Here is a 144,179-nt window from a genome sequence, read left to right on the forward strand (position 1 = left end):
CGGCAGTGCTGAGGGTCAGTTGTCATTAGAGCCATGCACACGCTACAGAGGCAGCCTGTGCCCTTCTCTCTTGCTGATGTAAGGGCAGGACCTTGAAGCACTGTAGGCTCATGGCAGGGGCTGCATTTGGAGTCCTCCCCTCGCACACGCATGCACACACACACACACACAGGGACACATGCCATCTTGGCTATCTTGCCCCGATGTACCCTCTCGGGAAACTGTGATTGCCTGTAACAACAACAAAAGTGTCAGCCACCAAAGGCAGGGGAAGAAGGGATGCAGGCGAAATCAGAAGCGATGCCAGTGAGCACTACAGCACTGATAGCACGTGGGCTGTTCTGTGTACCCTGCTGAAACTGCGAAGGCTTGATCAGCAGCTTCCCCCAAAGGACTGGCAGCTTCTCTAACCCCGTACCTGCTGCATACAGTGAATATGCACTGAAATGGTTTGTGAGTCATGTGAAATATAAGATCTTGCCCATTCTGAGCAAAATGCCTCTCCATCTCAGCCATATATGATGTTAAAGCTCTTTTTTCTCGAGTCTTTATGATTGGTATTCACGGAGTGAAAGAGAGGGGAGTGGTCTTGGCTGTCAGCGCGAAGGAGAAGCAGAAGCAGCAGGACCCTGGCTGCAGTGAGAGGTCTTTAAAAATCTGAATGCTAACATCTCCTACAGCACTTCCCTGAAACAATACACTGGGTAAAATAATGGAAGCCTTACTAGTATTTTACAGACCAGCCTGTTAAATGAGTGACCACCCTATCAATCTAATACATTATTCTATCTGAGTGCCACTTTTTGATATATTTCTATTCACATGTTCTAGAATGCCTTTTATATCAGACTGACGTGGACTAATAGCTTAGTAGATTATCAGAGGAAGCAGACAAACATTGAGAAAATTATTGGTGCCTGTTAATACAAGAATGCTAACTATTATGCTAATTGTGTATTCACAAAAGAGCCAGAGGGCAAATATATGGTACCTTCACATAATAAAGTGTTTCAGCTGATGTTATTACTGATTGCATTTGAATTCACACTTTCCAGAAACACATGTACTTTTTTACTTATGTACTTGACAGAAAATTTTTAAAAAATATATTTGGTGATGCATCCTGGTACCAACCGTGCAGGGTCTGCGGTAATTTGTTATCCTAGAGAGTCATTGTCAAGTTGGACAACCCAGCTCAGCGTGGCAGGACTTTTAGGAACGGTAATGTCATTTCATTAACATGTGCCATAGTGCTTTATTTTTTAAGTACACTGCTGACTGCACACAAATACACACACAGAGTTATGAATACTGCATTGCCCCTGTTAGAAATGTGTCTGTCATATTTCTGCTAACTGTGACATTTTGTGTCATTCATAGGTGCTGGTACATGGCTCTATATAACTGAGACACCAAATTCCTCGTTTTTCTTGCTGGTTTCCCCTGCCACATATAATCACCAGAAGTGTAGGAGCAGATTTTTTTCCTCTCCTGTTACCAGAATATTGCTGTTTCTGACAACTGAACGTCTAGATGTTGTAAGGGAAGACTAGACAAAGCAGTCTTGTCCTAAGCTGCCATGGTGGGATACCAGTATAGCGTCCTTTTCTCTAGAGCTGGGAACTGGAAGAAGACCTTCAAAAAACCCTCATTTTCCAGCAATGAGGTGAGTCCAGCAATAACGACTGTCTCCAGCAGGTATTTGTGTAGTACATTTCTGAAATTCTCCAGCAAAGATCTCCCAGCCTCTGTGGGAACAGCCTCAGAAAACATAAGATTTTTGCTTTGCATTGAGATGTCAAAGAAACCTGTTCTGGATGCTTAAAGGTAAAGACCAAGCAAATAGAGCAGTCCTGAGAGAACATAATACACCTGCAGAAAAGTCTCTCCACCCTACATGCATTTTTTTCTGAAGCTGCAATAAGTTGAAAAGAGATGACCTCTCTTTTAACAAGCAATCAAGGACGTTCAAGGGCTACTGGAAGATGTTCCTACTTGCTCATCAGGCTGTTGAATTTTTTACCTGACATGATTTGGCATGGTTGAAAAAAGAAGTAAAGAAAAGAAGTCTGACATTAAATTGCTATTAAAATGTGAAAGGGGGGGGGGGGCAAAGCATTCTTCTTTTTCCCTGGGATCACAGCAATTCGTTCACAAGGGTTTTTTAAATCCTATAGCAGCTCAGTCAGAATAAGAGTGAGCGTTTTTAGCCATTTCTGCTGAGATGTGCTTTAGAAAGAGAAATGATGTTTCATGGGATACTTTGGCAGTTCTAAAAAATATACTCACCTCATTGCAAGACTGATGAAGTTTGAGTACCATTAGCAATAACCATCTCTGAATATTCTTTAAGGATGCTACTCAGCAATCCTGCTGTAGCAGCATAAAAATTAAACTGATGAGCTGCAACTTAAGTATTTAACAATAAGATATCAAGCAAACTATTCAAATATGTTGCGGCTTAGCAACTCATAGCTGTAACTAACGGAGAATGCAACAACAAGTATTAGAGAGATTAGTGAGAAGCATGCAGTGCGAATGCTGGGGAGGGCATAATGGACAGCAGAAGAAATGAAGCAGCAAAGACAGATAATTACTGAAGGGACAAGAGATTTTAGTAGCTCTGAAGCTGACAGATAGTAAAGCATTAAATGTCTGATCCAAACCCATTGAAGTTGGTGATACTGTATCAGTAGCAGCCAATTCTTCTCTTATATTCTAATGGTTAAGGTGCTTGGCCAGGAAGATGACTGTTTTCAGACCAGTGCAGCTTTTTTCTTCCTTTGTGTGGTCAGGAATGAAGGAGTTACAGGAACAAAAAGGAAGGAAGAGGGAGAGGCTCCAGAAATAAGGGCTTAGATGCTCATCTTTTGCATAACAGGTTAGTGACTGGTACCTTCCATGGGGCAATAACAACCTACATTCATTTCCCTCCTTGGAGTCATTCAGACACCTGTCCCTGCCTACCTCATGTCCTAGGGCTAGCACTTTCCTGGGAAGCAAGGGAACATGGCCCCCACCTCTGCTCCCTGGGGCATTTCTGCATGTTACATTACCTACTCACTGAGAAGTAATCCTGAGCAGCCAGGTGAAAACCTGTGCCGTCGGACCCTGCAGGTGACCAAGCAGTGGTTGAGCAGCTTGCTGCCTAGCCATCTGCTAGCAGGAGGAAGCTCTGCTTGAGCGCTATTGGCAACAGAAATCTTCATGTGGATGGAATAAGAAAATTATTTGGGATGGAGTGTATGAGATACTTTGTCAGCTGCACTCCAAAATGGGGAGCTGCAATCCTGGCAGTGCAGAAACTCTAGGAAGGACTGAGCTCTGCTGAGCTCCTGGTGTTCTCCTGAGGACCTGAAGGCTCAATTCAAAGATTCAGGTGTTTGTTTCTGGCTTGAGCTCAAGCCAGCACTTCTTCATTCTAAATTGGCATTTCCCAGAGCCAGAAAACTACACAAAAACAAGAAGAGGATTTGACTGATCAGACATTTGATCTGACACTTGTTTGTTGTTGTTGTTATTTTTTTTCATTGCCTCCAGGCTATTTTTCCTTTTTTTACTCAGGCAAAAAAACATGAGTGAAATCAGTATCAAGCTGTTCAAATTCAGCCAAAAGGGTGGGGTTTTGTGATTATATTTAGTTATTTGTCCATCTTGTGGAACAACAAAACTGATGTATGCATATGATTATTTATCATATTGCTGTTATTGCTTTGATTGACAGGAGGGAACAAATAGAGCTTCATACAAAATCAAACAAAAAGGGTCCAGACATCTGTATTAGATGGCTTTGAAGCTCCTGAAGCTCCTTTTTCTAAGCCAATAAAAACTAAAATACGAAAGTGAAATGCAGAGGAGTTTGTAACAGTGTATTTGTCAGAAAACAGTAAATTACAGCAATGCTTTCAGAAAAATACTGTAGCAAGAATGGCATGTAAATATCACTTTTAAAATGCAAATATTGATTATGAATCTTTCTTATAAGAATGTAAAACTTTTTTTTTTTATTACTCAGTAAAGGCCTTAAAATGTAAGGCTATATCAAAATTATTTCTATATAGGTAATAAATAGTATTAGGTGGTGAACAACATTAGGTTCCAAGGCAGAAGCAGGGGATGGCTAATTCTCTAGCCTGAAGAACCTCCCTGTATAATAATGAGCATAATTCTTATATTTTTCTTCAACGCCAATGTGTTCAATACAGACATAAACTGAGCTTTAAAGAGGAATTTGCAGGCAATTTATACGGGTGTTTGTAGCTGGTTTTGCAGGAGGAGAATTTGCACAGCGATAAAGAGTCTATTAACATATGTAAGTACAATTGCCCAAGAGAGAAAAAGGATAGAGGAAAGGAGAGTGCCATTCAAAATTATGACAATCACTGTAAAAATTGTTCATTCTCTATGTTCCATAACAACCATCAGTCAGTGTGGAAGTGAATCTGTTCTTTATTACACTTCTTTTCCCCCAATTTGTGACCAAGTTGGCTTGCTGAGATAAACTGGTGGGCTTATGGCACTCACATTTCCCCTTTGGAAGCTAAAGAGAAAAAAAAAAAAAAGATTAATTTAAAGAAGAATTTTAAAATTACATTAACAGAGCAAAAATGAGAACAGAGGAAGCTACATTTCAGCCCTACCAGTTTCGACAGCGTCTCCCTAATTTGAAATTGCAGTGGTTCTGTGAACTTGAGTCACGTTTGATTTTTTGCTTGACCTTTTGTATGAAGAGGCAGGTGTGAGGGAATATTCAGTCTCCTATGAACACATTATACTATGAACACAGTCTTGGGAAGGGAAGGCAAGGGTGGGGGGATGCTATAAACCCTAAGAAGTTGTTTTCCATTCCCTTGCCTCCCATCCGGAGGGTTTTCAGTGCTTTTCAGAGAGTGTTTAGCTGATACAATCTATCCTATTGTGATTTTCAATTTACAGTGCAAGTGGTTGACTGATGTTGCTAGTTAATGTGGTGAATTCGTTTCTGTATATGTTTAATCTGTGTAGTTTAGGCTGTGTTGAAATCACATCAATTTGCAGTGTTAACTGTTATGCAGCATAAGTAGGACCTGCGCAGAAATTTGAATTGGAAACTAAATGAAAGGAGGCAGAGATAATTCCAGCTGTCACTATCAATATTTCCAAATGCCTTTTTTTTTTTTTTTAATGCATATTTCTCCATTTTGAGTACTAGTTTGAGACTACATATGGGTAAAACAGGAAACTGGTTTTGGCTCAGATTTTGCTCCTGCAGGTACCACACAGGTGGACGGACTGAAGTACATGCAGAGCACAACCACTATTGCCCTCATTCTGACTTGCACAGAAGGCACCTGCTGCCTGCCCTGCAAGAAAGACCTGTAATGTGCCTAAAGGGTTATGTGCTTCTGATACTACAGATAAAGACATTACCAATATACAAATAGCTGCTTCTTCAGCACTTTGCGACTTTCCATCTCTTAGTTTAAGGACCCTTAGTGCAGCTCCCTGTGGGGACAGCCGGCTGAGAGGGCACAAAGCCGGGATGGAAACCTTTTGCCAGATGCCAATAAACAGCCAAGATTTGGTAGAAGAATCATTTTTTTAAAAATGTTATATTTAATTTCTATTGACAGAAAAAGATTGTGGCATTAACACCATCAAATGTATGCAGACACATTTCCAGACACTATAAACAGACCGGAAGGCTCAGCTAAACATTCCTTCCTCCCTGGATGAGGTGGGGATGTGGAGGCAAATCAAGTGTCTGGAACACACTGTTAGGCTGAAGGTCTGCAGGAAAGAGCATTTCCTCTGTTCTTATCATCCCTATTTATCTGTTTTAATCTTGGAGATGGAACAAAACAGTGTATATTTCACAGGCATCCCTAGACTATCCAGCATAGCTGCACTTGCTGCATGTTTCTGTTTAGCACACTGAATGATCGTACACATCCACATCCTAAAATATGTGGGGAATAGCTCCCTCCCTTGCAAAATAGAAGGTATTGCTGCAAGCCATAGAGGACCAATCTTGTACTTATTCCTTAAGTGTTAAAGGGAAAATCTGTTTAGTTGGATTGCAGTGGTAAATTGCACTTGCTGATCCATTTGTACGGTATTTCCTATATTTAGAGCATGTAATTTGTGAATTATAGTCAGACATCTACGTGGTAAATTCATTTACAAATATAAAAATCTTTAAGAAACAACAGAGAGAGCTCATTACGGAAATTCTTCCCTGAGAACGAACAAACTTTGCATCTCTTAGACTTCTTTTCTCTTATTGGAGGACTTACACATTCTTCCAATGAAAGGAAGATAAAAGAAGCATCTGTTTCATAGTCAGCGTGTAGTCAGCATAATAGTGTAAAAATACAAATGCTACAAGAAGTGCAGGGGCTGTGTCAGTCAATCTATCATAATGTCGTCTCGAAAAGTATTTGGTGTCCAATGCTTCAAGAACAGTATAAAACTAGCATATACAGAGCTCAATCTTTTCCTTAAAAAAAAAAAAAAACCAAACACCAAAAACCCCCATTTTTCTGCAAGATCAGGGCTTGGTGCTTTAGGTTTCTTTAATGAATTCTAACATGTCATGTATTTGCAAGAAAATATACCAAGTAGTTTAACAGATTATGCATCCTCTGTAAAAAGTATGGCCTAAGAGCTAAATTAATGGGTTTACCAAACATCAGAAGTGTTTTAGATAATATTTTTTGCTTGCATTGCTTAACTGGTGTTTGAAAAAATCCATACTAATTGGGACCCCTGGGTGCAACAGCAATACAAATAATAAATACAATGTGAGCATTGATCAAAGCCCCCTCTTCCCCTAGTGCTAAGATTATAAGTACAAAATTACAGGAAACACCAGAATGGATTTCAAAATAATCAAAATAGTATCTACAATAATAAAATTCTACGTTGTTATCCAGCAAATTTGTAAAGGTATCTTAATGCTCAGCAAAAGGTGCTGAGGCAGATTCAGACCAGCACGTGAGAGCAGGCTATTTCCAGAAGTTTGCTGGTCAGAATACAGTAATTCTTTTTTTATCTGTCTCTTAGATCACAACATATTTCTGCATCTGTTTTTTAAAGGTATATCTGATCTTGGACTGCTGCTGATGTTAATAAACATAGCATTAAGAGTCCATTTCTCCTCTCACATGCATTGACTACACTGTGAGCAGCCTGCAGCTAAATTCAGGTCCCCAGCATACGGTCTGGGGTGACCAAGAAAGAGTTTATAATGTATTAGCTAACCGCTTACCTGAAACTATTCTAGTTCAGTTGTATTCTTGATCCAGGCTTAGACCCTTGTGTCAGAGACCTTCCTAGAATTACAAAATTAAATGAGAAGACTATAATCTTAAGCATACTCCACTGATACCTAAGGAAGTTTTGCCATTAGCTTTTAACACCAAGATTACGATCCTAAAGAGCCAGAGCTCTGGTGTAAATGGGCAGGTCCAGCTGTGTGGTGTGGAAGCCTGCTCACCCCAGAATCAAAATGGTCCCCTTCTGGTCTGGAGTGGGCAGAAGTGAGACACTTGGATTTTAAAACTGAACAAAGAAGTTTATAAGTTGACCATAGCTATAAATTAATAAGATGTTATAAGTTTGCCGGATCCTATGTATTTTGCAGGCCCACAGTTGTAGAACAGACTATTAACCTTGCCATATAGCACCTACTGCAAAAGCCATTATTTTTACTCCCACTAACATGTTTCTTTTGATTCTGAAAGTACGATTACAAAGAAGCATTTATTTATCTTTAGAAACTTAAACATTGGCTCTCAAAACATCCTCCTCAGAGTTACAAAAGTGGGAATTGAGGCTGCTTTATTGAAAACAGTTAATAAATGCCAATTTCAGACCCTTTTGCTTGCTTTTCTAGAAAGAATCTTCACAGTGTTTATACACAATATTCTCAGCATATGCTGAATAACAAAAAATGGCAACCCACTAGTACTAAAAAAGTAGATCCAGACATATGCTATTTTAATAAGAACCCATTAAAACTGTCTGTCAAATATGAATGTCAATCATTTTCCAGCATCTGATCTGCAAAATGCCAAGGCATGTTTAGAGCAAAAGGAAACTGCTAAGCTTCTTGTTTTTCAGCATAATGTGTAGCACAAATTTCTTTGTGAAATCCTCACTTTTGCAATTGGTAAAACATACACATTTATGGCGAAGCTGGCAGAAGGAAACTGACTGTTTTAAGCACAATAAAAAGATGGTGATCGGCTAACAGGTTTCATCTCTACTCTCATTTCCATGAAAACTGGCTACTAGGCAGGGTGCAGGATACAAAGCATTTTAGGTCTCCACTTGTCACCGCTATCATGTAACATTCTCTGACTTTTCCTTGCTTCCTGATGGATCTTCCTAGATGACAAAGATGCAATAGGCATTAAGATTGGATCACAGAACACCAAATTATTACTAGAATAAGAGAAGTAAACCTGGCAGAATTAGTAACATGGAGTTCTTGATGCACTTTTCTTTGTTTCTTTTCTTTTTTCATCCAGCAAATATTTTAAAACCCACAATTACTTTTTGGTGTTGTTGGTACTTTGGTGTTGGGTTGCACCTCATATTTCTGGAGCCTAATTTGTGGGCCACAGTAAAGGGCATAACCTTACCGAGATTGATTATGCTGCCCCAGTTTCTTTCAAATGACACACTGGCTCATAGCTGAGGACAGTGTGTAAATGTAAAAATATATATATAGCTTGCAGTGCTTCATATCTGATCTTTCAAAACTACCCTTTTAGCAAAGATGAAATTATGAGAATAGTTATTGATACAAGAAGACGAACCCATTTTGTAATACAAAGGCAGACTTTTTTTAAGAAGATTGAATAGATAGATATCCATTTAGTTTATTAACGTTTGAATAAATACACTATGGTCCTATTAAAAAAAAAGACAGTAATATCTCATTAAGAACATTATCTTCTTTTGCATTATAAGACCCAATGGTAAACTATAATTGAATATGCTTAGACTTATGAGGAGTGGTTGAGGTCACTGGGTTTGTTCAGCGTGGAGAAGAGAAGGCTGAGGGGTGCCCTCGTTGCTGTCTGCAACTTCCTCAAGGCAGGCAGGGGAGGCAGAGGTGCTGATCTCCTCTCTCTGGTGGCCAGTGATAGGACACAAGGAAATGGAATGAATCTGCATCAGAGGAAGTTCAAATTGGACACTAGGAAAAAGTTCTTCACTGAGAGAGTGGTCAGTCACTGGAATAGTCTCCCCAGGAGAGTCATCACATCACCAAGCCTGTCAGAGTTCAAGAAGTGTCTGGATGATGGTCTTAGTCATATGGTTTATTTTAAGGTATTCCTGCAAGGATCAGGGAGTTGGACTCAATGATCCTTTCAGGTCCCTTCCAACTCGAGCTATTCTATGTTTCTATGACTGTAAGCAATGTGAGCTAAAGGAACAGTTGGTACACTCGCCACAATGTTACAAAGGGAATTGTAAACTCTCAAACTTTCTCAGTTTTCCTCCAGATGTAATTGCAAGACAATTTCAAGTCAATTAACTGTAAAAAATCTGACAAGATACAGCCCCGTCTCTCATCTGACAAAAGCTGAGGAAGACTACCAGAAACAGCGCTGATGAATAATGTCCTTTGATGTGCCGTAGTGGTTTAGGAATGTACTGTGCCAGAGAGTTCATATTTCTAATTAGTCAAGAATAGCCTGGAAGTAGGAACTGCTAAGCAATTAACTGTGGGCAGAAATCCCATCAGGAGTTAAGCACAGCAAGGTTTTGGTGAAATCCAGCTCTTCTTGAAATTGAAAGCAAAACACACCTATTGATTTCAGCGGCATCAGCAACATATTGACTGCATCATTGAACAGCTCGTCAGCCATTTTTTCCTCGATCTGTTTGCTTTTCTCATCCTTAATGCATCCAGTGTGAAATTCACCTCCTATTTCATGCTAGAAGGGTGGTGTGACCAGCGGCTTTTTCAATTCACAAGAGCAAAATGTTGAGAGTTTCAGCTGATGGCCTAAAACCATGGCTAAGTTAATCTAGTGTCTCCTCAAGTGAGGTGGTGTGGTTGCAGTGGGGTAACATCAACCTTGGCTGTGAAGAAATTTTCATTGCTTGTAGCCTTTGGAACTGAAAAAAGTTAAAACTGAAAAGAACAGGGTGAACTTAAGAACGATGTCACGTCCAGTGCGTTGCCTGAGAAAGCATTCCCTGTGACACTGTATAGACTAAGGACGCTGTGCTGGGAATAAAAGAACTGGTGGAGGTGTGCTTGTGTCATGACTGTATTCAACTAAAAGTTGTCTTCTAGTTGTTTTGTTGATGGCAACATCCAGAAAGTCCCTAAATGTTTAAAGGAAAAGTGAAATGTGTTATAGATTTTTCACAGTCTTTACGCTAGGAAGAGTTATGTGCAACATTAAGCTTAAATTGATTTTCGGTGTTTGAGCACTAGCCTGGACAGTAGGTCTAATTAGTATCTGCAGTTATTTAAAAAACAGTATTGAGTGCCCAGGTTGCAACAGTTCCCATCTTGGTTTAGAATTATGTTTTGTTATGGAAACTCTTCTTGTGCTTCTGGGAGATGAACTTACTGGGGAACCTTAAACATCAAACAAAATTTGCTTTTGTTTTTTAAGTAGTGACATCTTTGCCCGAGTACTCGGCTTAGAAACAGGCAAGGAAAACAGAAGCTGTGCCACAGAAAAACCCGGCTGCTGAGAAACACATCTCATGGGAACCATAAATCTATATTTATAAAAGGCTCAAATTTGCCGTGATCCTTTTGTTAATGAACTCGGTCTATGGATGTCTTTTCCACCAGCAGGCAGAAAACTGGCCTGAGTGGTACCTGTGGATCAGCGGAAAATGCAGATCCACTATAGTCTAAATCACAACTCCTTTCTCCATCCCCTGTAAAAAAGGTATTTTGGGGCAGAAAAACTGCTCAGATGGGTCCTGGGAGGGCTGTAGGTCTCTATGTTCACCCAAAACAGTCCCACCAGAGCTGGCACATGTTAAACAAACCAGACACTCAGAGAAGACAGACACCTGTCTCACCCTGTGTTTCACTCCTTAGCCACTACTTACATTTAGAAAAAAAAAAAAATTGTACACGGCTATTACATGCTCATTCCCTTCCAGAGTGAGAAAACAAGACAGATTTATGACTAAATACATCTGACAGACTTCTCACCTAATCCTTCAGCTTCTAAGAACCCTCAATTTCCATTGAGGGCATGTGAAGTACAGGAGTGATAGCACCTTGCAAACGCACATAAGAAAGAGTATTCAGGGGTTGCAAGTTCAACAGAAGCAGTGACAGGGCTTTGGTACAGGGGTAACACCAGGGCTGTCACATATTTTCCTTATGTTGTGGTTGCGTTTACTTTCTGAACAAGTCATATTTAGATTTATTTTTTTTCTCTCCACAAATCATTATGGAATTATAACAGTAGAAACGTGTAATTTCAGCCTCTATGCTTTGAGTGATGTTCCTCTAATTTGCAATCACTTAATTAAGGTCTGACATGGCTCAGCTATTCTTTACACTTACAGTGGTTGGCCATCTGGGCTTCACCAATAAATAAGCACTTTAATGGTTGAACTGCTTAAACTTTCAGTGAGAGAAGAGGGAAATTAAGTCAATTCTTTCATTATGAAAATATGCTGTGCCATCCAATTGTACAAAAGCAGATGTCGCTCAAATTCAGTTAAGCTGTTTAATGACCTGCGTGCTTATTACTAACTTGAGGGAAGGTTTGACACAGTTAAAGTAAATACAAATGGCTGATAAGATTTTAGCTTCTCACGTTTCTGTTTTTTGCTGCTTCCACAAAATATCCACTTCAATCTGTCTGTCTTTCTTATGATACATGACAAATTTGCACTGTCTGATCTGAAATCGGGGTTTATGCAAATTGTTAACGAACATATTTTTCTTATTTTCACTTCCAAATATGTAGTTTTGGTCTCACAAAGAATGTGTCAAATGATTGAAATGTGAGGCAATCGTGAATGTTGTTGGTTAGACAGACGGCAAAGGTCCTCAAGCAAGATCTTTTTTTAGTGATTTAGCTGGGTTTTGTAACTGACAGACTGGGAGAGACATTAAGGCTGCTTTTTCTCTGTAAACAATTTCTTACAATATGCCAAGATTTAGAACATGTTAATGAAATCTATATATAGGTTCCTTTTGGATTATTAAGAAAAAGACATGCAATATTCACTGATTATTAAAATGTTATTCAGCACCTCAGTTTTTATAATGTGCTTCCTTGCTCTTCCTTGTTTCTGTCATCCTCCTGACTTTTTTAATTACCTAATAATTGCTTAGTGCTTATTATATACACAAAATTCAGAATGGATCATCTCCATTACAAACTTAAATCCATGCTGCAGATTTCATGGCCACATATGCGTTGTGAGGTGGCTCACTCAGTCTCTCCTGACAGAAATATGAAGTTGTGCTGATTAGATGTAGGTCATCTTGGCTATGCAGTGATATAGACTTAAAGAAATTCTACATGTGCTGTGCCTCCCAGTTGCCATGCTGCATAACTTAACCCTCACAGTATTCTCTGTCCAAGTCTTGACCCTGCCATGGGCAGTGAGGTCAGTTACAGCTGGTCAAAGCAAACATTGGTAGGAAAGGTCTAGGCATAGTTAGTCCTGCCTGGGGGTGGGAGAAGGACTAGATAGCCTTTTAAAATTTGATTTTCCCCTGGATCCTGTGGAAATATCTATTTATTATAAGCAAATTAAGTTTTTCAGGTGTGCTGATAATTCCAAAATGGTGGCTTAAAAGCAAAAATCAAAAGCTGAAGTAAACCCTAATGCTGATGCTGTGGATGGATGGCTTCCTGCTAAGGCAGGAGAAGCCTATCCTTCAGACATTCATCTCTGGTCAAGGCTCCCTTGAATTCTAGACTCCATGATGGGAAGCAGATAACCTGGGAGCCCTGGAGCCATCCACATGGTGATGCAGCCCTAGAGAAATAAAGCCTGAAAAACAAGGCTTTTCAGCATCTGGTGCTGCCAGGCAGCTGGCAAGCCTCCAGCTGCGTATTGTCTATTCCAACAGAAGGGTTTGAATGGGATGCATATCTGCGAAATATTTGTGTTTAGACTTAGTTGTCATTTTCCATTTTACAAAGCAGTTTTTAGCCTGCTTTTGCCACATCACAGCCCACATTTTTGCTGGGTCAACAACTGAGAGCAGCACTTCTGTCCATTTCTCTATGCCTCTCTATCCTTGCAGGAATATGAGGCTACCTGGAAAATTTCACCTTCTAATTCTGAAATGTGTCCATGTGTTTTAGAAAATAGCCAAAGGCACTCTTTCAGTAAGCACTTTGCCACATGGATTTTGAGGCCATGGCAATTGTTTTTTTTTTTAACTGGCTCTAAACAGTTTGGACTGGAACTCACCTCATTTGTGCTTTCCCATGCTCAGACGTCATCCACCTGTGTTAGGAAGTAGGCACATTTATTGCCCTATCAACATAATAAAAGCAAACTTGTAATTGTGAGGACTTTACAGTTCAGACATGGCTAAAATTTGTGACATGAAAAATGTTTTAAGTTGCTCTCAAGGAAAATACAGGTATCCTCATTTGGAAAGATGAAAGAGCATAGCCAAACCCAACTCACTTGACAACCAAGTATCAAAGATTTGCTAGAAAACAGCTAGAAAACACAACAAAATCAAGAGCAACAAATCCAGTGACTCCATCACTGTATAGCATTTTCCTTCACTTTGTCACCTCTGTGGCTATGGTCATTGACTGTGGTTCACAAGCTTTTTCAGAAGGTAAATCACTGGCATGGAAAATATAGTGTTCTCTTTCCCTTCATCTCCTCTGTTTTCTCTATTTAGCACAGTTTATACTTGTCTGAGGTTTAGACAATACAATCCTACCGGATCATTCTAGGACACAGATGCTCCTTAAGAAAGTCACTTTTCTTTCCTTGGTTACTTTCTACTTCTATGTACTGATCTGGGTGAAATCTTGCTTATGTGGGCTCGTCTGGGTGAAATCTCACTTTGCCTGCTTCAGAGTTCAATGCAAGAAGGGTCTTTTCCTAGGGCAAGGCTACCTGCATCTTAAAAATAGACCCTCTTTGCACTAAGTGCTGTAATTATTCAGCAGAGAAATCAATCTTTCACTTGGGGTATTTCATAGGAAAAGGTAAACATGTCCTGCCAGTTGTCTGAGCTGAATGAAATCCGTGTTAACATGGTTAGTACAGTTCTCAACTTGGTCTGATCTTTCATTGACCTAACATATTCCTGTGGCTTTTGGCCAGCTCAGAATAAGGGTGGTGTATTGCCCGTGAAGCACCTGTAAAACATTGTGTTTCTTCAGTCTGAAGAGAAGGGCTGATATTATCCAAGAATATTCATTTGAAAACTGCTCTGAAATTAACAGAGACAATTTTGAAACTCGGACAAATCTCCAAATGTCCTTCAATACAATAGATTTTAAGAAGTAACCAGGAGTTATAAAAGAAAATTAGTACAAACACTTTGTGGTACACTATCCAAGGCTTGCTCCGTCTACTTGGTCTTTCTAGCTATGGTTACATTTCACTATACGCTTATGAGCAAATCCAGCTTAAGAAGTTACCTCCAACATTTCTGTTACTTATTCCCACTCCTTAGTTCTGGTAACCCAACTTTTTTGTGTGGCTGTTTCCACAGCTGTCCTTGTGGAATAGCATAGACTAAAGTGATCACTTTTTAACATTTCTTTTTGAGGATTTTTTTTTTTTTTTTTTTTTTTTTTTTAAGCCAAGCCATTTAAAAATTGTTTGGAGAGTTGCCATGCTCAGTTCCAGAGGAGATGATAAACTTTTGGAGAGGGGATGTAGGGGAACACAGCTGGGTACACATATAAATCTGGAAGTGGATTTGCTGCCAGTAAAATAGCAGCTTGTGTGGAGAGAAAGCTGCTTCTCCCTAGCTAGTAATTCACTGTAATTTAAAAATTGAAAATTCTCAGTTAAGCTCTCTTTTATCAGGTTTTGATGGGGAAACCCCTCAAAATTCAGAAAGAATTTGCAGAACAGGACAGTAAGGAAGAGCTGCCAGGCTCTTAATGGGCTCTGGAAGAGAGAAATAATCCATCAAGTTCTGCTGATGAATGAATCCAAGACTTATTAAGGATGAAACCTCTTTCTCTGCATATTGTCAGGACAACCCTACTAAATAAGAGTACCTCAGGAAAAAAAGTCACATTTTCTATTCAACAATGGAGGAAAGTGCACAGATCTTCTAAGTGCTATTTTGCCCTTAACTGTGCAACAAAGGAGAGAAGAGGAAGAGGTAGAAAGAAAGAAGTTTCGACATGAAGAATCTAGAAGTTAGAGATTAAGGACTAGGCTCAATGAAGAACCTCAGTCCCTCAAGATTAGCCCTGTATAAACACTCGCATTCCCACAACTCAAAATGACCTGTGTGGGGTGCAGAGCTTATAGCCAGCCAGTGAGAACCAGGTTAGATGTGACCTCCTGCTCTTCTAGTGAAGGACCAAGAGGATTCTAATCTCTGCTCTTTGGAGTATTTCTGGTTTTTATATAAGAGTTGTTCAATATATATGCATGTATAGTACTAAACTCCTTATTGAACTTAGCTGTAAAATATTTGTGTTCCTGTCTGCAGGTCAACATCTGAGTAGAGATGTTTTCTCTGGGATTCAGTGTTAGGATGCTGAGAGACTCTAGTGCAGCTTTGCTTTTGACCTATGAGAGGACTCTCTTTTTGTATTGACCAAATTTTCTTGTTATATTTGTGATGATTTTGATAAGACGTTTCTTAAGGTATATTGTCTATATCTTATGACATTGTAGTAATTAATTCAGCAATTTCAGCACTGAATCTTTTGTGGACATCTGTCATCATCAGGAGAAATGCCTAGGGGAGACCTTATCGCTCTCTGCAACTACCTGAAAGGAGGTTGTAGTGAGGTGGGTGTCAGTTTCTTCTCCCAAGTAACAAGTGATAGGACAAGAGGAAACGGCCTCAATTGTGCCAGGGAAGGTTTAGATCAGACATTAGGAAAAATTGCTTTACTGAAAGGGTTATCAAGCGTTGGAACAAGCTGCCCAGGGAAGTGGTGGAGTCACTGTCCCTGGAGGTATTAAAAAAATGTGTGGATGTGGCACTTCGGGACATGGTTTAGTGGGCATCGTGGTATCAGGTCAACGGTTGGACTTGATGATCTCAGAGGTCTGTTCCAACCTTATGATTTTATAATTCTAGCATGTAATGAATAAACAGCTGGGAGAGTAGTAAAAGATTTGCTGTAGGTCAACACATTCTTTTGATTTTCAAAAGCTACTGTAAAACTGGAATCTTGAAGCTGTGTGTGCACTGGGAGAGGAGTTTAAGAGCACAGTTGGGTTTGTAAGTAGCTGTTAAAGCCATTGCAGGACATGGAGTTACTGTGAAATAGGAAGGACATTGCAAGCAGACTGTTTTCCTGCCTGTTATCCTCCAAAATTTACATTCTTCTCCCTACCCTCAAAATTAAATAGATAGATAAAGAAAAGACAATACCTAAACTCTGTAGCTGGGAAGTGAAAGCAAGGTGAATACGAGCACAGGAATTGCTCCCTCAATCTGCAGGGAGGCAATCTGAAATAACAGTCCTGAGACATGTACACTGCACTCATCTTGGCTATTACAAGTTAGTGAGAGCCATTTATGGTCATACTCTTAATGACTTTACTGTTGACCAAATCACACTAAAAGGAGAAATCACGTTGCAAATATTTTCACAGTCCACTGTGAATGACAAATCTTTCCAGCAGCAAGACAAGGTGAATCTGAGCTTTTTCCAGGAGCTCTGGAGAGTCAACTATTAGTACTATTTCTCCTATAATGGCCCCTGGCCGGACACAGTTTCATAGGCTTCTTAATTGCTTAAGTCCTAAGACAGTAATGCTGCCAAAATGGATGTTTGCTTCCTTCATCTACATAGATAGTTTTTACATCTTTTTCCTCCTTTCTCTCTCCCTGCAAAGGTTAGTTTTGAGCTACATCATGGACCCGATGAGCCAGATCACACAACCCTACTACTACCAGCATGAAGAAGGACTTGGGAACTTATGACCAGAGACAAATGCAGGACTCATCTTTTTGGTGGCATCATGGACTTGCTGGGTCTTAAGTGATTTATTAAGTTGCATCTTCAGAAAGAATTGTGTCTGTGCAAAGCCTGCTGATGCACAGGGCCTTCCATGGAGATGTTAGAGAGGGGAGCAATTGTTTTCAGGATCCAGTGGTGATATTTCAGAGTATCCGTGGCAGTGTCTGAGAGCAAAGCAGCAAGCCTGATTCACAAAGTCCAGACAAAATTTGGAGGACCTGCCATCTAACATTAAATATCAGTTAAGCACTATCAGTGAGGGATCCTTGAAAACAAGTGCTGTTCTTCCCAGAGTGAGAGGTGGCTCCTACGCATCTACAAAATCATGCTGCAGCATTTCAGAATGCAGTCAGGTTATGCAGACACAGGGGCAGGTCCGTGGAGCTTGGTATCGAGTCAGGGCTGTCAGCTCCTCTTGCATTCAGGTGCAGCGATTCCATCCATGTTCTTTGTTACAGATGAAGGAATTTTAAATGACTTTCTGCAGAAGCATTAAACCTGGTAAATATATACACACAAGCTCCTTTTTCTCAAAAAGGTAGAATGTAATGGATAGTTTATCTGTTAAAGGGACAAATCTGTTAGAGGAATTATTTTCCTTGTACCAAATCAACACATAATAAGAGGGTTTGTGATATAATAATCACTTTCTATATTAGAAAGAATTGAGCTCTAGCCTTTTGCCAATGAAGTAAGTTTCAAAATTCTTTTGCCTGCACTGGTATAATAATAAAATTTCGATTCCCATGATGGCTTTGGTAACTGTGCCACTTTAACAAGATTAACAATCATAATCACAAAAGCTTTTCTGTGTGTTCACATAAGTTTTGTTTTTAAGGCCAAATGATGATAAGCAATCAGCTGGAGCAGTTTGAAGCCAACAGTAAATCTTTGCTATAAAGTGCAATACATTTAGGACTTCATTACATTACCTAGAAAGAGCCATACTTTGGGCAATCTGATCCATGTGAGTGGTCCAACCTATCTGTAGTGTAACTGCTTTGAAATTGCCATAATTTCAATCTAAGGGATGAATGAGGCTCATTGAGTTTAAGGAAGCAACAAGAGGGCTCATCTCCATATTTCCAAACATAAAATGTTAAAGATGATGATCACTCATCAGCTTTCAAAGAAGGTCTATGTCAATCTCAACTCAAATTCTAAGACTGCTGGCATAAAAAAGTTGTTTAAATTGCTTGGAAACAAGAACCAGCACTGCATATATTGGGCAAACATTCAAAAATTGATTCCTGCCTCACTTGGATGTGCACAAAAAATGATCATGAAGTTATGAAGATCCAGTTCTTAGCTACTTTTCACACCCACACAGCATTATGCACAATATCAAGACTTTGATGTATAATCCCAGAAGTTAGGAGATTTTTTCTATTTCTTTTACAAGTATTAAGTGATGAACTTTAATCAGATTTGTTTTTCTCCATATAAAATATTTTTCCTGCTATATGTTTAACACAGAAGAAAGGTGTATTTCATACTTTGTGCATGAGACCCTGTTGCTTTAAATCTGTTTCCTTAGGAAAGGGAATCATTCACTAGTGTTTCAGAGCTCTGAATTAAAGCTTCTGACAAAGTCACTGGGCAAAACCCTTGCCAGCTTTTCAAAAGACAAGATAAACAGCTCTCAGAAAAAGTGCTTTTGAAAAGCTAGTTACTTTCTCAAGTGGGAGATGAGCAGTATTTGAGACCTTGACCTGTAGCAAAGCTAACAAAGGAAACTAAATCTCTTGTACTCAGTGGACTTGAAGTGGAATGACTCCCCTTCTGGGAAAATGAGCATGATGAGCTGGCCTGTAGCCGCCATGCAAGTTTGTTAATTATACTGTTATTCTGACATCCTTTCTTTCACGTCCCCCCCCCCATCTGTTTCATTTATGTGTTGCATCTGATCATAAACACGCAGAATCTACAACAAGGACTGTCACCATATGCTTGTCTGTGAGGGGCATAACACACATGATTCCCAACTCTGGCTGTGGTCCCTGGCTTGACTAGCTTAAAAATAATGTGTATTAGATATTTTCTGTCCATGGAGATCAAATAACAAATACTTCAGGTGCACTTCTAACAAGATTACATGATTGCTCAAGCTGAGGGCTTACTCTTTTAAGTAAATGATATTGAAATATGGTTTCTATTGTGATTATCTAAAGGCAATTTTTCTGACTACTCCTTGTTCCCCTTCAGCTTGTTGTGTGAGAATTTATTTTTTCATTCCTGTTCAGTGTTTGAATCTCACTTGATGTTCTCAGCTGAGTTTGAAGTATGGCCACAGTGAATTAAAATGCTCCTCTATTACTATGCTGATGCTAGCAAAAAAAGAAGACAAGTACAATTCTTACTTCCCAAGTAGTAGTATACCTAACACATTTTTCAGTCAGAGCTGTCATTGTTTGCTTCAGATATTAGCAACTTCTTCAGACACTGAGGAATAGTTTCAGATGACTGCTTGTTTCATTCACCTGTCCTGAATGAATATCTGAATTTACTGGTATACCTTGGAGCTTCTTGTTCAGGTTCACAAAGCTCTTTGTATCTCAAGTGGCTGGAAAAGATAATAGCTGAAAACTGGACTGCCCAGATGATAGCCACTGCCTTAAGAAACACTGTAGAGGTTTTGTCTCTGGATTTTACCTAAGTGAACACATGGCTAGCCAACTGAATGAGCCTATGGCAAAACTTAAAAAAAAAAAAAAGTCATAATCTCGAAAGTCTTACTGAAATTGTATGTATGCTTGTCTCTTCTGTTCTCTATAGCCAACTTTCAGTCATCATCCTCAATTTGTGTATCTTTAAAGTGGGTTTCCCTTTGAAAGCATCTTGATGCAACCAGAACAGTAAGGGTAAAAAAGAAGAGCTTGGACATCCTCCAGATATACGCCAAAGAGATTCTCATTAGAGAATAAAAGGAAGAGTAAAAGGCTCACACTGGAGGGTTTGTCATGAAGAACTTACTTACATGAAAACCACTTATTATACACTATCTTCAAATAATAATAAAATCCAGATTAAGATAAATCTGTGGAGAATTTCCCAATTCCTTCTTTTACACATTTATAAATTAAACATTATCTTTCAGTGAGTACACACACCTTTGGGGCTGCGGTAGCTCCAGTACCATTAAAAGAAGAGATGTGATAATCATTTGCTCAATTATTTGAAGCCCTTTCCTTTCACTTGCATGTTGCTTAGTACTAGAAAAGCTAATGGATAATACTGCCACTGCCTGAAGTACAGCTGGGTAGAAGTGGCAACAGATTGTCTAATTTCTAAGGGGTTGATTTAGCCTTAGAAATATCACTGTGGTTCTGCACTGTACAAGACAGATGGTTTATTTGTACAATTAGGCCTTAAGTGTTAAGTTCTTATCTTGATTAAAATGCCCAAGTCCTCTGTTGCCATTCACCATTTCAGTTGTGTGCCTCTAGTACAGGGAAGAACATACCCTTAAGTGTGTAATAATGTGATAAGGGTAGAACACTGCACATTTCTGTCCCACACTATTTCTGCTCTTAATTTGGGAAATTGAGCTATTTATGGATCATAACCAAACATATTTGTGTTTACCGAAACCTCGCATCTCATCAAGAGCCTGGCTTTGCTCCATCCGTGAACAGACCAGCATTTTTGGATTAATGACTTTCCACATTATTTATTATGCTGTCAATTTTCACGCTGTTCTCTTTAACTGAAATCTCAGCCACCAATGGCAAGAAGTCACTGTCTGAGAGTGCGTGAGCCTGCCCCTGTGCCTACAAAGTCAGACGCTGCACTGGGTGTCAGTGCCTGGGCGCTGGCAGCAGGGGCTGTGGGGCAGCCCCTGTGAGAAGCAGCCAGGGCTTCCCTGTGCCAGGCACAGACAGTCCCAGCTGGCTCCAACCCACCCACCGCAGGGCATGGCTGAGCCCCTCAGCCAAGGTGGTGGTGCCTCTGGGAAAGGGTAAAACATTGCAACAACAATGAGGAGTGAGGAAAAAAAGTGTGAGAAACAGCTCTGTGAGCACCAAGGTGAGAGAAGCTGGAGGGGAGGAGGTGCTCCAGGTGCCAGAGCAGAGATCCCCTTGCAGTCCGAGGAGGAGACCATGGTGGAGCAGTTATCCACAGGGCAGCCTGCTGCAGCGGGTGGATATTTCCTGGGCACTGTGTCCTGTGGAGAGCCCCTGCTGGAGCAGGCTCCTGACAGGAACTGCAGCCCGTGGCAAGGGCCCACACCAGAGCAGGTTTATCCCAAAGGACTGCAGCCACACTGGAGCAGGGGGAAAGCCTGAGGAGGAAGGAGCAGCAGAGGGGAGCTGTTATGGACCGGCCACAGGCCTCTATTCTCCTTCCGCCCTGTGCTGCTCAGGAGGGGAGAAAGTTGAGGAGCCAGGAATGGAGGAGGGAAGTTAAGCCTGGGAAGAAGAGGGCAGGGTGAAGGTGTTTTAGTTTTTGTCTTTGTTTCTCACCATACAATCTACCAACATACAAATCAAAGTAAGTACCTGTCCAGCTACCTGTCTGTATGCATAAATTGGGTAGGTTACAAGCACAACTGGTCAATTAATCCCACAGGTGTAAGATAAGCACACAGAGGTTATGCATTACACCTCTGAACAAACCCTTGTACATGCATCAGCTTCTGCCTGAGCAAGGACATTTTTAGTTGTCAATAAAGTAAATTAATATTCCCCAAGTCAAGTCCGTTTTGCCCGTGATAAGTGATCTCCCTGGTTTTATCTTGACTCATGAGCTTTTCCATCTTTTATTCTTTCCTGTCCAGCTGAGCAGGGGGAGTGAGAAAGCAGCTGGGTGGGCGTCTTGCAGCCAGCCAAAGCCAACCACTGTAGCCAGGCAGGGAAATGGGATTTCCCCTCCAGTTTCACTGTGACAGCAGCACAGGCACAAAGGTGTGAAGATACATACAGATGTAGATTTGGGTACTCTGTATGCAGAGGTGAATAAACCTCTTCTGTCCTAATTTGGTTAAAACAAAGCCTCATGTCTTCATAGTAAGGAGGCTGGGCCATCAGGAAATTCACTCTGATAAAATCTCACTGTCTAAATGAAATAATTCTATCTGCTGTCCTGTCTCCATTGAGCAATAGCACCTGTCAGACTGCTGTACTGTTTTCAGGTGCCTTCGCATTTGCTGCCAGTACTATGCCTTACACCCATCCACATCCACCCTTGATAGTGTTTTTTGTTCATTTGTTTGGTTTTGTTTGTTTGGGTTTTCTATTTGTTTGGTTGGTTTGGTTTTTGATTTTATTTTATTTTATTTTATTTTAACTAAAAAAGGTGACTACAGTGCAGTGTGAGACAGTGGGGAAGCACTTGTTCTTTCGGGCAGGAGATTACTGTGGGAGACAGGAAGCCCTGGGCCGTTCCTGGCTTGAAATAAATTTGTTAAAAAACTGTGACTAAGTCATAACATTGTTGGGCCTAAGTTTCACTTGTCTGCAGTGAGAACGCTGCACATAGCCCATCCCCCCCACTCCAGACCGTAGTGAAATATGGTGGGATACTGGGTGGGCTTATTGAAAATTTATCTATTACCACTGATCTGATCCCATCTGTAACAGCACCTAGTTCTCTAGTCTTCTAAAATAATAAGCTTTAAGTTTAGCAAGATTCAAACAGTGCCAACTGGCAATTGTTTTCTTCTACTCCCTATGCAAAGATTAGAAATGTAATTTTCTAATGAAGGAAATTGGTAAAAAAAGTAATTTTTTAATAACAAAGAAATTTCTTTTACAACCAAATAAACCCTTGAAGTAAGCACAAATTGAAAAGGAGGAATTAAGGGGCTGTATTACCACAGTACCACTTGGCATTATGCATGCTTATCCATACATGTTTTGGAACTGTGCAGACACAGCTATTGTAAACTGCGATTTAATCCGTTGCTGCTATTTTGCCAGTGTTCTCCTTTTGATCAAGACCAACTGTTGCATTTTTTAATATTTAACATTCATGAACGAATGTGAGGAAAAACAGGGGAGTAAAGGTACGTTCCATGAAAAGCGGTGGTGTTTTCCACTGAAGGAGGTGCCAGTTCTTTTGGGATCTCAGTATGAAAGGCACGGATGCTCAGAGCTGGTTAGATGATTTATTAAGAACTGAAATTATAGAAAAGGTGACAGCAATCTTATGTCCCTCTTGAAGCTGGGAAGCGCAGCTGTTGCAGAATCAGATGAGCCCCTCCTTATGGGTCACGACATGCTGCACGGCGTTCTGGTTGGTGGTGCGGTTCACCAGCTGTGTTTACTGGTGCTCTCAGGTACAGACTCATCAGTCACTGACAGGTGTCAAGTTTGGAATCTGGACTCAGCTTTGACGAGTCCCGTGGACAGTGGGCTGCAATACTCTTGTCTCAGTGTCCCAAAGAGGTGTGGATATTATGTGAAGTGCATGAGTTAAGGCACCATACATTTAATTATGATTGAATACATATTGAATACATGCAAATTGGTGACTTATGCATTTATTATGTATACCTTGATCAATTATGCTATTGTGTAAAGCGGTTGCATGCTATCCGTGGTACAGAGGCGTACGCCTGCGTAATCATGGAATATTCTGTTGGCAAGCTCTCACAGGCTGTTCAGAGTGCACTTGTATACGTGAGAAGGCAGCAAACACACAGGCCTCTAGCTCCTCATACAACAGTCTTCCAGCCACCTCTCTACTGATAGGAAAGGCTGTATGGAGGAGTTGTTAATGAATATTAGTGACATTTCTAATCACCCAATGTGTTCCAGATAGCCTCCTAGATCCTAAAGCAATGACTGTGTCCAAGTTGATGGTGTTTCTATGCTGACATAGATGGTTAGACTTCAGTAAAGATGGAAAATCCAAGGGTTGGTTGGATCGGACTGGGAACCTAAGTATACTGACTATGAGAAATGCCTAAAGAATGAAATACTCAAGGAAGACAAGTTGATCTTCAATAAGGAAAAAAGCGCTTCTCAATACAGTACCTCTTTTGAGGTCTTTGCTCTATTTGAGCACATAGTTTCATTATGCTTTTCATCAGAATTAATTTTTATTTACTATTTCATTTAAGCTTCAGACCAAAATTCTTTACCAAAGCTGAATTAGCAAAAGCAGAATATACCACTGTCATAGAATCACAGAATGGTTTGGGTTGGAAGAGACCTTAAAGATCATCTAGTCCAACCCCCCTGCCACGGGCAGGGACACCTTCCCCTAGACCAGGTTGCTCAAAGCCCCACGAACACTTCCAGGGAGGGGCAGCCACAGCCTCTCTGGGCAACCTGTTCCAGTGTCTCACCACCCTCACGGTGAAGAACTTCTAAACTAACCTAAATCTACCCTCTTTCAGTTTGAAACTGTTACCTCTTCTCCTATCACTAAGCTCCCTGATAAAGTCCCTCCCCACCTTTCCTGTAGGCCCCCTTCAGGTACTGGAAGGCTGCTGTAAGGTCTCCCCAGAGCCACAACCCCAAATCTCTCAGCCTGTCACATTTTCCCTTACATCAAGTTCAATTGGAATTGATTTCTGTTTCTGATTTGCTTTGCTGCACGTGCATTTGACAGGAGTATTTGGTGCAGCTCTATGCTTTCCTGACACATATTTGTCGATGACCTCAATATTTAAAATGAGGCTTGCGTACCTTTGCCATAGACACTAAGAAATGAGTTGAGAATTCCCTGCCCCATCACATCAGATCAGCCACCTCTTCAACCAGACTGAAAAGTAGGCCAAAGACATTCACATTTTTCCAGGCCTTACAGAAGAGCTAAATGAGCTTTTGCTATTTTTACAATGCCTTGGTAAGCTTGCTGTGAAAAGGTATGCTTACAAGGTAACACTGTGTAATATAGTCCTTACCAGAAAAAATGGTCTGATATGAGCAAGCCCTGGCACTTGGTGAAGTGCAAGAATGCATCTAGCTGATGAAGAATATTTTAATTTTGCCAAGGATTTTTTTCCACACATTAGTTTTTAAAGGAAAACCAAACTGACCTCTCTCAGATCAAATAGTAGAATTTCCAGTAACTGGAAATATATGAATTATATTTGTTTAGAAATGTAATTGTTAATTAGTAGTCTAGTTAATCACATATGTACAGACTGCAATAATATTCAAAAGGCTATTCATTATCAAAACATATAGATGATGGCACTCAACAGATTTCCATCAAGATTTTCAAGCTACAATATCTGATTTTTAGAAGTGCAGTTAGATGTTCAAGGAGCACTCCTCATTCAGACTATCCTTTCATGTGTGACTTCTGACCTTTCCCATCCCTTCAAACGAAGCTTTCCAAGCTCTCTTGGCTGCTTCTTTTTTCTGCAAGAAGGACCCAAGCTGCAGCACATCGCTAACAAATTCATTAACTGACCTGTAGGGGAAAAGCAACTCTTCACCTTTCTCCTTAGTTTTAACACTAGTTGGCTTACCCTCGACAAAACACAGCGAATTGCGTAGGAAGTGTGAAGCAGTCGTCTCCCTTTAAGACAGCTGTAGCTTTATGAGCAGATCAGACCACAGCCTGTCACTGTACGTACCAGGGTACCTATGCACGATGAGAAACCAAAGGGCAGCACGTCAAGATGATCTTTGACATCTCTTTATACTGTGGGTTTATGTCATACTCAATCACTGCAACTGCTTCATTTTTAAATGGGATTTTGAACCTTTAGCATAGTAAATGGTGATAGGAAAAGAGTATCCTTCAAGACGGAGGATCGTAAGAACATACGCCAGAATAATCACATTAAATACTGCTGTCTGGTGCAAGCCCCTTACCCATCCCCCTGTTAAAAACAATAAAAAGCCCTTCTGGTAACACACATCCCGCCTGTGACTGATCATATTTGTCATCTGAAACATTGCTTCGGAGGGGCTTTGAGTTGCTTAAGGGGTCATTTGTAGACAGAAGAAGAAAAAAATAAAGTCTGTACTTAAATCTCTCTGATCAGCAGATTTCCGTGTTCAGTTTTGCCACTCTTTCAGTCACAAAATTCAAGCAGCATTTCTAAACTGCCATCATTCAGAGATTCCTTTCAGTGAAGTAACACCTCCACAACTCAAAGCTACCTGATACCCAGTCTTCGAAATTACAGTTAAACACGGACTCAGTTATAAAGATGCAGCTTGTATTTCACAAATCTGTATTTCTTTAACAGTGGCAGTCCACAAGATGTACACACACAGGAGAAGGTACAGAATAAATTTATGCTCAAAATTTTGCACATAATAGAACAGTTATGAGACAAAAAAAAAATAGTTTCTTCCTCTCTGGCACGTATTTCCACATTAAGCATATTTCCTCTTAGTTTACTTGCAAAAACTGAAATTAAAACAAGTATCTGCTAAACGCAGATTTATTCCTAGACTTTTGATTCGCTCATTTTATATAGGCACATGATTACATTGCAGCAGTTTTGTGACGGTACCTCTGTATGCATGTAGCAGAGTTGTAGCAGAAATAAGAAGGAAAAATACATTGTGGTGCTGTTCTGGCGTGAAGTCCACCCATAGTTTTACCACAAATATGAACTCAATTATAATTCTGCTATACATTTTTCAAGCACTTCGGATCTGGTAATCCTTCATCAGATGGATGTTTCCACAAACCACAGTTCTCAGTGGGAATTTCATGTATAGGAAATGCTGTGAACAGGAGCTGCTGCAAACTGTCTCATAAAGACTCTACTATCCCTTCTTGCCTTTGTACTGTCCTCTGAACTTGTTCTTTTCTCCTCTCTCCTTCTTCTGTTAAATTTCATGGTTTCCAATTCTTAGTATTCACTGTATACACTTGGAATAATGCTTATTTGAAGTAAGTTACTTGAAATTTTTTCTCTCCTCCACTGACAAAAATTTTCTGCAGTGCTCCCATTCCATCTGAAGAACTTGAACATACTTATTTGCTTGATTTTTTTTTACAACTCACTTGCCTCTTATTGCAGTGCCCCAGTTTCTGCCAGTTTCATGTATTGATGTGATGGCTTTGGCCCAAAAGTGACATAATGCGAATAAATTCTTGCGATGTAAAACACCGCGGTAGTGAGGAGCTAAGCACTCACCCCCGTTATCACAACAGTCTCCCTTCCTCCTGGTGCAAACCTCGGCTTGTCAGCCTGCGGGCTCTACTGACTTTTTTGCAATCCTGCTTCCTGCTGCTCGGCAGACAGAGGAGAGGTATTAAGCAAAGCGTTTCAAAGTCTTGTCTGTAAATCTCTGGATCCCATAACAGCAAAAGCTGATGAGAAAGTTCAATCACCACTGAACAGCAAGTCACCTCAGGAACACCTCCTTCCTTCTGCAAGATATGTTATTTACATTCTGCCTTTCCAATTGGAGTTTCAAGAGAGTGTGAGGTATCCCAAAGCTTAAATGGAACCGACTTTGGAGAGACTTCTGATCTAAAGTTTTTAAACGCCCTTAAAACAAGGACTTGAAGATGCCAAATTATACAAGCACCCCTAAAAACACTATTCCACATTGATTTTGTTTTCTGAAAACTGTCTTTTTTTAATTACAATTTTAACACTTTTACACACTCACCTGTGTAATTGGAGGGGGCATGGGTTCATGTTCCTTTCTTGTTCTTTTATGGGTTTATTATTTTCCCTCACCGCTCCTCCTTTAGAGTCAGATGTTCTTTGCCCTTGCCTGTGGTGTTGTTGCTGTGTGCTACATTTCACATTCCATGCCCATTTGCTGTTTAGCCCACAGTTCTAGCAAGAAGCTGACGTCTTGATGCAGTTACCCTGTATGCTGGGATGTATGTGGATGGAGGCAGATGAGACACCAGGAAGACATCCCTGGAGTTTTCACTGGGTCCGAGTGCACCAATGTTAACCTGATCTACTATTGGTTCAACTTTTGAGTGTCTTTAAATACATTATGGTTTATTTCAGTAATTTTAAAAAACTATTAAAATAGACATTTGACCTTTTATTAATGTTTTAGAAACCTGAATCACACACCTGGTCAAGAAACTGACCAAGGGAAGTGACTTTCGTTTCTGTTAAGGAGGTTTCCAGTAACCCCTCAGTCTCAGTGACTTCCATTGCTCCATCAATGAGACACAGTCACTTTCAACTGTCTGTGCACTAATTCCTTTCTACCCAGTGATCTTTAGTATTGCCAAATACATAACGTTTAATGAATAATTAAAATTGTTTCTACGAATTATATTTAGAAAGATTATTAAACATGTACATTTCCATCCAACAAACTACATGAGCATTCATTTGAAGCATTTTGTTGGATGAAGGCTACTGGTGACAATGTTTTCAGAGTCTTAAGAACTAGGAACTAAAAGGAAAGTACAAGAAAACTTCAATATTTGGAAGAATCTTTATTAAACATTTTAATACAATACTCAACAGTAAAAAAAAAAAAATCAAGTGATGCACATGGAGAGTTTTCTGGCAGGGATCTCAGGCAAGGGATGTAGTGAAATTTACACTGAATTTCAAAACATCCTTATTTATTACTTTTCAAAGACTTATTTAGAAAAAATGTACAATATCAATATCTATCAGAGTTGTTAACAAAAATCTAAAAATAAAAACATTTCCTTCTAATGTTTTCATACACTATATACAAGAAAAGCAAAAAGAAAAGCCTCCAATTTAACCCCTAACTTCTGAAATTGTTTGGATACGGCCAGTGTTTAAAGTTTTATAATATTCATTTAATAAGTTGTTATAACTATTTTTTGCTTATGCATTTATTCAGATTCAGGCAAGCTTTCATAGCCAGTACTGCTCTTTGGTAAACTGCTTGTTCAATTCCAAAGTTGATTTTTTCATACTTTTTAAAGGAAATATCCACTAACCACTTTTAATATTGGTTCTCCCTATACACCAATCAATAAAGAACAATCTCCTGGTTTACAACATACAAATCCAGTATAATTTTTTTAGAGTACCATAAAATTACCAGAAGACATTTAGATGAAAATTTAAATAACAAATTGCATAATTTACTAAACATCCCTGAAAAATGAAAAAATAAAATGTTCTCTACTATCAAAATAATAATCTACTTACAAGTATTCCATCTTGCTTCTGCACTTCCTTAGAAAACAGCTGTTGTAAATACTAAGTAATTTTGCTCTGATGGAAAGCATTTCATTTGACAGGGATTTCTATATCAATTATCCTTGGAGAAACATACCGAATGAAAACTAAAACCACAGAGTAATTTTTCTAGTCCAGCAGTAATTTCAAGTCATGGTATCACTAGATCAGTTCTGTATCTCTAAATTTAGTCATACAATCTGATTATGTAAGACAGAAAAGGCAGATCTGGGCAGTGTAATCTGACAGTAAATTTAGCCAGATATGTGAGAGCCTTTGGAAACTCAGACCCAGCTAATAAGTATGCTCACAGCTTTGGTGGCCAATAGGACCATCTTAAAACTCATTATGATCTAGCAAATGTCAGTATTAATTTTACTTTACCCTACTTTCACGGCTTGACTTTAATTTTAGTGATAATTGTTACATGGTCACATTCATAACTCCATCAAAATCTATAGTAACTGGTACACATAGCAGTTACCTTAGCATGATTAACAGGAGGAGTTCTGTCTAAATGTACATATTGGTGCAAAATCAAAGAACCCTCTAAAACCAGACAACTTCCCTGTCTAACTGGCTGAGAACAGCACCATATGCTTGCACAAAGTAGTCTGAAAGCTCCTTTCCCATGCTGACATCACTTACTTTAATACAGAAATGAACAAAGCAGCATCATTTTGCCTATATTTTCTGAGTAAAACTTGCCAGTTTAGAGTAACTTCATCACTGCCTTTTTGAAGGACAGATGGCTACTAGATTGCTTCCATCAACCTGAGCCAAGCAGCCTCCAGTGAAAAGCTTAACAGCTCCACTTGCACTCAGATCATAAGGCTGTATGCCAGGAAAGTAGTAAATACATCAAAGCGCAATTCCCATTCACATTAATATACAAACTACAACTTCATACATATGAGTTGAGTTCCTATGGAAGGAACAAAGATTTTTTTATACAGTCTCTGATCCCCAAAACCCCCAAAACTGGATTCTTATTGGATCACTTCCTACTGGCAACACATCACTATACAACATCTTCAGCAACCGTAGTGTCGAAAATTTGGTAATAAACTTGATGTTTCATTGCGTCTCTGACATTGTAGGACTTGATGAAGCATTCCAGCCATGGCAAGTCATCTACAAACAAATCCAAATTACTGTTTAATATCATTTCTAACTTTTACAGGAGAGTAGTTTAACTTGAGCAGGATCTCAGCTAAGATATCTAAATGTATACACATCAGTTAATAGGAAGAAAAATGAATTACTAATTTTGAAATTCCAATGTGTATCTTAAAACTTCTGGCACCATCTGAAACAGTGTTCAGTGACCATCTTTCAAGCCTCGCCCTCCATGCCCCAGTGCCCCCCCGAAACACTTGATACCAGTAGTTGTACCACATATATAGTATAGCACATATATAAATATTTTCTAAAAATAAAAATGCATCTCCACGTGTCTCAATGAGACATTTCATCAGTCTCAAAGGGAACATCCTTCACACCCTTTACTAGAGGACCACTTCTGAAAAGTACGGTAAAGACTCCAGCGTGGTTGTATGGTCACTGACAGCCATGTACTTAAGAGGAAGTGCGCTCTGGAGGCCGGGGCTGCAGCAGAGACACACAGCTACCTTGGACGTGTGTAGTTTAAGCAGAGCTACTTTCTGCCACAACAGAAATACTGCACAAAACCTGTGACTGGATTGGGATTAAGTTTTTGCGCAATTTCCATGGATGTTTCCTGTAGCGAGGGACGCTCTAAATCAGCACGTGGATTCTGAAGGAGAGTCTCATCCAAAGCACGTGCCATACGCTGAATTCCCTCCCAGTTCTCCCTAACGTGCTGAGGCATTCAGTACGAGGGTGTTCCGGCTAACTTCCATACGAATACAAATGACATGTTAGTGTCTGCATAGACATGACTGCATTCACACATCACTGCATGCTACACGAGAACTTACTGAACCATTACCTCTCTCTCAAAATGCAGTTCTACTATTACAGAAATGTATCAAAACAAATTAATTGGAAGTCTCCTTACTGACTCCTGCATTTCTCTGTTCTGAGTTTTGCCCATGCATAAGTTGAATCCTCAGACTTTGCATATGCAATAGCAGATTGAAAGCCCCTTTCCCTTCCCATGTCCCTTTTAAAATAATGCCAAGCTGACCTAATTTTCTTCCTGGAGGACAGAGTGTATCCATGGTCATCTGCATCTTCTGCTGAAGAAAATTGTTAGTTAAGATTTCAGAGGCAGGAATTTGGAAAAACTTTTCCTGAAAAAGAAAAGGAAAGCATGAGGTGTTGGAAAAGGAGTAAAAAAATCATTAGCCAGAACCCTGACTGCATGTTCTTTTGTCGTTTAAGGAACTTAAAATTATCCACATAGGTACCACAACAGAACAACAACATTGTTTCTAAAACTGTTCAGCTACAGAATAAACCCAAACTGCCTGAAAAAAATAACAGTCTCTATTTCAGTACATACGTAGGTCTGTCTACACAACTGGCAGATATTCCTCATAAACCTCCACAACCAGATAGTGTTATGGCCCGAGAGGATGGTCAGTCCTCCTCAGCAGCTGCTCACTGCAGGGAGCAGAACATTTTGCGAGGGACAAAGACACTTGAAAACAAGGGGGCGCTGCTACCTGGCTTCTCACAAGTGGAACTCCCTTAGTTTGAGTTTCATTTTTTGCATAGTTTTGGAAACTATGGATAAAGGCTTATACTGTGGGATACACTTCTGAAAGGAGAAGTAAAATAAAGAATGGAACACTGAAACATCAAATAAACCTTTTCTGCATATTTTTAAACCATATACAGTAAGCGTGACTGACAAAACTCCCGTTTTATTCTTTCCAAGTTTGTTAAGTGATTTTGTATCTCTAAAGGCTTACAGCTTACATCTTACAGCTTCTCAAAGTGAGCCAAGGTTTTTGATGGCAATTCCTCCTTTTTGTTAAAAGATACACACACAGAATAATCTGCCTTTGTATAATTTTTGTGTGACACATTTAATGGAAGTGATCAGAAGTTAGCAGATAATCCAGCAGCAAAAGTGATACAGATAACTACTTTTTCCTCTCTTCCAATTCTTCTTCTGACTATAAAACTTTTTGATTTTTTCCTTCAGTGACTTTTCCTATGAACAGGAGAGGAAAGAAAAGAACTGAGAGCATTCTTACAGAAGTATGAATGCAAACTAGTGTAAAGCTGCACTTCAAAGTAGCCCAGTTCCTTCTCAGGAGGTGCTGAAGAGTTCAGGCTTGGAAAGTATTGGCTTGTCTTTGAAGTACCACCAGCAGGAATGCTAGCAGCTGGCACTTCAGAAGAAGAATTTTTTTTTTCCTGCTAAGCTGTAGTACTGAGCAGTATCTGCTAAGAATCTGAGCTACCCTGAAGTAGAGCTTTTTGGAATTCCGCATGAAGAGACGGTTTAAAAGTCTTTTCCCCCACCTTCCTTTTTCAGTTTAGTTTGTTGATATAAAAAGGACGGTAGAAGGAAAAAATGACTAGCAGAAATAGGGACTGAAGTCTTTGACTTCCTTTGCTGCCAATACACTCTTTTATCAAAACATACTTACATTTTTTTCCAATATTATTTTTACTAACAGTCTTAAAATCAAGTAAGGAAGAGTATTCCCTTCAAAGTTCCATTCAAAGTAATTTAGCACAAGGGTGCACAATATGTGGATATTTACATATTAAATAGCATTGCTGGGGGAAAAAAAACCCAAAACACTGAATTGTTTCCCTGTCCCATTTTGGACAAAGTTATAACATACAAGTGCCACTACACTGACTCTTTTCCACTTGAGTAGATAGATTACTACAGATGTGTATCGTGAGATCCTGACTTTCCCAGCTATGAACTGCTGGAATAAGAAAAGACACAAATGCACTTATAGAAGGAAAAAAGGCACAACGTAATACTAATCTATTCTCTTTTCTCTTTCAGTCCTGCCTAGGTTCAGGGGAAGGAAGGCCTCTTCTACCTCATGGTCATACGAAACAAAAATAAAGAATTACTGAATGGATAGTTTCTACTGAGAATTAAAAAAACAGGTAATGACATTTTAAACTAATCCAGAAGTTACTGGCATAAATCCTGAAACACTCCCATCATTCACACGGCATTCAGGCTGCATAATTTAACATTGTCAATGAAAGAGAAATTCAGCCATGGAAATGTATAAAAGTCTAGGGAAATATCAAATCATCCATCTACAAGCTTCAGTTTTGTCTTTATGCTTTGATATTCTATACTCTGATATTTGATTGGAAAACTAGTTCTGTGCATCTTCATTGACGGACAGTATTAATGACATTACAGGACACAGTAACTGTCCCTGCAAAACACTGCAGGCAACACAGAATGAATATTTCTGTACATACATTTGCTATTTTAAAAACAAATAAAATCCAAACCCACACAATCTGTGGAGTCTACCTTTACCTAGATTTACTTACATAATCAAAAAGGTATGCATTTAGTGCTCCTGTTCCATCAACCAGTGTAAACTTCATAATAAAAACATACTGGAGCAGCTCAATACCTAAAACTGAAGAAAAAAATTTGACTTGTTTTTTTAGAGTGAATATGCAAGCCAATTCGTAACAACTCAAGCTGACAATATCCCTCCTTTAATAGTAACTGGCTTTGAATACTGTCATTAAAAGTATAAATTGACAGGCCAAAAACCAGGCATTCTGAATAGCAAAATGTGGTTCGTATTTTGAGAGCACATTGCGATTTGCCTGGAAGCACTTTAAGAGATGAGTCTATAAAAACGCAGAAGGATTTTTAGGTACTTATTCTCATCCTAGTAAAAGGAATGCTAATATTTGCTTAGATCTTAGATCCTACCTTGGTAGGATCCTCCCTACTCCTGTTCTTTCATCCGTGGAAGATTAAAGGAGACTTGCTTTTAATTCAGTGATTACAACATAACATTCCATCTCAAAATATACCTCTGAGGAAGACAATTTGTTTCATATGACGTAGTAAAAGTTATCAAGCAAAGTCTTACTCAGAAAAACTTTGCTGGCAGAAAATATTCCAGCACAAGTAAATGACTATAGTCATTCTCTCCCCGGCAGCAGTAATTGTTATGCTGCAAATATAAAATATCTTAAAGCACAAAGTTACTGCAGCTCTGCATCAGTCTTTTCTGGGTATGTCTACTTAAATTGGCTAGTCGTTTTATGTTCAACTGATCTGAGATACTTGCAGGTTACCATTTAGCCTGAAAATACAGATGATAAAAGAATAATATACATGAAATAGTTTCAATGCCAGCATTTAATAAATATTGTTTTCATTTTGAGAATTAAATGTCAATGGTAGGTGCTGTAACACTGCCAGTTATGTATTACTTTACATTTATTTAGTAGAATATAATTATGATAGTTTACTTAAGAGAACCATTGTATTGCTTTAATAGTTTTTTTCTTTTATGAAGTATTTACCAAGCTTAGATACCGCTAGATATTCCAACTTAGATGTTAGAAAGTGAATTGATAAACATGAAAGTATTTTTTTTCCTTAATGTATTGTGAAGTTTTAAGCTCCATTTTACCTCCAGCATTTGAAATTGTTGACTACATAAAGTAACACATGGAACACACGAAGCATGGAACACATATATGTTATGGTATGATTCCTTTCATTTGAATATTATTTCTTGCAGAATCTCTGGAATATGTTTAGCATTGAGAAGGCTTACAGAAGACAGAAGTCTAACTTGTACTAGTCATTAAATAAGACTCTGTTTAGTTCAGGTCAGAAAAACTGTATCTTCGAAAGTAAGACTAACTTCTAGGACTGCAAGCATGTACACAGTTTAAAAATTACATCCACAACCAAAAATTCATCACATCTGTACTACAATAGGTGTTACCAGTGACACCTATGGTAGAAGAAACAATTCAACATACAAAATCCTTTAATTCATGCTGTAATGGCTTCAAAACTAAATATTCTATTTCAATTCGTAAAAGGTGAATAAATTTTACAGCTTTATACTCAAGCACAACCATAAATTACATGCTTTCTGTACATAACTGCAACCCTGAAAACAAATTTTCATATAAGCACTTCAGAATCAAGGCACAAAAGTATTTCAGAACAATATCATGTTAACTGACCTTGTGCTATTTCAGTTGGTTCCCATGATGGTCCTTGTTCTGCTGCAAAGGAACTTAGACTCTTGATAGGCTTTGGAGTTGAACACTGCTTGCACCTAGCATTTAAAACAAGAAACTGAGACTAATCAAACACTGACTTATTTATACTAGAAGCTGTCTGCACAGAAAAAAATAAAAATAAAAATTCTTATTTCCTTACTCAGTGGGAGTGCAAAAGTAATACTCTATTGCTACTGCTGTTTAAAATAACTATTTTACCAGCCACACAAGCTTTAGACCACATCAAAACCCTTAATGCTGCTTTTCGATTATCCCCGAGAAGAGAAAAATTGGTTTGGTCTGCTAAAGACCACCTCAGTGAATAGAAAGGAGGAAAACTGTACATCAAGGCTGAGTTGGGGTTGTTCCGCCTGGAGAAGAGAAGGCTCCGGGGAGACCTTGTTGCGGCCTTTCAATATATAAAGGGGGCTTCTAAGAAAGACAGGGAGACTTTTTACCAAGGCCCGTAGTGACAGGACCGGGGCCAAGAGTTTTAAACTGAAAGAAGGTTGACTTAGATTGGACATAAGGAAGAAATTCTTTACTGTGAGGGTGGTGAGACCCTGGAACAGGTTGCCCAGAGCAGCTGCGGCTGCCCCCTCCCTGGCAGTGTTCAAGGCCAGGCTGGATGGGGCTTTAAGCAACCTGGTCTGGTGGAAGGTGTTCCTGCCCATGGCAGGGGGGTTGGAACTAGGTGATCTTTAAGGTCCCTTCCAGCCCAACCCATTCCATGACTCCAAGATCACTACACTGCTAAGCATATGTTGCATATGTCACTGTAAACACATATTCATTTGTCACTGCTTTCAACATCTGACTTTGTAAAAGCAGAAACGAATCTGAACTTTTAGCACACTCTAAAAAACACAACAGGTAAGAGGAGAAATTTGGCTTTACTTATGTTAAAAATATTAACCATGGGTTATTAAAAAAATCCTCCTTTAATACAGGTGTATTTACACCAGTAATTATAAATTTTATATGTGACATAGTAAGCAAATGCTGCAAGTGGATGAAAATACTGAAGAACTGTTCAAAGTTTGCCTCGAGAAATAAAATTACAGAACAACTATTTTGTCCAAATTAACCTTCTGTGCTAGTATATTACAGTTAGAACTTAAAATAGATGTTCACTATCTTTTAGAATTATATGCAAAATGTGTCATAAAAATCAATAGCACTATTTCTGCTCAAGTGATATAAAGCCAAGCTCAATGAAGGTACTTTTTTCCTTTAAAAACCCATCCAAACCGCAATAAAGTAACTCCGCTGTGAATTTTGGCTTTTTTTACATGCAAGTGTGGTTTTTAAATTTTTTTATATATATATGCATGTATGAATATACATGCACATACACACACATATAAATATTTATACAGGTATTCAAGCTCGTTCCTACAGCAAAAATAACTTTGCTTTTCATTCTATACAAAATATTTTTTAGACTTTGCTAAGTATATGCTACTGATAAAAAAGCACATGGAGCAAACCTCTGAATTGTCAACATCCTTGTGAGGCTCCTTCCTAAATATCCTATAAACAGTCAATCATGAATATCTTATAGAGTGTTGGCTTTTACAATACAGCCATTTAAACAGAGAATGATGTCTGAAGGTGAGTTGCGCATAGCTGGGGAAATACATGGATTATGAAAGTGCAAGGGGAAATACTTTGTACTGGTGAAGATCCAGTTCTGGTAGGAATACCCATATATTGCCTTTATTTAAAAAAGCTGTGGACAGTCATATCTGGAAAGGTCAAAACAATATATGACAAAGAGAAATAATTATCTGTATTCATTTGCTCAGGCCCTCATGGGAAACTTTAGGGTTCATGTGGAACATGTGATATTTCTGCACAGAAATTTTTTTACTGCCTACAGGACTGAAGTAGTGCAACACAGTGCTCTGCTTGAACTTCTTAGGACTGCTAACAGGGAGGACTCTATAGCTTGCATGAAGTAGACTAGTATTTTTGAGCTTGGTAACCGCATGCTGCTGCAGAGTAGGGGGAGAGCACACTGCTGCTAGCTCTCTGAACAGGAACACGGTATTGCATGGCATAGCACTGATACCAGACCTAGACGTCTGTACTGTATTCCACAGCTTTGGAAGTGTGGAATACAGAAACCTGTTGAAGTTGTCTCTATAGTGACTGACATCCACAAACGGGTAAGGCACTTCGCAGTGTTATGGATCTCAATAAATGGCAAATGGTGAGAAAAGGCTGTCCAAAATCCCTTATTTCTTCCAAAACCCAAGCTTTCCCAATACCAGGAATGACAGAGAAACTGAGACATGGATTGACAGCCTGAAATTATTTTCTGGGTCTCCATTTAAGTATTATCTGTGTACAAAAACCCAGCATACAATTTTAAAGCAACATGTATTTTGACTTCAGTCTAACAAGAACAGAAAATGGTATTTTTCTGGCCAGAAAATGGAGTATCTGGACTAAAAGAGGAAGATTTAGGCATTTTGCAGCCTAAAGAGACTCATGTGCATTACCGTCTCTGTAATATACTGCCCTACCCACACACCACAGACAAGACTGAACCTGGGGTGCTGTGTAATTAAGGGCGTAAGACTGATAGAGCGAGATAAACTCTAACTGCAGTTGAGTCCTCTGATATGAGGTAGTAGTACGGCATTTCATCCCTGATCTCAGTACTGCTGATCATGTTACGTGTTTTGCATCAAAGAATCTTTGGGTATGTTATCCCTGGAGCACTGTGCTTCGAATTACTGAAGAAAATGTATCTATCTGTAACAGCAACTACTAAAATATCAACAAGTACTTTTAACCTACCCATAATATTTTATGTTTCCTTGTAAAAGAAAAGGGGCTGAAAGATCTAATAATTCAAGATCATCTTCTGTGGATCTCACAGGAATAACACATTTAAATCTTTTTGTAAGCTTCCAGACTTCTTTTAGTGTTCCACCTATTAAAACAGAAAAAACGTGGTTTTTTAAATTGTAATCAAGAATAAATTGAACAACTTGCATTTCTTGGCTGATTAGGTGTTGATTTCAGGACCTTCAATAAAAATTGAAACCCACTATTCAAAACTGAAAAAATGGTCTATAACCTGCACACTCTTACTCAACAACAGACCAAATAAAGAATCAAAGACAGACATTTATCAGAGTAGATGTCTTAACATCTTCCTCATAGCTATCACTGTAACCATGAAGTCGTATTTACTTACTGCCACTTTCATATAATTTCTCCTATGATTTTACTAGCAATTTTCTTGGGAAAAAAAAGAATAAAAAGACTTTTTGCAATTGCACCTAAGTAACTTTTTTTTTCAGCTTTTAAGTTGCAAAAATCTATTCATTTTTAACCAGCAGTTTATGAAAAAGTAGTTATTCAACCACATCATAATTGACATGAGGTGAGAAATGCAGAAGCACCAAACTTCCTGCTAATTTGAGTGCTACTAAATTGGGGCCATGCTAGGAACACAGAAGAAATTTAATGTATTACAGCTGGAGCCCTGAGGCTTTCCAATTCCAGTGACAGGAAAAAGTTATTTCAAATTTATTATGAATCACGGGATAACCTGCCTTCAGCCTCTATAGTATGGACTGCAGAACTGATTACAGAGTATTTCTGACATTTCACCAATTCAGTGGAAATGTAATGAATTTATTAATTTAACACACAAAGAAAAGTTATTTGGGAACAGTTCAATAAAAATACAACAACTGAACAACAACTTAAAAAGTGAGCAAACTGTTTTAAAATAAATATATTCTACAACTGCATTTACCAGTAACTATAACTAAGACGTTTCAAAGACTTTATAACAAGTAATTACGACACTGGGTTGTAAATTATTTATCGCATATATTTGTTACTTGTATTGCCAAGGTAACTAGAGAAGAAAATAAAATCAATAAAATTCCATTATTACTGGTGATGAAAAAATGCACAACATGAAACCTCCTCAATTAATTTAAGTTCTAGTAAAAAAAAAAAAAAAAAGAGGCCCAGATATTTGAAATGGCTTCTCAAAAAGCTAGAAAACAAAGGTCCTCCAAGTACAGTGACACAGATAAAGCTTCTCCTGTACATCTGAACTCTCATTCACGGTATTAACATATAAAATTCAAGGTAGTTTTAACTGATGCTGCTGAAAAGCCTCCAGAATATCAACCTTGCTGTAATAAGAAGTTACATTAAGCAAACATATTCAGGCTTCTAAGGGCCTGGTATAAAACACAGAGAATTACCAGGTGTTGATGATGATATGAATCACCGTGATTTCATGTACAAATGAGGATAGGCACTAATCTACTTGTTAACCATAACATTTCACTCTTCAGTTCAACTACTCTGTAGCAATGGTTATGGATTCCCCTCACTCCCTGTGAAGGGTCACGTAAAATTCTGTGTGTTATCCAACTATTTCCTCAATTCCAGCCCAATAGATGCCAAACACTCAAAAAAGAAGTCCTTGCTTCAGCATAATGATTATGGGGAAGAATAGAGCATTGTGTTGTAGGAGAGCAAATTCCTTGTGTTTAACAAACGAGTAGAATCTAGACCACGTCTGACTAATAAATGTCATAATGTACTTGGCCTTTGAGGGTTGTCTGTATCTGGGAAAATGCTGGGAGACTTCAAAATCTCCACCTCCAAAAACTTACAGTTAAAAATTAAAGTAGCGTGTAGCTTTGGCCAGGTTCTTGATCAGTGTTCTGGGAAAGAAGTGCTAAAACACTGATTATGCCTTTTACTTTTGTTCCAACATGAAGCACATATATCCACACACATACACACTTAGCTGGTAGAACTTTAATATCTGAAAAAAAGATTTACCACGTTATATTGTTAGTTATATGTATACATGTTATATATATGTGTATATAAGTTACTTTAGGAAAATAAAGTAGAAATAGATTCTTTTCTTTTGTTTTCACAAAGTTAATGTTAGATTAAAAAAAAAAAATCCAGTTTCGAACATGTCAGAAATAAAGTAGCTATCAGAACTGACTGAATATAAAACAAAGCAGAAAACAGAAGGGGTTTTGTCACTGACCCTTACACAAAGGACCACCTGACTTATATTTGCTTATTCATACCACCACTTGAGCACAATTGAAGAGTGTTTTAAACTTGGAATGGTCCTATATGCAATTATTAATTACTTTCATTCTATTCAAAACATTCCTTATTAGTATTCTCGTTAAATTGCTTTGTTTAAAGTTCAGTGGCTATTTCTCTTCCCTGAGGAAATCTGATAGAAACTGAATAAAAAAACCCCTCACGCTGCAAGAAGCTCTATTACTCTGAAACAACACTGACATCCAGAGGCTGACAAAGTTAACTGTAGGCTTGTATTATGAGAAGCCTTTTCCACCTCAACACTAAAACCAGGTTTTTTTAGAAGACTCAGTGAGTCAAATCAGAACTTAAAAACCAGTAAGCACAGCTAGAAAAAAACCCACATATTCAGATGTTGATTGTAGCAGATTCAACAATAAACTTATTGGTATGGTTTTCAAACAGACAGAAGCACTTTACACCACCTTTGCAGATGACTTTTTCTTGTTTGCTGAACAGTAACCTGAAGTTCAGCTAAGCTGTTCTTCTCTTTGAAGATGCCTTTATGATCATCACTACTTACGCTGAGTATCACTTCAACATATCTTAACTTTGTAGACAGAGTGGACACTGTGCCATAAGATGTGGTATATTTGCAGTTTATCTTACCTTCTATCATAAGCAAAGTATCTTCAGGCTGTTGAAGCATTTCATCATGCTTTACAAAATGGATAGCTATTTTCCTTTGTTTCTGGTCTTGTGCAGTCCACGTTACAGAATCATACCAGGATGCATTGCACAATTCTGGGTTTGGGGCAGTAACGGCAGAGCCTTGTAAAATAAGGTCAAAGTCATCTCCATCTGGAACTTCTTGCCTAAAGCCATTTCCAAAACGAATAAGTAAATTCTAACAACTTCTCAAGCCATCTAGCAAAAAGGATGACGGCACGCCAAATAAATATTAAAATATTTTCATTAAATAATATACAGGAAAAATAACTGTGTTGTTATATCAGTTAAACATTTAGGCTTGTATAGAAAATTGTGACAAGAGATTTCATTTCCATGTTAATAAATACGCTAAGTAATCTTATCTTACCCTAGGAGCAGAGGCAGCCTAGGGCTTCATCCACACATATGTAAATCCATGGAAAAACAAATATATCAGCTTCATGTGATTTCAGTTAGGCCTTACTGCATACCACTTCAGAGTGAGAAGAATTTGAATTTTTACGTTCTAGCCTATTTTACTTTGCATATTTTGAGGGGGGAAAAAAAGAAAACAGGGCAGGAGACAGAATAGCTTCACATATGTACCGTAAAAGGAAAATCTGTAACTTTGCACCACTCAGTTTCTTTCTTGTCCTGCTAGAGTGCACCATCCATGCATTTCCAGTTGTCACCCACAGAGAAGTAATGCAGGCCATTCAAATGTTACCAATATTACCAACAACTGGCAAAAAGCACACAAACTAAAAATGCATTAGAATGTTTCTCCTAAGCAAGAGACACCTGCTGGCTTCAGGTGGAATATGAACCGTGATAAGAAGGACAATCAAAAAAAAAAAAAAAAAGGCAAAACCTTGGGCTATTTCATAGAACACTGAAAGAAAGTAGGTGCCAAGCTTCAGGGTGGAGCTAAAGAAAAAATACCATCAATGGATTATTCTGACAATTTCACCTTCAAACCCAAGAGCAGCTGCTTCCACCAGTGAATACAATACCTGCCTATGAAACCAAACTTTGATATTCTTCTGCTATGACTGTAGAACTGGCACACAAGAGGTCTTCCTGAACCTGAATTTTCATTTCGTGAACACAATGCTGTTCACATGAACTCTTTCCGTTTGTGTTCCTGGATTACTATTTTAAATGCAAAAGCAACGGACCTAACATAACAGGTATATCTTTCCAGATATATCCATTAAACTCTTCCAGCCTCTACAGCTTGCCTGTAGATTTCCCACAGAGACAGGAATGGAATGAATTGTTTTTGAACTAAGCTACACACGAGGGTTGAAACTTCTGTATGTGGATACATGAATAAACTACATTCACATATATCGATATTTTGCTTTTTACAGAGAAGCTTCCAGTCAAAGTCTAAAAACCAAACCCACATCTCTCACAAGGATTTTATACCCCAAGTGTTATATGCATCTGACTGCATAAAGTGCTAAAGGATCAAACTTGCATTGAACTTTGTCCAGTCAGGCTCTTTGGCATATGCTAAAACATGAAACAACTTCTGCCATAGCAGCACATGTAGGAGAGAAGGTGCCCCTAAATCATGTTTCCTTCCTGAGCCTCTTAACTCACCCCATCCGAGCTGAAGTATGGCTCCAGTATATCTCACTGATTCCTTCCACCTGATGCACACAGTTGAGAAAAGAGAAGCTAAATTTCTGGGAAAGCACTGCAAGAGTCCCATCATTGCAGCAGGATGGTGGTGGTAGTAGTAGGAGGAAATATGCTAACTAAAGCCTCACAAATCCATCTGGTTAAAAGTCTGCCCCAATTCTGTGGCAAAGAGAAGGCAGCGATATGTGAAACAGGAGACCCAAATGAACAAAGACATGAACAAGTCAAGAATACATAAAAAGGCTACAGTAGTAATGGAAAATTGTGGGATAAGGATAAAGTTCATAAAGAACAAACAAAATTCTGTCAATTGTATCTGCTTATTACTATTCCGAGTTGGCAAATATATCAAAAAAGTGACAGAAGTGGCAGAAATAGTTGGTAATTATCTCCTTTTTATACTTGGTAATAAAGACCATGTTCTTGTATTGTGAAGATGATGAAGCACTCCCTCTTAACACTAGCAGCCAACAGAATGTTATACCAACATCTGATAAGGACCAATAATGCTAAAGCTGCAAGCGCGCTACTTTGCATCCAAAAGCTGTACAAGAAGGATAGTAGGGGCATTTTCCTGTCTAAGTAATGTTTGTATCTAATAAATCTTGATATGCAAAAAATTTTAAAAGCCTTGGAGAATTCTAATGTGCCACCATTTAAAGAAAGTAATAGTTTACACCAGTAACAATAGAGCTGTTTGCTTGGGGCTGATGCTAGGCTAAGTCAGGCAAAAAAAAGTGATACAGGACTCAGATGATCATAGATAGCACTGTAATGCATGTCACTCAAGAGTTTAATCAAAAATACGCCATTTCAAACAATCTTTCTTTCATTTTTAGAGGAATATACACGAGAAATGGCATGTGATTATTTGACTGAGTACTACTTGATACAATGACAAATAGCATTAAAGGGGAAATAACAGGGACAAAATGGTCAGTGAACTGACTCAGGTCAGAAAAAGACAAAAAATACCAAGGTGAATGGTGTTTCCCTGATATTTTTGGATCCAGAAAAGATGCCTTCTCTGGAAGATTCACTTAGTCAAAGATATTTTATTCATTCTCTTGAAGACTATCATAAATTTTTGTACATCCTGTTTTAAAACTGCAGTACAGAAACAGGTACTTAAATACAACTTTGGTATGGGAAAAACAGCACTGCTAAATTTGAAAATAAAGAAAAATTACTGTTTTGAAAGTACTCAAAGGATTCCATAAATGGAACTCACCTGATGATTTAAAGTGTTCCTACCTGTTACCAGTGAGTTTCAAATCTTTGCTCAAAATGAAATACATTTACATTCAGCTCATTTTACACAAAAAATAGGATGAAAATACACAGAAAACCTAGGCATCCCAAAACAGATAGAACAATTCCTAATTACTTTTATTGTGTGAAATACTTACAAAGAATTGCATTTGGAACAATGAAGTTTAATAGACTGATAGAGCTTCTGGGGTTTGTAACTCCTGAGCTTTGCTCTAATGCGATACTGTTGAGGAGCCATGCTGTTCAGAACGGTTTTCAGTTCTGTGTTATTCAAATCCTGATGGTCTGTTAATACTGCAAAATAACACCACAAAAAAAAAAAAAAGGCTATGCATACTTACTAAACACTATAATATTTGGAATATGGGAAATTGCCATTGCAGGTATGCATTTTCCCTTAATTCCCAGCTTCTATTCCCTTTCCAGTTGCAGCCTCAGTTTTACCATTACGACATGTTACTACAGGCTTTAAGGTAAATCACAACAGGCTGCGGGAGCACAGCATACAGAAATCCAAGATACAGGAAAAAAACAAATGAAAGTAGAATATATAAATATGCTCTATTCCTTTAAAAATGGAATAAAACCAATGTAACGTTCATAAACTTATACTCTTAGAATAGCTTTTCCTATAGTAAGTAAAAGATTATTTCAACCTTTGAACTGATGTCTCAAAAATATTTTTGTTCTTTAGTAAAAATAAAATTCACCTTGAGGTCAAAATGTTTCCTACCTGTAACAGGTAACTGCTGACATCTCTGTAAATGTGATTCAATATCTAAAAATCAAGAAGAATTTCCTAATTATTTTCCTTCCCTCTTTTCTTCTTTATCATGTGCACACACAAAAACAGATACATAGGCAGATAGATACACACACAAAACCAAAAGCTGAACAAAGAAAAATGGAAATCCTAATAATGTATGAAAACAATATAGCAAAAGGAAAAAGCAAAGTAAGCAGGAGACAAACATTAGATATCAGGAGTTAATATATTTGAGGAGAAATTAGTGTATGCAATAAATAGCAACACTCATCAAAATGAAAACTTTTCAAATGTATACTGTGAACAATACTGCTAACATAAACTGTATTCATCCCTCTGTAATCTTTCTGGACAAGAGCATAAAGACATTATTCTAAAAACAAAAAGGACTGCTTGGTCCCTCCTCTGAACAACCTCTACTACACGTACACAGCACAGTAAATATGTGCAAAATTCTTTCTAAATTTGCAGTGCTAAGGTGTAGACAGGAAGTATTTATTTATTCTTGACTTGTGCAACCTTTTAGAAATATCCTGTCACAGTATGTTCACAATGGCTAAGTAACATAGGATTTTAAAAGCTCGTAGCAAAGATGCAGACTATGTCCAACCAGCTTTAGGTTTAATTGACTTTTAATTATTCTTATTCTGGGCTAAAAATACCATTCAAAGAATAACATGGAATCTGTAGAACTGTCTGTAAGATTCTACTTTTCCATGGCACTGCACCCTGCAACTCTGCCCCTAACACAATTTCCCATCCAAGGGCTTTAGAAGTGCTCCTCAGCAAGCAGCTGTTTAATATTGTTTTCAGTGCCTGTCTCTGAGGAATCCCCCTTTAGAGGAAGGGAGCTATGTCACTCTGCTTTATGATCTAATATAGCATGATTAAGAACACCATCTATGTTTAATAATTTGTTCACTAACTCCTATGAAAGTATTTTACCATGTATATATAAAGCTTCTGCTGAAATCAGGATAGGGTAATGTCACTTTCCAGTCTAATAACCCAAAATAATTCTCTAAGGCTTTGTATGTGAAAATAACATTATACACTTGAAGAAGCAGTAACTGTGACCTTATTTTGACCACACATATGTCAGAAGCAAGAGCAAACCAGCTTTCAATTGCCCATACCTGCAATGCTGTTAAAAGTGCCGTCTAATTCCACTGAAGACATGCTATCCATACTCTGACTGTCTGCCAGCTCCACAGATTCTAAGAATCTAAAAATAAATGACTAAATGTTTTAGAACCTACAGAAGGTTATGTACATACACACACACGTATATTTATATGGGACTATACATACACTTACTTGAAACCTACTGTTTATAGGTTTGGGTATAATGGGTATAATGTTCAGACATAAATTTTGCAGCAGACAAAAACTCAATTGAGCCAGAAGTTGCAGGAGTGTACTTCAATGATGCAGAAGAGACATTCCTTTCCAAATCACTTCTGGAACTTTAAACACAATATAGTGCCAAAAGAAGTTTGTATGCCTGGAAACAGAATTCCTGATAAAGGAACATGAACTTTGGTTACTTAGTCTTTCCTATTGGGGAAAAAAGAGAGTTTATGACCTTTGGAAGAAGGGGCAGGCAGCTCCGGGGGACTACAAAGATGTTGGGAGGTTATGCATGGAGAAAATTCAAGGGTCAAAGCCCAACTAAAACTTAATCTGGTTATTGCTGTAAAAGACAATAAAAATGTTTCTGTAAATACACTGGCAACAAAAGGAAGACTAAAGAGAACCTCCATATTTGGATGTGGGGGGAAACATGGTGACAAAGAATGAGGAAAAGGCTGAGGTACTTAATGCCTCCTTTGCCTCAGTCTTTAATAGTAACATCAGTCATTCTTCAGGTACCCAGTCCCCTGAGCTGGAAAACAGGGAGCAAAATGAGGCCACCATAATCCAAGGGGAAATGGTTAGCGTCCTGCTGCACTGCCTAGACAGACACAAGTCTATGGGGCTGGATGGGATCCACCCAAGGGTACTGAGGGAGCTGGCGGAAGTGCTCACCAAGCCACTTTCCATCATTTATCAGCAGCCCTGGCTAACCAGGGAGGTCCCAGTGGACTGGAAGTTAAGCAAACGTGATACTTATCTACAAGAAGTGTTGAAAGAAGGATCCAGGAAAATAGACGCCTGTCAGTCTGACCTCGGTGCCAGAGAAGGTTATGGAGCAGATCATCTTGATGCCACCACATGGCACGTACAGGACAACCAGGTGATCAGGTACAGTCAGCATGGGTTTATGAAAGGCAGGTCCTGCTTGACTAACCTGATTTCCTTCTATGACAAGGTGACCTGCTTGGTGGATGAGGCAAAGGCTGTGGATATTGTCTACCTAGACTTTAGTAAAGGCTTTGACACTGTTTCCCACAGCATTCTCCTGGAGAAACTGGCTGCTCATGGCTTGGACAGGTGTACTCTTTGCTGGGTAAAAAAACTGGCTGGATGGCGTGGTCCAAAGAGTGGTGGTGAATGAGTTCAATCCCGTTCGCAGCCGGTCATAAGAGGTGTTCCCCCAGTTCTATTTAGTATCTTTATCAACAAACTCAATGAGGGGGTCGAGCATACCCTCAGGAATTTTGCAGATGAAAGCAAGTTGGGTGGGAGTGTTGATCTGCTTGAAGGTAGGAAGGCTCTGCAGAGGGACCTGCACAGGCTGGATCAATGGGCTGAGGCCAATGCTATGAGGTTTAACAAGGCCAAGAGCCGGGTCCTGCACTTGGGTCACCCCATTCAGCACTACAGGCTTGGGGATGAGTGGCGGGAAAGCTGCCCAGAGGGAAAGGACCTGGGGGTGCTGGTTGACAGCCAGTTGAACATGAGCCAGCAGTGTGCCCAGGTGGCCAAGAAGGCCAACAGCATCATGGCCTGTATCAGAAATAGTGTGGCCAGCGTGAGTAGGGAGGTGATTGTTACCATTCGGCACTGGTGAGGCTGCACCTTGAACAGAGTGTTCAGTTTTGGGCCCCTCACTACAGGAAAGACGTTGAGGTGCTGGAGCATGTCCAGAGAAGGGCAATGACACTGGTGAAGGGTCTGGAGGACAAATCTCATGAGGAGCTGCTGGGGGAACTGGGCTTGTTTAGCCTGGAGAAAAGGAGGCTGAGGGGAGACCTTATCGCTCTCTACAACTACCTGAAAGGAGGTTGTAGTGAGGTGGGTGTCGGTCTATTCTCCCAAGTAACAAGTGATAGGACAAGAGGAAATGGCTTCACGTTGCACCAGGGGAGGTTTAGATGGGATATGAGGAAGAAGTTTTTCACCTAAAAGGTTGTCAAGCATTGGAACCAGCTGCCCAGGGAAGCGGCTGAGTCACTGTCCCCGGGGGCACTTAAAAGACCGTAGAGGTGACGCTTAGGGACATGGTTTAGCACTGGGCTTGGTAGTGTTAGGTTAACAGCTGACTCAATGATCTTAAGTGTCTTTTCCAACCTAAATGATTCTATTATTCTTTATATATATAATGCACTTCAGTATAGCATTTATATTATATGCTTCAGGTTGAACATCTTTAAGTCTCACCATTTCGAAGTAACACATAGGCACATGCTTAAAATGTGCTCAATTTATTTGCTTAACCATAGCTTTTATCTTTAAAGGATTATATGCCACTATAAAACAGAACAAGTATGTTAATATGCCCAGGCCTTATTATTACAGCACTACAAAATGGAAATCTTAATCCCTACTGTATCTTAAATTTGAAAAATTAGCGTTTATTTACCTATCCCCACAAATACTTACTCTTCATCACAGTGATGCTAAAGATACATTCTATTCCAGAGTTTCTGGTTCTTACATACGTTTACAATTCTAAACTATACAGTTGTTACATTAGAGTTTTCTAGAATCATCTAGACAAAAAACTACATATAGAACTTACGCTTTTAGTTCCTTAACATCCGGGTTACTTTCTGGCAAGACTCCTATTCCTCGACCATAACAGGTGCCACCATGAAGATGAAATTCTATGTGAGAGACATCATTGTCAGCACTTGCTTGTTTCGTATGAATACTGTAAATTCTCAGAAAACTTCCAATCTTAAAGAAAAAAAAAAAAAAAGATAATACAAAGTCAGTTATTTACTTGGAAAATTCCAGGCCTCAAAAAGCTTATTCGCTGTTTTCACTGAATCACAGAACAGCCGAAGTTGTCAGGGACCTCTGTAGACTGCCTAGTCCAACCCCCATGCCCAAAGCAGAGTGAACTAGAGCAGGTTTCTTAGGGCTGTCTCCAGCTTGTTTTTTGAAGGCAGAGCCTCTAAAACCTCTCTGGGTGACCTGTTTGTTTTGCTTTATCAGACAACATTTCTGGCAGTAAAGTTTGATTCAGAACCAGCACAAGCCTTCTTATAAATTTGATTCTCAAGCAGACTTCAGAAGACAGATCAAACGAGCCTTTCCTGAGGGCACAATTTGTCTTCTATATCCACAACACAGCCCTCCAGAGACCGACGTGCTATGATTTGTCCATGTTTGATTGCACTCAGCAATTGACCTCATGTTCATAACCATGAATGGCCTATTATCTGTTTATGTATACACGGAAACACACCTGCGTACCCAGATTTCCTTATCATCCTCTTACTTGTACTTTACAAGTAACATTTTTTCAGCACCAGGACAAAAGGCAATACGCGTTAGAAATTCAAAGATTTTGGCACTGTTCCTAACTGTTAGATTCTCCTCTCAGATACATGGAGACTATGCTTCTTGTTTTACTTAAGAATTATTTCGTATTCTCTGAAACAGTTTGGTGAACTTACAAAAATGGACTTAGGCTAATTTATACTAGTACCTATTAAGAAAGAAGTTATGGAATGTTGAACATAGAACACATCTTTGTAACTTTGCTTTTACTTCAAAATACCACTCCCATTATCCCTCCTCCCCACCACTGCAAAAAACTCAAACCAAAACCAAGTGTCTCACTGTAGATAATCTGGAGACTTAATTAAATAGTTCATTCCTTGATGTGTTTTAAAGGCCTTTGAATCAAATTAACTAGCACCCAAATATTCTTTTAAAGTGTAACCTATAGCTGGCAATCTACACACATTCAATAACCTGGATTTATGTTCACTCTAAGTATCCTTTAAATAGCCCTATATAAATGATAAATTATTTTCAATTTACTTCAATTAACTTTAATATTACAGCAACCAGTCTGTTAAGTCTTATTTCAGCTTCAGCTCCCACTTTAACCAGCAGAAACCTAAAAAGTATTTCTGTCAGATTGGATTGTCCAGGTCTTAGTACACCACTTATAAATGTGCGTGTATATATATATATATATATATACACACACACACATATATGCGCATAAAAGCAGATAGAGCAGCATCCTGATTCTGGAATCCTTCTCTGTATCAACGAACATGCTATGACTATATAATGCTGGTATCAAACTGCTCTTTTAAACAATAATCACACATGAAAAAGGCAGCATATTTTCAAACTCAGGCATCAGGGACATAAAAAGTGCACTTCAGCCCACATCTATTTTGCTGCTGGCATGGAGCTCTTACCAGAGTTTTAATTGATCTGCACCATTAGGGGGCTGCTCGGTTTGTTAATTCAAAGCATATCAAGAGGACAGCTTGTGCATTTAGACGGTAGTTAAGAGGCTTCTCTGAAGGCTTTTTTTTTTTTTTCTTTTCAGATGTTAAATTTCACTTAATTATGTTGAATATCTAAAAATGCAAGGGACAGTCATATTAGAAAACTAATCTAATGACTATGACATGCTTTTGGAGAAAGTTTTTTTTTTAAAAAAAGTTCTTAGCTAAGTTCTGCTTATCAAATAACCTTGTCAATAAAATAGTGCCAAACAACTACTTTTTTCCAAGAGTAATTTGTATATAAGCAGGAAAAAGTCGATTATAATTGAGGAATTTCTTTCTTTCAAAAACAATGTATGAAAAAAAAAGTATTTACTACATGTATAAACACAAAACATTAAACATGGGAAAGGAAAGCCCAGAAGCTAAGAATACAAAATGCTGATTTTGCCTTCTAAACTTGTGTGCTGAAATTCATGCAAAAGTCAACTGCATTACATGTTTCAGTGCAACATTCAACTTCCCCAAATTTATGACCACTATAAAAATATATCTTCCTATTTTTGCATTTTATTAGATCCCTTTTCTGAAAATGTCATTATTTTATATATTTTAATATCACTTAGAACTATACTAAGGAGATTTGTTATAATCAGCATTGCCAAATAGTGAAAAAGCCCGGAACGTTACGAATGCCACCACAGAGCAGCAGATCCGACTGTGCAAGACGAGCGCAATTTTCGTGGATTCCTTCGGGAGGCAGCATTGCTTACTGTTAACAGCGGCAAGGAAACCGGGGTGTTAGGGCTAAAAACGTTACTGTATTTCTGTCGTTTACAGAATACCTGCAGACGGAGCACACTTTATATACTTGACTGAGAAGAAATAATAATCTACATCAAAGTAAACACCGTGATTTACAGAGCCATCACTAAAATCTAGTACAAAACGACTCCTTACCTGGCTTTACAGCAGTTCTGTTTATGAACTACCTACCTCATTTAGAGCAAGTTCATTTAAAATTAAAGCAGTAAGAACACATTTCTCACAGTAATATAAAATATATTAATACCTCATTTTCAGTCTAATTCAAATATGATTATTTTAAAAATATATATTAAGGTTAAAAAGAATTAAAATGAAGAAGTCATACATGCAGTTCCCTGTAACTAAGTAAAAGAACTTCTTAGTGTAGCAAATTCTCATAATTATTACAAAACATATAGGGTTGTGTTCACGTTTAAGACACTGATGAATTAGGAACAGTCATTTATCATGGCAGTCAAATGTTCAGGTTTGGCCAGAAATACACTCATGACAAGAGGCTGCCTTTCTCCACAGGAACCACCTCACAAAATAATCTGTACTAATTTCTATGCCTATTTTATGGCCGATGATATTCAACAAGATTTCTTTGTCATCATTTTATCATATCAAGGGTTTAATTTTACTGAGTAAATTGTGCACAACGTTTTGCAAATGAGAGGAAGCACACACACAGCATCTGGGTGTGGGCCTTTCCAATTCAAAAAATACCAATTTAAATCCATTAATGGTTTGGAGGACTTCGGGGTGGGATGGTGGGGGTGTTGTGGTTTGTTGCTGGGGTTTTTTGCTTGTTTGTTTTCTTTTAATGAGTACAAAGACAGAAGGGGGGAAAATACCACTGACAGTCAAAGGAATGCCACCCAGGCCTGAAAAGTCAGGAGCTAGATATTATAGTCATGTAACTCATTTAGGTTGGAGATATGACTTGGACACTTGAAAAGCAAGCAAGCCTTCTTAGTCCAAACTGCCACCAAAAAAGACAGACAGTGTATACAGCAGGAGGAACAGCTGAAAATATTTAAATTCTGCATCTGAAGATACATTCACAAATACTGTGAAACTACAGATGAGGACTTGTATGCATGCTCAAGGTTCATTGTTTTAATTGTACTACCCAGAAAACACATGGCAACACAAAACTGATGGTACCAAGCCATAAGAGGAACGCACAGTACTGTCTCGGAAAATGGGATAATATGCTCATATCTTCAAGTGTCCTTTGGACAGACAATCCAAACAGGGAACTTTTAACAAACTCTTGCAGGAATATCCCTGACACTGTGCTCCAGGATTTGCTAAAAATTCACTGTAATAAATTAACCACTTTCTCTAGAGTCTAGTGCTTACTCAGAGCCTCCGTGTCTGAACATGTGCCTATAGACACAATTTATAAATAAGAACAACTATTTCAGTTGTGGGTTTTTTTTTTCCAATATGCCCTTCTTAGTATCAAGGTTGCATAAAACAGATTGTTCATACATAAAACATCATTTCAGATCTGCAACTGTGATTGCAAATGGTACACAGCAACATGCAAGAATGTAACCTAACAATTCCATAACAATTTACATTAAAAAAGGCAATTCTAACCTACTGTGAAATGCAGAAGAGATGGCTGAAAAATAGTGCATTTTTATTGTTTTTGAAACCATAAACTGGCAAAACATCTAGTACAGTTTCTGTTCGCACTGTCGTCATGTTCACACTGGAGAACGTGCACATGTATACACTAAATGCTCTCCAGTTTTATACTTCTACATAAAAGATTAAATTTTTTTTTTTTTTGCATAACCAAACCCTGAACTAAATAAAATATTATACAGATTAATATAGAGTATTTCAATTATATTTCCTTATGATATGACATGATTTCCACTAGTATTTAAAAATAAAACTTTTAATAAATTTTCCATGTTAGTAACAGTCCCCAAAAATTTTATTATCTTTAGATTATTTTGCGAAATAAAACTCCATGTATTGCAACCCGAACTTAACTAACCTTCCTGAAGTTTAACTGTTAGGATATCAGCACTTTTTCTTCAAGACCTCCACTAAAAAGTGGTGTTCAAAAATGATCTAACTTAAAACTTCTACAGCTTGCGTAAGAGAAACTACTCCAACTTTGGACACAGACAGGAGAAAAACAGCCTGTGTGGCTCAGTACATCAAACCAGGTTTCTGAACAGTTTCCTTTGACACTAGAGCTTCTGCTACACAGTGCAGTACCCAGCAACGGCACAGATGCTTTAAAGAAAGAAAGGGCTTACGGGAAAGAAATAAATTGAGAAAGCTGACAAAGACATCCCACTTACCACATATTCAACAGGAATTACTGAATATAAATAGGAAAGAGTAATAAAGGGAATATCATCAGCTACTCAAGAAAATACGCTTCATTAATATTAAAATATTTTCCCCCTTAATTTCCAAAACACGTTGCTTTACTGGAACATCAACAGTTATTTCTATCAACAGATTACACCAGTTAGGAAGAGAAAAATTCTGGAAGACAACCTGTAAGTAACGAAATACTTCTGTGATTAAGTTTTATTATGAATTCTTACAAGAAGGCAAGTTATTTTGCTATCTGTCATTTACTTATGAACAGGTATTCACATATCAAATTGATTTCATGTCTGCTGATAGCTCCAGCCTAAGAAACTACTATCACTTTATTTTCTGGTAAACGTTTTCTTAAAAACAATGCTTGGGTATAGAGGGCAAGGCATAAAATGCAAGATGTATTCTTTGCTAATTTACTGTATTCAGAAGCAAGATGGCAGTATTGCTGAAGATCAAATGTTTAATTATGTTGTTGTTTTCTCTACCTAAGCATAATCAACATTACTGACCCGCTAAATGAAGATTGCACTGCAAATTGCAGAAGTTTATAGAACAGAAAATCTTTTATTGACTTCAGAATTACAGGCCTTTAATGGGACTACAAGTTTAACCCCACTGTATAATTTAAAAAATATTCTATAGCATAGAATACATTTTCTGAATACGTTATTTTCACAGGATTATATATGATATTACAGTGTCTGGAAAGAATTGTTTAATTGGAAATAATTTTTTTTCATGGCAATTTTAGGGTAATGAGGCTGTTTTAGACATGTTGAAGGAGTTTTGCATTCAAATGAAAGGTATGGGAAACAGTGAAAGATAAAGAGGAACATTTGAAACTAATTAACAGCAGAACTGAATTGATACATTCTCTGAAGTAAGTTCTAAGCAGAAAATAGGCCACAAAACAAGAGTTAGAAATACCAAACTGTGCATTACCTTAAGTGATTTTGCCAGTTGTACATGGTTATCATAGACTAGAATGTCCACCGTTAGATTTCGCAGCTGATGAAGAACAACTTTTTCTCCTTCCAGGTCTCCTGCTTCCACAGGCACCTTCCATGTTGGGTAGGGACATTTTGTGCCATCCCACACCTGCAATGCAAATGAACTGCTTCAGTATGCTCAGAATACTTTAGATTGAGATTTTAAATAATTTTTTTTTTTTAAAAAAACAAATTTAGTGTTTGATTAAAAATTGATAACAATAAGAAATCTTAATTGGAGTCTCAGTCTTAAAGTCCTTAAATTACTTAAATTAGATTTTATGGGATTTTTTTTTATTATGATTATTCCTTACAGAGTATAAAATAACCTCTATAGAGAATATGAATGACTTGTGAATTGTTAATGTTAAAAAAAAAATAAAATCAGCACTAGCAAAACCTCAATTGTTTATTGAGCACTTAGAATTCATCTTATGCAGAACTGTCTATATTTAGTATTTTAATCACAGAATCATAAAAATAGTTTGGGTTGGATGGGACCTCTAAAGGTCATCTACTCCAGCCCCCCCCCTGCAATGAGCAGGGACATCTTTAGCTGGATCAGGCTGCTCAGAGCCCTGTGCAACCTGGCCTTGAATGTTTCCAGGTATGGGGCTTCTACCACCTCTCTGGGCAACTAGTGTTTCACCATCCTAAATCCAACCTAATCCTCCTATAGGGTTTTTTTTAACTACTCCAGGTACAGTATGTGAAGACTGAGTCCATCGCACATACTCCCTTAATTACTGATGACTTCCAATGTAAGGATACGTTGCTAGTTATCCAGAACACATTATAAAAACATTGATATTTAACATATACTTAATAACAGGGATTCTAAAAATTGTTTGCCTAAAGCTGTGTTCTTGATACACTTAAGTATTGAAGTATCAGTAGTTATTTTTGAGCTATCAAAGTTATTGTGAAAAAGTAAGATTACCGATAGTCTTTGCACTTTGGAACCAAAAATCTTACTATTTAAACCAAACATTAAAATTTCAGTCACTGTTGCTTACGATATGTTCTATAAACTATGGTTTCCCAAGTTCCTGAAGACATACTTTGCTCAAAGACAACAGAAATAATGGCCTGAAATAAAGGCATAGAAAAAGAAAACTCTAGACCCATTTCGACTCCAAGACTGAAATGCTGCATTTCATAGAATTTCATGCATATAGGTTCAACATAAGCTAATTTTCAGACAGTCTGTGATACCGAGGCATTTTGTCCCATGAGTTAGGCACTGCAGAAGGGGAGAAAAAAAAAAAGACACCAAAGCTTAATTTTTAAGGGGTTTCTACCCCTTATGTTTAACTGCTGTGGATCAAAGCCATGTGTAAATACACTGAGAATAACTCATGGTTGAAATACTCATCCCAAATCATGAGATAAAAGGCAACACTCTTCACAGTGAAAGTGACCCATAACATCAAATTAATGTTCCCAAATAAGAGTGTATTCTGAAGGACCCAGATAATGAGGTGTACATGCTGCTGCAGATTAAAGAAAAGCCTATTATCGCCTGATCCTGTACCATGAAATACTTAAAGCCACCTTTGAAAGAGGTGTTTCCCATTGCTTGCATTATCAAACCTTTGCCAGAACTAAGCTTGAGAAACAGATTTAGTGCATGTATATTATGAATTTAGTCACTTTGACAAAATAAAGGACCTTGAGTTTGTCAAGTTTCCCATTATTTTTCAACTGGCTTTAGTTGGGATACTTTGGTAGTTCTACACTTAAAGAGATGGACCTGACAAATGGATTGAAACAACCTGAGTGCTCCCTAACAGAAAGATAACTACTTAGCTTTAAAATGTTCCTTTGCCAGAGGAACTAACAGGGCTAGCATCAGGGCACCTTTGGAGGAATTTGTAAGCCAGCAAGTTTTCTTTACAAGGAAAAAAAAAAAAAAAAAAATCCTTAGAAAAGTGGTTGGTTTTGGTGTTTTGCTTGCACAAATATGAAAACAGATGAAGCCTGCTATTTCAGGAGCTTGACAACTTCACTCAGATTATGGATGAAAACACAGAAGCCCTGGTTTCAAAACCCAACACTGGTCTAAAAACCAACACTGATTAAATTTTGTCGATAAGAAACAGCAAATGGTTCCACTACTACTCATGAACTGACTGGAGCTAAGGAACAGTTAGTGACAACCTTTGATCACCAGGTTGGCAAAACACTGAAACGGCAGAGACAGAATGAAACATGTTTCTCCCTTCAGCAAAGTATGCTAATTGTACAACATAGCTTAACGCAGACAAATCAACTGGCAGACAGAAGGAAAGAAAAGAATAATAGTAAATTGAAAGAGGTGTTAATAGTAAAACTCCTATGAAAGGCATAAATGACAGAATAATTTCTAGCATGCGTTTTTGAGTCTCCATTAGCTTGAGTAACAAAATTCTCAGAAAAAGGTAAGCACTAACTATTTAGAGACACCACCTTTATGCCATATCAGCTTCAGGTGCTGTGCATATCCCAATTAATTTATCAAGTGTAATATTAAAAGTTATGCTATAGGTGATGCACAAAATCACTGAAATTCATTTTAGTTGTCTTTGCAGCAATCCCCACTAGTTATATGAGCTCAATGCTTAAGATAATCACTATATTTTATAGTAGAATTGACCACTAATATAGTGGATAAACTTGGAATTACATGATAAATTTAAATCATTATTATAAAATGTATTACCAAAATAATATAATAATATTTAATGATGGTATTAGATTTGGGGGTTTGTTTGTTTAATGAATCAAGAAAATAATCAGAGAAGTCTACAATTTTTTAAAAAGGCTTCTCTTCTATCACAACCAACAGTTGATATGAGAAATGGATTTTGCCATTCTTGAAAAAAATGGAGGAATTTAACAACAGCTTACTAGTGTTAATCTACCATTTCTAGCTTGTCTGATGTATTTTAATATGGATTTAATGATTTAATATTTTATACTACTGAACTTAATATTTTATATTACTACTACTGTCAAAGGAATTATGTTACTTGATTTCAAACTTTACCTTCCTAAGTCTACCCTAAGCTTTTCCCCCCAAGTCATTATCTTTACTATACAAAACTGACAAAATTGACTTCAATCTTACAACACAGAAAAGAGCATAAAGAAATATTAATAATTTAAGAAAGCACCTGTTTCTGTCCTTGCAAAGGGTCCTTCAATGCTGAACATATGCTTATTAATGAACAACTTAATTACAGTCCACCACGTTCTGAAATTTTACTGTGTCTCATAGACATCTATTTCATAAGGGATAATTAAATGGAAATATTTGTAACAACTGAAAAGCATATTATAGGATGACACTTAAGGTTTGTTTCTACGTAGTGCATGCATTGTTCTGCATGAAAAAAAAATCTTTGCTGGTTTAATGAAGGACTAACGCAGTGTGCTGTTTCTGAAAATGTTGTAACACTACAGCTTAATAAAGCAGAACCAATAAATAATTTTATGAAGTCATAAAATGGAAAATAACAGGCTGTTCATCAACATATAAAAGAAAGAAAAAGAAATATAGAGGAGTTTCCGAATAACACCAGACTGACACATCTGGAGATAAAACCAGGAAAATTATGCAGACGACCTTTTTATCTAGCTGATGTTACGAATCACCCTTGGAAAGTACCCTCTTGTGTGGCACTTTGCATTTTATACTTTCAGTGAGCACTGATCCCCAAAGTGCTTATGTATAACTAAAAGCAGCTACCTAAAATCCATCAAGATAGATAACATAATGCATTCATTCATTAATTTTCTAGATCGTGCTACTTACTGCATTAATTATATCCAGCAGATCTAGAAAAATGAGCAATAATTGCTAACTAACAAACAAGGTTAAAATTTAAAAGTAACAATATTTTTCAACTTCAAGAAATCTTGCAATATTTATCTACAAGTGTTTGTGAAATGATGATCCAGACCAATGCAATCTTACAAAAGCACTGTAAAGTAATCAATCAGATGAACAACTTCAAAGAGAACTGGGATTTCTGTTTTGATTTCATAAAAGTAAAATGGTCAAGGATCAAAAATTTGCTTAACCTCAAAATATTTATCTACATAACATATTTTAAACAATGACTATGTCTGTTTTATCAAAAACTGAATCAAAGTATCTTAATAAATAAATCTAACAAATTATTTTTAAAAAATAAATCTACCTTTAGAAGAAAAGAAGATCCATCCACTTTTGCTTTTCCTACCAGCTGGCAAGTGAGATCAAAGAACAGCATTGGCTGAACACCAGACAATTTTGCTGCTGGTCCAGAGATGGAAAGATTACTGGCTGCCCAAACACGTAATTCTTCTATTGTTTTCTGTTCTTCATCCATGAAAGTGTACACTTTGCTAGAGGTTCGAGGAACTACTGGTGCTCCTACAGTTCCATCAAATGTCAAAGATGCAAATCCCACACTGGTAATTCCCTGCATCTGCCCATTGTATTCCCTGATCTGTAACAAAATAAAAAAAAAATAATAATAAATGGTTGCACTGCACTGAAATATACACGTTTCTGTTTCACCAAGTGCATGAAGAATGGACCACTGATCATTTTTTTTCCTGGTGCTACTAGAACGGAGTCAAAGTAAAAACATATCAAAAAAAGGAAACCAACATTATCAAGACAACAAAAGTGAATAAGCAGAAAATACAATCTAATAGCCAAAAAATTTTAAAGAGGCAAACTAACACCTACCTGTAAATATTCAGCATCACTGCAGAGTATCTTATTTGCTAATCTCAAAATGTTTGTGTGGGGAACACACCAGGATTACTTTTACAGATAGAGAAACTGAAGTACAAGAGAAATTAATTTTTAGGGGTCACACAGAAGAGCGATGGTGAAGCAAAGTTATTACGGATTCCTGTATTCTGTCTCACAATAGCCCTCTTTCCTGATATTAGGGAAGTGAAAAAGAAAATACCAGTTCTATGAGCTTTTTTATTTTCTTTCCATAAAGCAAACAGTGACCAGCTTTCATCCCTTGAATTATGAATACAGCTTTCACAATGACTCTTACGCCTACTGCCCTGCACATGGCAGGTCCCCTGTATCCTGCTGATTTAGCTGAGTATCTGCTACCATATAAAACACAGTGTTCCAAGTCTGAAGCATTCCTTCAAGGATCTAGTCTAGTTTTAGTGTTCCCTGCACTTTATTTATATCTATATACATATATATATATATATATATATCTATCTCAAAGTACTGCATGACTCGTTATCCAGAAATCTCAAACTGGCTGTTTTGATCCATCTCTTTTTAATTAAAATCTACTTACCAAAAAAGAAACAAGACTTCTGAACACAGCATTTGTGAGACAATCTAGTTTAGAATTCCCAGTGCTCAATTTTCAAATGTTTGAAAATCTTACTGATTTAAAAGTGCAGAATCTGAAAGATGAGTCAGAAGTGCTAAACAGCAACATTTTTGACCAAAACATTGCCAACAATTTAGGCCTATATTTTATAAACACACTGAAATTTAAAAAGCACACAAACCAAGTATTCCTTGGAAATTCATAAACAAAGCAGTTCAATCTTGGTGACAGGAACTCCTTTAATCCCCGTTACTTTGACCTAACGCATAAATGCATTAAGAATCATCTCTAGGATAAACTTTCATTTACTTAGGCATTCTCCACACCTGACCAATGGTGCACATTAATTAATGATGCAGCTTTTCTTCACCGTAACACTGAAAAGCTTTAGCTTTTTAAGCTTTACTTTTAAATATTGAAAATACAAGAAAAGCTAATGGACAAATCAGCAAAATACATAGTTTCATAATCAATTCATGCCCATTACTGATGATCTGGAAAAAAATGTTCTGCTGTAACACTAAGATGTTATCTAACACAAACACACAGATTTACTTTAGTTACTGCCACTGGCATTATGTTCCATAGCTTCTTAAAATAGGTAACATCCAGAGAGGAGGAAAACTCACTTTCATCATTTTACTTATTCATCCGCTATCAAAAGATAATTCAAGCATATCTTTAAGTATCTTGTCTGACATGTCAAATGTTTCTTAAAGTGTTTTAATTTCCAATTTACCTACTTGCCTTTTTCTTCACTAATTCTTTTAAATCATCATCAAAATATCTTGACTTCTTTCTTACTAAAAATTCTATCCTAGTCCTCTAGACTATTTATGAGGGCTCTATGCTTTTCAGGAAATCAGTTCAAGAAACTACTTTGTCTCCCTGGGCTTCCACTAATATTTCACCATAGACTATTTTCCCCATTTCCAAAATCCTTTGTCATGTTTTGAGCATTCATGAGCTGTGCTTGAACATACTGTACATCTCACATCTCCTAGCACCTTCATTTAGTGGATTTGGCATCAGCCTTAATGTAGGGAAGGACAGTTATAAAATAAGAAAAGAAACAAAATATGTAAGAAGGTAAACCTGAAGTGTCACAATGAGAAAATTACCAATGATCTTGAAGCAGAATCAAATATCCTCAGGCATAGGTATACGGAGAAGCCACTGAGTGGTCTCAAAGGTAAACAGCATTCAACAACATTATTTAGTGAACAACTGAACAAACAGGAAAAGTAAACCTAGAATGGATTACAGAACAAAATATTTCATAGCTGGAAAATTACTTATGTCAGACCCACAGAACAGATGACGGTCAATAGAAATTCTTCGGGCTTGTGCTTTAAAAACAAATCATTGCTGAAGTCATGGAGTGTAAAATGAATAATATTGATGGGCAACTGTTGTTTCATAATGGCACTCTAAGTAGATCTCAGATAAAGTTAAGCAGTGATACTGTAAACTTGTTATATTTTCCACACACAAACGATTTTGAAATTAAATCAAACTTAGGGAAAAGAGCTAAGCTGAGACTTTTGGATATGATGACAATTCTCCCTCAGTAGATTTTGTGTCATTTCTAAAGGCATTGGGGATTTTTTAAAAAATCATGGGGGAAGAGAACAAGGAAGGGGGGCAGACAGCTATCACTTAAAAAATTCCTTGAGCATTTTAAAGAAAGTCAATAAATAAAAATTGTTAAACAAAAACAGAGCAGATACAATGTATTTGGCTTGTTCTAAGCAGGCAAGTAAATTCCAATACATATTGCAGGAGTCTTTGGCGTAGTTTTTATAAACTAAAGAACAAAAGGTGAAATGTCACCTTAAAAAACTGCGTGGACAATAAACTTTAATGATTTCTATGATGTACAAGTGTATCCTGAATGTGCTAATTGAAAAGAAGCTAATCTTGACATATTTATAAATAGATTTACAGCAACCTAAACCACTTCAATTAATGCGCTTGGGTTTTTTTAAACTGAATAGTGTTATTCACCTCACTCAATGGAAAAGTGTGATAGTAAGTAGAGTATTAAGCTGGAATAATAGCATCTCCAAGGCAGTTTTACATCAAAACTGATTATTAAATTGGAGAAACAAAGGACTATTACAAAACCACTGCAGTCACGGATCATCTTAGAATATCAAAAAAAAGTCTTGTAAAACAACATATACTAAGCTAATGTACACATTCTTATACTAAAAAAGAAGAATTCCTAAAAGAAATTTAACCATTGATTTGTGGAAGGAATCAGGAATTCAAGACAGTATTTTGAAACATGAGCATATTAAGCTTAAAACTTTATTATTATTTATACATATAAAATTATTTCAAGACATCAAGTTGTGTTGAGGTTCTTTTTTTGGTTTTCTTTTTTTTTTTTTTTTTCTTAAATTATTGCACCCTCTGAAATGCACTGTCCAAACTTCTATTCCAATCTGAGTATATATTCTGCTGAAGACCTCATTGTTAGGTATTTTTTACCTAAGCTGAAGTCAAAAACTTATGATCCTTGTGACTCACAGCTGACACAAAATAATAGAAGATCCACATTCGTATGCTGCTACCCAGTCTCCCCTCAACTGCAGAAATGTGAGATACTAGTGAAAAGGAAAGACAATTGCAAAATTGTCTACAGGCAATGTATCTGCAAAGATTATAGCTACTGTGATGAGCAACGTATTCCCCACAGTTAAATACATGCCACTCTGACACCCCAACAGGGTTCGGCTGACACAGAAGCAAGATATCTTGTCCAAATAAGCAGCAGCAAAAAATTCCCCTCCTCCTCAAACACAGAATCTGATCACAAGCCTCCAGGAGCAAAAAATGTTATGAAGGTATAGACAGGGTTAACAAATGGCTGTACTGAAAATGGAGACTGTCTGAGTACTAGAAATGTATGGCCCAGTCACAGAACCACAGGAAGCTGAGTTGGCAGGGACCTTGGGAGATCATGAAGGAATTATAAAGGGCTAAGAAGAGGATCAAAGTTAGGAGTAAGACCTTTGGAGATGTTAGAGTAAGAACTTTGGCAACATAAGAATGATTTCAGTTCTGCAATCTGGAAATTTAAATTTTTTAAATTAATGCAGAAACAGGAAATTCTTGCTTTCCATTCTGAGTGTCACATAGTGCAGGGGCGGGGGGGGGTGGGGTGGGGAGGGGGGATGGGATGGATGGAAGGCTAAAAAACCCATCACAAACACTGAAGACATACTTCCCAGATTAAAAAAAAGTTGCAGATCAAGATCTGAATGATATACACATCCCATAACAGAACATGCAAACAGACAAACACTGCAATTGTTACTAATTTAATAAGCTCAAAAATGTGTTAAACAATTGAATCTCAGCATTAACACCATACGAGATCCAGAGATAAATTTCTTTGTAAAAGTTTGATGACTGTCACTGCTGCTGTTTACATGAAAAAACTTTACTGTCAAAAAAACCCTGAATGCATTTGGTATATTTCCTCATATTTTGTAAACGTTTTCTCAGATTAAGTAGAGTCAACCACAGTCTAAACAAGTTTGGATAACCTGAACAACTGCCGTACACTTTGCCGTACTTTAAATAATGTAATCCTAGTGTTCATGTACTTCCAGCTGTATGAACAGAGAGGTAATAATGAAATGGAGAAGCAATTTGAAGTATCTTAGTAATTAATCTCTGTCCCTATATAAATTAAACCATCTTGAACATGTTTAAATATAACAACAAGAAAATTGAACTACAAAACCAATCTGCAGGCACCTTCCAAAAGACAGTTAACAAGGCTAGTCATATGGAAGTAAAATGATTTTTTTTTTTACAACATGAAAAATACATCTAGATATCAGGACCATAAATTATAGCTTATCCTCTACTATTCCTGAGAATTGCTGTCTGCAAATTAAGATTATCAGAAATGTCTGCAGCAATGGAAATACAAATTAAATAAGAAAACAAACAACACACTGTACATTTCATTTACCAGTCCACCTGAACAAGTTATAACTATTTTGTGGAAAAAAACCCTGTATGCAGAAAGTATATATACTTAAACTAGTTGAAATAATTTCATATTTAATAATAATAATAATTAAAAAAAAACCAGCAGACATTGTATACTGCTTTAGAAACATTTATTGGAGAAAGTGGCATAGCAAATTTGAGAAAATTCAAGTAAAGTAAAAGTGACTATTTTTAATATTTCCTACATATTTAAGACAAGGTAACTTCACCAAAAGTACTCAGATCAAAATTTCAGAAAAACGTACATGCAAAATTGTAAGACTTCAAATTATGAAGAATCTCTGTCACTGCCTACAGTCAGTATTTCCTGATTTATTTATTACAGGACAAATACCTGTTTTTAATTTTAATTCCATCAAAACTTCAAAGCAAGTTGCATGCCTTACATAATTTTTGAAGGAAAGCCAAAAGCAACAGTAACACTGATATTTCTGAGAATCATGCTTACTTCTGTGTGTCAAAAAGAATCTCATAATTGTTTACTAAAAAAATTTTAATTGCTTCCACTCTTCAGAGCAAGAATTTGAAAACAAGGGTGCAGTGCCGCATTCCACACATTCTTTGACATCCTTTTTAGCAAAAAGTCTCAAACCTACCTTTGTCCAAGTTTATATATTTGTATGTCATTTACAGAGGACACTAGGAGTCTGGCAGTTAAATTCTGCCAAAGTTTAATGTTCACTTAGTATGTTCTGTATATAAGGTCCAGACTTTCCTCTCTCATCCATATCAACCTGACAGCTATGGCTAGAGCTGCCTAGGAACAAGAAGTGAGCAGATACTTCTCCTGTGTGTCTCTCAGTGCCTTCCATATTGCATCAAGTAGAAACAAAGAGAAGGAATCAACTTTCATGGGACAAATCGGATTAAACTAGAGGAGGGAATATACAGAGACAAGGAAACGGCCACCGAAGTGCAGAACTAAACTGCTCCTAGAAATAACGGCAGACTGTTTTAAAGATCAGAGAAGGTAACACAGCATCTGTTCCACTAGGTTAAGTATTATTAGGTTAAGGAGAATGATGCACAAGAAGAGAGACAGGACAGAACCAGTGAGGATAATAAAAATGGGAGTGTGACTGATCCTTCTGTTTTTACGAAGCCATGCTCCATATGCTTGATATTCAGATTCCCACTCCTCTGTGGACAAACAGCTTAGACACTCACTAGCAAAACATTCATCTTACACTTGTCAACTGACTGACCTACTGAGGGAGTAACCATCTATACCATGACTATAAAGTACTTTTGCTCAAAGAAACAATGCTTTATATTGTAAATCTAAAAAGTTTGAACCAGATGAATTTGCAATTGATAGTACGCAAGGAATTTGTTTTTTCTTGCTGTTTCTTGCTCCGTTTTGTTATCCTAAAGATCTAGGATGCCACATCTAACGGCAAAGCTAAAATGCTAGAATTATAAACCATAATTCTTCCGAAGTTAGTAGATGACGCAGTTACTGTTGTCTGTGTAAACACAGTTCAGCTCATGGCGCATTTATATTATGATACTATGATACTCCGTTCCATTACCCCATTTTTCTATGCAGTGCATGCATTAGTGCTGTGTAACAAAGAAGCTGTCATCTTTAAGACTCCTACTTCATTTGTTACAGCAACTGCAGCCTATGTACAGAAGTTAGGGCACCACCAAAGTAAGTAAGGAGAACAGGATCAAGAACACTATGACAAAAAGCTAGAATATTAAGACTTTGTAATTGCTACAGAGATTGTATTATGCTCAGGAAGTCATATAAGTAAAGTTTATGATGAGAGGTCACTCCTTTGGTCTTCATTCTCCAAGTGTTCCACAAGTCACACAGCTTTATAACACTGTGTATTCAGGAAAAAGACCCACCAAAACACATCCCAGACAGTGATTGTTATCAGACAACTAGAGTACATTGAACAAGATGAACACCTAAATCAGAATGTGCTTCACTTTTCTCCAATTTTCAAACATTGAAATGGAAATCAAATACCAATTCACTTCACTGGGAAGGAGGAAATAAATTCTTGTTTGTGAATCACTCAGAGGTAATAAGGAACAGTAGAAAAAAAGCCAGTGAGGAACTTAACAATTCTATCATTATGGCAGGGTTTGAGTAATACAAGAAAGGCAGAACACACGCCAAAACTCACAAGTCAAGTGAGGATAAAATTGCAGATTTAGTCAGTACCAGCAGGTTGCCTCTTCCCTCTCTTTAACAGCTTAAACATTAGGCATTACATCTAAGATATTAAGAGCATTCATAGTGAACCATAAAAAAAAAAGTTCCAAGAAAACTCCATTTGAAATAACTCCTTCTTTGTCATGAAGACAGAGGGAAGCTAGGCAATTAAATCACAGGCCTAGCTTTTGTATTGGAGGCTGGGGGAACCCCCTCACTGTCATATCTGCAGAGCATTGACTGTGGCTGAAGGCCCAAATACAGTATTGCAAATCACCAAGTACTATAATTCATGAGAAATCATCATAAGAAGTCATAAAAATGCACTTCAAGAAATATTAACAGAAATGTAATTAAAACTGGATAATCTTTCAGTTGTTACTAAGACACTTAAAGTTTTCATTCTCTGTGACAAATACTGAGCAAATAAAATTATTCTCTACCCAGAGTAATCTCAACGGAATCCTCTCCATTAAGTTGTTAGCTCTGAACCATTGGACGTTGCCAAGACCTGTGTTACTATGAAGAAAAGTTATTCATTAGCAGCTGAGAGTGTAGCTGGGAACAGTCATTTTTAAAAGGTGTTTGCAATCACTGTCAACTTCCTGGTAGTCTCTCGAAACCACATCTGGGACAGGGAAATGTGAATACAGACTGTAAGGACTATGAATATCTGTCCTCATCGGTAAGCACAGCTCTGACAGACTATGGCCTCTGCTGCCCCCGACTGGTTTCCATTCAGCAAGCTAAGAGAAGGTGATAAGGTCTGAAGACAAAAAGAGAAGAGAGTGAAGGAGGAACTGCAGACAGTGTAATTCGAACACTAATTGGAGTTGATTTCTTTTTTTAATTGAAAACTGTGTTGCACAGCAATCACACAATCTATGCTGCTTGTAGGTAAAAGGGAGGAAGAGGTCATCCCCCTCCCAGTTCACTTATAGTAGCTGGCACCAGGCTTCTATGTCAGATTTTTACCTGCTCAGATCATATACGAAAAATTCCAAAGTAATAGTTTATTAGCCTGGGGTAGTCAAAACATTCCCATCCAGAAAAAGACTTAGTGACTCTAGATCATTCTAACTTAGAAAGTAATGTTAGCTGTCAGCTTATGCATCTGAGGAGATAGAGATTTTGAGCAGCTGGAGGTCAGTTAGGGCTGGAAACCACTTAAAATAGCTCAGCTGTGATGAAAAAAAAAGTGTATGTGGGGAGGGAATTAACAGATCCTATCTTTAAAAACTGAAACATCATCTTGGAGAATGAAGTACCAATTGATTAGGATTTCAGAATGATCTCCTCAAAAATTTGATGTCAAAGAAGGAGAATGGTGAGGTTCCTCACATGTGCTATAACAATACGTTTCCTTAATAAGTTTATATTAAAAATAGGTAATGGAGCTGAGACACATTTGCATAAAGGATGGTGTATACATAACTTCCCTGACAGTGGTCTTGTTTGGTTTTTTACAACCTGTACTTCCCACATCTCAAAAACCCCCCAGTATTAACCTACCACAGACATGAAACATTCCAATTCTTTTAATTAGGCTCCTTTCTACTTTCTCCTTTTTCACACAAATATTATAAAATATGTACTTCGATTTCAGAAGCAATAAACATGTTTCTACCTCCACTGAATTTCAGAAACAAGTATACATGTGTTAACATCAACCCTGCTGGATTCAGAGAGAATTTAAAATTTAGCATATGAATGAACTTCCAAAACTAACAATACATATCAGGTACTGATTAAGCAACACAAGCTTCAAAAACCTAAATATAGTTTCATTCCACTCTAACTATACATAAATACAACCTTACGGAAGCTTTATACTAACCCAGAATAGGTTAGCTTATTGCTCTCTCAATTGTAAATATTTGTAACATACATGAATAACTGAAGATAGTTTCTGAATCTTAAGTTCTTTCTTAACAATCTCAGTGGTACAAATCTCAATTACTGGATAAATCTTACCACTTTTTAAATTTATTGTCACATGTTGTTTTTTTTCTTTATTCTCCTGGTACAGCATATCAAAACGTACATGCTTAGTACTACTGATCTTTATCCCTTTCATGACCCTTTTGTACAAGCTTAAATTTCCTAGATCTCTCAAAAGTGCTCAAATACGCATATTGTTTTTTTAACTGGCTTCTTTGAGGACACTGACTCATTTCTGCTATAATTAATTTATGCAAAAATAAAATATATAATTATGCATGGTCATCTTGCAAATTAATATGTAACATGGTCAAATCATGTATTTGGTACTACTCTGCACCTGTAAGTATGGTTCAGCACTACAAGACTTCCATTCAGTCTCTACAGGGTGGTTGTTCTCCCTATATAGTTGCAGCATGCATAAGAAAATCATCCAGCAGAAGCAGTACCAAACCTATAACACTGTTTCCTTCATGGGCTTCGATATAAATAACACAGGGTAAGTCAGGAAAACACCAAAGCAGCAGCTAGAACATACTGCACGGAAACAACCCCGGGTAGATTACATTTCCTGAAGTCACTCTCCAGCTGATCTAATCCGCACCATAACAGAAGCTCTGAGATGAATTGTGCACATTTATGTCAGTTAAATGCTGTTCCTCTAGAAGTAGTACCACGTGACTTTTTGTCAAATTGTTTAACACATATTCCAAAAAAATAATGCTGTTCTGGACTTCCAATAACCACATCTAAAACTTTTTTAAAGAGAGATATCAGCTTAGTACTCTGTTGTTGTTTAAAAAACTTGATACTTTATTTCCAGTTTTGGTCCATACCATAACGATAGCTGTTTTACCAATCAACTGCCTCTTTTAATGTCTCCATGTGTTAATTTCAGTACATGAAGAACCAAATTATTCAGTCCTCTCACTGCAAAAAAGCAAGAACATAAATCCCCAACATCCTATTACATACCTTTATTCTATGAAAGCGAACAACATCTCCAACTTTGTAAATTTTTGGTAGGGACTCTAGATTTCCACTAAAAAGAGTGCACGTTAACTTCACATTTGATTGGTCCACAAGTGTTACAACCGAGCAATAATCTGTAAAATATAAAAGTGTTTGAATGAATAATAGGCACTATGGAGTTATTAACACACAGATGTTAAACTTGGGATGAACAACCACACAGCCAATTTTTTTCTGCTATGATCTGTGTAACTCTTCCAAAGTCAATTTAGTTACAGTAGTAGAATAACTGAAGTGTAGCCCTTTTTGCCAATAATTAGGCCTAAATAACTGAAAATGAAATGGGTAATTAAACATAGGTCTGTGAGGCAGGAACACACAAGAGTTTTTCTTCTGTCTGCAACAGGCGTGCTATTTTTCAGGTTTTAATTACTTCCTCTACAAAATTGGGAGCATATGTATAGTCTTGTACAATACTTTTCTATGATTTATTTTTGCATAGTCTTCTGAAGCGGTAATGAGTTCTACAAGTTCTAAAAGCAAATTAAAGCATAAATTACTTATCTTTCACTTCAACAAAATACGCAGAATATATACTGCAAGGATACAGTCACACAGCGGTAGTTAGAAAGTACAGTAACAACCTGAAATGTGCCCTTTTGAAGTTAAACTTCATCAACAGAATTTCACTTCTATGAATGACCTAAAAAGTAAACTCAAAACAAGACACAAACATGACGGAGCAAACCAGCCCAGCACAGAGCAGTATTTGCAGATTACATAATTATTTTTTTTCCATTGTATTTTCCGTTTCAGCTTACAGAAGCACGTGTACTCAAATATCTTGCATACGTAAAATGGAGTGAGAATACACTTGCTCTTTCACAGCACAGTAGCTGGTTAATCTGCTTGAGAACTTTTCAAATACCAGTATCAACTTGGCTATATGTTTGGAACCTCAAACACCTGCGCATCTTGTCCTAGCTGCTTTTAATCAAGAAGACAGACTGCTTTTGTTTTGGATACTTATTATGCTAGCATTTACTGAAACTTACAGTTCAGGCCTGAATTACAACTTTTTCAGCAGATCAGTAGAGCAATGACATCATAACGTACCATTTTTACCTTTATGACAACCTTGACACTTTTACATACACAAAATTGCGGCTTTTAGAAAAAGGTAGCAAGATCCTCAAGCAAAAAGCATGATTTTAGGCATTAATAGTACTCAACGATTTACAATTTAAAATTTATAGTTTGAACTCTTGCAACAGTGAATTCTCCATTGCCTTTCCATTTAGTGTACCCTTCTTAAATGTCAGAATGAGAAAGCACAAAACCAGTATTAGTAAGAGCGGTGAAAAATTTTAAATCAAATTATTTTGTACTTTTCCACACGGGTATAACACTTTCACTATTTCTCTTAGCATTTTTTCATACTCTATCTCAACTGTTTGCAATGTGCACAGTGTTTTCAGACTGAAAGCATGAAAGAAATTATTCTGCTACTATTCTTATATACTATTTTTACTATACTATACTATTTTTACTGACTAAATAAGTATAAATATGATCTGAATGACCCAAAATGCTTGGGCAATTATCCAGTTTTCTGATGCCATCTGCTGTAACTCACATTCTTGCTTTCACTATCCTACTTTAAGAATGTCAGTTTTCATTGTAAAAGAGTTTATTCATACTGCTGACCTGCATATAAAATGCAGACATACCATCTAGAAGCAGGAACAGTCCCTCTACGTACAGAAACCATTTCCTCCTCCTACAATCTTTACTGTCGTGGTCCTCAATTAAATTAAAAGTTCTTTGCCAATTTTCATGTTGCATTTTGGTAACAGCCAACAACAGAATCTCAACACAGAAAAAGAAAGTAATTGTAACTCTTAGGAGCAGACTCACACGAAGACTTACATCAATTCTCTTGAGGTATTAAGAACTGGAACACTGTTCAAGATAGAACACTCTCCAAACAAAGTAACACACACAAACAAAGTAACACACACAGACATGACCATAATTCAGCAGGCATCGAGTCAACACTAAAGAGGCAAAATTAACACACAATGAATAAACCTGTTTATGAATTCTACTGCTGATATTGAAACAAACTACAGAAACAAGACTATACAAAACTGAATATTCTTGTTTGACAGTGTGAGCTTTCTTAACTTCTGTAACACTGAAATTAAACTCCAGAAGACTATAAATGAAGTTCAAGGTTGAATCGACTGTGGCTTGTGGGTAAGACCATGCCACAGGAGATACACCCACAAAAGGACTGAGGCCCATGGAGGAACCCACATGGGAGGACACCACAAAGAAAGAAGGTACAGTGGGAAGGAAAAAAAAAAGTAGTAAGGAACAAACAGCAGCAGAAAGAAATTGCTACGCATTAACCCCAATCTCCTGCAACATCCTTCGCCCCCTAAGAGACACAGTGTAACCTGCAACAATAACAAGGGGAAGCAGAGGTGTCTGGAGTGAAGGTGAGCCTGGCAAAGGTGGAGGAAAAGTGTTTTCCCATAGCATTTAAATGTTTCTCTTTGTTTCTGAATACCTGAATCAGTTATTAAATGTTTATGTTAACTGGCAATGAATTGAATTCCCCAAGTCAAATCTGTTTTGCCCGTGACAGACAACTTTTCAATTCTCAAAAATAAAACCCCTAACAAGCAAAAAACCAAACAAAAACCCCCAAACTAATCAAAATCTCCAACTTCCCTTAACTATAATTCTACGAGGCAGTTAGTGATAATGACACTAAACCAGAGTTTACCTATCTGGGAACTTACAAAGGTGTCACAGCACTAAACCAAAGTCAGTAAAATCTCCATCATGCATTTTATAAAGATACAGGCAGCTTTGAAAGAGAACACTATCAGTCTACTAAAACTGACAGATTTGCCTTATATAAAATCTGTATGAAGGCAGTCAAAAGCAGACAACTGGCATATGTAAACTCTGTGAACAGATTCCCCACACACGAAGATGGATATGACTGGATTAAGACACGCTTGTACGTGCACTGCCTATGCCTTCCAAATAAATATCCTGCCGCTTCCAGCAAATATGTGCCTATATTTTGCTATAATTTAAACTTAAAATCTCGAACGATTGACTGAAGTGTTGAAAGAAGAAATCCAGTGAAGGGTCACCAAAAAGAATAAAATTACTTTTCCTACAGATGTAAAAACCTATATAGTATTTCTATAATACCACTACTCTTCTTCCCCCCCAAGACTTTTACAGAGACTCACTGATGACAAATTCTCATCTATTGCACTCAGAAGTTGCTAAGCATCATTCTTTTGCACACTCCCACCAAAGGCACAAGGTCAAGTGTCATATAGCACCTATTCTGACATTCTGTGCTAGGATAAGCAGACATGAATAAAGTCTAGTCAGTGACTGACAATACTGACTGCAAGTATTTACTACCGTCATCCAAAGATGGATTGTTGTATTTCTTTGGGTATGAATTCTAGAGGTTAACTTAACAGCTTAGCTGCAAAGCCATAGGAGCAAAATGAGCAATTAAGAAGTAAAAAACATATGGTTCATAGATTCACAGTCCTTTGAGGATACAGGATAACATGTTACAGTGCATTGATATACAACAAAAACATTCCACATTAAAATTGTGGTTACTCTTTGATGCTGTGATTATACAACCTAGTCAGCTTCATACATGTGCAGCTGCCTACTTAAGGGGAAAAAAGTTAACGCACTCCCTCCATTTTCTGTGCAATTATCATACTCAAAAGACTAATAAGCATCCTAGTCGAAGTAGTACAAAATATTATACTTGCTTTGTATTGTCAGGGAACACCTACATAATATAGGTTCTCTGTGTCTCTGATTTTAGACTTCCATTCTAAACTATCGCCTCAAAACATCACTTCTACAATAAACCTCATTAAAATAGAGTTCTTCAAGAACAAAGCATTAAGACTGATTTTCTTTTAAAGAGACCTTTGTCCAGCAAATCCTTTTTGAAGGTTAAAAATAAAAAGCCACCTGTCTTCCCTTCTCCAGCTGGAATGTGAAAATTGCTTTGTGCTTTCCATAGCAGCATTATAGTTCAATCATTGAATTCATTTTTCTGCACAAATAATGAGTCAAACTCCAAACAGAATTGTTGAATTTAAATAATGTCCCAATGTTACACGAAACGATGTAATAAATGTCATTACTCAAACTTTTGATTTTTCACAATTTTCTTTCCAATGAAGCAAAATCCCTCTGTTACCAAGCTTAAAAAAAAAAATAAATTAACATAAGTTTACATATTGGAGTCAATTTTCCTTTACTAGATAAATTTACTCTACTGATTAGCTTTCCTTAAGGAAATGAAATTTTACCACTGGTAATTTTTACTTTTAATAATCTCATTTAAAAATATAACACAATGGATGAACCGTCCAGCAAATTTAGATACTATCAAAGGACGGTTTTACTTTCATACTAAATTGACTCAGTAAAAGCCTTGGTTTTAGGCTGGTACTACACAGAACTCCAAATGGCATCTATGTTTCTTTTTAATATACTTAATTATTAAGAAGAGGTATTCCCACTCAGGCTTAACATCATGTGAGGGACCACCAGCAATGGACAGCAATCTGTAAGGACGCTTGTAACACCTCAGCATTGGTGTTTATGAAAACAAGGAGAGAGAAGTGACTCTTGGTCTAACTACAGAGTGATGCAATGTCTGACATGCGTTTTATATCCTTTCAGACTAATCCTTACTGTTCTTTAAAAATCCAATTACTTTAACTTGTTACTTAGTTTTTTATTTCACCTCATAAAAAAATCCCACAACTGTTTGGCGAAGCAGCTTTTTAGAAAAGAAACTTATGCAGCAAACGGAATTAATTATCATTGCAAGGACTATCTTAAAATCAATAAAGTTCCAAGTCAAGATCAGCAGAATGTTACATCAACTACATGGAGAACACTGATCTCCAAACTTCTAGCTCCTGATTTTAAACAATTTGAAAAATGAATGTATTGTAGCACTGTAACAATCACTGGAAAGCTAAAGTTTCCTCCACTGTGATGATGGTTTAGGTTCACTCTTCAGGTTACAGTTGTCTTTTTATAGATGTCATAGCATTTCCACTCTTTTATGGACTGTTATGTCAGTCATTAGCATGCTCAGAAAGTCAGCATCTCTCCACAGCTTACAGATATATATAAAAAAACCCCAAATGAACAAAGCCCCAAACGCACAGCTCCACTTACAGATTTATTTTTCAGCCATCATAGCAAATCCAGAATTGCTACAAAAGCTTTCCAGATTAGCAGTTACTGAAATTGTAGGAAGGCATTTAGTATTTACTGATTAAATGTTTATTTTAGTTTTACTAAGGACTTCAGTACTCCCTAACAAATACACTTGTATAAATTTTTAAGGTAGAAAGCATCGATCTAATTACGAATCCCCTTTTGGGCAATCACATATGTATTCCTGAATAACATTTAAGTGGAAAACCCACTACCCTGAATCAATAACTTCACCCCCACGAAAAGATAAAAGGATTTTGGCAATGTTGTTGGCAATGAGGGACTCTAATTAGAGATTGCCTTCTGTTTCTTATAGTTCAATACACACAAAAAGAGGTAAAGATTATTCTCTCTTCAAACTACACCAAACTTTAATACCGTTTTCAAGAATTACTGAGGCCATTCAATACACAAGTGTCTTTGTACTAAACCAAAGCAGTCGAACCAGCCAACTTACCATGTTCAACAAAACACAGTAAAAAAAAAAAAAACGAACGTACACATACTTTTATATGTATATATATGTACATACAAACATAGATATTGTGGAAGCCCAAAATAAAACCTCTGAAGAATCAAATGAAGATGTTTTACTACAGCTTGTTATTTCTAACATGGTACATATAAGAGATACAAACATTCAGTAACTACCAGAGGCATCTGGCTAAACAGATGCTTTAATGCCATCATTTGTACATTGTAGATCAAAGTAGCTGTCTTGAGATTTCTTTCTTTTAACTATTTATTCAACTGTTTAATTTTTCATTTCCTTTTAAAAATTTTAACTTTTATTTACCTTTAATATTAAATGATAGGAAACAGCTATTATTTAAAAAAGAAACACATACAAATCACTGTGATCAGAAGGGAAAAGAACAGTAATCTCATCTTTGGGCTCCAGAAATTGAATCACTATCTTTAACTCTGCAACAGTTTTTATTCTGTTCTGCAAAATTTAAATGCATCCTTAATATTTTGATTTGGAAAAACCAAAATGGAACACAATACTTTAAAGAACAAAACTATTGCAGATTTCACTTGGAGTCTGCTTCCTCACACACAGACCATCAGATACTACAACAGTCTGTGACTGTTTTGCACTCTAAAGGAAATCATCATATTCTCTATGAAACTTCTACTACTTAATAACTCAGTCAAATAACTCTGTTGAAAAAAATCTGTCCTAGTTGTTTCAGAGACAAATTACCTTGAAAGTCAGTGCATTTAACTTTATTGGTTTTTGATATCTGAAAAGAATGGCCATCTTAATAATTTCCAGCAATTAGTGCTTGTCTAAGGAAGATGTTCAAAGTCCTCAGGTCCCCAAAGTCTTGTTAAAGCAGCTGGACACAAGACAAATCTAGACCATGTGATCCTTCAAGAACTGCCCTTTCATGATTTACTCAAAGAGTAAAAGTAGTACTTTCTACATTTGATTAATTTCCTTCTTACTGTTTTTGTTGTCAGCAATGTGAACAAAGGAAATAAAACCTTTAAAAAATGTGTGGGGTTTGTTTTGTTTGTTTCTTTGCTTTTAAGCCCAAGTTTTAAACCTACAATATTTTTCAAGAGGAAACTACCTCCATTCACCACTGGCAATATCCTGAATTATTACAGATAAAGCTAATCTCTTCAGTTCCTTATAATCACAGCTAAGAAATCTATTACTACTGCAGGCTGAGAATATCAGTAAGAGCCCAACTTTTCAAATAAATAAATATATATATAATGTATTCTATATATCTAGTATACAGATATTGTAAGACTGAGAGCATGTGAATAGGTCTAAGATACCATCACAAAATGAAGACTTTGAGCTCCTCACTATAGTGACGAGACAGATGTTGTTTGGCAGACTGTGCAGAAAAGACCAAATGAAGTAAATCAATAATGAAATAAACTATCAGTCTTTTACATTAAAAAAAAAATACTCTGCTCTGTACAGGTCTGGATTACACTTGCACCTTTACAATGAAGTCTTTTACAGATTTTAGTGGCACGTCAAGCAGGAAAGAACATCAGTGATCAGATCTTCCACTCAAAGAAAGTGTTTTGTAAACTTTTTAATTTGGTCTTTCCATTTCAGAAAGCATAAAGACTATGCATTATTACTGTTCTTTTATGCTAAAGATATTTTTCATTCCCCTGAGATCCTTAACTTCAAAGGAAACTTGTTTCTCAAGATTCCTTCTCCAGATTTATCCTCATTTTATGAGTTAAGTTTGAAAAACCTGGAGAACCCCAGCATGTGTGCTGGATTGATCTTGGCTGGCTATCAGGCACCCACACAGCTGCTCTTTCACTCCCCCTCCTGCACAGGACAGGGGAGAAAATAAGGTGGAAAAGCTCGTGGGTTGAGATCAAAGACAAAGTGATTCCTGACCAGTTACCATCATGGACAAAAGAAACTTAACTTGGGGAAGACTAATTTAATTTATTGCCAATAAAAATAGGGTAGGATGGTGAGAAACAAAGACTAGAACTCCTTTGCCCCAGGCTCAACTTCACTTCTTCATTCCCAGCATCTATCTCCCCTCTTCCACCGCTGAGCGGCGTGAATGGGGAGAGGGGGGTTGTGGTCAGCCCATAACAGCTCCTCTTCTCTCCTGCTCCAGAGTAGGTCCTTCCATGGACTGCAGTCCTTTGGGATAACCCTACTCAAGTGCAAGTCCTCCACAGGTTGCAGTGTAGATCAGCCTGTCATCCGAGGTCTCTTCTCCAGGCTGAAGGAGAATCCCTGCTCCAGCACCAGGAGCACCCCCTCCCCTCCAGCTTCTCTGACCTTGGAGCCACCGGGCTGTTTCTCACACACTTTTTTCCTCACTGCACACTGCCTTGCAGTGTTTTGCCATTTCATAACTTTGTCTTCCCAGAGGCGCTGCCGCCTTGGCCAAGGGGCTCAGCCGTGCCCTGTGGTGGGTGGGTTGGAGTCGGCTGGGACCGTCTGTGCCCTGCACGGGGCAGCCCCGGTCCCTCCTCACAGGGGCTGCCCCGCAGCCCCCTGTTGCCGACACCCAGGCATGGACACCCAGCACAGCTCACTTTCTCCTCTTTGCTCCTTTTTCATACCTGGTGGCCCCAAATCCTTCTTCTTAAGCCCCCAGCAACTTAACACCACCCACTCACTGCTATCTCAGAATCTGTCTCCGACCTTCGAAGAGCTCCCTCTGCAGTCTTTCTTTGAATTTATACTTTTAAAATAAGTAATATTTAAGTATTAATTGTAGCTAAATCACATGACAGTTCCGTAAGTACTCAGCTCTAGGGTCACAATAAGTTTTAGTACTATTACTTCTAAGCCAGCAGTATAACCGGATTTGCTATACGCACAGCAAACACACGCATGCTTTAGCACTTTATGAATGTTTGCATTTCTAATTAGATGCCAGAACACTTTTGTGTTTCCAGTCTAAACGCACTGGGTTCCTGCAGATACTTCCACTTACCATTATTTCTCATTTACATGTATTGTGTTGTAACATTCATACTGTAAACAATTGGAATTTGTACTTCTCCACTTTTACTGGGCTACAGTATTAGCAAAAAACAACTATTTTCTGAAAAAAACAGTGACATCCAACTTTTCCACAGCTTTCTCTAACAATTACCACAGCTTTCTCTAACAATTACCACTTGTTTTTTCCTACATAAAGCGATCGAAGTAATATTTCATCTTAAAGAGTTGCAATTTACTGTTTAGCAAAATAACTTTAGTGTATCGATGACTATGTAGAATATGATAATACTCATTTTAATTTAGTCTCATGAGGAAAAAAAAGAACAAACACGCATTGTATTTGCTATAAAAACAGATGGACTGTTACTGGCTCAGTTCCCAACTCAATGACTATATCTATTTTTAATTGCTAATGTTTAAATTACATTATCCCATATTCTTCAGACTTGTATTTTGTTTCTGTTTCAGAGTTATTTTGGGGAACACTACTGCCTTCTAAACACTGAGTAAGAATGTAGAGCGCAAAGGTCTTCTAGGAGCAAGACCTGTCACCTGCTACAATAAACACCAACGGGAATACATTTCGACAATTAACTGCACGGGAAGCACAGAACCGCTCCCCTGAGGACACCACGGCACTGAGCCCTACTGCTGTGGACACTTGTTTCTTCTGTGGACACCGTCAACCACATGTAAAAACGCTCTTGAATTCTCAAAAGCTAATCATTACCTTGCAGACCCAGTTAATCTAATACATTCTTGAAAAATCTTGTGTTGCTCTGCACAACTTAACTGTGACTGCTGACCGGGCCAGTGGCTGCCTTTAGTTCAGCTGACACTTGGTGTACGACAGACCAGAGAGCAGCACATGCATGTCTTGTCTTTTCTGTGGACAACTTTAGCTACAAGTACAGTGAAGCCACAATTCATCTACAAGTGAGAGCAAAAATTTCCTGTCAATAGGGTCTTTCACACCAGTATATCTGTTTATCTAGAAGAATACTACGTGCACCAAACAGTAGTGATTAAGCATGCCCATAATACGGATTTTATCAGTATAATTCAGTCCTAGACTTTCCTCTCACTCATACACCGATCCAAACAAAGGCTGAAGATTGCTTGGTCTTCACAAAGTGAAGCCATTAGTTGAATCTTAGTTGGACTTGGAACTGCTTTTGGGTGTGCCACCATGCTTGCAAAGCATTCAGCTATTTCACTTATGTTTCAAGCTACCTTGCTGTAAGCAAACCTCATTTCTGGAAGCTGTGGTACTGCAGGTATAGCACTGCGCTCTCACAAAGGCATTTACTGCCTTACCTTGAGTGCATCACCTTCAGACTGCTGCTGGCAGTTCTTGAGCAAGTAAGATTCCACAGACCTGTTTTTGCAAAAGGTTTTGAAGACGAGCCACTAACTCTTGGTTCTGATTTAATGCTCACTTCTTAAAATTTCTGTATTGAGAAGCCAAATTCATGATTATTGACATTATTCAAGAAATGTGAGTGTATAACTGAGACCATAAAAATCAGTCACCATGATAATCTATTTTTTTTGTTCAATTAAAAATACATTTAGAAGTGTAAAAAAACCCAACTTCAAAATGCACAGTAAACTTATAATAAGCAGAAAATACTCTGATTAATTCTGAGTCAAATAAATTCTACAGCAGGGATATCATCTATCTGTGTACTCACTGAGCAGCTAGTGAAATGGCACAATCTTCTACAAAACTAGCACAATCAGTAACTGTTCACCTCACAGAGAGGAAAAATGATTCGATCGTTTCACAGCTTCTACAAATAACAAATATGCTGGCACGGCATTTACAGCATATCGTAACGCTTACTGTCAAAATCTCAAGGAAGAATTGCACAGAGTTACACAACAACCCTTTCCCACAAGGACAGGTACAGGGCTTTTGTACTTTTTTTTTTTGGTACAGGTCTTTTTCCCTGTTTTGTACTGACAGTATTAGCCTGATAAATACTTTCTTCATTTGCTATCTCCACCAGTCTAGCTAAACTGACTCCCTTACCCATTTGTTGTTCTGTTTCCTTGATGTTAGCTGAGAATCATGGTCAAGGGATCATCTGAATTTGTTGTTCTGGTTGATTTTTAACAAACATAGTAAGAACAGTTCTGCTGGAGGAGGAGATTTTAGAACTCTTGAACATAGTACATACCAGTTCCTTTGCTTACATATGGAGGCTTGAAGAATTTCACAACGCCATACAAATTCACTATAGTTCCATCTCTCAGACAATTCAGAGAAGTATAGAGATATTTTGGTGCAACAGACTGGAAAGGCATGATAAAATCAAGGAATAGAAGAAAAAATTATTCAAAAATTCACCCAGAATTTTGTCTTTTACCACTATCCACCCTCAGATATGCTTTATTCAATCTTAAAAAAATAAAAAGTTATCTATTTCTTTCTATTTTATTCACTTCAGACTCTCTAAAGATAAATATAAATATAAATATATATATATATATATATATGTATTTTCACAGGCAGTAAAGCACAAAACTTATTTCTATTTCTTTTTGTGCTGCTGGCATCTTCCTTACAATAAACTAACCAGTCAGCTCAAGTAAGTTTCAATACATGAAACAGGTGAATAAAAGTCATTATCGTAAAGAATGATGGAAACACAAAGCCAAGTTGTAATATCTACAGTACTAAATCTCTAAGCTTATGATAAAGAACAGTAAAATTTCATACACCAATTTCTACGCCTTTAATATACTATTTCACGTAGAATTGTAATTTAGACATGTAAATGCTTGTTCCAGAGGGTAATCAAAAGAAATGTTAAAACCAGTACATCAAGTCTGATTTTAAACCAAAGGAAGATTTATATTTCCATTTTTTCAAAGCATAAGCACACGAACGTCTTTAGAATGACAGTCACCTTTCTACTTCATATTTCCTAAACCAACCTGCAGCCTATTTTGAGATGGGAACTATACTGTAAGTATAGAAAAGTACTATTTTTTCATATTTTATAGTTTCCCAGGCATATTATTTGCAAAATTAAAAGCTAAACAGAAGACTGCTGGGATGAGTACAAAAGCAAAATAAACAGGAAAGAAAAATAATTCCACACATTCTTATTCACACGCAGTTAGTGTCATGTGGTTTAAAAACATCCCAAATATAAACTCACCGCAGATGCAGCTTCTGAAGCAGCAGTTGTTCTTGGTTTAGTATAAATCTGAGGAGAAAAAAAATAGCAAATGCCCTGATTACAAAATTGAAGGCATTGCAAATGCAAAACAATTGATAACTCTAGAGCAAATATAATACTATAAGCAAATAGCAAAAATGTCTGTAGTGCTGTTTTGTATGTGAAAACGGTAGAATTTTATCCTACAAAAAAAATTATTTACTCCAATTACACTCAGACAAAAGCTACTTTAAATAACAAATACATTTTCTAAAGCAGAAATGCACTTAGCTGAATGTAAGTCAGGGCACATTAGTAGAATCAGTATTTGAAAGTTGGAGGCCACAAATTTAAAACTCTACTTGCTTAACAGAGAACATAATGGGTTTAGGTTTTGCACATGTCAATGCTTAGAGCAGACCTACCTTCAGTGCCTCGTCACTCTGCTTTGGGGGAAAGACAAATTTGAAAAAAAATTTTAAAAAAATGGTCAAGGCAAATTCACCAGAATAGGATAAATTCTATTTAAAGGTAGTTCCTAAGCTTTTAGAGCCATACTTATAAGCCAGACTTATCTTCAGCGTAAGGTCTCTTAAAGAACTAATCCTGGGGATTTGACATAATGCCAACACATACCTACCACATAGTAGCAACGAGAAACACAGGGCTCAGCTGCCCTCCTGATGCAACACCACAGCCTGTCTGCTGGACACAAGGTCCCACGTCACAGCTGCGCATTGCCTCAGCAGTGCAGGCTCCCGATAGGGATCTAGTTTTGCTCTCCACCCTCAACTACATTCCTGAAGGTAGTTTTATTTCCACTTATTTATTTTAAATAGCCGAGTGAACAGCTATAATTGAGAAAGTAAAGTAAAATTCAGTTCATTTGGATTAATGTTAAACATTCAGTGAGTGTCAGCAAATTAAGTGCCACAAGCTCCATTCTGTAGTTGATGATGACATAGACACCTTCCCAGCACAACCTAGCTGTTCAGTGAGCTACACATCTTCCTTGGGATTAGACTGTATGCCTCATGTAGTGCCTAAAATGTAGGTACACTTAGTTCAGAAACATTCGCTCAGACTCAGGGCAAATTTTTGCTATCTGCTATCCTCAGTGAACCATAATTTTTCTACCTATAAATCATCAATAACAGATAATGTCGTGAAACATTCTGCACTATAATTTCAATTTATTTTGTTTCTCACTGAAGTGCATGCCAAGCTTTTATTACCTATAGAGGTCAATTCTGGAACAAAAATGCCTTTCTGAAATTAAAACAAACCCCACCATGTTCTTGAATTTAAAATTATTGTCAGACAACAGGTACACAGACAAAAGTTCAAACTTTGACATTGGCACAGATTTTAGTAAGTCTCTTTTATATGTGATTTTGTGTTTAAGTTTCCATAATTATTTCTAAGTTTGTTTCAAAATTTGACAGATCGGCTCAAAGGAATTGCGATACAGCACAACGCTATATTGTTCTCCAGTGAAGGTGCCTTTTCCTTTTCACTTACTACAGAATGGACTTTGCAGCATTGTCACAGAGTTCAGTTCAATACTATCATCCTTCTTTTTCACAGTAGCAGGCAATTACAGTGATCAAAAATGTGCAATAGTTTCTCGCCAGATAACTGTTGGGATAACTTTCATAAGAAATATCCCACTGAAGTGCCCAACAAAGTTTTGGAAACCTTAGTTTTGGAAACCCTTCCACAACCAGCCCCTCTCCCCTCACAACTAGTTTTCCCAATGTAGAGTAATATCCTAAATCCTTTAATATCTAAACTTCTGTAATTTTTGTAGTCCTATAGCTTTTACAATAATAATGCTTAGGCTTAAAATGTGTAGAAAATGTTTCTTGAAGCAAAGGCACAGTGGCCACAACAAACACACACTGCTGATATATTACCACAGACAAATAGAACAGCAGAACGGGGTATGTCCACGCCCATATCTCAATACATCGAAGCATTTAAGATAAACAGTATTGATGTGAGAATAATACAAAATAAAACATATTTTCCTCAAAAAAAGAGGTGCAATTCTCTTTTAAAAATTAAGACTCTAGGAATCCGCGTATTCGAAGGCACAGTATAGTGATGTGAGTTAAAGCAGTACAAACTCATAGACCAGAGAAAACTAAAAACGATAGACCTAAGACCACTCTCGCACCCCCCACCTTGTGCATAACACAACACAATAATGCAGACAAGAACGGTTCAAACAGCTCTAGGGATCTATTGAAAGCCAACTAAGGTCAAATTTCTGCACTCAACAAGTAGAAATTTACCTGGGAGGCCTACGATAATTTGGGTCTTGCATGGTTAGGGTTATTGTATATTGTGTACGCACACACACATAAATGTGACCTGATTGTTTCCTGATGAACATGCTAAAATAATCTGTAGCACTTCAGATTCTAATAGATTTCATTGGGTTTTTTCTTACTGCAAAGCAAAGCTTTAATTTTGGTATTTGGAGGAAAAAAAAAAAAAGGCGAAGAAAGTTGGGTACCCACATACATAAATGGTTGATCCAGCCTCTTCAGACACTTCCAGGTGGCAACTGTGTCTACCATCCTCTCTCGCTGTAGGTGATGTTGCCAACTTAAATCCCACAACTATGAAGGTGTCCTATGGGGACAGGGTGACAAACAGATGATTACACAGGTTGCATCATGAACTCTATTTTAAGAGCATGTGATGCGAAATTACACCCTAAAGTCTCAAAACATTCAAGAAACAAAAATCCCAAACAAATTTGAAATGCTGGCTTGAAATTTCTCTATTTAGTTCTTCTACCCACAGAATTCGTATTTTCAACCAATGCCAGCATACTTCCCCGCTCCCCCCCAAATTTCATGAAAACTGTCACACTCTTGATGCTACTGTGACTGAGCCCTGATTTTGACAAGGGCTACAGGGGAAGAGAATAAAGAAAAAGAATCATTCCCCTTCAAATATACTGAAAATCAATTCCTTTTTGGGTAAGCTTAAATAAGCTAGAAAAGGAATCACACATTGGACCAGCAATAACAAAACACTCTTTTCTCAGAGTTTATTTCTTATTGAGTTATAGTTGCACTACGAAGAGACTCTCCTTGTGGATATTTTCTGGTTTGGTTGGATTGACATCTTCCAGTTTAAGGGTCAAATAGGCAGGTCAATCAATAGGTAGGGTTCTGGTAGCAAAAGAGTTCACAAAGTGAACCAGAAAAGGATAATTTAAGGGGTAAATGATTTCAGTCCACGTAACAGCTCACCTTTTTAGTAGCAACCTTTTCAAAAAAAAAAAAAAAAGAAAAAAACGAAAAAAGGGAGAAGATAGACAATACATTTTGTAGATAGAGATAAGAAAGATATCTGACCAAATGCTGGGAACTCTGATACAATGTAAAGCTCTTTTACAGTCATCTCCAGAACTGTATAGCAGGGCTGTACCAGTGTCATCCATTCCAATAAACATATTAGACTTGGAACCCTATTCCTATTCGACCTTCTACCAAAAGTACTTCCTTAAGCTTTTACTGAATGACTTTCATTCATGTGTTTATTTGATTACAACAAATAAAAGAGTTTTCTGATTAAAGTTGACAGTTTTAGCCAAATACTGCACTATGATGGCTCTTTTTTGCTATTTCAGCAATCTGACAATGCTACTCTAAATGATTTAAGATCCAAAATCTTAATGTTTTGTGCAAGAAAAAGAAAGGCTGCTAGCTTAAGTGACAGTGATATATTTAGTTATTAAAGGACTTGCCCAAAAAACACACATTACTGCAGAGAACACAAGTTTGATCATACAATTTAATACACAACGAAACTAATCAGGGCATGGTAATTATCAGGTAGTGTCACAAATGGGAGTATGGGAGTACAATGTATATTTTGACTAAAAGAAAATATGTACATCACCTAAGTTTAAGCCATACTCAGAGCTAAGTAAGTTAAAATGGGTCAAAACAATTAGACTACTCAATATTCCTTGCACCTGGGACACACCACCCTGCCAACATACATTAAAGTTGTTTCATTCTTTCCAGATACAAATACACACAAACACAAGCTTCAGGAAACTCAGCTATTTTGCAGAAACCAGGTGTTAGGATGTGCCTTTCCTTTCACAGTTGCTGATGCTACTCATGGTGTTCCTTGAACAGTGGAATTAACCTTCAGCTAAAAATCTATGCCCTGCCATACATTATTCCCATTTCAGCATTTTATTAGATTGCAGGCTGCACAAGATTCTGGGCCTTGGTTGCTGAGTCAGGATTGCAGCTCTGTACAGCTGACTTGACTTGTCTTTTCTCCTGTGTCAGGAGGAACTTTAGAATTACACAGACAGAATTACACAGACTCAAGCCTTTACACAGGTTGATAATAAATAGAAACTTTTTTCTGTGAATAATATTAGATCACTGGTGATTACTCGTATGCAATATGCAATGTGTGACATGACATTCAAAAAACACCTGTGAAAGGACTGCCCAATTTCAATGACGAAAAAAACAGTACTAACCTCAAAAAACTAGTTTTACAGGTAGGAAGAACAGGTATAGTCTCAGATTTGTTACAAATTCACAACTTTGAGAGGTTGTGACTTGCAGATTCTAAACATGCAAAAAATTTATGTAAGATTTACACAGTGCTTTGAAATCTAATGCTATACTAGTTTTCAAAATAGGTTAGTTTCTATTTCACCTTTAGCTAAAAGTAATTATTAGAAGTTCTCTTATAATTGCTTTGGGAATCAATAAATTGGTGGATTTTCATGTCAACAGAAAAGTATTACATTGCATATATATACAAACTATAAGATTCGACCAACATTTTTAAATAGCAAAAGAGGATTCTATTCGCCTCATTCACAAGAAGTGAGAAATAAAGGAAAGACAGTATTTCCCCTGATGGTTATTCTGTTACAGAACCAGAAGACCCTCAGGAGACAAGAACAATATAGTTATTCGCGTTTTTGGGAATAGCCTGATCCCCCTGGGCTAATCAGACAAAGCTGTTGCAGTATAGGAAGCACAATATGGAAACCTCCAAAACTGTGAAGTCTGAAATTGTTAGCAGCAAACCAAAAGTACTGGTCCTTACTGAAGCAATTGTTTAATGGCTAAAACATTGGATTTTCAAAAACTAAATCTACTTCACAACTGCCAAATTGCAACTCTGCTAGTTTCAGAAATTATTCTGTTCCCTCCCACTCAGATTCTTCCAAAATTTAAATCTCATTTGAGACATGTGGAAAGCACCACGAAGGTTCAGTTCACTGGGGAAGACTGAACACTGGTTTTAGTGCACTCTAGCTGTCTAAGGGTTGTTGCCTGTGAGTTGTAGTTTCCTACTCTGCTCTTTAGTACTATTCTTTCTATCTTCTAGTTGCTGCTTAGGGCCTTGTTCCAGATTTATATTTTTATCAGGACAATAAAACTAATTTGTTCTTTAAATTTAAATGACTCTGCAGCTAGTATATTTAGCAAATGAATTCAGGAACTTCCCATCCTGGACTCACTGTCAAAATTCTGTGGAATCGAAAAATTTGTATAAAGACTCTCACTTCTTATTTTATACATATCTGATGGTTGTAAAAGATTTTCCTGCCCTAAACAGACTGAATTGATTCTGCTGATCTTCAAGGCATGTTTCTCTCCTTAGCATGGCATACGACAAACATCAAAACAAAGCTTTGATTCACAGCAGAATCCAAAGTAAAACTGAACACACTCTGACCCACACACCTTACCACCCAGCCTAAAGCCCCTTTGTGTTGTTCCTTCAAGCTCACACATATCAAAGGGCTGAAAAGGGCCATGCACCAATTTTGACATCAAATTAATAGCACAATCTCTAAACGGGTTCTACTAAAAGGATCTACGTAATTTTTATTTCTTATGGCTAAATTCATTTGAAAGAATTCTATCTGTGAAATCCTTCCTTCACAATCACGAGGTGTTACTGACTTTTCCTTCACATAACCTATGCTGGTTGGAGGAGACACTAGATGTAAACAGAGGAAGATGTCCTACAGAAATTTTTTTGCTTTCACCCAGACTTTTCTTTAATAGACTACACACTGCAGATAACATATACTTCCCAAGACCTGCCACCATGCTGTCTGTCAGAGTAAGCACATTTTGCTGGAAAACGTTTCTTGGATTTAATGATTTCTTCAAACACAAAGTTTTAACCTGTTCAGGTCATGACACAAGCTCAACCATCTGCTGATGGAAGCCATATGGTAAATGATGCCAGAAAAATATCCTCAGTACACAAGGAATCACATTGCTAAGAAAGATTTCTGAGGTATTTTATATAATCACTAAAAATACAGTAAGCATTTTAATATTTAATATTAATTATTGTTGATATTGTTTATAATTCTTACAGCAATATTTAACAAAACAAATTATGTGACTGGAAATAAGGCAAGGTAAGTGTGCCAAAAAGAGGGAAGGGTCTACAAAGATACATGTCAGCACCTTTCATTAGCATGGAAAGTTTTCACCTATATGTGATCCTGCAATTTTAAAATCTTTTTTTAAATGCTGCACTAGGTCACAACTATAACTTCAAATAAATTTCTCCAACTAGTCACTAAACATTTATAAAACTGCTATTTTTTATAGCCTTGCTTTTTACAGAGATAAATTTCACTGTCATGTCAGTCTGATCTACATGTTCTGTAACTTTCAAACCTCCTTACTGACTTCAACTACAATTTGAGAAGTGATAAAAAACTCAAAACAGTTACATGTCTGTTGAAAAAAGAGAAACACTGAACTTTTTCTTGGGTGAGATACTATTTTTTAACCCATTTGAAGCAGCTGCCAGCATATGTCACCTGCTGTTTGATGATTGTCTACATGATAAAAGCAACAAATAAACATTCGGTTCCTTCTCTCTAATGTATACATATTCATCAAATCTGTATTAATTTAGTCAGATTAACAATGTTGAAAACACAGGGATTCAAAAGTTTTCAGTGTCTAAATATTTATAGGCATATAATTATATAAAAACTATAATATAGGTCACTATATATTATATAAATGCCTCAGCTCTAATTATAGTGTAAATTAACAGCTTTGGTCCTATATATATCATGAACTGATGCATGCATCTTTGAAGCTGCTACAATTCAGGGCGTAAGCTACTATCCAGAAACAGCAAGGTCACTTTCAAGTAATATAAATAGATCTTTCCCTCTCAAAAGGAAAAAAAAAAAAAAAAAAAGGAAAAAAAGCTGGGAACCAAGCAAAAGTTATTATTTAACCTTAGGTAGAATCACATAAAAAGAATATGCATGTCTCTGAATTGAAATTAAAATGCTCCATAAAGTCAGAGCAACTTGGACTTTAAGTGATATTTTGATGTCATGCCCTAAGGTCTGCTAAATTTTTATCCTTTTTCAACACACAGATCACCAGAGTTCAGGCGTACTGGGCCATTTGAGCTGAAAAATCCTGACAAAATTCTAACTTAAGTCATTGCTATTTCCGTATTTGAGAGAGCCCTTAACTTTTATGCATAACATATTTCTAAGAATGTGAAAACAAAGCCCTATTTTCTTCACTCTAATAACTTTCCATCCTTTTGATGGAGAAAAGACTTTTTACCAAGGCCCATAGTGACAGGACAAAGGGCAATGGCTTAAACTGAAAGAGGGTAGGCTTAGACTGGACATAAGAAAGAAATTATTTATGTTGAGGATGGCAAGACACTGGAACAAGTTGCCCAGAGAAGCTGTGGATGTCTCATGATCAGAAGTGTTCAAAGTCAGGTTGGTCAGGGTTTTGGAGCAATGTGATGTAATGAAAGATGTCCCTGCCCGTGGCAGGGGGATGGGGACTGAAGGATCTTTAAAGACCCCTTTGAGCCCAAACCATTCTATGATTTGGTGTGAATCCATATCGCAAATGAAAAAGCACTAACATGAGCTCATACTCTATTGTACACTAATTTGATATATGGCTAATAACAAAATGGCAGCAAACTGACAGGAAATCTAATAAAAAAAAATTAAGTTGAGGTAATTGTTTACAGCTTGTTTTTCTTCTTTAGTTGCAACACGCTTTCTCACAAACTCATAGGCTGACTTGCCAATGTCCTTTACCCTGGAGCTAAGCTTGAATCTCTGAAGAAGCAAGACACAGCACCCAACCAATAAAGAAAACCATGTACATAGTTTCAAATTAATTTTTTTTAAAAAAGCTTTTAGTTAGTAACTGTCTTTTAAATCGATTTAATTCTAAAATCCATCTTATCAAACGGCAATAGACATTGAAATTATGAACAGAAATGGATGACTTCTCTGTCATCCATATTCATGATCCTTCACTTGCTAGAGAAATTGCACTGACTAAAAGAATTGTTTTATTTCAATATTATTGTTAGAAAGAATTTACATAAGCAATTACTTTTTGTGTTTGTTTTTTTTTTCTAGTTCATATTTATAGATTTGAATGGACTGAATACACTATTTCTAATTTTGGTGATAGCTATACAATTACAAGACAAAAAGTCAACATCTATGGAAGACAATTCCTAAAATAAATAAATCAAAATATATACATATTTTACCCCATGGTGTATAACTTTCGCACAATCCTCTGCCATTTTTCCATATATTAAAATATTGATGCTGTTGATCCGTGAACACGAGTTATCCCAATCTAGAGCAAAAAAGCAGAAGCAATTCCAATCACCATACCTTCAACAAAACAAAATAACAATGGGAAGAGATTTCCAAAATAAATTGATCTACAGAGTCTAACACTTTTCATTCCAACTAATCTAGAAATAGAAAATCCTTTCAAACAGTTACACAACTGCTTTTATGTGCTAGCTATAGGTATATCAAATGGAATATTCTTCATAAGAGGACCATTTAAAATGCGCATATGTTGTACATCAGTGTGCGTCAAACAGAAATGACAAAGATTTCCACTTGGACAATTCAGTGTATAATCTTAGAGAGGAAGTATTAGCCAATCACACTTCACACTTGATTTTTTACATTAACCAGATGATATTGTAGAACGACACAAATTGGAGATGGTCCAGGACACGGACATATCAATAGCCTTCCAGAAGGACTGAAGCAGAAATTATGTTATTTTAAGTTTTCTATCTCTTACTGTTTCAGAAACAATGCTAATGATTTAGACACACAAACTTATTTTTGAGTCTGTTGAGAACAGTCAGAAACTCTTGGCCCTCCTGAACAGCTACATGAAATTAGCAAGACTTAAGGAAGCTTTGTGTCCCTCTTGGGGAACCCTGAAGCCAGCAGGGACTCAGGTCCCATCAACTTCATTCACCTCTGCTAACACCAGCCACAAGCAGTATCACCAAGTAGTACCTGCACCCCCCAGCCTGCTGTTCGGTCACAGTCACAGAATTTGTAGAATCAGGAAGGCTCAGAGGGAGTAAGGGATGATTCTTTAACCAGTGTAAGGAAGGAGATGAGAAGGAAATGGAAAGAACTTCAAAGTTCCTTGAATCCAACATAGACTCCTGGCTAATGACATGGTCCTCCTTCCTGGCTGGAGGGGGTGATGAGCTTTGGACTTAAAAGGGACTTATTATGTTTTGGTATCATTTATTAGATGATGAAGAACTTAAGTCTTTCAATGTGTTAATGTGTCTACTGATATTTGAATATCTGAGTAATCAGATGAAATTCCATTTTGTAACTGCTTAGATTAAAACAGAATTAAATACAAATATTTTGCTGTTAATCAACATACTGATCTATATTAAAAGAACACTTACATAATATATACTATGTATACTATACGGTAACTATTAACTGTGCATTTTTCTTAGTCCTTCTTTATGATAAGCAGTTTAGAAATACACCATTAAAGCTGTACATATAGCTAGTGCATTTCCAGAACACTATTTTAAAAGATTCTGCAACAAGTAGTAGACTGAAATATAAAGACTGTACTGCTTCCATTAACTTACACAGCGTAAGTTTAAAATAAACTATTTTTGCAGAGAACAAATACTTTTACAGAGTATTTTAAATATAGCATTTCACTTAACACTAAAAAAGCAAGTACTAGTGATGTAATATCATGGTTTTAAAAAAAAAAAAAAGTGTCAAGAAATTTGATTTGAAAATGTATACTTAAACATAGTACCTTGAAGAACAACCTTGAAAAAGTCTGTCCCATCTTCAAGTTTCGTTAAAGGGTAGGAAAGTATAACTATTCCCTAAAAAGCAAATAAATAAATAAATATTGTGAACTAAGACTATATGCTTCTAAGTTACTGAAAGACTGGTAACAGCTGAAACAACTGTAAGCTAAAAAAAGGTAGAATCAAAGTGATAAGTGCAAAGTACCATCTGAATTCTTACCAAAAAAAAAAAAAAAAGAAAAAAAAAAAAGAAAAACTGCTAAAAAGAGCATTGAAGAGCAATATTATTGGGATATAACAAAGTAAGTACTACATGTCAATATTACTTGGATGCTACTGACCAGACAATAAGCTTAGACAAAACAATGAAATAGCAGCTATGGAAGTGCCTTATACTGGTTACAATAATAGCACAAAGGCTACAGTTTTAGCACAAAACCTGAAAGGCAGCTAAAAAGGTAGGGTGATCAAAAGCTTAAAAGATAACAGCAATTTCTCAAAAAATACTGGCAAAGGATTACAACATAAATATCAAAACAAAATCACAGTCAAGAGATAAAAGATGTATATGAGCATGAATAATCTGTGAAAAATAAAAAACCTGTACAGCTGGGAGAACATTATTACAAAGTTTTGCAACTGTAATGACCTATTAATTTGGCAACCATACAAATGCTCCAAAAGATGCAAAGGTTCTATTAATTATGTAAAAATACTCTCTTTATAGTGAAGTTAAAGTTACAATGAAGCAAAAATCACAGACCAGCAACTTCAGTGATGTTAGTATCTTTTTGGAACAAAGGTACTTTGTTAGAAAGATGATATCTCATTAAAAAAGGTTCTCCTTCAACAGCAGCAAAAACGTCAGTCAAATGTATTCTTCCACAGTACGGCAGGTAAAGCATGGTACCCTTCTCAAGGATAAAATCACAGAAATTGGTTCAATAAAGGAAAATACAAAAATTTGAAACCAGACTATGAAGTGTTTAAGAGAACTACACAAACAGCATAGAAAATAAAATAAAAGGTTTCTTGTAAAGAGACAGCAGGGGCAACCTGTCTATAAATGCACAAAAGCAACATTAAGAGGATACTCAGGTAAATCATAATGATTCTACAGCACACATATTCAGTGGGAAGCTTGACTTAAATGTTAGTAAACACTTCTTAAACCAAATTAGGATAAAATACACAGTAGTGAATTGTTACCATAGAGGATTTTCAGAGTAAAATCAGTCCTACAAGATGTTAACTGAGGAGAAATCCAGATCAAATTTAACAATTTATTTTACTATCTGTTTTATACGGAAATATTAAGACTCCACAAATCATCCTTTTCCAACCCAAAGTATATTTTAATTTTATTACACTATAAAACTTGCCACGTTGAATTAGATTTAACATGTACCATATTGCTTTATTGCTTTTGAGACAGTAGTAATTAACACTTCATTTAAGACCAAAATGAAGGCAAACAAATCTATGACTATATGTTTTTAACAGGTAAGTTCCGATTTTCCACAAGAAAGACTAATGATTTTTGTAAGGAGACTAAGGTGTCAAATACTTATTTTAACAATCAGCATCTGCAAAAGAATGTTCTGAGATTTGTTGATGAATACTTACAGAAAAGTTTGCCACTTGCTTTCAATATCACAATTTTATTTAAATTTTCAAGTATTATATATAATTGCTCTTGCTGAAATTGTTTGCCTTGAACAGTATTCACAGGTAAATAAAATATTACAGAATTTTTCTTGTTATAAAGACTTTGCAATGAAACAAAGTCACCTCATGAACACTGTATGTATGTATTTTTTTTTTCCTTACTAAAGAAATTTCAATCTACACAAGCATGCTATTTAAAGGAAAATACACTGATGAGATAAAGACGCTTTCTGATCATTTTTACTTTTTCTTTTTCCTTTTACATCCTGGTATCTTCCAATGAGTTTTCAAATTCTGGGACCACGTTCTTCGCTATAATAGTCTGGCCACATGCTCTAGTTCTCTCCCTCAGTAGAAATACTACCCATTGCTTTCTCAACATGCCTGAAACTCTTGGGCTCCTGTGGTGCTGTCCCCAACCCCAGCTTAAGCCATAATCACCAGTGGGAGTTGTGATGGCTGCATCCAGCTCACTCTGGACTTTGAGGGACAGATGGTAGCCAAGGGCTGTCTGGAACAGTGACTCAGATGTCTTGCTGGCATACAAACAGGACTACAAGTTATTCATCTTACTCTATAAAAAGCAAACAGCCCAGGGCCCGTGGAGCTCTCCTGCACAGCAGCAGGCCACACACCAGGATCTCCCCTTGAGTAGGGATGCCTCTCAAGGCTCCTTCTTGGGGCTGCAAGATTCCTTGCGGCAACAGATTCTCTGCAAGTGATTAATAGCATGCTAAACTTTGAAATCTCAGCTAAGTATATAAAGGATTCATTGCACATATATACTCCTTTAGACATAAACTGTTAACCAAGTCTGAGACTAGGAGTGGATCCAGCCGCACCTAGATTGATCTCTGAGAAGGAGTTTAGAAAGCAAGTGGGTCCTTTCTGAATCTCATGACTCAACGGAAGGGTCTCCCTGACAGTTTTGTCTGACCCTGTCCTCTATGCAGTAAATAATCAAGTGTACTTTGCCATTAAATCTTCTTAAATGACTGTTGCATTTACCACTAAACTTTGTTAACTCACTGTTATATATCAATAAAGTATATTGTTGCTTCTCTCCTAAAAGTGAAGTGCATGAGTGCACTTTTTGCCCACAAATCCTGCACTGCTTATTGAGTCCATAGACAAACTTCTTCCAAAACCCTTCCCATTCCATATGGCACTAGACTCACTCTCAAACTGATAACGTGCAATTCCTCTAGTGTCTCCTTCCTTGCCGCAGCCTTGTTTCTCAGTCTGGTCCAATTCTGATTTGTAAGCTGATTTTCACCTTTGGTTCAGCTTTGCCACAGCAAAATCCAGAGGATGATCAATTAACAGGAGAAGGCATCAGGTTCAGTCAATAGACATCATGACTGAAGACGTACGGATATTGCTTGTGCTGAGTTCCCACAAATTTGAAATTTGTTTTGTTCAAAGGGATGCCAGAAAGCAAAAAAGTTTGAGAATATGACAGGACTGAGGCACACAAGCCAGGCAGAAGCATCCTGGATGATTTTTTGTTGCTTATTGACAGAATACACTTCATAAAAATCCTCCTCTCCCCTTCCTCCCTCCTCAAAGCAGGATCCGACCCCTATTTTGGCATGTCCAGAGTGACAGTGTGCTGTGCCACCGCCAAGATAACCTAACATCAGTGCATCATAACGTTTGCTTCAAGCTCAGCTTGCAGAATGGGATCTTCCTACATATTTAATAGTGCATTAGCACCAGCTTTATCAGCTCTCCAGTTGCACTGGTTTTATGCCAAGCTGTTTTAGTCACCTACTAATCCACGTCGGCAGCAGCATGAAGTTCTCTTAATGTAAGGCAGAAGTCCTGAGCAAGAGATTCTATACACGTTCTCTTTCAGCAATCAGCTATAACACTGCCTGTAAGCTTTAAGTCATAATCTGGTAATAATTGTTCTGTTTTCCTAATGGAAACATTTATTCTGGCAGAAACATTTTCTAATTTATAATCTGGTTTTGTCTCTTTCGATATTTCCTTTGTGAAAAAGAATCCCTGCTCTTCCATGTCAGGGGTGCTTACAGACAGAGCTCTTAGAAGCAGGAAAGCCTATATACCCTGCAGGTGAATGGGGACAGAAAACTACACCCTCAGGAATAAAAACTCTGTTTACTAGCAGCATTGATTATTGATGTTTCCATTTGTTCCTTTACAAGACCTAAGGCAGGCTGGATCATTCTCAGACAAATCACCTCCTATCACATTCTATTGCTGCCTGCTTCCAAAAGGGGCAGTTTTGTTCTTTTGCTTTACCTAATTGCACTACTCCTGGCATCTCTTTGACACCATAATGAACCAGCCCAGAGAGTGACAGCAGCAGCAAACTACACTCTCTCCATCAATATGGATAGTCTTCTGCCAGTTTATTTGTCATGAATGGACTCAATCACAGGGTCAGAGAGGCACTAGAGCTGAAACTGGGAATATACAGCTGGAGAAGCAAAAATGTTTTTCAGATACAGAAAATCATTAGGCCAGTTCAGCTCATGTTTGTAAAATATTTGTGCCATTTTTTAAGGATTCAAGCCAATAAGATTTGCTACAGAATTAGCTTGCCTTCCCCTCCCTGACACCCCCCCCCCCCCTTTTTTTAACGGTAATAGACTGAAGGCAAGACTGAAATGATGTTGATTTCCTGCCACTTAAGCATCAGGGATGATTAAAAGGATTTTCAAAACAAAGTTTAACAGGTTAAAAAAGAAAACCCTCAAGAACTGGCACTGTGTTTTAGAGAGTATACTTGTGTTAAGGATGAAAAACGTATTTCTGCATTTCACCAGTACACTAGGATTGTACTTCCAACTTGAAATATATTTGGGACTACTGTAAAATATAAATGCACACCTGGTAATGATAAAAACCCTGATTGTACCTAAATGCTACAGAGTCTTCTTTTCATGAAACTGGATATTGCATTGCTTCATACAAGAAAGAAAACTGCTTTAGAAGTCATTAGTCTGAACTCTGAACTTTTACAGGATGGTGGTGCTTATTACTATTTTTTCAAAACCAAAATACCACTTAACCTCCCCCAGTCCCTCCATTTTCAGCACAGACTTCTGCATATTAATGTGCTTTTTAAATGGATTCACAGTTTAGAAACAGAACCTCTTATAAAGTTTAAGTCTGACAATGTCAGAGGAAGGGGCACAACTATGAATCAATTAAGCCAATAGCAACATGCAACAAAAATGCAAGATTCCGCACTCCTTGAAGATATGCAACAGATGCACACAAAAACACGTACCTGCAGGAAGTCACCAACTGAGCTGGAATATAGAGGTCCCTTATAAATCTACCAGTAGCTATATCAAAGGAAGCCAAAGTTCTTCTGTTAGTAAGTTACCTCAAAGTATTTGTTGGTATGATCAAAGCCTTCTTGCAAATGTTTCAAATCCTCCTTCTGCAAATGGCTTGGTAGCGGAGTCTCAGATTTTCCTTTAATGATCTTCAGCAATTGAACAGGCATAGCTGCTTTATCTAAACAAAAATGATAAACAGACTCAAAGTTACTCATCTTGTTCAAATTGAGTTACTAGAAGTTGCAGTTTAGTCAGAAGGGGAGTATTTATCTACCTCTTTCATAATAAGAAAGTTTAATTATGTAAGACTAAAAAATCTTCAGAGGGATTGGCCTCATCTCTTAGTACCACGAATAGCTGGAAGAAAGTAACATTTCCTTGACAACAGACAGCCATCTAAACTACTTTATTTTGCAAACATCCCAAAACACTGCAAATGAAAACAAAATATTACTTCCTATATGAATGAATGCAAAGACTAACGTAAACAACGTGACTATTTTATGCACAGAAATGCACATTAAAAACCAAGCAGAGACTTTGAATGACTGCTTCCCCAGCACAGGCCGTGGATAAACAGTATCTATGTTCAGCTGTTTCCCTAGAAGACAACTTGCTTGCAAAGTAAAACATCTGTCATTTTAACTTATAATGAACAAAAAATGCTTATCTACAGATTAAAAAATGTTGATCAATGTATCAAGGAAAAAGAATAAAGAAAATAAGATGGACATCCATGAATGCTAAACACTGAATGCACTAGAAAAAAAGCTAAGAAATGTACAACTGTGTTGTCTTATTGTTTGTTCTCACTGAGCTAAAAGTCAATGAAATAAATTCTTGGTGACATCACTGTTATAATATTGAGAATGGGGGAGAGGAAGAGTAGTCTATTATAGTGAAGTTACGCATACGAGAAATATAAGAAAGTGATCTAGCAATAAGTAGTTATTGCTCTGTTTTCTCATTACACAGTCATCATTTTAGGGTATCCTTGGTTTTTTGCTGTACAATTTTTATTTAAAGCAGGTGTCTACAGAAAAGTCACAGCATTATCAATGTTTAGTTTTCATAAACTAAGCAAAAAAAATGCTTTCTATTTCCTAAAAACCCAGCTGGCAGTATTATAGCCACAGTCCTAATTTCAGACAGAGTTTTAGCAATTTTTGTATGACAGTGAAGGACAAAAAAAGAAAAAGTATTTTCTATACCTTTTGGATTGACAGAAAAACTTGGTATTCTACTAAATAAAAGGTTAAACTACATTTCCATTTCAGTTCAAAAGTGCTTTTTCAGTACTAGGCAGACTTAATTCCTACCAAACACTCACTCACAATTAAGTGGAAACGAGTAGCCACTGTGAAATGGAAAAAACACTAGCTCATAAGCTATAAACCAAAGTCAATGCATATAGGTGCAGACGCTCAGCAATATTATACTCTTTAAAAAAACCCCAAACTTAATTCCTCAGAAAAATCAAAATTCCACCTTACTGTCATTCCAGTGCCCAAAGATATCTGACTTCATTTACTACTCATTACTATTTCTCTAGTTGTGAATGATCATCCTTTCTCCTTCCCCATTTTCCAGGGAACTCTCCAGTGATGTCATTCTTGTCTAACAGATATTATCAAGAATTCACATTCACTAATGAGAATTCTATAAAGTAAAATACATTGGTTCAAGCATCTCTCAGCCAAAATGACTATACATTGGATGACTGGCTTTTTTTTTTTTTCCTAGCTTCCAATTTACATAATTCTCTCTTGTCATTTGTCCCAGACTGCAGCTTTTATTTTGTCATATACAACTGCAAGTGAAAAGTTGGCCATAATACAGATGAATTTTAACACTGCAATTCTTAGAAAACTAGTTAACCTTTCCCTAGCAATATCAGTTTTTTCTTAACTTTTAAGAGTTAAAAAGCAGTAATAGCAAAAGAACCTCTGGTTTCTTATGCTATTGTATCTAGGCAATAAAGTATGCACTGAAAAGCAAAATACATTCTAGAAAGTCTGATAAATATTGTAACTCAAACGGGAAAAGAGCCTGGCTTAAGGGTCTAATTTTAAATTGTAGCTTAAGACTTTGAAAACCAGTCCTCATCTACTCCAAAATACTAAGCAGCCCCAAGAACTCAGGAGACTCAGGAGCAGGAGAGTAACAAGGCCACACTGCCATGCATTTTCCCTGATTACAATATATATTTCCCTACCTCACGTTGTAAGTCAACAAGCAACTTACTTCTCTGTAACTTCCTCCCCAGTGTGGATGAAATAAGGATGCCAACATCCAAAAGACAGAGAGGCTCCAGGAGGCACTGCTACTCAAAACGCCATAGATTTTGAGCATCAGGCATAGCTTACCAAATACTGATGAATAAATTTAAGAGCTTGACTACTAAGAAGAGACAACTCAAAAAGTTTATTACCCAGGATATGTGCAGTAAGAATTTATACAGGGACAGGTAACTGGACAAGAATTATCTACTTACAAATTACCAACCTCAGTAATTATCTGTGTACAACGTTAACTTGTCCCAATTGCAAAGCAGAATGTGTTAGTTTACATCCCAAACAAACACATGACAAGTTTAAGCCTTATTACTTAAGCTTTTGAGAGTTGTCTGCCTCACAGAGAATTTTACCCTTCTGAATGGGACCCAGAAGACAAAAATGAGATCCACAACTACCTGGAATGGACGGCAGGGCAGGGAACTTCAGCATCATCAAATAGAAACAAATTCTCACTCTTTTACTGGAGTAAAACTGAAGCATTATCAAATGTCAGCTACTCGATATGAAACAGTAGATAAGAAATTCTTACAAGTGTTCACAAATCTCTAATTGGAATCTCAATACCCTTCTCCTTCATAACATCTGATGGCCAAAGAGCTAGCAAGACATAATAACAATCACAAAACTCACTAGTAATGTTGTTGACCAGTTTTGGTTTCAATGCTTGTGCTTTATTGCTGGGGTGGGGGCCGGGCACAACACGTTAATCAAGGGTGAAGCGTCAACATGCATGACACATTTTTCAGTCCTGCCATAACCTTACCAGTGAGCTGTAGAAAGCATTGGACAGGAGTTCTAACTTCTGACTGTCTGTACTATTGTGGTGGGCTGACCCTGGCCAGCCCACAGGCACCCACAGAGCCACTCATTTATCTCCCCGCAGAGAGACAGGGGAAGAGCACAGGAATGGTAAAAGCAAAAAAAATTCATGGGTCAAGACAAAGACAGTTTAGTAAGTGAAGGAAAGAGGAGGGAAAAAAAAATACACATTCCGCCCCGCCCCCCCCCCCCCCCCCCCCCCCCCGAAAATGCAAACCAAGCAATGCAAAGGCAATCACTCACCACCTCCCACAAGCAGACCAGTGCCCTAACAGTCTTTAACCAACAGCTCCCTTGGAAGACCCAGTAAAAAACCCAGTTTTTATTGCTCAGCATGACTCTCTATATGGTATGGAATGTCCTGTTGGCCGATTCATGTCAGCTGTCCCAGCTGTGTCACCTCCAAATTTCTTGTCCAACCTCAGCCTGCTCACTGGGGGAAGCAGAGGGAGAAAGAGAGAAAGCCTTGGTGCTGTGCAAGCACTGTTCAGCCACAGCTGAAATACTCGTGTGTCACCAACACCAGTTTAGTCACAAACCCCAAACACAGCACCATGCATGCTGCTCTGAAAACTCCATCCCAGACAGCTCCAGTACGCAGCTCTAAAACATATCCAATAGGATACAGTGACACCCTGTGGAAATGACGCATACTGGAGCAGTTCCTGAAGAACTGCAGTCCATGGGAAGAACCAAACCCCCATCAGAGAAGTTCGTGAAGGACTCTCTCTTGGGTAGGACCCTGTGCTGGAGCAGGGGAAGAGCACGACGAGGAAGGAGCAGTAGATATGAAGTGTTACGAACTGACCACAACCCTCATTCTCTATCCCCCTGCGCTGCTCAGTGCGAAGAGGTAGAGAAGTCAGGAGTAAAGCTAAGCCCAGGAAGATGGGAGGCGTGGGGGAAAGGTGTGGTTAGATTTGTTCTTATTTCTTATTATCCTAGTCTGATTTGATAACCAATAAATTAAATTAATTTCCCCAAGTTTGAGTCTCTTTTGCCTGTGGCGGTAACTGATGAGTGATCTCCCTGTCCTTATCTTGACCCACAAGCTTTTCATTGTATTTTCTCCTCCTGTTCTGTTGAGGAAGGGGAGAGATAGAGCAGCTTGGTGGGCACGTGGGGGCCAGCTAAGATCAACCCACCACAGCACAGAGCTAGGAGGTACAACAACAGACAGGTTTCAATTTCTGCTTGAGCTGAAGGAGAGGCAAAAGCTTAGTACAGAGATGCAGATGCTCCGTCACTGCTGACTGCTTTAACTAGTGAAGTATTGGGAGTTAGAATTTCTATAAAATATCACTAAATTATGCTAAAAATGATGCCTTTATCTGTATGTTTCCAAACATGAACCAGGATAGCATTGTCACTAGCTTACTAGGATTTCAAGCCTCTAGTGAGAACAGAAACTAGAGGTCTTACAAAGTGTTTCAGTTGAAAGTATCTACTTCACACTATATCCCAGCAGGCGGAGAAGCTGTTCTATTCCACCCAGAAACCGTGAACTTCAAAGTTAATCAGCAATATTGATCTTTATCCAGCAACGCTATAATGAGCTAGGGAGATATACAACATAATGGATTAACACCACTTCTTTTTTTTATTATTTCGCTCCGTTACGGTACTTGAGCAATTAAATAGATTTTTCTGAGGTTTTTTCCCCCCACAAAGTGGTCCAACAGCAGGATGCATTTTGTCACAATTCAAACACCGTTGTTAAGACAAAACAAAGAAAGGAACTGCGGTTTAAAAATTCATCTCCCTCTGATGACTACCCTCAAATTCTGCAGCTCCCTTGCTTTCATTTAAAAAGAGCCTTTGCCCTTTAGTGCAATTGGACAAACATTCCATGTGTGCCTTTGAAGTTACAAAGGAAAATTTCTAAAAAGGAGCCATATGTAGGCTGATGCAGTGGGACCTGTCCATATTATGTACTTACTGTATACTCCCACAATTTAGGACATTTATGTAAAAAATATTCAAGAAAAAGAGATTATTTTTTTTTCCAAATCTTAAACTTCTGTACATATAAAACTAAAGGTCATGGACTTCAACTGCTAAGCACTGAAGCTCCCAGATTCGTGTTCTCTCAAATAAAATACAAAGACACGAGTAGCCAGCTCTAAGAGCATTTAAAATAAATTTTCAAAAACAAACTGATACAGCACTGGCTTCCCAAATCTACATGAAGGTATCTTTGGTGTCGCCCCTGGTGTTCATAGCTCTCCTGAATAGCAACTAAGTGAAAATAAGTCTGTCGAGTATATTTGTTGTTCTCAAAAGGCTGACTTTGTAACACTGACAAGAATCATTCCAACCTGAGTCTGCTGCTCAAGAAATCTGTTAAGTGGCATAAGGAGAGCTAGTCATAATGATGGATGGTGTGAAAAAAAAAAACCAACCAGAGGCTGCAAGAAAGGTAGACAGCATCATGGAACATTCCTAGAACAGGAGGGACATATAACACACACACAGAGTAGAAGGAAGAAGGCATCTTTTGCCTTCCAATAGCTGAAAGTGACAAAAATATGGAGAGCGCACTACCAAAAAATGTAATAATTTTAACAAGCAAGGAATTATATGACAGGATGTACACTGTAGGAAAATCCAGAAGTAACATCCTGAAAGAGAAAGCCATACACATTACTCGCTTAAGCAAGTGAAGTACAACACTGAGGATGGCTATGGGCTGAACTTGTATGTGCTGCTCTGTCCTATCCTTGATTTTCTACATGTTAATTTCCTAGATCTTGTATTTCTTACAGTGGAACAATCTACTGCAACCCACTAGCTCCGTCTTAATTGCCTACAGAACATTAACATCTATTCCAAAAGCATAAAAACCATCTTAAACCACAGTACATCAGAAAACAATTGCTTAGTAGAAATGCCTTTGAGTAAGGGTTAACCTTCAACAGAAATAAACAGTCATTTTAGATTTTTTTTTTCTTCTGGAATGAGGACGTTACTCTATCCAAATAGTGCAGTCACAGAATGCTTCTATCTCTAAGTCCAGAAGTAAGACAAAAATTCCTCTAATACATCTGAAGGACTTTACCTCATCCTTCTCACTTGCATCTTGAGAGTTTAAACATCCACAGACCTGAACGAGGCAGCTAGGTATGGTCTGGTGTACATGCACAAGAAACAAGAAAAGCTTTTCAGTCCTTCCATCAGTTCACACAGAAACCAAAATAATTAGCATTCTCTTTTAGGTGCAGCACACCCCAGATACAAGCTCCAAGAGCCTGGTAACAGTATTTAAGACAAAGTGTACACCCAAAGGCTTATGCACTTATAGAATCAGACAGTGGCTCTACAAGAGGTTTAAAGACTCTATTTTTTGAGCTTTGCACTGAAAAATAGGGTGGTAGGAAGAACCTGACCATTTAAGTTTTTTTCTGAAAGTCTTACATCTTTTTTCTCTAGGCTTTTTAAACTTTCATTGTAATAAGAAAATAAAAATAATTTTTTAAATTGCTTAAATTATGTTTGGAAAAGAACCAGAACTCTCAGATTAGTTATATCACCCTTCAGTGCACACTGAAAATCATTAAGAAACCACAAGCTGCAGTTCCAAGTGAAGTTAGCACCACACAGACACAAACAATACAGAACTGCTGACACGAACACCAGCGCAACACGACTGAAAGACAGGAACAAAAGAAAAACAAGTCACACAAGAAAGGAAAATTTGTTCTTAGCATCAAGCCAATTCATCACTGTTTCGCCCCTTCCTCCACGCTTCTCTAAGCAACACAAAATAGCCAAATTTTGTAAGGCAATTAACATAGTAAAGCATTACAAAGTTTCTAAAAGATTTCAGTACAAAGAGCTGTAAGTAGCAAGCTCAGTATATAAAAATGTTCTCACACACTGTCAACGTTAAACTAAAGGTACCAACACACCTTATAATAGCCTAAACCTCTAGGGAACATTCTAGCAGTGCAAAACATCTTACTAGCCATGTTAGAATGATAAAGACGACCTCCTCTTAGAACTAGGAACCCCTCCATGTACATTCTGAATATACAAGTTGCTGCATTCTTTCGAGCAAGGAAAATCTCTAGGGTTCAGTGAAGATCAACAGAACTTTCAAAGATGATAACAAATCAGAAGAAAACTTATTTAACTAGTAATGGAATGATGTTCCATAGACCTCAGATATCTGAAGACATATGAGGAACAAGTAAAATAAGGAAAATAGGGTAATGACAGCCACCAAAAATGTCTTGTTTTTTAACTTCCAGATCAAGAGAAACAAGCAACTTCTGGAAGAGGACAAAGATCACAAAGCAAGACTTTTCCCCATTGCCTATAATCGATGAATAAGTCCATCATATTTGCCTTCCTCATCTAGTTCTCTAAAATATTACAATTCTATTTCCTTCAGTAAAAAAATCATCAACACACATTTATAAGACAAAAAAAGTTAAAAATATCAAACTGCTAAAAATTCAGAATATAAATGAAATACTATAGACAGTACAACTCCACTGTAAAAACTGCAAGCCCTTAACCCAGAAAAAAACAAGACTGAAAAATAAGTGTAGTAATATTGTCCATGTTGACTCCAGAGTTAACTTCATGGAGGAGGTAGTCTCAAAGATGGATCTGTTCTTCTTTTGGTTTACCCTCACAGTACATACAATAGCAAGTTATTAACACCTCTTTGCTGGATTACTCAGATCCATGCAACATTTGAGCCTCTGCTCAAGTCAAAGATATAACACAGTACTGGGACCTGACTCCAGCTGTCACTACAACAAATGGACTCTGTTGCCTCCTCTAGAACACAACTTTTTTTGAAGAACTAATGAGATATTAGCTTTGGAGCAGAAAAGCAAAGAAAACAGAAGAAGCAAGAGGTAAATTGGAAAGATTACTCCTTTCTCTACAGGCAAGAAATACTTCAGTGACACACAAAAATGACACATAGGATTAATGTCATTTTGCAAAAAGGAAGCTGTAGCAGTCACAGGCATGAGGAGATTCCTTATCTATCAAAGCAGATGCTGCTACTTGCAGCAAGACAGATATTCTCTGATTCAGAGAATGAGTTTAAAACACCTGACTCTGCGGACCTCTGGAGGAAACCTCACCAAAATTTCACGAGGAATGAAGGAATAGCCAAAAGCATCAGCATCTTACTGATGTGGTCGGTCAACATGGTAGATTTCTGAAGCCCCTGTAAACACAAACACTAATCAGTGCAGTATTTAGGCTAATGGTGCAGAAGTTAAAACAATTCCGATCTAGGTAATGCCTCACTTTAAATGTGTGCACATATGTAGACACAGCCATATGCTCTTTATACAGTTTCTGTGAAATTGTCTCATAAATACGAACATTTACACCATTGAACAAAGCAAACTGTACAGTACTACCACAAACTCAACCTGTAATCAGTCACAAGAGAAATCTTTTGTCATACAGCAGTCTTAAAGAAATCAAGAGGACCGTTCATGAAAAACAAATTATGTAGTCTGCAAATTTTGCAACAGTCTAATCTTGTAATTTGTGATTGAGAAATCTCAGGAGGAGAAAAACACCACATAGCTAACTAAAACAGAATGAGAAACCAAGTCAACAGTGCAACAGGTCTTATTCCCTTAGTCACAAGGCTTCAGTTTGCTGCTGCTACAGATCTTCAAGCACTTATCTTCCGAAATTAAGTCCTAGGCCATTCTTACTCTTAATAACACAGCGGGTACTTTTACTTGAATACAAGTAGAATTCTCAAAATAAATAACCCAGAAAACCAACCCAAAACCTCCTTCACTAATTTCAGATTATGATTTAATAATCTGATACTGCACAAAAGGGGCCACAATCAACTGTTACCTGAGGAAAATGGTTTCTTACACTGCCATTTACCTCAACAGTATTTCAGCTCTAGAAAGCAGCTATCCACTGCAAAACAGACCTCAGGAAAACAGGGCTAGAACGGAGATCCTTTCAGGATGTGAACTGTAATCACTTCAGCGAGTCAATGCAGCAACTGTAAGAAGCTGAGATCTTTAAAACCAAGATCTTATATGAATTAGCATAGACGTATAAACAACAAAAACTTTTTTCGGTACACCCAGTGCCTAAGCAGAGTGAGAAAAAAGAAAAGGACTTCTAGTCCGTAAAGGCCCGTGTGTGTCAGTGCGGGGACGCAATTCCCGCAGCAGAGACCGTGTGCAGGGCAGCTGAGCGAGGGAAGGGTGGCGCAAGGCAACTGTCGGTCTGGCAGTAGAAAGCAAAGCCTAGCAAAGCGCCAGGGTGGCAGAAGGCAACGGCACGGGCTCTACCCCGCCGGGCGGGCGGCGGCGGTCCAGAGGCCAGGTCGAGGCGGCGGGGTCTCCGGGCTACAAGAGACCTCCCTTCCACAGCCGCCCGGCCGGCCGCCCGCTCCCCTCAGCCCCGCGGAAGGCGCAGAGCAGCCCGCCACGCCTCGCTCCTGCACAGCAACCGCGCCGGCCCGCCGGCGTCGGGGCGGGCGGCCCGCCGGTACCTGTCTCGTGGCGCAGCGCGCCCACCGCGTCCGCCGCCAACCCCACTTCCGCCCGCACCGCGCTCCTACCGCCCACCGAGCATGCTCGGGCGATCGGCGCATGCGTCGCGCGGCGCCCGCCACCCCTCCGGCCCGCACAGCCGTTGGCCCCGCCAGAGGGCGGAATGAGCATGCGCTGTCCGGTGGGTGGAAGGCGCTGCCCTCACCGGTGGGGCGGGCAGAGGCCGGGCGCGGAGCGGAGGGAGGCGGGAGGGCCGGAGGGGGCGGTGCTAGCAGAGGGGAGAGCTGGGACAGTGTCCCCCTCGGCCGGGGCAAACACTGTCCCTTCGGCCGGGACATGCCGGGCTGGCCCTGTACCCCGCGGTGGGGCGGCGAGGCCCACCAGCGGCCGTGTCGGTGCAGGCCCGTTGGGGCTGCCGGCCAGCTGAGGAAGGCCCGAGGCAGCGCCGGCTCCCAGCCGACTTGGAAGGGGGTGCCCAGTTGCTGGCAGGGAGCGGTCAGGTGTTGGGTGGCCGGTAAAACGTGGGTGCCGCCACCTGGTTCAGGCGCACTTAAAAGCTGTCACCTACAGATGGTTTAAAAAATGGGGGAAAAAGATCCCTGCCGCTTGCTGGTGTTTGTTTGTTGCTTTTAAATGGCAGGAGGCATCAGGCCAGGCTTTGAAAACAACTGTTCATCGTTGTCAGAGACACAGGGTCCCTCAGGCTTGCTGATGTTTGGATGCTGCAAGTTGACAGATGCCAAGGTCCCATTTGCTGTTCTTGCCAGTTCAAAATTGCAGCATACGTGGCTCAGCATCACAAGAGCAAGGCTTCTACCTTTAGAGATTTCGGCTGTCGTCAATATCTCAGAAACATGTTTTCTGCCAGCCTGTGCTCTCTCCCCTTTCTCGTCTCTGGATGTCTAGGACAGCTTTGCTTTTGTTGTTTCTCATCACTTGGTAACTTCAAAAAAGTTCCACTGGAAATAATTTTATCCTTTCTCTACTTTTAGATGTTTTCAGTCACAACCCTCCTTCTGCTTTGGAACTGTTTTACTTAACTCTCTGAAGTGTTTTAGTTACACCTTGGATTCAAATTCAGTTCAAAAATGGGAACTTCATCCCTGTTCAAGAAGTGTTTGGAGGGGGATTCACTGGCATTTATATTTTCTACTAGTTTTTATTGTTGACAGCCTTTTCTGGAACAGGTTTCTTTTCTTTGATCATCGCTGTTCTCAGTAAATTCGAATCCTGTACCTTCCATTGGGTATTAACGTAGCATGCTTGGTTATGAGCAAAAATATTATTAAGACCTTGTTATACAGGCATGGTAAAAACAGCCCACAGTCAGAGCTAAGATGGAGCTGGGAGTTTAAGCACACGTGACTAATGATCTGGCTGTTTAGTGAGCCAACTATAGCAGAGTAGAGGGGCTGAGAAGATTGGTGTTGCTTGCCCACGTCCTTTGTTTCCATCAAAAGGTTTGGAGAAATCAACCTTATTTTTAGACTGTTAAGTTCTGTCAAGCAAGCATTTCTGGTGAAGTTATTGTCCGTTCTTTCTTATGACTTCTGGTTTTAAATCTACATTTTGAAAACGACAGTTTTGATCGCAATTAAATATTTACCAACAAAAAAAGTTGATAAAGCAGTGAAGGACACAATCATGGATGAAACATTTTTAGACCCCCCTTATCACTGAGTGAAAAAAAAACTCTGGAAAATTTGAAAAAGTGCAAAGTGAGATAATTCTGCTTTAACCTGCTGATGCGCTTCTCTGGTGTTCTGTTTCATTTTTCATGTCTGTAAAAGATCTGCTTAGCAATTATAATTATGGTGAAGTGAAATCATGGAAAGCTTATACATTATAGATGAATTAAATTAAAATCATTTGGAAACAGAAAGTTGCACTCCTGAGTAATTTAAATGGTTATTTGATTGTCTCATCTTACTTCTGTCATCTTTTGCTGCCTCTGTTCCCAGCTACCTTTTCTAAATTTACTATTAAATTCTTTCGTAAAGTCATCTCAAACCTAGAGGAATTTGAGTTTTGTATGTGCTGTCCTGTATAAAATCAAAAGACAAAATGAAGAAGAAGCTGTATACGGCAGAATTTTGATAAAGGGAGATAGATGCCATTTTGTGTGTCAACAGAACAATTGTTGGGTCTGTCAGAAATTTAGCCTGAAATCTGATTTTCTGTAGCTTCTGTTGCTGTTTTTAATGATAGTCATCTTCCTCGTCCATTATTCATTTGTCCTGAAGAAATTATTCCGTTTCTGTCAGTAGAATATTACAGTCAGTATGAGAAGTTAGATGAACAATATATTGAATCACGTTATATCAGAAGGTGATTTTTAATGTTCCAGTAGGTATGTACTCTATGTTCTCATACTACTTGCAGTGATCTTGAAATATGTTGCAATTTGTACGTACCATAGTAGACAATAATAGCTCTGCAGAGGAGAAAAAAAAAAAAACAACCCAACAAACCAACCCCCTCCAAAACCCAGAATTCTGATCTTCACATTGGTTTACTGTGTGGCTTTCAGTAAATTGTATTTAAAGCTTTCACTACTAAATGAAAGGTTGTAAATAAATAACGACATGGCAGCCTTATTTCTTGAACTTGTGTTTTGAAATGAGGGCGTTGCAAAGAGGGTCCATAGGTAACGGTTGCCTATGCCCCTAACGAGTTTAGGAATTCTTGAAAGTCCCAAATACAATTGAAATTCTAATCCCACTGAAAATAATGAAAACTTGCCATTCGCTTCAGCAAGACCAAAAATTCCCCTTGTGCATCAAAAATATGTAACAAAAATGTAACATAAGATGTTGAATCAGAGCTTTCAGAAATAGAAGCCTTATACATCAAACCAATACCTAGTCACAGGAGCTCCCAAAGACTGTTCTTTTAATGAAGCAGGAAACTAAATAGGGGTTTGGGAAACTAGCCTCAAGCTCATGATTTTTGTGACCATTTGGAAATACTGGGCAAGATATTCAAATGTGTTTTGAAAAACACGCATTGCAATGGCAGTCAAGTCCATAAGCAATATTGAAAATTCTATCTGTTTGGCCTTATTTTCCTCCAATATCTTAGTAAACAACAGCAAGAGAATTGTCCTATAGGAATACAGGCTCTCTCCATTAGCAGCTGTCTTGGTGTAATGTTTTCCAAGTTCAGCATGAGACATTTCATAGGCTGCTGATGCAATGCTAAATGTGCAGTATATTTGCAGATTCTAAATAATGTAGCTCTCAGAAAGGATCAGCTTTCATTTTATTGGAAAGCTGTTGTAAAACTGTTTCCAAATACCTCCACAGCTAAAGGCAGCCCTTTTCTACTCCTTTAACGTGGCTTTGGTGACATCACTTGGTTTTTTAGTAGACTTTTATGTATGCAGGCCAAATTCAGTCAGTTATGGGGCAGAGATTCCTTGTAGTACATCTGAAATTGTTAGAGCTTGTTGCTTGTTAGAGTCGATAGGCTAATACAAGTTAAAAATTGAGATTTATTAAAAGTACTGAAATTATTACAGTACAAATGTGTAATAATTTCTAGATGATTTCCAAGTATGCATTTTGACTAATTGCATCTTTATAAACATAGTTCATGTGCAATGAATCAATAAGAAATTCTGCAAAGGGGGACCTGGGAGTTGTAGACAGCAAGTCGACCATGAGCCAGCCATGTGCCCTCATGGCCAAGAAGGCCAGTGGTATCCTGGGGTGCATTAAGAAGAACGTAGCCAGCAGGTCGAGGGAGGTTCTCCTCCCCCTCTACTCTGCCCTGGTGAGGCCACATCTGGAGTACTGTGTCCAGTTCTGGGCCCCCCAGTTCAAGAGCAACAGGGAACTACTGGAGAGAGTCCAGCAGAGGGCTACTAAGATGCCGAGGGGACTGGAGCATTGCTCTTAGGAGGAAAGGCTGAGAGACCTGGGGCTCTTCAGCCTGGAGAAGAGAAGACTGAGAGGGGACCTTATCAACGCTCATAAATATCTAAAGGGTGGGTGTCAAGAGGATGGGGCCAGGCTCTTTTCAGTGGTGCCTAGTGACAGGACAAGGGGCAACAGGCACAAGTTGGAACACAGGAAGTTCCGCTTGAACATGAGGAAAAACTTCTTTACATTAAGGCTGGCAGAGCACTGGCACAGGCTGCCCAGGGAGGCTGTGGAGTTTCCTTCACTGGAGATGTTCAAAACCCACCTGGATGCAATCCTGTGTGACCTGCTGTAGGTGAACCTGCTTTAGCAGGGGGGTTGGACTAAAGGATCTCCAGAGGTCCCTTCCAACCCCTGCCAGTCTGTGATTCTCTGGTTATAGCACGCTTCTCACTGTGAAGTGGTGTGCTTAAATGATTTTCCTTAGGTAAAGGACAGTCAGATCCATGATTTTTTTATCGCTGCTGGCAAACCTGAAATACAGAGGCCAGAATTAGAGTCTTTTAAAATAATTATATATGAAGTGTTAAAATAAGTATTTTTTTAATTATTTGTGTTATATTAGTGTTCTATGTAACTGACGCTCACTTACATAGCTACAGCTTATGTGGATGTAAAAATAAATAGAACATACATTTAATAAGTAGTGGGTACGTTATGATGATTTAAGAAGCAACATTTCCAGAGGAGGGTAAACCTTTTATTAGATGGAATTGTATAGGTTATGGATTGTACAAGTTATATGATAGCAGTGGAACACATTCATAGGCTATTGCTGGTATTTCAGTAGCTCACTCACAGAGCAGGTTCATGACTGGCTCCCTGATGAGAAGAAGCTGGGTTTAAATAGCCCACTAATGGAGTAGTGGGTCACGAAAGACTCATTCTGGGCAGGAGACAATTTTTTCCTCTAGGGGATAATGAAGAGAAATGGGAGAGGATCCAGGGAAAAGCAAGAGACTGAATGTAGCAAGGGAGCAAAGGTGGTCCCCGTTATTATGATTCCTGAGACATCTCTGCTTGTGGCAATTCTGTGGTTCAACAGCTCTAAAATATGTCTGAAAATCTCCCAGTTCTCTTATAAAAGAAGGTGATATATGATACATGGAGTCTCTCACAAAGGAATAGTTCTTGTGCCTACTGGCTACTTCAAAACTTACTGAGGTTTTAAACATTAATAAGACAGATGTTAATGGAATATACAGAGTTATTACAGTCAGTGTAAATTTTGGAACCTGACCCAAAGCTGTTTGCAGTCAGTGTTAGTCTTTCCATTGGTTTCAAGGGTTTCTTATTCATTGAATCATCAGAGATACTGCAGATTAGATTTTTATTTGCCAGTATTAAGTCTGCTTCTTTGTTTAAAATGAGACATTTTTCTTTTCTAAATTTAGTACACGCATTAAGTATGCTTGCTCTGTGGTTGTGTTCTTAGCTAATTTGCTTAGCAATAGGATTTTGTTTTCTAATGAGGCAGCTACTCAAAAGCCTTCTGTAGAAATGAGCAGTAATGGATATCTGTTATCTCTTTGCATAGTAGTTTTTCTGTATTTTAAATGAATTACTCCCTACCTCTAAGAATGCTGAAATATAGTTCTTTATTCTAAAACCTCATCTGTCTGACTAGCTATAGAAGTTTGTGCTTCCTTCACTGATGCTTATAAGCTTATACTGGCTGAGAAGGCTACTGCAAAAATAAATCTAGTTTATATAATTTCCCAATGAGTTGATGCGTTAGTGTGACACATATCCTGGGAGAAAGGCGATGAAAATAAACCCCAACACTTCAGAAATTACAAACACAGGAATAAAACCAGGAATATCTTAAGATATTTCTGCAAGAAAAGTACAACATGCCTAAGTACAAGGTAATTAAAACCAAAATGGCGTCACTGAGGTGTTTAATCTTTTAAGTGCTTGTACTTAATGTCAGAGCATTTGTTTGGGTGTCCATTCATTACATGTGAATTTTGGTGAGTGTGCTTCAGTTGTAGACAACAGCAAACAGGAACATAGGCATATATTTTCAAGGAAGTCATTAAAAGAGCTTATTAAAGGGTGCAATTGTGTGAACTCAGATAAATAGAACTATTTCTGTAAGAGCTATTTAAGTTATTACTTGTAAAACAGTAAATTGTTTCTTGCTCTGTTATTTTCATTAGCTGAAGCAATTACTTTTCTGTGATATATACTAAAACCTGCATTTTTTTTTTCCTGATTTTTTACATAGAGTTCTTTATGAACCAGATTATTTGGAAATTCAAGTTCATCAGTTTCAGGAATGAAAGTCTAGCTATGGTTATTATCACAGGCATCATTGTCCTCCCTGTCGAAACCTATAGATGGCATTACGAACTGGAATCTTTTTGTGTTTAACAATGGGATGGTGAACAAAAAAGCCAGTCTCCACGCTGCTAGGTTTACAGTCAACATACACTGAGACAATTAGAACTGGAGTTAATTTATAATGTAGTGAGATACTTCCTTTGAATCAAAAAAAATACGTCAGGAAGCAAGAGGAGACTTGGGAAGAGATGTTACTGGGAACCCTATTCCTATTAAGTTACTGAGCTTTCACTAGTGTGATAGTGGTGCCAGTTTTCTAGACATCATTGCATTCCCCAGCCTGGAAAAAAGGTCAGTACATAAAATTAATTATAATTTAAGAAAACGCAGCCTTTTTAGTACACATCAAATATCCCAAAAGTACAAAAAGCATTTGTTCTTTTTCTTGAGAAATCTTTAGCTCATAGGGCTGAATTCTGATAATTCTGTCTCCATGGACTGTAGTGGGATTATTCAAAATATATATCTCTCTATTATTTTGTCCTGCTTTTTTACGTTTAATTCTCGCTTTGGCTTTGCATCAATGTATTTTTTAATAACTATATATTCCTTTTGGCTTTCAATAAGGTGAAAGTAAAAGGAAGATTAAAGTCGAGACTAAGTAAATAAAGGAGGGGAAAGACCCATGGCTTAAATAGAATGACTTTATTACTAGTCATGTTCAACTCCTATCCTAAGATAACTTGTTTTCTAAGAGGTCCTTAATTCAGGTTTCAACTCAAAAGAGCCTTAAGTGGGTTTTGGCACCCTGAAGCTAAAGCATTGGGCATCTAGTGCTTTTAACCTCTTTAGCTTCAGTGTTCTGTGAAAAACTAAACAGAAATTGTTCTACCATGAATGACAGACCTCCGTATTTTAAAACTTTTATAACTTTGGAGATGTTTGTCTTTAATCTTCCAAACGCTTTCATCTGTTTATTTTCTTAGCCTAGATGATTACTTTTTGAAGCTTTTGTATTGCGGAAAAACAGAAACAGCATTTTCCAAGAAATGGTAAACATAAACTTTTTTTTTTTTTACATTTGGAAATGGCCAAAATATTAAAACTGAGGCAAAAATATGCCATTTGATTTTTGATCATGACTGAAGTGAAAAGTCTGTCTCAGCAACTGAATAAGGGGGAAGCACAGGAAAAACTTCTGACCTTTGTTACAGTGCCTGATGTAACAGTTTAGTGATGATTTTGCACTCATCTTTACTTCTACAGTGTGCTTAACTCAAGAGTGATTGTGATTTCATCCATTACTGGCCACATTTTTTTGAGGCCCCCTGTGTGCTACTTGATGTCTTACATTCTTGTGGACTTCAATGGGACTTAGAGCCACATGGAATTTTGCAGAAATAAGGATTCTTCATCTGTGTTAAGACCGTGTTTAACAGACTGCTGAGCTCTTGAGAGGTACTGTATGAGCTCAATTTCCATAAAAGTGTCAACAGATACTGAGGACCTCCAGAATTAACGAGAATATGCCGGTATGTTCTTACAGCCTTGGCAATGGAGCTGTTGCCATGGTCTCTAAAATATAGCACACCCCATGGGAGGCATGATAATCTGAAGAAAGACTCAGAAATAGTATCAGATACTGAGGATCTTGATTCTTCGTTGTACTACAAAAGGATTTTGTCAAATTGAAGAAAATGGTTTTAAAAACTAAGATGCAGTCAACACGTACAAGCCAAAGATACTGCACCTAAGCAAAAATAGTCAACTGTATAAATACATGAGGGTAAACAATGGGCTAAGTGGCAGTTCTTTAGAGAAAAAAGGAATGAATCAAAAGCTGATTGTGAGTCAGCCATGTCATCCGTTCTGAACAAGAACAAATGACATAAATAACCTGTAAGATATATAAAATAACCTTTCTGTTCAAGAGCTCTGATAAGCTGGAGTGATGTGTTCAGTTTCTGTCATAAAACTTCAAGAAAAACATTGGTCAGTTGGAGAGGTTCTGAAGGACATCAGCAAGAATGATGAAAGGCTTAGGAAACTTGACCTCCAACGACAGATCGAAAGACCTGGGGTTATTTCCCCTAAAGTCAAGAGTGTGGTTTTCTCATGTGGAGTCATGTGGTATATAAAAAATAGAAACAAAGAAGAAATAGTTGTTTCTGTGTGTTCATGATATATAAAGAAGATGCAATAAGCTTCAATTCTGAACTGATTTATTCTTATTAGGCAATAGAACAGACTTTCTGACAAAAGATAAATAAATGTTGAAGCATGGAATAATTTTTCTGGAATATGCGTTACTGAATGGATATTTTTTCACCAGGTTAATGAAACACTTAACTAGCTGATCTGTCTCGGAGCAGATGGATGAATAAAATACCTTCTGAAGATACTTTCAACTTTATTTTTCCATGTTTCTGTAAGATTTGGTGTGAAACCTTTACTTACTTTAAATTTATTCATTTCTTAAAGCTGTATTCTCAGTTAGATGGCGTTATTCTAAGCTGTTTACGTGAACCCAGAGCAATCACTAGCCAAGGATGTAAGTCTGTTCATATGCAGACTGTGAAATAAATATTTAGAATTTGTTGCTTTTTTGTGGCTTAGTGTATGTTCATTGTATTTGATTGGATGTGGTTAATATGTGCTTAAAAGCTGTCATTTAGTTTTATTTTACACAATCTTGCATGATTGTTCATTGCCACATTTTCATGCCGCATTAGTTCTTTGTTCTTTTTTGTATATTGACGGTGTCATTCAGTTTTGTGGTTTGTATGTTTTGATGTTATTGGTTTGTCATTTTTTAGATAACTCATAAAAGTCTAAGAAGTGCTAAGTGGTTTCAAAAATAAATTTTAAAATTTATTTCGTAATTTGATTAGTCGCAAAAAAGAATAAACATTGTAAACAGTTGTTTTGTTATATATCATAATTACACGTGCGTTCAACTGAATTGTGTAAAACTAGGTGCTCAACCAAGCATCTAATTATTTTGAAAAATTGAAGCTGGATGCTGCTTTTGCACTGAATGTAGACAAGGGTTGCTGATACTGATTTCTGCATCTTTAAGAAAGCAGTCAAGCATGAGGGAGCATAATAGCACACTAAATTTGGAGCTTGCAACTCTTGCTAAAACAAATAGTCTTTTCTGGGAGGAGAAGGTCAGTTTATTTGCATATGATTAATGTTGATATAATTTTTAGCTGTAGAGAGGATGTCCAAGATGTTTTTTTCTAAGAAAGAAGGACGTTTTTCTAAAAAGACACATTAGGAAGAGTCACGTAGATCACGTTCGTCTCAACCTTGGTGAATATGAGTATTTCTTTGCTAGTTTCATGTGAATCTTTTATGTGATTCTGTTCACAGGACAACATTACAATTAATCAAACACTACCTATCTGAATATGTCCTCTCATGTGAAGCTGTCCTCACAACAGTGAGGACTGTAGAAGTTTTAGCCTCTCTATGGCTTAAACAGGTAGATTCAAACAAAGTTCATTTCTTTTTAAGAGTAGGGACTACTGAAGAGGTCAGCAATGTTGCCAAGAAGATAATTACCAAAAAAGTCTATGGTGAGTTGGCTCTGGCTGGCAGCCAAGCACCCACCCGGCTCCTCATTCACTCTCCCCGCCCTCAGCATGACAGGGGAGAAAATAGAACAGGAGCAAGACAGCTTGTGGGTCGAGATAAAGACAAGAAGGTCACTTACCAATTAGTGAGGGAGGCAGAACAGACTCGAGTTGGGGAAATTAATTTATTGCAAGTTAATATAAATACTTAATTACTCTTTCCAGGTATTCAGAAAAAAAAAACCAAAAACCAAACAACAAAGCAAACTGAAAAAATGAAACAAGAAAAAAGCATTAAAATGTTAGGGAAAACACACCTTTTCCCAAAGCTCGGCTTCACATCAGACAACTCTCCTCCCATCTTGTTATGGCCGCAGGTTATGCTCAGTGCCTTCAGTGAGGCAAGGAACAGCAATGGTGGAGGCGGGGGGGATGTCTGCAATCAGGACACAGTGGTTCCTTTTGTTGCTCCTTCTTTGCTCTTTTCCTCTGCTCTGGCGTGGGTCTTCCCTGGGCTCTGTCCCTTCAGGAATACCTGCTCTGGCATGGAGACCTCCTGCCCCTCTGACCTTGGTGTTCTCTTGCTGTTTCCTTCCAATTCTCTCCTTATATCTCTGTTCCCTCATTCTCTCCACATTTCCTCCTTCTGTCTCTGGAGTTTTCTGTCCTTTCTTAAATACATTTTCACAGGCAACACCGACTTTACTGAAGGGCTCAGCTTTGGCCTGCGATGGGTCCAAAGCCATCTGGAACTGACTGTGTCCAGCACAGGATAGTCTCTGACCTTCCACAGAGGCCACCCCTGCAACTTCTCACGACCAAAACCTTGCCACACCAACACAGAAACTTTTATCCACATTGCTTTTTCAGACAGAAAATCCATATCCCATTGCTTTTTAAGAACAGAATAGAATCATCAGAAATTTGAAGTTCTGTATGCTCTCATCAACTTTCATCGTTCCTCTCTTCTCAGCCTGCCTCACAGCTTTTAATTTAAACAAATAATATATAAAATGTCTATTTTATAGCTATTAGTCTGACTTATGCGGTATTCAACAGATACTGCTACACATTGACAAAGATAATTTATAATTTGTGTTGACACCTAGCTCTAAATTTATCTCAGGGTGGGCAAATTTTATTCTTATTTATTAGGTTTATTACTGCAGCAAGTAGGAGCTTTATCAGAAACCAACACCACATTGTCCTGAAGAGAACAGCTGCTGACAGTAAGTACTTTCAACCAGAAGAAGACAAGAGAAGGCCAGCAAGGTAATAAGGTCAGCCTGATGAGAGGTAGTTTTAGCACAGCAGCAAATTAAGTGTTGTCAAGGTCAGCAGTCAAATTTCTGAGTGAGTCATCTGTCCATTTTCCTGTTGGTCTGACAGAAGCCAGTCTCCACGTGTGAGAAATAGTCATGAGGGAAAAAAAGCCAGAAGGCATGAACTGTGGTGGACAAGATTTAGAAAAAAGGATTGTAATGAACAGTGGTAGGTCATTACCTTCATTGGAGAAATATCCAATAACCATTCCAGAGGATTCAAATGTCCCGCAGCTAGTGTATTTGGCTAAATGATAGTAGAAATCACAAACAGAGATAATTTAAAAAAAAAAAAAAGGGCAAAAAAAGAACTGCAGTAGTGATTAAAGATAATTACTTTGTACATCTCTTAAACTCTGAAAATGCCTAACTCTGCTTTTTTTCTCATCTACTCTTCTTCATAGTAGTTTCATGAAACTTTTGATCAGCAGAAGAAAGCAAAGAGGTGAGAGTTTATGTATTCTGTGGGTCAGCACCCCTGGCCTCTGTGGAAAGGGCTTTCTACAGAGTTTTCTTAGGACAGTGGTACTGCAGTTTGGCACATCTCACAAGTGGGAAGATGCAGAGATGACAGTCATCAAGTTCATAGGCAAGAAAAATAGTAAGACATTGATTAATTGGTAGTCTGTTTACTACCGTAATCTCACTCTAAACTTAATAATCACTGAAATATAGAGTGATTTCCCATGATGTGCTTGCAAAACAGAAGTATCACACGCTGCTCAGAACATTAAAAATCCTCCTTTCTTATACTGATGTCAGGAATCAGATTGTTCTGGAAATGTTTATCAGGTGGTACTGGTAAAATGGAAATTCTATTAGTACCGCCTCAAATGATGATGTGTGACAGAGCACAGCTTCCACTGATATCAACAGGTGTTGCATGTAACCATCTGAGAATTGATGTGGACTCTCTATGTAGTCTGACATTCCAGAAATTAATGGGTATTTATGGAAAGTCGTGAACAATCCTTATATGAATTATTTAACTGTCACAGGCATATCTACATAGAAAACCAGAGGAAGGTGATATGAAGAACTGAAATGGAAAACACAATAGAAAAGGAATAAGACCAGAAAAAAAGAAGTCTATAAAAACAAGAAAAGATGCATTTAACATCTTACTATCTGTCCAGACTTCTATAACTTACTATAAATCTATACCATCTCCCTCAGGGCATAAACTAGGATGATTAAGAACTCCAAGAAAAGGGGGACTAACAATTGGGTTTTAAGTTTATTGGTGACTAAGGACAAGTATCCCTACAATAGACTTTAAATTTTTATGAGGCTCTTGTAAAAGCCAAAGTCAGCTATTGGTGAGTCTTGTGAAACATCAGAGCTCATCAGATGGGTCTATGAGTCTGACATAATGCTTTTCCTTTAAATCAATGCAGTAATAATTAGACTTTTTTTAAATACTGCTGAAAGTTGTTCAGAATTTTCCACAAAAACAGGAAACGTCCTCAGAAAGGAAGAATCGGTAACTGCCATTGTCTGTTCTAACTGTAGGAACAAGAAAAGAGGCTGGAAAAATAAAAATTGATCTGAGAGAATAGAAAGCATAATCATTTGATACCTGTTCTAGGTGAAAAATAAAAATTAACTGCACCTATTGGCTGCTCAAAGTGGTGGTGTCCTGTGCCCTCTTTTCTCTATGATATAAAAATGTATTAATATTTACCCAAAATGGAGCCTCTCTCTCAGAACTTCCCATGCTGCACATACTTTTCTTTTCCTAAACAGGTTGAATTTTCCGCAAAAACTTTCTACAAGATCTTCGACTCTCACTGGGACGCCTGGCTGACTCCAGACTCCATGACATGGATCGTTTTTTCAGTGAGACTCTCTTATTCTGTTGTTCCCCCTCTGGGCCCACACTTTTGGGGATGGTTGGGTTTGTCCTCTCACCTCCGGGATGGTTAGTTCCCCCTCTGGGGTGGTTTGCCTACTTCTGAAATCTGTCTAATTTGCTTGATACAGGTATTATATAACCATAGAAGTAATCTTTCATAGGTATATGAACATGAATTCTGTATTGTTGATACGTTTGCTTCATTAATGAAGTTTCTAGTAACCTGTAATAGTATATACCTACTTGGTTATTGCTGTTATTGATTTTTGCTACTATATTGATTGTTGCTATTTGATTAATTGTTGCTATGTGATTAATTGTTGCTATACTATTGATTGTTACTACAGTTGGTTGGTGCCATACCATTTATTGATACTGTATTACTGATTGATGATAATAATAGCACGATCTCTCTCTATATATAATTTCTTTATTAATCATAGGTATACTGCCCAGTAGTGATTTTTGTGGTACTTGTGGCAGTCTGTAATAAAGTGGAGAAATTTAGAGGATAAAGCCTCCATGTCCTTGTCTATTATGGAATCCTAAGAACCCGTGGTCATGATCCTACACACAGCCTGGTTAACCCTTAGGTTGTGACAGATGGCTTGGAGGATGAGGGGAGAGCAGTTTATCTTAACTTTAGTAAGGCTCTATTTCATATAACAGTTTCTCTCTGAGGTCAATCTGATTAAGTACAGGCTAGATAAGTCAATAGTGAAGTAGACTAAAGACTGGCTGAAGAGCTGGGCCCAAAGGGTTGCAATCATCAGGACAAAGTCCTGCTGAAGGACAGTTACTAGTGGTGTGCCCCAGGAGTTGTTACTGGGGCCAGTACATCTTTGTTAATGGCCTGGACAATGAGATAGAGTTCACCCTCAGTGAGTTTGAGTATGATGTAAAACTAGGAGGAGCGGCCGATGGTTGTGCTACCTACTCTTCAGAGAGACCTTGACAGGCTAGAGAAGTGGGCTGACAAGAACCCCGGAGACAAGCCATTTTAGAGTGAATTCATGAAAGAGGCCTCAGCTGTGATGTCTGAAGGAGCCTGTGGAAGAGAAAGGAGGAACCTTCATAGTTCAGGCTCTTGTGTTTGCAGTTACACTTTGTGAACATGCACCTTTTAAGTGGCCAGCTTGTAGAGCTGTAGCACATAAAATCAATCTGACAGGAAGGATATTTTCTATCATATGACAACTGGTTCTCAAGAAGTGGAATACAGAGCTGAAATGACATGAGTTTCCTCACCATTGTCACTTTTTCACTCCTGAGTAGCGCTACCCAGTGCTTGTCCAACCAATGTCCTGACAGCTTGTCAAAAGGCTCCTTGGAAATAGCTTTCACATGAATTACTGCATCAAACAAGCTGTCTTTACATTCCAGTTCAGGCTTGACAAATTTGTCAGTTTCTCCAATCTTTTCACAGTTCATAAAGTCAACATTTCTGTGAAGCAACCAATTCTGAGAGACCTGCAAGGAAACCCCTGGTGATTGCTTCAAGTGTGACTAATTTAGAAATAGTGTAAGATATTTTTAAATCCCAACAAAAGAAAGGAGCTCGAAAGGTAGCAGGAGGGCTTCATTAAAAATTATCTAACAACATCTGAATGTTTGCTGTGCAGAAAAGATTTATTTCGGAAAATTCTCACTGGTCTGGGAAAACTCAATGCTTCCCTTGAGGAAGAATTTGTTCCATATTTGTAAACTTTTACAGTGTGTGTTATAAAAATGATGAGGATACAACCTTTAAGCACTTGGCCAAGCAAAAAAACTCACTTATTTTGCTGACTGGATAAACAACTTGAGACCTGCATTCCTCAAATATTGTCATCCTTTTGAAGTTGTGTTTGCAAAGAAGTTTTCCACTTAATAGGCAGTAAGACAAGAAGAGGTAGGTTAGATCTTAATAGTTCTCTCTCCTGCTTCGTTTTCACATATGTGATTTGTGTTATTTTAGTGAAATTGAATTTGCCCTGTTTTAATTGATGCTACAAGTTGAAAGAAGCAGAACTACCTAAATTACTAGGGGAAAAGAGTGAAGAGGAAAAATAAAAATGCAAACATATGAAATAATTCTGACTGTGTGTAGTTCTAAACTGGAATTAAGTTTCAGTCACATCGTTGTACTTTATCAAATGATATAGCCTATTCACAGTAGTATTGCATGATGTGATGCAGAAATTTTGAGGGATTCATTTTTTTTACTGCTTTTTGTACTGATTTAATCTCTTGCATGAAGTGGAGAGATTATCTGAGCTTTTTGAAAACTGCTTTGGCTTTTTCTGAGAACAGCAGCAGGCTCTGAACAAAGACAAAGCAGATTTGTTGCTTAGCAGAGCAACATATACAGTGTTGCTTCAGAGGACAAAAAGTGGTCTTTCAGTGCTGGCCAAAGCAGCAGGGCTCTTTCAGTTGTTGGCAGAAGTATGAGCTCAAGATTACTTGAATGTGTGGGCAGAGATGTGTAATTGATATTCACAAAATCACAAAAGTCCTTGGAGGATTTATGGCACAAACAGGACTAGAAATTTGACTTTCAATTTTTTATACAATTGCTTCTGCCTCACAGTCTCAGCAGTAACCAGCGTGCTTGGCTCTACTGTGGCAGTTATATGTCAGAGAGCCCAGGGTAATAAGAAAACCCTTTTGTTCTTGCTACATGCATGCAAACATTATTTGAGGTAGTTTGATTTGTGCTACCACACCTGACATTTTCTCTGTCAGCAGAGAGAACTACCAAATTTGACAAATCGAACCACTCTTGCTGAAAACACTTTTCTGGAAATCAGTTTGACTGTTTCACCTGGCAGGTTTGAAAATTCCCCAAACCTGATGTTCCATCCTCAAAATGAAAAATGCTTCAAAATATGAGGATGGCTTTTGACTTTCTTTGTGTCCAAGACATTTGTCCCAGCCTGCAGTTTGTGAAGAGTTTGGTCACAAAGCCTTCAACAATTTCTTGTGCCTTGAGACAGCGTTCACTCTGTTAATCATCTGGAAACAGCTACAGGAGATGGTAATGGCTGGGTTTGGCCAGCAAGAACCGTAGTGTTCTCCTTTCTATTTTCTGTTACCACGAAGGAGTGTTTGATAGTCTCCTGCAATAAGTTTCTTCAGTTTCAGGTCATGATCTGTGCACTCAAAATACCTTCCAGAGGCTGGGCATAATAGAACAGGTCAGCTGCAAGTAGCCAGTGCAGCTGCATAGTTCAGGGCGGTTTGGATTTGGTTAGAGCTGCATGGGAACAGTTTCATTTGTCTAGTCCAGCTGTGCTCCTTGCATACATTTTTTTTGCTAACTAACTTCACAGCAACAGAGTTTACCTAGACAGGAGAAATTCCCTGTTGCAGTATGTTATTGTAGCTTGTACTTACTGAGGAGCTTGTTAATAGCTACTGGTCATCAGCTCCATATACTCCAGCCTTGTCCAGGTGAGGTGCTGTTCTACTGAATGGTGGAAGGGTCAGCTGGAGCACCTTGAGTGTGCTCTGTGATCATGAGACAGTGATAGGATTTTCTTGAAGAATGGCAGAGCTATAAACAATGTCAGAAAATATGTGACAAAAGGAATGTGTGCACTTCAGACACCTTGTGTTTCTCCTCAGTGCTGTGCTCTGTGGGTTGTTTTGGTGAAAATGCAGCAGGTTCCCTTGCTGAGGACTGTTAGCTGTGACTTGGGGCAGAAGAGCAATGTGTGAAATCAGTAGTGAATAAGAAAACATAGCATTAGATTAGCCCAATGTAAGGACATGATATAAAATTGCATCAGTATGAACTGATGTATTGTTTGAGACTGTAACGTACGTAGGAAGCCACAGGAGCTGTTCTCACATTATATGGCTGTTACAGCATTTATTTTTTATATGTTTATTTTATGTATATCTAAAATTTTTATATACATATATATTTCATGCAATCCTAATACTGGACACAAACTACTAGCTCCTCATGCAATGTGTAGTGCTGTTTCTGAGTGTTGGAACACAACTGCCTACGCTGGTAAGCTTTTAGCATTTTAGCTAGTGGTTTTGGCATGATTTTTTCATGTGCCACAAGTAGCTTACCCAAAGAATTCCTGTGCATGGTGCTGGAGTTGGAAAGTTCCAGTGGGGGCTGCCAATAGATAATCTGCATGCAACCACCTGATTTCCCAAGATAACAGCAGTTACTAGCGTAGAAACAAGCTTTTCTATGCCGTCTGGTTTCAAGATCCAGGAATACTCTTAGTAAATTTAATTTACTAGCATAATTCTCGGGTGTCTCATCTTTCTTTTCATTTTCACTTGATCTCCATAAAACTCCCTCTGATCTCTTACAACCCAGAGTCACTGAGACTGCATTCAGAAAAAGTAAGTTGGGTCTTTCATACTTAGGAAATTGGCTGAAAGGTCGATTAAGAAAATAAATTAAGGTTTCTTTTATTGCTTCAAATTACTGTAAGTGTTGTATCTCAGATGTTCAAACTTTTCCCTGCAACTGCCTAGCTCTAGGAATTTAGTATTTTTGGTCCTTATGAATCACCAGAATCCATACACTGAAGCTTTGGAAAAAAAAATTGTCAATAGACTTTCCTGCAATATGCAACAAAACATCATAAAATGCAAGAAGCGCATAAAATTAACTGCAGAAGTGCTTAAAGGCATGCAGTAATTAATGTACTATATTATTTTAAATTCTCTGTTGTCATAGATGCATCCATTTAATATTACTGCCATAACTAATCTGTGTGAAATCAGTAGGACATCTCACAATGGCTAATATTAGGGACAGACATTGGTAATTGCAACAACATCACTTACAGGTAAAAGAAAACATTTTTTTAAAAAAAATTCCATAGTCAAATGGAGCAGACTTAGTAAAATACTGAAATTTTCACAACCACAAAATAAAAAAACCACAAGGGACAGCTTTCTTAAAAGGAAGGAGCAACTTTGGCTTCTCTCTTCCAGTGAAAGTTCATACAAGAAAGAAAAAACTATCCCCTCGGAATTTTACCTCAGGTTTTTAAAATGTAATTTACAGATTCTCATGCTGTAAAATTGTGATTTCCCTCAAGGGAAAACATCAGGATTTTATTAAGGAGCAGAGGTAAGTTATTACAAGCCCTTCGGCTGTCTAGCCTAATGTTTTTTTTTTCTTTTTATTTTTTTTACTATACCAGATTTCCTGATGGAAAAGTATTTGGCAGGACTCCAGAGACATACAGATTCAGCTCACAACACCCAGAGTTAAAGCTGGCAATTGAAATAGAAGAACCTATCCTTTCTCTATGGGATGTTTGCTTTTTAAGAATTCTGTATAGCTGTATTAAATAATACTCGGACACTAAGCTAAGACCAATGAGTAACAATTTGAGCCCAAACAGCTTCCCTTGAGTTCTAGTGAACTATGGTCAAAGCTCTGTTTCTATGATCCTGGTAAGCCAAGAGCCAGTTCAGCTTTTCTTATGAGTAAGAGTACCTTGAAGTCATCCAAATTTACACAGAAAATCCACTGCTCCCATGCTCAAACTGCTTTGCCAGTACTAAGGCTGCTCTAGCGGCCTTCTTGCACTCTTGGTAGTACTGTTGTGGCCACAGTAGTATAAAGGTGAATGAAATATAAGATAAATAGAGAGTGGCGATAGTCAGATAGTTGAAAAACTGGCAGAGCTGGAGCAAAGCGGATTCTTTTAAATGTTATTCCATTATTGGGCAAGTATTAGCATGTGTCTGCCACAGACTGGAGAAAAGTTGAAGGAAGGGATAGAGAATGAAGCAGAACTGATAAACAGAAAAATCTCACTATATGGCTTGAACTGTCTTGAATTTTTGTCAGATGGAGAATCCGTCTACCACAACTACTTGCAGCAGTTTAGTGCTGTGTGGATGTCAAGTGAAGCTGTTAATCGTCTTTCCTCTTCCCTTCACGGATTCAGTGAAGAATAAAAATCGATAACTTTTTTGTTGATAAGATAAATAACTTGATACTGACAGTCATAAAATTAGCTGTTTCTTTTTAAAATCGGTCAGGAACATTTGATTGTAAGACCTACTAGTGTTGACAATTGCACATTCTGACTACATGATATGCAAAGAAATAGCTTGGAGTAAAAAAACAGTGACAGCAAACCCACCAATTTCTTCCAACACCATGCTTAGTCGTTTATTAATTGTATTATAGAACAGAAAGCAGGGAGCTAGAATCAGAAAGCAAGAATGTCTCTTTTAATCTATACTGCTAGGGTTTTACTAATTTTAAATGTAACTAATACCAATCGTGGGTGAAACAGGTGGTACGGGCAATGCGGTTGCATTGGGGGGAAATGCGAAATATATGGTTTGTGTACTTTCTACCTTCCCAGGAACCAGTTGGCATCATAATCCAAGCACTATTTTTTACGATACCAGGATCAATACTGAAAATGGGAGAAGTAATAAGCAGCTTTAATTCTTCCCATAAAGTCAGAACACCATCTACCAAATAATAGATAGGCTCAACTGTTGCTGTGTTTTCTGGAATGCTGCTTATCCACAAGGACCTATTTAATTATTTCTTTGGTTTTATGGGCCTGTCTAGTCATTTACTTTTCCTTCACAGTCAGTTACCCAAGGTAATTCTAATTCTAATGAGACTGGAATGTTTTGCTACAGAAGTAGGAGTATAGCTTAGAGGACCTGCTGAGAGCATTTTCCTCTTGCTAACAGTGAAAACTTCTTCTGAGGCTCCTGAATCGCTTTGTGAAATAGCCTTAGTGCCCTTACAAGCCCCACCTGGGACCCACACACATGCACTGTCCATGACCAGGAGCCCCATTTCAGCCTCATCTGCCTCCCTCCAGCCCTGTCCACTCTGTTCCTGAACGGTTGAGTAGATTTCCTGGACTGATATGAGACTTGCTACTTCAGTTTGGGCAAGGCTGTGGGTGGGACCCATTGTGATGGGCATCCCTGCTGTGCTCACCCTGCTTAGGTGCTGTGGGTCTGTGCCCTGCTGGTGGGGACACAGTGATGCCTGTGCTGCGCATAACCTCAGCTGTGATTTGCCTCCCCCGTGGAGCAGCCTGCATCTTGCTGCTCCTCAGCAATAATTTTGGCAAGGTATGGGGCTTAGTCTTGGGGACCTTTGTCAACTCAGTGGCTGTTCCAGTTTTGCAAAGCTAAATTCAGTGGGTTGCATGGCCTACAGCACCCTGGAAGTTCTGCTCATACCCCTAGAACGTCTGGGTTCTCAGTGGGCAGTTCAGCTCCATCATTAGGGCTGAGGGATCTGGAGTGGAACACCTCCCAAATCCCACTTCTGTAATTTCATTTTAAGATGACAACTCTGCTGAATTCTGTTCCAATGGCCTATTCCTGTGATTTATCATTACAAAATTATTTATCTCAACCATCAAATGCCTCAAAAAAGACATCTGTATCAAGTTAGGACCTACTAATACATGTGATAAATACCTGTTGATTCAATGGGATCACAAGCTAAAGTTTTGTGTGCTTTTAAAGACTCCATCTGTACTAGCAGTCACATAATCTGTTAGTTTAAATGATCAGCTCGATGATAGTGGTAGCATGGAGGGGGCTGACACAGAGTGTTCTGAATAATCTGCCCTGGATCTGAAGAAGAACCTTAATTTGGATAAGTGCAAGGATGAATGTGTATGTGTATCCTTTAACCAGACTGTCTATGTGCAACAATTTCTATAGCATGACAAACAAAAAAATTTGCCTAGCATAAAAGCTAAGCATGGAATTATCCTTCAACAAACCTATTTTTAAAAGATAAAATCATACAGGTAAAGCTAACGGAAAGAACAAGCAGCCTTTAAGACAGGTGTTACATTCTGTTTCTTGAAAGGCAAGAACAAATGTGTAAATTTTGCACGTTATCCTTTTGCGTTGATTGTATTTTTGTGTTTCAGCCCTTTTGGTTTAAACACTTCAACATCTTCCATCTCAGCATTGTTCCTGTTTGCTGTTGGTTTAAATAGCCTCCTTTGAGACAAGAAGCTGTTAAGTTCTAAAGTCAATCAATGATCCTAGCCAGGCTGTATGGGAGAATGATTAATCATAACTAATAATTATAATTTGAGGGAAGTAGCTCTCCTCAGACTAGGGCTGGAAATGTTGCATGGTACTAATGTTGTTTGATTGTTGCTTTGTTTCTTAATTACCTCTGAAAAAATAGGCAAATCTTTCTTGTTGTCAGGAAGCTCTCTCATCACAAGCATATTGCACATAGGGGCCCACTTCACACGAAGCATGAGAATACAAAATTAGCATTTTAAACTCCATTCTTTAACCATTTTATTATAGCCTCCGCCTATTACGCTCTAAAATATTGCAGCTCGTGTTTGGAAATGTGGTAGTAACACATGGAAAGAAAATATGGTAAAACTTCCATCATCTTGACTTCTGAGGGCTAGCTGAAGCTTTTGAAGTTATTTAAACATATTTTTACGACTTCATTTGATATTTATTGTTATATTTTAGAACATTACAAATCATGCTGTCAAGTCATTTTTATGTGAGTAAATGACATAGGTTTGGGGTTTTTTCCTTTATTTTGTTCCTGATTCTTTTCTGTGCGTTTCAGCAATCAACCTAAAATTCTCAGTCAAAATTTTCAGAGGGATCATGTTGAAAGAAGGTTGTGTTAAATTATTGGGGGTTTTGTTGAAAGAAATAGAAACTCTGACTCTGAACCCTATAGCATTGACTGAAAGCATCTCAGAAAATCGAATCACTGCATTCCATTCCTTTCTTCTTGGTTGTTCGAAAGGAAAGAATAAACAAAACAGATGAACAAGAATTTCAGTCTGAGGAGGCAGAAAGGATATTTCAATAAGGAGAATGTCTCAGCCTTGCCCTGATCCAATTAACAAGTTTCAATTTCCTTAAACTGTGGTTGCAGTTTCCTATTTCTGTTGTTCTGTAATGGGGATGAGGATGGCTAGCTAGAAGGATTAGATCATTTAATTTTTTTTATTGTTTTATGTCAGTATAGTTTTTCCTTTAGTAATATCAGAATTATTTTCTTTAATTAAAATAATTACTCAGAAGAGGAGAAAATTTTGATGACCATCATTTTAAATGTTTTATTATTATCAGGTTATAATTGCCCCGTTTGGGTACTTCAGTAAAAGAGAAACATCAACAAACTGGAGAGAGTCCAGTGGAGGGCCACTAAGGTATGGGTCTGGAGCATATGACATAGGAAGAAGGGCTGTGAAGCTGAATTGGTTTAGGCTAAGGAGGTCTTCCCCTACTAAAATGAGGTTAGAGAGGATGGGGCTAGATGCCTCTTGGAGGTGCACAAAAAAGTCTTCACAGTGAAAGTACTGAAGCACAGGAACAGGTTGCACAGAGAGGCTGCAGAATCTCAACTGGGCAAGTCCTTGCATAACCTGCTTCAACCTTGGAATTTAGCTCTGTGCCAAGGAGTAGCGTGTATGGCCGCTCTGCAAAAGTTGCTGTCTGATCATACAGGGATCGTGTTAAGAAAACCAAGGCTGACCGATAGTTGAATCTGGCAAGGAATACGAAGGACAAAAAAGAGAAGATGATGCAAGTACATAAACAGCAAAAGGAATACTAGGGAAAACCTGGCCCAAATGCTGAATAGGGAAGAGGAACTGCTGACAAAAGCATGGAAAAGGCTAAGGTACACAGTGGCTTCTTTTCTTCAGTCTTTACTGGTAAGACCAGCCTTCAAGAATCACAAACCCCTGAGACCAGAGGAAAGGAAAAATTGCCCTTGATGGAGGAGGACCATATTAGGAAGAACTTAAACAAACTGAACACACAGAAATCCATGCAGGCACAAGTGCTGAGTCACCAGAAGCAGAAGAAGGTAAAGCATAAGCATGTGATTAGGAGTAGTCAGCAGGGATTTATGAAAGGCCTATCATGCTTAACCAACCCGATAGCATCATACAATGAGGTGACTAGGTCGGTGGATGAGGGAAGAACAGTGGGTATTGTTTACCTTGACTAGTAAAGCCCCACCTGGTGTACTGTGTCTAGTTCTGGTCTCCTTGGTATAAGACAGAGATGGATGTACTAGAGCAAGTCCAGCACAGGGCCATGAAGATGATTAAAGAACTGGAGCATCTCATATGAAGGAAGGCTGAGAGAGATGGGACTATTCAAGCCAGGAGAAGAGAAATCACAGGGGGAATCTTATCAACGTTTGTAAATACCTGATGGGAGAGAAAAAGAGACTCTTTTCACTGGTGCCCACTGACAGGACAAAAGGCAAATTGTTCCCTTTCAGACAGGGGACACAGTTCCACAGAACCCAAGTCAGAGAATGAGAGCAGATCTGGTGTTGATAACTAGGTTCATTGAGTGATCACCAGAGAGGTCTGTAGTGAGAAAACATGTTTGAGGTCAAGCCAGAAAGTCAAGCCAACAAGGCCAGAATCAACAAGATACAAGGCCATGCACAGCATGCCTTGTAGCTCAAGAAAGAGTGAAGAAGAAGGGCCTGAGGTTAAATGCATCATGAAGTGCATGGTTAGAAACCAGATGAGGCTTCTCAATGCTCTTTTTCACAGCTGATCTTCACAGAATTCTGAACCAGGGTTTCACAGCTATGCTACATCATAGCTGACTTTGACACTGGCTCCTTGGCCGAAGAGGTTACAGAGAATGACAGTTACAGAGTGGTCAAGGCAATTAGAATCTTCTGGTGCACATATGTACCTGCTTGGAGGAAAAAATTGGACTAGATGATGTCCACAGGTCCTTTCCAACCTGAATTAAGTTATGTTTCCATGACTGCTAAGACAAATCCTGTTTCTTCTTCTTCACATAGATTTTTTTTTTTTTTTTAATGTTAAAGTATATTCACAGTCTGTCCTTGTTGATGACAGTTTAATTGCTGGAAGATCAGAAGATGAAAAACAATGCACCATTTCTGAGTGGTAAATTCTCAATTCTGGGAAGTGAAATCTGGGATCTAGCAGATATGCCTTATAGACAATAGACCTGAAAGGACCGAGGCCATGTAATCCATTTGCTGTTGTCTTCAATGCAGGATCAAGTAGAGCTAAAGCATTTCTGTCAATGGCTTGATTGACCACTTAAAAACCTCTAGCGATAAAGACACCTGAGCTTACACTGGCAGCACTTCATCATCTTTACTGTTGTGAACTGTTTCCTTACTGTCCACCCTAAATGTTTCTTGCTGCAGCTGAACCCTATTATTCCTATCCACTGTAGAAATGGAAAAGAAATTACTTCCTTTCTCTTTTCAACAGTGTTTTGTGTATTTAAAGACTGCATTATGTCCATTCCTATGCCCTTCAACTTTTTGCACATATGATGTGTTTCTAGATATTCTCATTCTCCTCTCATCTCTTTGGTCTGCATCTTTTTTGGAAGTGCAGTGCTCAAACCAGAACATCACACTATAGCTGAATTCTTTTCATGACTGAACAAACTGGAAGGCTTAATTCACATGTTTTGGAAGACATACTTCTGCTTGCTTGAAAAAAGAGGTGCTAGAAATTGACAGTGAAGTAGCAGAAGCTTTTAAAAATACAGTCATACTAATGGAATTGACAAAAATCACTCACCTCGAACCAGTGTTCATGTGGTGAAAGTGTGTGCTTCCTAAAATAAATATGTTTTGTATTTCTTGCTTCCTCACAGACATATATGTTCACATACCACTCATTTCTGTTGTATTTGGAATTAGAATTCATCACATTCTCTTTAGGTACATTTATAATGTAGATATCCACAGCAGGTATCCCATTACCATCAAAAGAAAACACAAGAATTATTCATCTGATTTATTTTAAGACACCATCTCTAATATGAGACATACCACAATCTAGAATTCCCATTTTTTCAGCACTGATTACAAAATGAGTCTAAATCACTAGCTTGTACATAGACAGTGAAGGAATTTACACATGCTCAGATGCATCCTGACTCCTATGCTTCTGATTATTTCCAGTACACCGGTAACTAACAATAATACTTGTCCATAAAGGTCAAGGTAAATCAATAAGCTTCTTTTCCCTAAAGGCAATATTTATTTGACTTGCAGGCCATTTAGTAGTCATGCTGCAATGCTATTACTAGATGCTGTTTATTTTGAATAACTTCTGTAAGCAAGTTTTATTGCTGCAGTCCCAGGCCTCTTTCTCACATTTACAAAAGATTTTTATGTATACGGATTACTAGTTTCCTATTGAGACTATAATATATTTCATGTATCCAAAAAGACGTAGGTCAAATTCTCTTCACATCCATATATTGCACAACATCATACAGTCCTAAGCCTTCTCCATAAAACGTACATAAGCAGTCCTGAAAAGATGAAACAGTGTTTTGCTTTAAATCCTTTTCCCCTGATGTTAGAAATGTCTGGATAATTAGTGAAACATGACTTTGAGCTCAGATTAGTTATTTCATGATTCTTTATTGGACAAAAAAAGTATGTTTTGAAATGATAGACAGCTTTTCTATTCACATTTCCCTCTCTGTCATTGCAATTCTAAGATGAAGAGGCTTTTAGTTGTTAGCTTGCATCCTCTCACCCTCAGCAGAGCTGATGCTGGTTTGCCAGCTTGCTGCCTTTCTCAGTAGTTTTGTCGATACCTTTCCTACCAAGTCTGTTAACAACCAACTGACTAAACAGCACAAAGTCAGAGGGGTTAATATCCTGTCTTGCATTCAGTAGCAACATGTACCTTACCATCTAGTACAACTGAAAGGCATAGAAATGGAACTGTAAAGCTTGGGCTGTCAATAAAATACTGTCACCTTATACTTACTATATACTCTTACTCTTTGTAAGAGCCTAAGTGTCTAAAAAATTGCTCTGTGTGGAGAGGTTTTTTTCAAACATAATATAATTTCTATCGTTTTAATTTAATCCTCTTCAGTAACTACTGTATTTCATCATTTAACTCAGAAATTGGATGCCTTAGGGCTTGACTTTATCATGCACTAATAAAATGAAGAGAAACAGACCTTTAAAAATAATTGCCAAAATAGAGTCTGTCAGGAAGCATTAGACTCAGCTGTGGTACTGGCTTGAAAAGGTTATTTTGCTTTAGAATACATTAAACATTTATTAGCTTCACCCCAGGTAAACATGCAGTTGTTTACATATCTGCAAATTTGTATAGACACACTTGTAAATGAATTTAGAAAGGAGCACACATTCCTAAGTACATAGCTGCCTTATCTATGGTTTGAAAAAGAAACAGTTAAAAGGGTTCCATTAGCAATTGGCTAGGATTAGAAAGGTAGGGTGTTTGGGGAGCAGGACCTATTTTCTTAATCTGTCTAATAAAGTGTAGTACTACTCATTTGATTTGTTTTGTCTTCCTTCTGCCTCAAACTCTTCCTTTCCACAAGCAGGGCAGATTGACTTAGGGGAACAGTATATGAAAGTAAAATGAATTCTGGCTTCCTTCATACTTACCAGTAACAGAAGGTGACCTAAACCTGTAAGAAATGTCTCTGCTGTAATCAAAAGAGATTTGTGAAACTGAACATCTCAACAAACTCTGTTTTTAAAGTCTTGCTGAGGCCAGGTAACATTCAGAGGGTTCTCTTTGGCACCTAGGATAGTTTTTCAGTGGAATGTGGATGTGTTGCTGGACCATGCAACACAGTTATGAAGAAAGCTTGTTCCCCAGAACTTGCCACTTAATTCAGTGTCAATTTTTTGAACTTCAGAGTTCCTCAGGTCTGTGAACTTAGACACCTTCTTGCTCCCAGAAGCAGTCCAGTCTGGAGAAAACAGCGCCTAGCTCATGGCCAGACTCCTGGATTAACCAGTGGACAGAGAGCCTCAGAGCATAGCAAATGCACAAAAAAAAAAAAAAAAAAAAAGTGAATGAAAAAGAATTGAATGCTCAAGTGCAGTATAAGAAATCTGGGTTCCAGCCCAAGTTCTCAGGACTATTTCAATCTTCTGCATAATGTAAATGAATAAATAGTTACAGGATTTGAGACAGCATTGGTATTTAAAATTGATTCTGGACCTTGAAACAAATTCCTTCATACTGTTTTCCAGTGCTTGACACAGTTTTATCTGCTCTATCACTTTTCACTGTAACATTATTTACTTAGTGTTTCCTCAGCACTTTCTAGCTATCTTTAATAATAGATATCTTTCTGAAACTATGTTTTATTATTCTTGCCTGTCTGCTGCTTGTAAAATCTAAGTTTTTTATGTCGTATGGCAATAACTCAGATTCTTCTGTTTTGTTCCTCGCAACAGTGCACAAGCTTTCTGAGCTTTTTACTGCCCTCACCAAATTTTCCAAGTAGATCAGGTTTCTTTCTAATAATGATTATGTTCCTAGTGCCTTTTCCCTATAAATCTTACAATTTTCCTCCTTTTGCAATCCTTCTCTTTCCTGTGTCTTTAATTGCCTGATTTTCCTTTTCCTTTGTACAGAAATCAGGCGTGGACACTACGTGATTTTTTACAACTTTCTTCAGTAATTTAGCAATAGAAATTGTCTTAGCTGTGTATTTTCCCAGCTACTTACATAGATTTCATCAACCGAGAGAATTAATCCTTAAATAAATTCTTCCAGTGCTAAGACATCCCCAGCTTTTCACATGATTGAATCACCTTTTCATTTTCATTATCCTGTCCTTCCTTCTCTAGAAAAAAACTCCTTGGGCTGCACTCCTGTAAGCTGCTTCTGCAGATCTGTGTAATCCTCCATGCACCCTTCCCATGGCATACTGGCAGTCATTCACTGCAGTGTAAAGGACAGTCAGGACACCTGTTGTCATTACCTTTCTCTTCAGCCCCTTCACCTATAACACATATCCTCAGTCAAGGCAAGCAACAAGTAATTTTAGAAACATTACGGTAAGAGGCTGAAAATTTGTTTCTAAATACGAAGTTGACTCACAGAGATACGCTTCTGCTAATTGTCACTGTTCTTCCTGATCTCCTATCTGGATTCCTTTCCATCTACAGATCTCCAACACTAAATCCTTTTGATTCTTGTACCTTACTGAGTGATGTTTTGATTTATTTTTTTTTCTTTACCTTTTCCATAGATTAGTATAACTGTCATTTAGGATTGACAAACTGACCATCAGCTGTGGTGAAATGCAAGAGGTTTCATACACATTCTCAGATTTCAAGACATAGTCCCCTCCTGCAAAATTCCTAAACTTCAAGCTGGAACAAGTCACTGATAGTGTCAGCTGCAACTAAACAGATTACCAGGAAACAGATGAGGAACATGTTTTTATCCCCAAGGAACAAAGCCCAGGGTCTTGTTCTTACTGGCAGTCATTTCATTTAAGCACTTTAGTATCTTTCAAGAATGTTCAAATTAATATGAATAATAAAATAATTAAAACTATTAATAATATTTTAAATCTACATCTGCATTTGTAGTGTGTTATTGTGTAAATAAAAAATATCTGAAAGGTAGCTAAGGCTTACATGAATCTCTTGAAAACAAATAGAAAAGCTATTTTTTAATACATTTATCTGGTTTAACATTAAGGCATATAGTGAAAATGTCTCAGTGTTCCCCAGAGGTCATGGCTTTACCTTTTCTTTAGGTTCTGTTACAATGATCAGTTTCTCTGTTTGCTGCAAAAGACTGGATCACACATCACATAAGTGTATGTGATCTGATACAGTGACAAAACCCTTTCATATTCAAATGCTCATCATGTCTATGGACTAAAACTTTTGCAGCATGTAGACACTGTGAAGAAGCATGCTTCTGTCCTTTAAACTGTAATCTGTATTAAAGTCGTTGGTGCCTGCATCACATGGGTACAAGTAACAATGCAACTGTGTGGAAAATAGTGGTGCCACAACATAATAAGTAGAGTCTCCTCTGCTAAAGCAGTTAAAAATGGTGGCATTGTTCTAATTGCAGGATTCCTTAGCAGTTAAAAGGACTTACAAAGTGTGCTCAGCCTCCTCTGACCACTGGAGAGAAGGACTGCCACTGGGGTGTCTTTCTGTTCATATTTGTTAATACATAGATGTGCCATATCCATCGAAACCATATTAAGACCTCTCATTCCTCAGCAGGTATAAGCTGAAGTTAATATCACTTTGTTCATGTCAGTTGTATCTCTTTTAAAACTGTTGTGAATATGACCTATGATAGGATTTTGAGTCAAACTCTGCAGGATTTTAGTGTGTTAAATTGATTTACCCTATGCATACATAATTTGAGCAAATTAGTGTTTTTGAAAGTGTACTTTGAGGAGAACCTGTTAATATAAGCATTCACACTGTGCCCATCAGTGTGGTATGTCTGCTTCTTGCATAATGAGCAGGAAATAGAAGAAAAAGGAAAGGACTAATCGAAGAAGCTTCTTTCAGCTTCAACAGTGTGCGTGCACACTGTTGCCTGTCTTTGTGCTGTCTAGTTTGCTCCCACCATCCCAAGTCAGCAGAAAAACATTTAGAGTGTGTGATTTTCTATGAAAGGGAAGAATATGTGAAATACAGTGCATACCAGTTCTGCTCTGTATAGTATTGTACCCCTTTGACATGCCTCAGACAAACTAAATGGAAATTGCACTTTTGTAGTTCAGGGCAGGTACGATTTCTGAAGATAGGAGGCACCCCTTGACAGTGCAAGGCTTGAAATATGCATGAGCATTCTTCTGAGTCTTTGGTCATCCGGAATTAACGTTCTAAGTATTTTAGTAGTTACATCAGTTTAAAAAAGTAAGAAAAGAATTTCAGCAGTTGGTGTAGTCTCGCACAGCAGTAAGCCTTTTACACATAGTGTGCAAGTAAGCACAGAAGGGGACAATAACACTCTAACCAGTGTTTTTTGCAGTTCCAAAACGTTAAAGAACACCCTTTCTTTTCAAAATCTGATCTCAAACATTTCAAGCCTCAGTTCTTGGCCTTCTCCTTCCTCATTGTTGCCATAGCCATGACTCTGTGATGCAGTAAAATCCAAACAGGGGATTTCCAGACATGTGATCATGAGTTAATATAGCTTGGTCTTAACTGCTGTAACAGCTCTAGATACTGTGTAGATCAGGCACAGAAAGCAGTAATACCTAACATACATTACTGAGCAAGTAATAAGAAAACATAACAGAAAAATAAATTATTCATAGCATGTGTCATCGTCTTTGCAGAACTGTGTTGACTGGTGCATTCATGCCAAAAACATGATAAACATTTCACATTTCTTAGCTAAGAAGCAGGTTTGTGACGTGGCTGTCACGTACAAAAAAGTACTGTATCTGCTGCCTTCCTTTTTGGCAGCAAATCTCGTAGTGACTGCAAATGATTTGACAGAGGGACTGGCATAAAAATAGCATCGTGATCTTTCTGGGATGGTTTTGGAAAACACTTGTCTGAGATAATTTAAAGAATCTTAAAGGCTTACAAATTGCATCCTTAATCTTCCAGTATAAATGTAAATATGTCTCAGATAGTGTTAGTCCCATTTAAGAGGATATTCTATATAAAACTAGGTTAGAGAAAATGTGAGCTTGTTCTGTGTTTGGCAATAAGAACAAAGTACCTTGAACTGCAGTTACGCACTGCTTGCATACAGAAATATGTGACCCTTGAAAAAAGATATCTCTGGATTTTCTTAACAGCTGGAAATTACTGTATGTTACTTGGGGAATTTAATGCCAGAATAAATTAATTTTCTTTAATAGACAGTCAATAGATTTGTTTCATACTTTGCACTTCTACAAATACTAGAGTAAACTAAACAGGAAATTAAGAGTTTAATTTTGCCTGGCTTACATTTCTGGAAGCAAGTATTTTAGCCTTTGTCCATAATGACTGTACAAAAGGAGGTACAAGAATGTAATTAAGGTCCAGCTTTAACAGCAAAATAAGTCACCTGCCTTCCTTCAAGAATCCAGATGTTGTTTAGTATGTATACCTCACTGTTACATTTTAAGAATCCAGAGCAGTACTTTTTTTTGTAAATTTGCTATAGCCACAAAGTAATGGCTACTGTTGATGTAGGACTGTGCACTTCCAAAATGGATGCTAGCGTGAAAGTAGGTGGCTTGATATTTCCTTGACAACTATTGAAAATTTCAGTTAAAAACATGTTATTTGTTGATAACACAGATCTGTGCATGTGAATTCTGTGGCTACCCATTTTCTGTTAGCCTGGAAAATTGTATGAAGCTAACGTCATTGACACTTTAATAGAATATGTCTCACCTGACTTTAGTTATATGAAAATTACATGTTTAGCCTAAGGTGGTTGTCTAGACAGGTCTTTAGTCAGTGGAGAGATTCTCAGAGTGTGGGTCATTATACCCAGAAATAGATTTCTAATGTAGAATGGGATTAATTTCTCTTTGGGTGTGCTCATTTCTCTCCACAGGTTAGAGAACAATGGCAAGCCCAAACTAGGCACATAGTTAAGTGAAATAAATCCTACTACTAAATGAACAAAACTCATATTTGGTGAGGAGAGGATGAAATTTTAACTTAACTGACCTTCCAAAATTACTTTGAATATACATTGTCTTGAGATATTTGATCACCACAACCCTTTATTTAAATTATTTAGTGAATATGTATTTATTGGCCACTGAAAATGAAATTCTGTCCTGTGTTAAACAGAAAGTAGGATCTGCAACTGCTGTAAACTGAAACTGCTTAGGGATGGAGAAGAGATGCAGAACTTCTGCACTAGCACATGCTGAGTGACATGCTCCCATTACTACAGACAGGTGATGAAATCCGGTCCCTTTAACTTCAAAGCAAGTAACCATTCAGTTATCCCCACTTTCTACTACAGAAGAAAAAAGCCCATTGAATATATACCCTAAATGAAGTCACCCAGTCCTTTCCCAGCGAGAACCAAAAGCTGAAAGAGCAGCAATGCTTTGAAACAGATGAGAACTTAGAAGGAAACTTGGCTAAGGACACACCACTTTGTTTCAGATCTCTTGATCCTTTCTCTCCATTGTATCCAGAAGGAGATAGAGGATCCATTTTCTCTCCCTGATTCCCGAGCCTGCTGTGTTCCAGACTTTGCATAGCATAGTTTAATCTTGCGTCCTGGTTTCAGCTGGGATAGGGCTAATTTTTTCTTCTTAGCAGTTAGAATAATGCTGTGGTTCAGATTCAGTATGAGATTTGGTATGAAAAGAATGCTGATAACATACTGGTGTTTTTAGTTGTTGCTAAGAAATCAAGGACTTTTCAACTTCACATGTCTTGCTCGTGTGCAAATGTACAATAACCTGGAAGGGAGCATGGCCAGAGCAACAGACCCAAATTGGCCAATGAAATATTCCACATCATACATAGTTTAAACCATGACACCTTGAGCCTTGTCTACATTTAGCCTGCATCTGGGGCTAACCTATAACAGTTGCTCTATCACGCAACAACCCCTCATCAGCCAAGGAGGGGAATAAGGAAAAGAAGAGCAGACCCATGAGTTGAAATGAAAACAGATTTAATGAAACAGCACTAATACCAACAAAGGCATACAGAGTCATACTCAGACAAATGAATATGCAGCAGTCACAATTGACAGAAAAAGCAGTCCTCAGAAGTAGGAGGGAGCAGAACCACAGGAGCTCCCTCCCCTCAGCAAACCTTCCCCCTTTGTAATGCCCAGGACATTCTGGTATGGGCTACACCTGTAGCTCACTCAGGTCAGCTGCCCTGGCTAACTCAAAACTCCTAACAGCCTATCTAGCGTGGCTGGGCTGTGATTCTATCCCAGACAAACTAGGACAGGCCTGAAATGATCTGTGCTAGTTGGTAATAGGCCTTAAGAGATTGTTAACGAGTCAGAAATTTCATTAGCATCGTAACCTTCCAACATCTCTCCACATAAAGCAGGCAGCCTACAGAAGAATTAAGAGATGGCCATATAGTCATATATCTGCATGATACTGAGAAAATAGATGGAATAGAACAGAGAATATGGTCTTTTATATCCACATCTGTTGCAATTTCCCTTAAGCTGAAACACTTTAAAATGCATTTATAATACACACTTGGTCTTGTACAGGTCCTTTTATTCAAAATAACAACATGGAGTGGGAATGGCTGACCGCACTTGTGATATCTTAGAGTATTAGGAGTTGTTACCTCATTCCAATAATAAGGGATATTTTTTTGTCCTATTACAAATGTTTTACTCAGTCATGCAGTTGCCTTTTCCTTTAAATGAAAATAAATTGACCTTGTCAAGTGAAGGAAAGGATAAAACAAAGAGACAGAGACAAAGCATTTACCCCCTGCTAGCACCTCAAATCCAAAGGAAGAACGTTTGGTGGCCCCTGGCTCCTTGGTCTAATTCTTGTTCTCCCACAGAGAAACACTGCAAGTAATTTTTCTGTTGTCCTCCAAATCTGTATTTTCATTTTATGATGAAAATTAAATAACTCAGCATTTAGACAACTCTTTCTTAAATAATTTACTAAACGTAGACTTGGCACTTAGGGTTTACCGATTGCACTACAAGTCATGAAGCTGAGCCACTTGAAGGCTCCGATCCATCCTGAGTAGAATCAGCTCTGCAGGATTGCTCTAATTCTATCTGGGCTTTCTTTCGGTTTGGGTTTTCATGTGTGTGTGTGGTTTGGTTTCAGGTTGTTTTTTCCTCAGTAGACTATGTTTTACAAACTGTTCTGCCTCTGCCTGATGTGTCAAAATCCAGACACTGTGTACTAATTGCTGTGATTATAACATTAAAAATCAAATTTCTACAGTGGGGATAGCTCAACAATCTCTAGTGGATGAAGGATACATAAAAGTTTTGAATATAGTGTCATATTTGTTCCATAAGTGTCATGGTCTTTCCTCATAATGAAATCCGTTAGGTATTCGTTTGTAAAAAAATATGCTTTAGTTACAGTTAATTTTTATACATTTTTGGAACAAAAAGTGACATTGGTTGGTTTCCTTTGACTGGCAGAGGAGGAGCTTTAAAAATAAAATGTGGTGCTAACACCACCCCTCCCTCCCCTTCCTGATCTTTTAACTGGAATTTCTGGATCCTCATTACAGCACTGCACCTCAGGGATGTTGATGTTTGCATGTAATAATGAATTGCAAGTAGTACTGTAGATAAATCTTGGATTAGAAAGAAAACAGGCTATAAATGGAAAAGAGAAAACTGTACTAGAAATGCAAGATAGCATAGTAGTCTGGTTTTGCTGCTGTTTGAAACCAATGTATTTAAACAGTTAGTCTTAGGATGAATAATTAAAAATTATAGGACAGAAAATATAGAGACATATACATATAGATAGACACCCTATAAATGAGAGAACTTTCAATTTTTTTTTATTTCTCTATGTTTGAAATGGTGACAAAAATGAATGAACAGAGGAAAGAACTTCAAGAGAAATCAGAGCTAAAAGCAGTGTTGCTGGAACTGATCCAAACTCTGACCTGCAGCTTTCTTATTTTGACCCACTTTCTTTCATACGACAACTATACAATTATTTTGTTCCTACTTCAGCTTCTATGGTAAGACCAGGAACATAAAACCAGGCTGAAGTCAGTGAAATAATGAGAGAAACATTTGAAAGCCTTCCACATAAGAACATAACACATAACAGGGAGAGTTCAGGCTGGATTCTTGTAGGGCTCTTGTCTTGGACTTCAATAGGCACTGGAGCTGGCCTGACTGAAGATGAGAGCATTTTCTTAAACATTTTCAGAGAAACATTATGTATATATGTACTGAAGAGAGATGCTCTGCTCAATGATTACGTTGTGTTTTGCTGCATGTTGGAATTTTGTGGCAATGTGCTTACTCTTTGATTTCGAAGTCAGTGGAGTTATTTCGAGCGCTTCTCCTGGGTAGCAAAGCAGCATTTGACCCCTTACCATCATTCTTCTTCTGGCTGTCAGCTCTCCCAGCAGCACGCCACATGGGTTGCAAACAGAGTCTGGCTAATAACTGTCCCAACGAGTTAATCAGTGGATGCAGTGTGGAAATGTGTTTCCTCTGTCTTATTTCATATTCCAGTGGGGGAAAAAAAAAGAAAAAAAAAAAAAGACATGTACTGTTTGTATTACTGAAATGACAAGCGTGGAATGGAATTATGTAAGTAACTATGATTCTATTCTTCTAGTTATTAGAATTGAAATACATATATATGTCTGTATATATATACACATGTATATTACATACTGAGGAGAGTCAGAAAGGACTTAGAGAAAGGTCAGTGTAATTCAATTCCAGTAAGTTAAAGTTAAAAAAAACACAGAAGTGAACGAACATATACATACACACACACTGCTGAATGTCATCCTCTTCTGCATAGGGCTATGTGGTTGCACTATATAATCTGTCCTCCATATTTCTCCTTGCCTCAGCAAATCCACCCTTGATAGAGCACACACAGAGAAACACACAGTAAGATGATCAGCTTAATCTTTTATACTGTTTGCACAAATCCACATGATTTCTGTGTTAGCTATGTTGACCCCTTACCAACTGACTATACAAAAAGAAATAGAAAAAAATAAGGAAAGGTGGTGAGGAGGTGGGGAAGGTTCTGTGAATGTGCCACTGGCACTATATGGCTATACCGACTTGTGGGCGCTGGGCTCCCCATCACTGCATTAAGGCCCAGCAGATGACCACTTATCTAAACCTCTTTTGGAAAAAAGACTATATTTGGAAAATGGCCCTCGGTAGGTAATGAACTAGGTGGGTTTACTGAAGTAACTTTGCCAAACAAAAAGTAATCCCTTGTTCTCAATATCCTGATTTATCTGGTAAAGTGAGTTCAGAAACGGAATTCTATCTATCAGTTGTAGAATAGCATATTGTCTGATGTATAGCAGCTGGACCAAAATACTGTAGCATGGATTTGATGTCTATCAGAGAAATAGCAAAGTGAAGAACTTAACAGGGTTAGGAAGGGGAATAGGATTACTGAAGTAAAAGGAATTGCACTTTTGTAGAATAAAGTGTAACTTGAATCATGATCACGTTTGCAGATAGCATCTGTTGTGGCACAAAGATAACATAATGCTCAGAAACATGCCCACTTCTTGCTTACCTTCGTTATTAATTTATTTCTCATTGCTGGCTTATTTCTTTGTATGGATAATTTTTTCTTCAAATTAGTTTAGATGACCGTCATGTGCTGTACTCCTAACACTGATGACATCAGAGATACCTAGCCAACCATAATTGTTATGGGTTTATTTTATAGTTGTCCAACACTTGCTGCATCTTTTTTTTCTACCAGTTCACTACTCTTAAGCAGAACAAATACATTTTTCTCAGCTAAGCTGTTTTTCCTTGGAAGAGGATAATTGGATAGAAATGGAGCCATTGTAAAAAGTGATTTTTTTTGTGTGTGTCTGTCCAATGATACATTTTAATCATTCCTGTTTACAACATTCATATTAATGTTTTTGGAAGTACTTCATTTGATTTGAGAGACTGCGGTTTCCAGCTCAGCACAGCTCAGTACTTCATTTCTGAGTCTTGTGTTGTACGCCCCACCCCAGTCCTCAGGCTTGCTTCCAGCAAAATGGAAGGATTCTCTGAAAACCAATACCAACTGGGTAGTAAAGCTACTGGGATACAAAGGCTAATTGCAAAATGACCTGACCATAGCAAAAGAGTAAATGTTGTATGAAATGCACTGCCAAAAATTATAAACAAGTTAATTCTAGGGCAAGAAAGAAAGATGCATACAGTTTGTCAGGGCCCATCCTTGCCCCCAGGGAGGTGCCCGATGCACGGGGCTGGGGCTGCCGCTTGCTGCTCCCCTGGTTTGCCCGGCTCCTGGCTGGAGGCAGACAGGGCAGGACCCCACAGGCAGAGCCCGTCCTACCACCAAACGGACCCTGGCTGCCAGATCCTGCCCTGTGCACCCTGGAGACAGCAAGAGAGAATACAACCAAACAGTATAAACTCTTGTAGATTCTATTTTTTTTTTTTTTTTTAACAAAACAAAAAGCTCATGCATTGTTGTGGTGCACCGGAATGACGTGAAGGAGCTTGATGTGCCACTGGGCATGCTGCTTGCCAAACTGGAGGCACCTCTAATAGTGAAGAGTGGAAGGATGCAGGGAGGGAGTCAGAAAATACAGTGAAATTCAACAAGAATAATCCAGTCCAAGGATGGAAATAACAACATTTTATAGTCTAGGAAAGAGAAGGCTGAAGAGGAACATGAACACAGTCTATAAACAACAGCTAACAATAAAAATGAATGAAGGAAATTACACTGTTTCAGAAGATGGCATGACAAGAAGTAATGGCCAGAAGATAGGAAAGGAAAAGCTTAAGTTAAACATTAAGAAAAAGTCTTTAACAGCTAGAAAATTGGACAGAGTGGGAAATCGCTGAGGGTGGCAGTCAAGTCACCAGTACCATGGGCTGTATTCAAGAAAAAAGATTACTTTTAATGCTTCTGATAAAGAAATGCAGCAGAAAGTGAGGTGACAGACCAGAAAACAAATTCACTTTTTTGTAACCGAATTTGTGAGATTATGATTTTTTTGTAGATATGACTCTGTATATTTAGAAGAACTAGACATGGGCATTGACTTTGAAAAAGACATATCCTCTTTTTATTTTCTATTTATTTGCTATTTTGACTGAAGTCAACTTTCATTTGGGACAAAGAATCTCATTTTATGTTTTTGAAGTACTTTTAAGGGAAAATATCTTTATATTAAGATCTCTGGCTCTAAATTTTTGAAGATAAGTAGTCAATTTCTTTAATAAGACATGGACTGAGCTATTAAATAGGAACAAATGACAGATGTGCTAATAAATGCCTGCATTCTGTTTCTGCTGATGTGAGACGTTAAAATACAGATTATAATCATCTAGAGTACACCACAGGACTGCAAGTCATGGGAACAAACTGATTTTTAATAAAGAAAAGTTGATGACTGTTCATGATTCTGGAGATACATAAAATAAATCTGTTGGTGAATTTGGAACGCCATGAACTGACATTGTGTACGCTTCGCAGAAATAGCAGCTGAGGAATTGATGGATTAGAAAAAAAGAGACTAGAAAAATCTTTTACAGAGCAGCTCAAAATTCCCACAACGTGGTGATGTCTGAAGCTGTTGCAATGCCAATATTATCAAAATTACACCTCAGTGTCAGCTTCTTTCCATGTAGGGAGTTCTAGGCATACATAGCATTATTTTCTTTGGATAATGCACCTGATTCTGATAGTCCCCAGGAAATATGATTTTTTTTTTTTTTTTCCTCTTTGTGTCCACTCTTTCTCCAGCAGCCCAGTAGAAATCTTGGAACCATTTCAGTGACCTATGAGATCTAGTGTTGGAGTACTGTTGAAGCTTTAGAGCCAAAATCTAATCTTAGATTTCTTTATACTTCTCTTGAGGTGGTTTAGGATCTTCTTTTTGAAGTCCCAGCTTCAGAGATGTTTCAGTTTGCAAAATAAAAAAAAAAATAATACAAAAGCCTGTCTCCAGTTTGTTGTGAGTCAAACTACAGTGACTCTTAAGTGCTTGTGCATATCATGTGTAGACTGTACAGAATACGTGTTTCCTG

The 144,179-nt window shown here is 37.8% G+C and overlaps 1 protein-coding gene across 1 annotated transcript; it reads right to left on the reverse strand.

The window, feature by feature from the left end:
- Nucleotides 1-28,455: 28,455 nt before the first annotated feature.
- POT1 (protection of telomeres 1) lies at nucleotides 28,456-105,761 on the reverse strand. The gene is made up of 20 exons (XM_086473504.1): nucleotides 105,737-105,761; nucleotides 96,166-96,299; nucleotides 91,139-91,211; nucleotides 89,571-89,662; nucleotides 83,508-83,618; nucleotides 80,979-81,026; nucleotides 79,992-80,106; nucleotides 69,051-69,181; nucleotides 58,772-59,062; nucleotides 54,541-54,696; nucleotides 48,750-48,907; nucleotides 45,982-46,070; nucleotides 44,813-44,857; nucleotides 44,217-44,373; nucleotides 41,116-41,321; nucleotides 38,200-38,335; nucleotides 35,353-35,447; nucleotides 33,676-33,767; nucleotides 31,373-31,478; nucleotides 28,456-30,336 (listed from the first exon to the last, which is right to left on the reverse strand). The coding sequence occupies exons 2-20, from the start codon at nucleotides 96,286-96,288 to the stop codon at nucleotides 30,224-30,226; spliced, it is 2,337 nt and encodes a 778-aa protein (XP_086329630.1). The 5' UTR covers nucleotides 96,289-96,299; nucleotides 105,737-105,761; the 3' UTR covers nucleotides 28,456-30,223.
- Between the last annotated feature and the right edge of the window lie 38,418 nt (nucleotides 105,762-144,179).

This window comes from Leptosomus discolor, chromosome 1, assembly GCF_034619465.1.
Source record: "Leptosomus discolor isolate bLepDis1 chromosome 1, bLepDis1.hap2, whole genome shotgun sequence".
Classification (NCBI taxonomy): Eukaryota; Metazoa; Chordata; class Aves; order Leptosomiformes; family Leptosomidae; genus Leptosomus; species Leptosomus discolor.

Bases quoted from the DNA above. Each gene is read 5' to 3' on its own strand.
- POT1 (XM_086473504.1), bottom strand. From the start codon at position 96,288: ATGCCTGTTCAATTGCTGAAGATCATTAAAGGAAAATCTGAGACTCCG. The intron at 91,212-96,165 runs GTAACTTACTAA...TTTGCTTTTTAG, and splicing joins ATACCAACAAATACTTTGAG to GGAATAGTTATACTTTCCTA. The intron at 81,027-83,507 runs GTATGTGGGTAC...TTTTCTCCTCAG, and splicing joins AGGCTGGATCAACCATTTAT to ATTTATACTAAACCAAGAAC.